The sequence below is a fragment of the Sphaerodactylus townsendi genome, linkage group LG07 (assembly GCF_021028975.2).
Source record: "Sphaerodactylus townsendi isolate TG3544 linkage group LG07, MPM_Stown_v2.3, whole genome shotgun sequence".
Classification (NCBI taxonomy): Eukaryota; Metazoa; Chordata; class Lepidosauria; order Squamata; family Sphaerodactylidae; genus Sphaerodactylus; species Sphaerodactylus townsendi.
The window spans coordinates 15,526,439-15,634,582 of NC_059431.1; the positions used below are offsets into that span (position 1 = coordinate 15,526,439).

Sequence of the window (108,144 nt, forward strand, 5' to 3'; positions counted from 1 at the left end):
CCCCCCCCACCCCCCCCCCCCCCCACCCCCCCCCCCCCCCACCCCCCCCCCCCCCCACCCCCCCCCCCCCCCACCCCCCCCCCCCCCCACCCCCCCCCCCCCCCACCCCCCCCCCCCCCCACCCCCCCCCCCCCCCACCCCCCCCCCCCCCCACCCCCCCCCCCCCCCACCCCCCCCCCCCCCCACCCCCCCCCCCCCCCACCCCCCCCCCCCCCCACCCCCCCCCCCCCCCACCCCCCCCCCCCCCCACCCCCCCCCCCCCCCACCCCCCCCCCCCCCCACCCCCCCCCCCCCCCACCCCCCCCCCCCCCCACCCCCCCCCCCCCCCACCCCCCCCCCCCCCCACCCCCCCCCCCCCCCACCCCCCCCCCCCCCCACCCCCCCCCCCCCCCACCCCCCCCCCCCCCCACCCCCCCCCCCCCCCACCCCCCCCCCCCCCCACCCCCCCCCCCCCCCACCCCCCCCCCCCCCCACCCCCCCCCCCCCCCACCCCCCCCCCCCCCCACCCCCCCCCCCCCCCACCCCCCCCCCCCCCCACCCCCCCCCCCCCCCACCCCCCCCCCCCCCCACCCCCCCCCCCCCCCACCCCCCCCCCCCCCCACCCCCCCCCCCCCCCACCCCCCCCCCCCCCCACCCCCCCCCCCCCCCACCCCCCCCCCCCCCCACCCCCCCCCCCCCCCACCCCCCCCCCCCCCCACCCCCCCCCCCCCCCACCCCCCCCCCCCCCCACCCCCCCCCCCCCCCACCCCCCCCCCCCCCCACCCCCCCCCCCCCCCACCCCCCCCCCCCCCCACCCCCCCCCCCCCCCACCCCCCCCCCCCCCCACCCCCCCCCCCCCCCACCCCCCCCCCCCCCCACCCCCCCCCCCCCCCACCCCCCCCCCCCCCCACCCCCCCCCCCCCCCACCCCCCCCCCCCCCCACCCCCCCCCCCCCCCACCCCCCCCCCCCCCCACCCCCCCCCCCCCCCACCCCCCCCCCCCCCCACCCCCCCCCCCCCCCACCCCCCCCCCCCCCCACCCCCCCCCCCCCCCACCCCCCCCCCCCCCCACCCCCCCCCCCCCCCACCCCCCCCCCCCCCCACCCCCCCCCCCCCCCACCCCCCCCCCCCCCCACCCCCCCCCCCCCCCACCCCCCCCCCCCCCCACCCCCCCCCCCCCCCACCCCCCCCCCCCCCCACCCCCCCCCCCCCCCACCCCCCCCCCCCCCCACCCCCCCCCCCCCCCACCCCCCCCCCCCCCCACCCCCCCCCCCCCCCACCCCCCCCCCCCCCCACCCCCCCCCCCCCCCACCCCCCCCCCCCCCCACCCCCCCCCCCCCCCACCCCCCCCCCCCCCCACCCCCCCCCCCCCCCACCCCCCCCCCCCCCCACCCCCCCCCCCCCCCACCCCCCCCCCCCCCCACCCCCCCCCCCCCCCACCCCCCCCCCCCCCCACCCCCCCCCCCCCCCACCCCCCCCCCCCCCCACCCCCCCCCCCCCCCACCCCCCCCCCCCCCCACCCCCCCCCCCCCCCACCCCCCCCCCCCCCCACCCCCCCCCCCCCCCACCCCCCCCCCCCCCCACCCCCCCCCCCCCCCACCCCCCCCCCCCCCCACCCCCCCCCCCCCCCACCCCCCCCCCCCCCCACCCCCCCCCCCCCCCACCCCCCCCCCCCCCCACCCCCCCCCCCCCCCACCCCCCCCCCCCCCCACCCCCCCCCCCCCCCACCCCCCCCCCCCCCCACCCCCCCCCCCCCCCACCCCCCCCCCCCCCCACCCCCCCCCCCCCCCACCCCCCCCCCCCCCCACCCCCCCCCCCCCCCACCCCCCCCCCCCCCCACCCCCCCCCCCCCCCACCCCCCCCCCCCCCCACCCCCCCCCCCCCCCACCCCCCCCCCCCCCCACCCCCCCCCCCCCCCACCCCCCCCCCCCCCCACCCCCCCCCCCCCCCACCCCCCCCCCCCCCCACCCCCCCCCCCCCCCACCCCCCCCCCCCCCCACCCCCCCCCCCCCCCACCCCCCCCCCCCCCCACCCCCCCCCCCCCCCACCCCCCCCCCCCCCCACCCCCCCCCCCCCCCACCCCCCCCCCCCCCCACCCCCCCCCCCCCCCACCCCCCCCCCCCCCCACCCCCCCCCCCCCCCACCCCCCCCCCCCCCCACCCCCCCCCCCCCCCACCCCCCCCCCCCCCCACCCCCCCCCCCCCCCACCCCCCCCCCCCCCCACCCCCCCCCCCCCCCACCCCCCCCCCCCCCCACCCCCCCCCCCCCCCACCCCCCCCCCCCCCCACCCCCCCCCCCCCCCACCCCCCCCCCCCCCCACCCCCCCCCCCCCCCACCCCCCCCCCCCCCCACCCCCCCCCCCCCCCACCCCCCCCCCCCCCCACCCCCCCCCCCCCCCACCCCCCCCCCCCCCCACCCCCCCCCCCCCCCACCCCCCCCCCCCCCCACCCCCCCCCCCCCCCACCCCCCCCCCCCCCCACCCCCCCCCCCCCCCACCCCCCCCCCCCCCCACCCCCCCCCCCCCCCACCCCCCCCCCCCCCCACCCCCCCCCCCCCCCACCCCCCCCCCCCCCCACCCCCCCCCCCCCCCACCCCCCCCCCCCCCCACCCCCCCCCCCCCCCACCCCCCCCCCCCCCCACCCCCCCCCCCCCCCACCCCCCCCCCCCCCCACCCCCCCCCCCCCCCACCCCCCCCCCCCCCCACCCCCCCCCCCCCCCACCCCCCCCCCCCCCCACCCCCCCCCCCCCCCACCCCCCCCCCCCCCCACCCCCCCCCCCCCCCACCCCCCCCCCCCCCCACCCCCCCCCCCCCCCACCCCCCCCCCCCCCCACCCCCCCCCCCCCCCACCCCCCCCCCCCCCCACCCCCCCCCCCCCCCACCCCCCCCCCCCCCCACCCCCCCCCCCCCCCACCCCCCCCCCCCCCCACCCCCCCCCCCCCCCACCCCCCCCCCCCCCCACCCCCCCCCCCCCCCACCCCCCCCCCCCCCCACCCCCCCCCCCCCCCACCCCCCCCCCCCCCCACCCCCCCCCCCCCCCACCCCCCCCCCCCCCCACCCCCCCCCCCCCCCACCCCCCCCCCCCCCCACCCCCCCCCCCCCCCACCCCCCCCCCCCCCCACCCCCCCCCCCCCCCACCCCCCCCCCCCCCCACCCCCCCCCCCCCCCACCCCCCCCCCCCCCCACCCCCCCCCCCCCCCACCCCCCCCCCCCCCCACCCCCCCCCCCCCCCACCCCCCCCCCCCCCCACCCCCCCCCCCCCCCACCCCCCCCCCCCCCCACCCCCCCCCCCCCCCACCCCCCCCCCCCCCCACCCCCCCCCCCCCCCACCCCCCCCCCCCCCCACCCCCCCCCCCCCCCACCCCCCCCCCCCCCCACCCCCCCCCCCCCCCACCCCCCCCCCCCCCCACCCCCCCCCCCCCCCACCCCCCCCCCCCCCCACCCCCCCCCCCCCCCACCCCCCCCCCCCCCCACCCCCCCCCCCCCCCACCCCCCCCCCCCCCCACCCCCCCCCCCCCCCACCCCCCCCCCCCCCCACCCCCCCCCCCCCCCACCCCCCCCCCCCCCCACCCCCCCCCCCCCCCACCCCCCCCCCCCCCCACCCCCCCCCCCCCCCACCCCCCCCCCCCCCCACCCCCCCCCCCCCCCACCCCCCCCCCCCCCCACCCCCCCCCCCCCCCACCCCCCCCCCCCCCCACCCCCCCCCCCCCCCACCCCCCCCCCCCCCCACCCCCCCCCCCCCCCACCCCCCCCCCCCCCCACCCCCCCCCCCCCCCACCCCCCCCCCCCCCCACCCCCCCCCCCCCCCACCCCCCCCCCCCCCCACCCCCCCCCCCCCCCACCCCCCCCCCCCCCCACCCCCCCCCCCCCCCACCCCCCCCCCCCCCCACCCCCCCCCCCCCCCACCCCCCCCCCCCCCCACCCCCCCCCATGAACATCTGGAGAGCCACAGGTTCCCTACCCCTGCTCTATGGTGTCACCACAAATCAGCTGTGACTTAACAGGAAAAAAATTAACACTAAGGGAAAAGATGGCATGATGATAATATGTCCTCAAAGAGATGGAATGTTGAGAACATCTGAGCACCAGTTTGTCCAGGTATAGATCTGCCTCCCAGCACCAGGACGCCTTCTTGTCACAGACACCCACCCCGGGACCCTTCAGCAACCCACAACCAGCTGCCCTGCCCTTGGACTTACCAGCAGAAGCAGAAAGCTCCAAGAAAACAGAAGCAGGGAGAAACTTCGGGGCAGCAAAAGCAAGCCTCAGCAGCTCCAGGGGAAAGGTTGGGGCTAGCACAGCCCTAGTTAGGTTGGAATCAGCAACCCACTGCAGCCTTAGAAAATGGGGCACAACCCCAACCAGGCCACAATCAAGAAGGAAGGCCAGGAAAGCTGAAGAGCCAGTCCCAGGCTGGCAGAACATGACAGACAACTTGTCAGACACTAGGAGGCTGGAGCAGGGAGCTCTCAGGGGGGAGAGAACCTCCTGTGAAAGATAAAAGTGAGTTAGGGAACGAGGAAGGTTGGTTGATGTGATGCAGAGGCTCAAGTGTACAGGAGTGCTGTTAAATACCTGATGAAAGTAAAAAAGTGTTGGGATTTTGTCTGTCACAACTCAGTTATAAACTAGTGGGCCCAGCCACGCGTTGCTGTGGCTCAGTCTGGTGAAGTGGAAAAGAAAGAAAAGGGGAAGTGAACCGTTTGAACATGTGTCATTGCACAGTGCTTGCAAGGGAGGGGAGGGGCAAGGGGCCCCTCACTCCCCTCCCTCTCTCCCATTCCCTTGCATGCCCCCCCATCCCTCCCTTACATTCCCCTTCCTCTGCTAGGGTGGGTGGGCTATGTCCAGGTGGCTGACCCTGTCTCTTTCACTCTTTTCCCTTGCAGGCGAATTACCTTGCTTAAAACATGCTGAGAGGCATGAGCTACGTTGTGTTCAAATTTCAGAGCATTTGGTCTAGCTAACCCCCAGACCCTCCCTCACCTTCCCCTTCCTCCGCTAGGGTGGGTGGGCCATGTCCAGATGGCGGACCCAATCTTTTTCACTCCAGATGGCAGGGGTTTTCAAGGAAGGCATGATTGTTTCCCTTGTATCAGAGGGTGTTGCTTTGACGGCCAGCAGATGGCGCTGTTGCAGAACAGAACTGTGGTTCCAACTGTCACAGGTGTGGCATGTACACAATAACTGGCACAGTTGTGACATGTACACAACAGGAGGTGTGGAAACAATGTAAAAACCTGGCTGCACGCGAATGCGACGTTGTGTGAAAATTTCAAAGCAATCAGTCCAGTAGTTTGGGAGATTACCTGTCAGCAGAAAAACACACTGATAGATTTTTTTATATATAGAAGGGTTAACTTTTTGTGTGTAAACAAGTTGTTGAAGTCACTGTTTATAACCTGATCTATTGATTAGCTGTTGGTTAGTGAGATAGCCATTGCTGACATGCTAGTGAGCACATCTGATGTTATAAAGTTAACTGTATCTTTGTTTGAGCAAACATGACACCACCATCACCACTAGACCGCAGTTAGGTACCAAGATGTAACCAAATGTACAGTAATGTAGATGTGTAACAGGAAAGAAAGGTTTCTTATTTTATCTCCATGTAACTCTCCCTTTATAGTTAGTAAAGTCATATATAAAAAGCAACTAAGAATCTGTCTCTTCTGCTCTACTATGCTAATATATACCCAACAAAAAGCTTATGAAAAGAAGTCAGAGTTGTGTCTTGCTTGTTCCAAAAGGGTAACTAAGCTCCTACAAGGCCAAGGTGGCCTACTCTGCAGGGGAGGCTCTGACAGTTAAAGGAAAAAAGAAACAAAAAAATTATCAAGCCCCAAATGCTCCTTTGCAAATGCAACGTAAATATGAGGATGGTATTTTCAAAAAATATTTTGACCCATATATCATTTTCTTATACTGTCATAAGCATGTTCATGTTTGTGAAGCTCTTCAAGATGGCAGCCCCGGTCCAGAGTCCATCTTCTCTCCCTCAGAAACAGAGAAGAGAATCCCAAATAGAAAGAATAATCCAAGCAAGGAGAAGGCTGAAGCTCAATTTCCCCGCTGTTCGCTCTGTGCGTGCAAACTAAACATCCTTAAGAAGCCACTAGAAAGAGGAACAACAAACAATTAGCAGAAAGGTCTGACCTATAGGGAAGTCAATTGTTTCTCTTCACGGGCTGCATTTAAAAATCTATTTGCCAGCCACCAAGCTTCCCCTCCATTTGGTAGACAGAAGCTTCTTGGTAAACAAAGCAGAGGGGCTGAATGAATGGAGAGGCTCACGTAAAAAATGGCAGAGATCCTAAAAAAATTTCTTCCGCACCTCCTGTTTCCAAAAACCAAGGAGGAAAATTCAGACTATCTGGGAGGAGGGAAAGCAGCCCTGCAGGATTACAGCAGCGGGTAAAGTGCGGTCTGGGGAATATTCACTAAATCATCACATATACAAATCCACCAAGTACCGTAGCTTAGCAAAGCAGGTGCATTAAAAGGGAGCCTGTGATTCACTGCCTTGAATGTCTCTCCTTGTGGTGCCTGTTGCACTATAAATACCCAAGCCTAGATAAATAGATTTGCTTGGATAGGTAGCATCCTAATTATAAAATATTGAAAACATTACATAAATAACGGGAGAATTAGCATGCAGTTCTTCTCCAGGGGCAGTCAGTTTGAGAGCTCGAAATCCCTCGATGCAGATGCACTGAGCGAGGCAGCTGTGCTATTATGTACTCTTGGGCTAGAACTAAGAATTACATCATTTCGGTTACAATTCTGTATGCCAAAGCAATGGTTTGAGAACGTTGCCTCTTTGCGGGCTTTTCTAGACAAACTTGTCTGCCAAGGAGCCTTTGGCGTGTGTTGGGAAACTCTGGCATGCCACAGAGGATCTGGGAAGGGTTCTAGAGCACAGTGTCATTGTGTACCAAGTGAAGGTAGGTAAAAATTATTGTATATAGCCATTGGCCATCACGAACTAGGCAAAACAGATAGGTAATAATATCTGAGAAGGGTTCTAGAAGGGTTCTAGAGTGCAGTGTCACTGTGTACCAAGTCAAGGTAGGTAAACATTATTGTATATAGCCATTGGCCATCACAAACTAGGCGAAACAGATAGGTAATAATATCTGAGAAGGGTTCTAGAAGGGTTCTAGAGCGCAGTGTCGCTGTGTACCAAGTCAAGGTAGGTAAAAATTATTGTATATAGCCATTGGCCGTCACAAACTAGGCAAAACAGATACCGGTAGGTAAAAATATCTGAGAAGGGTTCTAGAGCACAGTGTCACTGTGTACCAAGTCAAGGTAGGTTAAATTGTTGTATATAGCCATTGGCCATCACAAATTAGGTAAAACAGATAGGTAATATCTGAGAAGGGGTTCTAGAGCGCAGAGTCACTGTGTACCAAGTCAAGGTAGGTAAAAATTATTGTATATAATTTTTATCTAGGTAAAACAGATAGGTAATAATATACATACGTATACTATATGGATATATTCGAACATCTAAGACTGACAGTCCTATTGAATCCTAGAATCATACAGTTGGAAGAGACCACAAGGGCCATTAAGTCCAACCCCCTGCAATGCAGGAACACACAATCAAAGCACTCCCAACATATGTTCATCCAGCCTCTGTTTAAAAACTGGGAGCAATGACAGACCTCTCTAGGACTCACCAGACTTCATGGAGAGGAGTGACCTCATTTCCAGATTTTCCTGGAATGACATTATGACGTTGTTGATAGATGTCTCCCATGGCCCTGCCTTTCTCAGATCTTTCACTGGTCGTCAGCCATGGCATTTCTTCCTCTTGTGTCACTGCTGACTGGGACTCAATTTTGATGCCTTAATAAATTAAATCTGGCACATTTTAATGAAACAATTCTCTCCAGCTTTTGCTGGATAATTGCAAGTGTCGGTCAAAGGATTCAGTGTCTGCTTGTTCAGATGAAGACTTCTGAGCCTTGCATCAATAGCAGTCTCTAAATTAATGATTCCTGTTGTGATAGAACCTTTACTTTCAAAACATGTCCTTATATTAGCCTAGTGTGTTAACTTGGGGATCTTCCCTAAGGTCACATATTCAAAACTGATGACTAGTGGTTTTGAAGGTTAATGGACCTTTAAAATTAAGAACTAATAAAGAAAAGGGTGATATTCATCAATGCACAAGTAGTGTTTATGTAACCCCCATGCTCAGAATGGGTTGACCCAGAAAGGGATGGAGACTCAAAGCAGCAGAAGGCTGTAGAGCTCTTTGGAGGAGACAAGGCTACCAGACTCGGACCTTGATTTCTATAAGCCCTTTACACCTTGTTAAGGTAACTGCAATGTTGTTGGGAACTATTGGGAAGGTAGTTGTTTATTTTTGCTATGTTGTAAATGTTGGAGTTTATTGTTTCAGGGTTTCTTTTGTGGTTGTAATGGGTGAGAGTTCTCCTGGAAACCTTCATCATGTTGAATCCTGTTCATCAAGCCCTTGGAGTCTCTCAGTAGAGCTCAACCCACTTTGGCGGCAAGAAGAATTGACTCTTTGGCAGTATCAGTAGACTGTAAATATAAGGACTTGAAAATGCAACCTGAACAAGACCTTGAAGTGTGATGTTAAATGTTGATGTTTGATGTTATATGTTAAGAAAATAAACCATTTTGGTTTTTTAAAAAAAATTGTTGTTGCAAACTCATTCCCGTGCCTGCCCTTTACTAGAACCCAACAATGTTGAGGTTACATTGCATACAATAAATTTTAATCACCTTGACTTCTGTTACTAATGTCCAAAATACTTATTTACAACTAATGCTTGATGAAGGCAAAGTTGGGCATCCCTACAAGAAAGGTACTTATTCTATTACCTGTAACTTCTTTTTGATGTAAAAGTGCTCCCAATTCTTCTGGTCTTTATTTGGAACCCAGAAACATTATCGTGTCAAAAGTGTGGAATTGAAGCCAGAAACATCACAGTTCCCATCCTATTAACTTCCCTCAATTCAGTTGTCACAATCTCAAGACCCCAGATATAATCCCTGGCATTAAGAAGGATATTGACAAGCTTGAACGTATGCAGAGGGGGGCAACAAAAATGGAAAAAGATCTGGAATCCATGCCCTATGAAGAGAGGCTTAGGGAGCTGGGGATGCTTAGTCTGGAGAAGCGAAGGTTAAGGGGGGACATGATAGCTATGTTTAAATATTTTAAGGGATGCCATGTTGGTGAGGGAGCAAGCTTGTTTTCCACCGTCTCTGTGGCCCTTTCCGCACGGGCCATTTACAGCGCCCTAGGGACAGCAAAAACACGGTCCCTAGGGAGCTGAAATTCGTGTTGGGGGAGCATTGCCGCCAAAATCGCAAAGAGTGCCACCCCTTAGCCCCCAGCGGTGCCGCTGTTTCCAAACCTCGCTCCTCGAGTGAGCTTTTCTGGAAACAGTGGCTTCCAGCCGCTGCTGTGCGAACTGGAAGGCGCCATCCCCCCCCCTTTCCCGATTGACGTACCTTCCCAGCAACCTTCCAGTGCATCAGGCCTGGGGACACGCCCCCCTGCCCTGTGACTCCAGAGCTGTCATGCAGGGCAGAGGGGGTGTGCCCTGGCCTGGGCGATGCGCCAGAAGGTCGCAGGAAAGGTACGTCGATCGAATGAGGGTGCAGCACTGCGCCATCTTCCCTGCCCCTACCGGGACCGTTCATGTGAATGGTCCCGGGGGGTTGTCAGCGTTGTATACGCCGACACCCCCCCACCCAGCGTGGCCATGCAGAAACAGCCAGAGAATAGGACTCAGAGTAATGGATTCAAAGTGCAGGAAAAGAGATTCCACCTAAACATTAGGAAGAACTTTCTGACTGTCAGGGCTGTTCGACAGTGGAATTCACTGCTTCAGAGAGTGGTGGTGGAGTCGCCTTCTTTGGAGGTTTCTAAACAGAGGCTGGATGAATATATGTCAGGAGTGCTTTGATCGTGTGTTCCTACATGGCAGGGGGTTGGACTTGATAGCCCTTGGGGTCTCTTCCAACTCTATGATTCTATGATTTCTAGCTAAAGATCCCAATTAGCAGAGCTGGAAAATACCTTTTCCCAAGATCTTACAGAGCTGTTACCAGTCAGAAAATATAGTATTGGGCTTGTGTATTCCTCTTGTGATTTCCCTGCCCTTCATGGTAATGAAATTACTAAAACTGTGGAATCATGTATGCAGACCAAGGAGGGCAAATACCAGTCTTGAAGGCACCTGCAGAATTATTTCCGAAAGTGAGTCAAATCTGGACGTGTCCACTCCCTGTGTTTTGAAATATATATATTTATTTTTCATAATAACATAATTACAATATAAAAGCAGTTAAGCAATCAAAAGAAAAAATGGAAACAGAAACTTAGGTTAATTACAGTTCTGAATCTAAAGAGAGATTCGATTGAATAGCACAAACAGTATTCTAGGAGGGCATAAATAGATCAGCCAAAGTCATCGGGTGCCCCGCCACTATTATTGTTATTTCTTAATGTTCTCTTACAAGTTTATAAGACCTATCAAGAGATAAACGTCTTCTGTCCCCCAGTGCAATTACCACAATACTACCACCTGTGCATGTTAATAATTCCCTCTGCCTATACAACATTTCCACTATGTGCATTTTATTTCATTGCTTCTTTCCGTTGCCTGTATTGAAGACCACTCGGCAAGAACCTTTCATTGCTTGGAGGATGAAGGCTACCAATAACCCAGCGGATCTGGGAAGTGAAAATCTGGAAAATAAGAGCAGGCCAATTTGCACAGGTCGATTGTACTTAACTTGTGCCAAGTGACATCACCTTCAGCGTCTCCATCTTTCTTCCTTTCTAAATGTTGTGGGGGGGGGGGGTTTACTATCTTGACACACAGATTTCCAGCACATTGTCTCTTAGCAAAGCACTGAAGATCATTCAGCGTAGTCACTGTTAGGTAAATTGGCATATAATTAGCATAACTCTATGGTGATGTGCCTAATATGACTCCGTTAGCAAATCCTACCTAGGTATAGAATTGGGAGGGGGAGGGGGGTTTCCTTTGATGCAGATGTAGATTTATTGAAGCATTAACAGAACAATATTACCTGTCAACAATAGCCAGGGAAACAGGGGGGGGAATGAATCGCCCGTTTGTGCAAGGTAACACAAAATTGTTACATGCTATCCTGGTATCTGCTACCTGGATTGATTCTCTTTGGAGGAGGTGTAGTAGTGGAGAATTGTGGCTTCTTTCTACTATTTGCTTTATTTATAAACACACAAGTAGAGCAGAAGTGGAAGTAAAGAAGCACTTCCCTCCCAGTTGCCAATCCAATAATCCCCATCAGGTTCCCCAGAAAGAGAGAGAGAGAGAGAGAGAGAGAGATTCTTCATCCCAGGTTCCTTCAAAGGCAAAACAAATTCTGTTTGCTTCTCTCTCTGTTCCCAAGCTCAAAACTTGCACTTTCTTCACACAGACATATACAGACATATATACCAGTGTAGTATGGTGGTTAGGTGGACTCAAATCTGGAGAACCAGGTTTGATTCCCAACTCCTCCACGTGAGCGGTGGACTCCAATTTGGTGAACCAGGTTTGTTCCCCACTCCTATACATGAAGCCTGCTGAGTGACCTTAGTCTAGTCATAGTTCTCTTAGAACTCTCTCAGCCCCACCTACCTAGGTACTGGTGTTGACCTTCAAGGCCTTACGCGGCCTGGGACCCTCGTATCTTTGAGACCGCATCACCCCATATGTCCCTGCACGGCCTCTCCGTTCAGTGGAGGCCAACTTCAGTTAGTGGTCCTCCTGGCCCTCAAATGATGCGGCTGACCTTCATCATCGCAGGTTAGGCTCTTTACGGCTCTGGCCCCGGCCTGGTGGAACACCCTTCCTCCTGCTGTTCAGGCCCTGCGGGACCTCAACGAGTTCCGCAGGGCCTGTAAAACGGAGTTGTTCCACCGGGCCTTTGGAGGGACCAGCCGCTGAAATGGTGCCCCCCCCCCAAGCTGGCTCTTTCACCTGGGCCTATTATCTAATGTGACTCTCCGCCCTCCCCCCCTCTCCCGGGGAGAATTTTAAAAGTGGGGTTGGTCGGACGCCTCTATTATTATTGTTATCGCTGTTTTAAAGGTTTTAGTAATTTATTTATATTTATATTTTATGTTGTACACCGCCCAGAGCCCCCTGGGGATGGGGCGGTATAAAAGTCCAAACAATAAATAAATAATAAATAAATAAATACCTCACAAGGTACCTGGTGTGGAGAGGGGAAGAGAAGGACTTTGTAAGACACTTTGAGACTCCTTAAGGTTGAGAAAAATGAGGTAGAAATACACATTCTTTCTCTCCTTCTTCCCCTCCAGTCAGCTGAGAAATGAGCGCATATGTGCCAATTCTCGTATCAAGTCCTCGTAGCTTCAAAGATGCCTCACTGGAAAAAAAATTTAAAAGGGAAAGCAACACACTACCAAAATTGGTAGGCAAAGTTGAGTTGATTCATATACTTAAATCAGTGAAATGTCACCCAGCAGCGATGCCGGCAGAGGAAACCCAAGGAAACCTGTGTAAATGACAGGCACGATGGAGCATGACAAGTGGCACAAAATGGCAGGCACAACAAAATGAAAATGACAGCTGTAAAGTGACGCAGCAGGCCACCGTGTCTGAAAAATGAGAAAGGCTTTCCTTTTTAAAACGTTTTAACCCTGGAACTGACGTGAAAGCAACATGGTCCAGCAAAGTAACTCTAGAATATTGTGGCAAACAATCGTTAGCTTCCTCCAGGTTGGATCATAGTTCCTTAATCATCCCCTGCCAGCATCATGCTGACAGAGGATGATGGGAACTGTAGTCCATAACATCTGGAGGGCCACAAGTTTGACACCTATGCTCTAGACCAAAGAGGACACTTCAAAAAGCAGCAGGCCTCCTTTCCAAATGGATGTTGCATGGAAACAAGGAAGCGGCAGGCAACCAAAATGGTGGGTTGGCTCAGCTAGACAAACTTTGCAGGAGGAGAATCCCAGTGCGAACAAAAAAATCCCAGGAAACCCTACTGCAACACAAATAGCCACGGGGTAAGTAGAGCATGCATTAATGGCCTTTGTCTCACAGTTCTTTGCCCAAACCAGGATAAATTCTTAGGACTGCACTGTTACTTAGCTGCGCACATTTTTTTTCCCTGCCAATGCAGCAGCTTTCCCAAGGAGTCAAAAACTTTCTCCAGTTAATATTCCACCCTTTCGTACATTTTTACAACTTTTCAAAGCAGTTCTAGAGCCTTTAAAACTCATAACCTTATCGCATTATAAGATTCCTTCACCCCTCTGCTATGCAGTAAAATAAGTCCTTTTTGTCGAAGTCGGCTTCATTTGAATAATTCTGTAGTTATTGGCCAATAAGTTTTCTGGTCATGAATTGCAAGGGTGAAACAAGAAGGGCGGAAAAAAACCCTCCAAGGTCTGATTAACAAAATGAGCCAAATGCACTTTTTTTTAAAGCCAAGTCACATGACCTTGGGGCACCTGGCCATCTTGTACTCTTATACCAAAGACAGTGCACCAAATTTGATTCTAAAGGTTTTACTGATCGGCTATAACCTCTCACAGTTCTTCAACATTTCGAAAGTATTAACAACTTCATAGCTGCATTTGATTTGTGCTAGAAGGTTTTTGTTGCCTCTTTGCATAAAATTTAGTGACCCACCAGTGTAAGAAATATCGATCTGCGCTTATAAAACAAAATCATATCTATTGGGGGAATTGTTTGCCTATTTTTATTTCAGAAATAACAGTACGTTTCACAGCCATCATTACATAAGACAATATATAACACTTTGCACCGTCCCTAATCAAATGTCTACAGATTCCCTCCAGAAATATCGATCTGTGTTTATAAAATAAAATCATACCGTATCTATTGGGGGAATTGTTTGCATATTTTTATTTCAAAAATAACAACAGTACATTTCACAGTCATCATTACACAAGACAATATATAATACTTTGCAGCGTACCTAATCAAATTTCTGCAGATCCCCTCAAGTATCCTCATACCAATCCTATCCCCCACTCCAAAGCTAATTGTTATCTCACTTGCTTCTTCTTCAGATCACTGGATCCTTTAAAAACTTTTACAGAGTTGTTTATAGGTTTCTGTATTGTCACAGAAGCCTGGCAACAGAGAAAAATGAGTAGAGCTGAGCTGAAAAATATACGCCTTTAAAAACTGCATGCCCAAATTAGTGTGAAAGAAGTCAGGTTATTATTATACCTTCAGATTGGCACTGAAAATGTTATCAACAATCCTGTTAAACATTTCACACTAAGACAGTTGCTACTAAAGAACAAACTAAATATTAGGTGAGGTGCATGACTAATGCCAATAACGGCAGACTTGAAAGTAGAACATTTGTGCCTTCAGAATGTTAGGGTCTATGTTTCTCCACTCCTTATCAACTACTTCTGTAGGGTTCCACCGATGCAATTCCAGCAGAGAACCTTCCTATAATACTTCCTGCCCTCTGCTCTTGCTCAATGATGTGGTGGGGAGAAATGGGAGGGAAGGAAACAGCACTTATGGATACCTGGACATCACTTCCTGGTTCAGAACAGGAAGTGGCATTATGATGCCCGAGGAATGTTCAAATCTCTGTCATCTAGAGGTCAATCAACACTACTCCAAAAAAAAAGAACTGATAGCCCAGAAATATCCATCACCACTCTCCAGTGTTCCTGGAGATTACTAGAAGAAGGCTGACAATCCTAGTTATTGGCACGGCTGCCAAGAATAAAAAACTAGAGAGACAGGATTCTGGGGGGATAGTTGGCCCGGGAAGCTAGAAGAGTCATGTGATTTGTTATCATAAGAGGATTCACCTGAATGGTTTAACAAGGGCCCAAAGTGATTCTTGGTTTGGGGCCACACAGCGGCCTTTGGCAGGGGCTGGGAAAAGTTGTATCAGCCAGGACATGAACAGATTCTATTAGACTAGGCTGACCAGACCCGCCTTTAAACAATTTGTCAAGTGTTTTGTCAAGTGTCCTGATTTTTGGAAGGCTGCCGCACTGCCTTCTGGGATGCAAGGCAGTGCGGCAGCCTCCCTCCCACTTCACGTCTGCGACGCAGGGGCCGCCAAGCCGCGGCCTTCTAAGAGAGGCATCCCTGCGGCTGTGCGCTTATGCGATGTCTTGCTACCGTCCGGTCACCTTATATTAGACATTACAAATTAGGGCTCGGAGCAATTCAGATAACTGCCATTTTTGCAGCAGTCAGGAGTATCTTTGAGTTTGGCCTTAAACTGCAGTCCTTGAAACCATGGCAGAAGAACATCAGGGCTGGTTCACACATGCACATCAATCATTTAACAACTGCAGATTCAAGATGAGTTGCATGTTTGAACGAGCTACTGTTATTGCCACAGATTAATTGCCACAGGCAGAGTTTTGATATTAACCACTGACAGGTCTAATGCAATATTTTCAAGGCATTCTACACTAAATCATCAGATATTCTATTCCAAATGATGAAATCAGCCCTTAGACCTCAATGCAGTGGAGAGAATTTCTAGCACAATCCTATGCATGTTTATTCATGAGTTAGTCAAGCTGTCTCCTTCTTTGGAGGTTTTTAAGCAGAGGCTGAATGGTCATCTGTCAAGGATGCTTTGACTGTGTGTTCCTGAGTGGCAGGGGGTTGGACTTGATGTCCTTTGTGATGTCTTCCAACTCTATGACTCTATGGTTCCTTCCTGATCCCAAAGTGGTGATCGGCATGTAAGAAAGGACCACAAGAAACAAGCTCTGACTCAAGCCTTCCTGCCCCCCCCCCCCAGTTCTGCCTAAGCCCACAGAATCAACATTGCATTACCCCATATGTCCCGGCCCAAAGTCTGCGCTCGGCAGAGGCCAATTTACTGAAGATCCCTGGCCCCTCAATGATGCGGCTGGCCTCCACTCGGGGCAGGGCCTTTAAGGCTCTGGCCCCTGCCTGGTGGAACACTCTCCCTCCAGTTGTCCGGGCCCTGTGGGACCTTGGTGATTTCCACACGGCCTGTAAGACTGAGTTGTTCCACCGGGCCTTTGGAGAGACCAGCCGCTGAGTGTACTACCCCCCTCCTCCGCTCCATGGGTTCTTAATATCATTGAGACCCACTGTCTCCCCCCCTCCTTTTTAGGAAGACTAAGTTTAAGTTTAAGTGAGGTTTTCGTGAGATGCCTACCTTGGGGAACAATAGCTGTTTTAATTGTATTTATGGAAGTTGTATATGATGATTTTATATATATGGTTTTATGTTGTGCACCGCCCAGAGCCCTTCATGGATGGGGCAGTATATTAAATTAAAGAAATTAATAATAATAATAATAATAATAATAATAATAATAATAATAATAATAATAATAATAATAATAATAGCTATCAGATGGCCATCCAGCATCTGTTTAAAAACCTCAGAAGAGGGAGATTGCACCACTTCCCAACAGAGGCATATAGCCTTTAGGAACATGGGGTCACCCATGTCCCTGGGTGCATGCCATTTGGTCATGTGGGGAGGGCAGAGGTGTAGCTGGGTCATACTGAGCCTGGTGCACACTCTGCGTTTTTCGCCGCCACCACCCCTGCAGCACCCCCCCCCCCAAAACACACTTACCATTGTTCAGCCTGAAAGTGAAAGCTGGAAAAAGCGGCCTGTTCACTTGAGGCTGAAAACGGCCTGGTGGGAACTACACTTCCCAGGAGACCTTGGGGCTTTTCTGCCCCCCACCCTACCCATTATGAGAGACCGCCTTCCCCCACCATGACCAAACAGCACCAGGTCATCTCACCTAGGGGGGAAGAAGGAGAGGGTGGGGGCAATTTTCCACCCCCCACCCCCAATGTGAATAAATGGCCGCAGACTGGGAAATTTGACTCCATATGCCCCCCTGGGCGGTACGCCCCTGCCCTCCACAGTCAGTTCAATTTGATGTAGCTAGGCCAGCCATTATCAACCAGGCTTCCCTGGTACCCTGGGGTGCCGTGAGCATGTCCCAGGGGTACCGCGGCAACACTACCGCACCCCCTCATTTTTGTGGTGTCTCCCACCGGCGCCAGCAAGCACATGGAGGTGGCCCATGGGGCAGGGCCTGCCACAAGGTCAGCAGCCACCACCACCCCCAGTGCTATCCTTCACCCTGGGAGGGGAAGGTGGGGGTGTGTGACAAGCAGGAGCACTGGGAAGGGAAGGTGGGGGGATTGCAGGGGTACCATGAGATATGAAGAGTGAGGTCAAGGGTACCCTGACCTCAGAAAGGCTGGGAAACACTGAGCTAGGCATTTGCAAAACTAATTGTGTCCCAATGAAATGAACAGTTACTTTTTTACTGAATGCGGAAGTCACAAACTGATGTCGCTATTGTAAAATACAGATTTGCTTTGCACCCGCTCTTTAGCAAAAGGAACGCAGGGCCTTTAGTAATGTCTGAACATGCAAAATCATCTGCCAAATGCCACAGCTCACAGCCTTTGAGGAAAGGTCATTCCCGGGAAGAGAAGTTAAATAGTTGTTCTTTATGACAAGAAGTTCTCCAGCGATTCGCGTCTGTCAATACAATACCATTCTGGAGCAAATCTGTCCCAGCTGAAGCAGGAATCAATACTTCCCTTTCAAGCCTCATTCAGAAAGGGCGGCTGCAGCATCACCAAAAAAAAAGGCCCCGTAAAAGATTAGATATTGGTAGTTTATCATTTGTCGGCTGACAGAGGGGCAAAACATTTCATAAATATTTTTTCTCTGACACCTCGTATGAAGATATGTGGGAGACGGTGGCTTCATTATCCTGATTTTAGGAGAAGGCCATTTCTCACTTTCTGTTGGTAAAACACAGAGCAAAGGAATGGGTCCCCTGATGACACCAATGAAAACATAAGGCATTACTCAAAGGCTGTTTCTCTTTCATTGGCTCCGGAGTAGAGATGCCGGGAAGGAAACGCTCTGGATTTGGTGAAAATTGCAGATCCCCCGTATTGCCTGCAGAGGTCTCTCCATTCTTCAGATGGGAACCTCCTTGTGGTCCTTGGTCCTAAGGTCATAAGGGGCCTTTCCCCACTTAAAAAATGGGAGTAGAGTCAAACCGCTGTGGGAAAAACTGGGACTTTTTGAGTGCGGGTTCATGTCCCCCACTGCAGCTTCTACCCCGCAGACGATCATTAGCCAGCAGCCACCAGGATTCTCCACACTACACATGTGTTGAGCTCAGGGGTCATCCTGATTGGCTGCTGCTGCTGATGGGCGGGACTTTTTTCACTTTTCCCCTGTAGGATCCACTTCTGCACGAGCTTGCGCAGACTGTAGCCACGTCTCCACAAATCAACGTCATCCTCGGAGCCCTCTCCTCGTTCCTTCTCCTCCCCGCTCCTCTTGCTTTTTTATCACATGCCTAATCCTCTCCAAGCCCCTCTGCTGCCGCTTGGTGAGTGCAGCCCGCTCGCCAGCTTGCATCCTGCCTACACACGAGTCAGTCTGCCCCCTCCACTCGCCTGTAAATGATTGCTGCTTCTGTCTGCACGTCTCAATGAAATGACGTGGACTTCTCCTTCACGGAAACAGCCCACTGCTTCCTGATTGGGGAAAAGGCTCCACGTCACTTGCAGGGGCGGGAACCTCAACCCCGGAGTTCCCCACCGCTGCGCGCTCCACGCGCAGTTTTTCAAAAAGGTGCTCTTTATCTAGCAACAAAAATGACGCACGCTGAGGGGGTGGGAGAGCACCAGATTCGGGGTGGCTGCGCTGTGGCCGTTGGTGCGGCGGGGAGCGCTGAGGAACCCCGGGTCATTTGGCAAGTTTAGCCCGCAACATACGGTGAGTGGGGAAAGCCCCAAGGTTGGCTTTTTTGACCCTGGATCCAGCCTGGTGAAACTCTCTGTCCACTGACATCAGGGCCCTTAATTTTTCAGGGCCTGTAAGACAGAGATGTCCCACCAGGCTTTTGACTGAGGTCACCTAAATATAACTTACCACCGATGGTTAATTGGACCATTCTTATTAACATCAACATATTGTGTCATCTAGTTATACCCCCTTCTTGACTGTTAGTTTTCCTGGATAAACTCTGGGACTGTGGTAAATGGGGACAAAGGGTGTTTATCACCATCTACGATAGGTAGGGGAATGGGATTGTCTTGATTTATTTTAATGTTGGTTTTATGTACTGTTTTAAATTCAATGTTAGCCACCCCAAGCCAGGCTGTGGCCAGGGAAGAGCAGGGTATAAATCTAATAAAATAAATTAATAAATGGAAACTGAGGCAGGGACAGGGTCCATAGAACCTGATTCCGACATTGCAATTCCATACAAACAAGTTGTCACACCATAACACCCCTCAAGAGAGGAACAGGGGAGCAAAAAACAGTCCTACAGAGGAACAGTGTTTTAAGTCAAGAAGAAGATGCCACCAATGGTCACTAAGGACTTGAAACAAGACCTTCTTGCAAGCACTAACCTAATTGGTCAATGCTGCTAGGGAATAAAAAACCTACTTAGAAGTAGAGTGGAAGGTGCGGGAAAGAAGAGGAGGAGGAGGAGGAGGAGTTTGGATTTATATCCCACCTCTCTCTCCTGTAAGGAGACTCAAGGTGACTTACAAATTCCTTTCCCTTCCTCTCCCCACAACAGACACCTTGTGAGGTAGGTGGGGCTGAGAGAGTTCCGAGAGAACTGTGACTTGCCCAAGGTCACCCAGCAGGAATGTAGGAGTGTGGAAATACATCTGGTTCACCAGAGAAGCCTCTGCCACTTGGGTGGAGGAGTGGGGAATTAAACCCGGTTCTCCAGGTCAGAATCCACCTGCTCTTAACCACTACACCATGCTGGCTCTAGGTGTGGATTGTGAAATTCCTAGAGATTTGGGGGTGGGAGACAGGGAGTGGAGAGGAAGAGGAACACGAGTTGGTTTTTATACCCTGCATTTCTCTACCTTTAAGGCAGTGGTTCTCAACCTGTGGGTTGCGACCTCTTTGGGGGTCGAATGACCCTTTCACAGGGGTTGCCCAAAACTCTCTGCATCAGTGTTTTCCATCTGTAAAATGGATAAATGTTAGTGCTGGGGGTCACCACAATATGAGGAATCCGCATTGCAAGGGTCGCGGCATTACAGGCTGCCGAACCACCGCTTGCTTGCTTGCTTCGCTTGCTTCGCTTTGCCATTTTGCTTCGCCGCTTGCTCGCCATGCCGGCCGCTTGCCGCCGCTTGCTTGCTTCTGCTTGCTTGCTTGCTTGCTTGCTTGCTTGCTTGCTTGCTTGCTTGCTTGCTTGCTTGCTTGCTTGCTTGCTTGCTTGCTTGCTTGCTTGCTTGCTTGCTTGCTTGCTTGCTTGCTTGCTTGCTTGCTTGCCGCTTGCCGCTGCTTGCTGGCTTGCTGCCGCTGCCTGCTTTGTTGCTTGCCGCTTGCTTGCTTTTTTGTTTCTGCTTGTTTGCTTGCTTGCTTGCTGTCGGCTTGCCAAGCCACTGCTGTTGCTTGCTTGCTTGCTTGTTTGTTTAGCTGCCGCTTGTTTGCTTGTTTGCTTGCTTGCTTGCTTGTTTGCTTGCTTGTTTGCTTGCTTGCTTGCTTGCTTGTTTGCTTGCTTGCTTGCTTGCTTGCTTGCTTGCTTGCTTGTTTGCTTGCTTGCTTGCTTTATTGCTTGTTTGCTTGTTTGTTTGCTTGTTTGCTTGCTTGTTTGCTTGCTTGCTTGCTTGCTTGCTTGCTTGTTTGTTTGTTTGCTTGCTTGCTTTATTGCTTGCTTGTTTGTTTGCTTGCTTGCTTGCTTGCTTGCTTGCTTGCTTTATTGCTTGCTTGCTTGCTTGCTTGCTTGCTTGCTTGCTTGCTTGCTTGCTTGCTTGCTTGCTTGCTTGCTTGCTTGCTTGCTTGCTTGCTTGCTTGCTTGCTTGCTTGCTTGCTTGCTTGCTTGCTTGCTTGCTTGCTTGCTTGCTTGCTTGCTTGCTTGCTTGCTTGCTTGCTTGCTTGCTTGCTTGCTTGCTTGCTTGCTTGCTTGCTTGCTTGCTTGCTTGCTTGCTTGCTTGCTTGCTTGCTTGCTTGCTTGCTTGCTTGCTTGCTTGCTTGCTTGCTTGCTTGCTTGCTTGCTTGCTTGCTTGCTTGCTTGCTTGCTTGCTTGCTTTATTCGATTTGATAAACCGCCCTACCCCCCGAAGGGCTCAGGGCGGTGTACAACAGCAAATAACAAGACAGTAAAACAAATCAAATAGCACCAATTAAAACAATGCAAAACCTTAAAACTATTAAAACTATAGCAACAGTAACCTATAAAAAATTAATAATAATAAAAGGTGTCTGGGATCAAACCCCAGTGGACAAACCCTGAGCGGGAGGGGGCAGGCAGATGGTCAGATATATAGCCAGTGCACGGGCAATAAAAGAGGGGCAGGCTCAGCGGCCGGCCCCCCCAAAAGCCCGGTGGAACAACACAGTTTTGCAGGCCCTGCGGAACTCTCCGAGGTCCCGCAAAGCCCTAACTGCTGGAGGAAGAGCGTTCCACCAGGCAGGGGCCAGGGCATTAAATGCCCTGGCCCACGTGGAGGCCAGCTGCATCATGGAGGGGCTGGGGACTAACAAAGGAATCTGAAAAGGGACTAACAAACTTTCCCCCTTCCTCTCTCCACAACAGACACCTTGTGAGGCAGGTGAGGCTGAGGAAGTTTGGAGAGAACCATGACTGGCCCAAAGTAACCCAGCAGGCTTCATGTGGAGCAGTGGGGAATTGAACCCAGTTCTCCAGATTGGAGTCCGCCACTCATGGGCCAAAGCATGGGATCAAAGCTAGTTCACCAGAGAAGCAGAGAACGAAACCTGGCCCTCCAGATTAGAGACCACCACTCTTAACCACTATGCCATGTTGAGGAACCTCAGAAAGTTATAATGTCATATAGTCCAAATGACTCCAAAGCAGTCATTAACTTCAGAACTGATCTATATAATCAGTTATATAGAAGAAGAAGAAGAAGAAGAAGAAGAAGAAGAAGAAGAAGAAGAAGAAGAAGAAGAAGAAGAAGAAGAAGAAGAAGAGGAGGAGGAGGAGGAGGAGGAGGAGGAGGAGGAGGAGGAGTTTGGATTTATATCCCCCTTTCTCTCCTGCAGGAGACTCAAAGGGGCTGACAATCTCCTTGCCCTTCCCCCCTCACAACACACACCCTGTGAGGTGGGTGGGGCTGAGAGAGCTCAGAAGAGCTGTGACTAGCCCAAGGTCACCCAGCAGGCGTGTGTGGGAGGGCACAGGCTAATCTGAATTCCCCAGATTAGCCTCCACAGCTCAGGTGGCAGAGCTGGGAATCAAACCCGGTTCCTCCAGATTAGATACACGAGCTCTTAACCTCCTATATAATCTATATAATCTGGAGAACAACTGTAATTCCAGGAGATGTCTAGGCCCTTCTGTGAGGTTGGTAACGCTAGTACAGGAGCGAGGTAGAAGGTTATTGAAAGGTAGGAGGGGAAGTGAAGAGGAAAGGGTGAGTTTGTTTACCTGTCTCAGAGGGTAACCACATCAATGTGAATTAGAACAGCCTGACTCAAGTCCAGTAGCACCTTCGAGACCAATAGGATTTTCAAGGTACAGGATCTCCAGAGTTAAACCTCCCTTCCTCAGATACAATATGAGATCTGGAAAGAGAACAGCCAGTAAGTTTTGAAGGGCTTACAGCTTTGAAGGGGGGGGGGGGGGGCTTCCAACAGTAAGTGTAAAAGTGTTCCCGTCTAGAATAGATGGTTTCAGCAGGGGGCTAGAGTGGCTGCAAGGGTGACCAGAGTTTATAGTCAAAGGAATCTGGAAGATACCCCTCTCTTAGGAACGAGGGATGCTCCAACAATCAGAAATAAGGAACTGCTTTTGGCGGAGCTGTTTGGCTGTTGGTGACCACTTCAAAACTGTTTGCTGAGTTTCACTTTCATGTGTTCAAACACTACAGTACAACACAATTGGCAGCCTTCCATCCATGGGCATTCATTCTGCTGAGAGTCTTATCTTCCTCCTTCCCCGCAGACCTGTTGTTGCTGCACACTCTGAACAGTGATTTATGTGTCATATTCTTACCATTTTGTGTATTGTCGAAGGCTTTCACGGCTGGATTCAACTTTATTTGAAAACCCTGAAATTCTGGACAATTTGGAAGGTTGCTATGTCAGACTGCACAGGGAGGCCCTTGAAATTCACAAATACCAAGACAACTTCAACAAGAAAGAAGAGACTCTGAGAATTAGCAAAGCTTGGCTACCAGTACTTAAAAACACCAGAAGCAAAGGCCAAGGGCCTGCTAAGTTCATGGACAATGGACTCCACCCAGACACAGGATTTGTATTCACCAATACTGCTGCTGCTGCTGCAGGGAATGCAAATGAGACTACAAATGTAAATGGCCTGATAACCCCACCCGCAATACAATGCACTCAACCACATCTTTGCATAGCAAGTTCCACCCAAACACATACTGATTGGTTCTGGTGGGTTTTCCAGGCTGTGTGGCCATGGTCTGGTGGATCTTGTTCCTAACATTTCGCCTGCATCTGTGGCTGGCATCTTCAGAGGTGTATCACAGAGGGAAGTCTGTTACACACTGTGTAACAAACTTCCCTCTGCGATACACCTCTGAAGAACCAGTTGAAGAACTGGTTGAACGCACCAGAACCAGTTGAATCCAGCCGTGAAAGCCTTCAACTTACTGATTGATTCCCTACCCTGGGACATGGACAATATATACACCACTATTATGAATATTTCTGCTCCCTATTAACTGTATGCTGCTATTTCTTTTAATCTGTATTAATAACTGTGCTTTTTATATAATTTTTAACTTTTTGTACCTTGCTGGTCAATGACCGTAAATAAACTGACTGACTATACACCACTAAACATTCCCTTCTCACTAGACACAGTGTGTAACAGACTTCTCTCTGTGATACACCTCTAAAGATGCCAGCCACAGATGCAGGCAAAACATTAGCAACAAGATCTACCAGACCACGACCACACAGCCCAGAAAACCCACAACATCCACTCACCATTTTGTGTCGATGTCCGTGCTGTTTAGGTTATTTTGCAACCATGCATTTTGGCACAGCCTTTTGCGGGCTGTCGTCCTCCTCCCCTATTTTATTCAATCGTCTGACTCAACCATTCATGACTCTGAGGAGAAACGTCGCTTATTGCATTTGCAGAAATTAACAGGCCTTGGAAACTGAGGGCCTTTATGGAGTCAATCCCTCTTATGTTGGGTGTTCCTCTTTGCCTGCTGCCTTCAACTTTTCCAAGCATGGTTGCCTTTTCCACTGACTCTCATAATACGGACAAAGTATGATAGCCTCAGTTTGGTCATTTTAGCTTCTAAGGATTGTTCAGTCTTGATCTAGCCTAGAACCCACTTCTTTGCTTTTGGTCTGTTTTGTTTTTTGGCAGTCCACAGTATCCGTCACTCTCTCTTCCAACACCACATTTCAAAGGAATCTACTTTTTACCTGTCAGCTTTCTTCACTGTCCACTTTTTGTACCCATTCGCAGTAATAGGGAATACTATGGTACGAATTAACTTGATCTTGGTTGATGGTGACTTAAATTAAGTCATGATCATGATATTCATCACTGAAAGCCAATAATCTTCGGAGAACGCCCTGAATTCTTGGCTGTTAAGGATTCATATGAGATTTCTGAGATTTTCTCTGGGCTGCTGTTCTTTTAATTATCCTTCCTTTCTTCTTCCAGTTTCACTGGTTGCATCTTTTTCTTAGGCCACTGTTACGATTGTGGTGTTTTTGAATCTATTGTTTGTTACTTGTTCTTGTCGCAAGAGGGTTTAGCTGCTGCTTTTCATTTTGTAGCAAAACCCACTCATCAATTATTTCACTCTAATGATAATGTTAGAAGTATTATAACATTACAATAATAAAAATACAATCACGGATAGTGACCAATCAATTCAACAGCCAAGTGAAAAACGGTGCTTAAAATTTTCCTGCCCCCTCCCAGTAAGAACTGATAATTAGTTATTGATTCAGGAATGCTGCAGCCACAAAAAAAATAATTAATCAAGGTGTGAATAAGGGAATAATTACAGGAGGAATCAGAAGTTTCATTTAATAGGACTGACTTCCATGTACACATACGTCCCGTGTGTTCCTGCATTGCAAGGGGTTGGACTTGATGGCCCTTGGGGTCTCTTCCAGCTCTATGATTCTATGATTCCATATAGCTGAAGAATTTTCCCTATAGGGGAATGAACACAACAGGGTCTTTGCATGAAATATAACACCACATTAAGTGCCATGTGGAAGCACAGTTGCAATTCTGTTTGAAGCTCAGCAACTGAGCCGTGCAAAGTGTCCTAGTGTGAAATGAGCTTAAGGCCCATGGCCAAACATTCTTCAAGTAAGTTACTACGAACATTTTTCAAATTGCAATGAACGGAATCATCACGTACCAGAGAGGAGACCAAAGCAGAATGTGCTACCGGCTCCGGCGTGATTTCCATCCACCATGTATCATTTTCATGAGACATTTAGAGTAAAAGTTATCAGAATTTTATACTCTCAGTCCATGGAATTGAATAACAATTACCGCATTTTTATTATTCCGGTTTGATTGTGATAATGAGAAAAAATTAAGATAATTACTGTGAGATGTTTACCAATGCCGTCATTGCCCCCTGGCGGTTTGGGTCTCAGGCAAGATGCCGCACCAAGATGAAATTATTTAAGTGTTGATCCTCTTTTTCAGGGAAAAAAAAATTAGACAAGATGGTGGGGGGGGCAGGGAGAGATAAGCATTAATATGTTGGGTGTATCCAACCTTTTGGGGCAGGCAGAGTTTATAAATCAATTCGAGGTAGGAAACGGACTGAATTGCAAAAGATGGCCGGTCCATTTCAAATATCCCCCCCCCTTACTTTCATCCGCCCCCCTTTGTGACTTTGGTGACTTTGTTTTTGCATCAGTTTCTCTGTCCTTACGTTGAATTTTTCTCATTAAGAAGAACATGTCACTCTGTGTAATTCTTGCATTAATTGCATAGCAATGTCATAAAAGGAACAAAAGGCCCAGCGACTACATCGAGGCGGGCTGCGACGGATGGTAATGATGCCACGCAAACGTTAAAAGAATAAAACCGGTCACGTTGGTTCACTCCTAATTGCACGGTCGTTGTGCGTGATTAGAAAAAAAGGGGGGGACTAAAAGGTACAGCAAACTGGACATGCCTCAATTCTGAAATTAATTTTGGAAATCCCGAGTGACACATCAAAGGATTCCTGCCGCCTCAACATGGAAATTACCTCAGGCTTTTCTGTCTTCAATTTCAGAACGCTTAAGAAGTGGTTAGCCGGGTGCCCAACTTCAAGTAAACAACACAGGCTACAACAGCATACAAGTGAGCAGTCAAAGAAGGCTTCTAGCCCTTTGAAAGATTTCCCCCCCTTAGGGACGGTGCAAATTTCTTCATGAATGTGCTCAGTGCTCAAAAGCCTGTTTGGTTTGTGACAAACTGCCATGAACACCTGACAGACAGGTTTATATCAGGTAGTAAAACTGTTCACGAACAACAGCCATTATCATCACTATGGATTATGAAGATGAACACCAAAGGGTAGGATTTATTAAAACACAGTATTTATGACTGATTCATGTGTTCTATATGATAGGGTCATTGAGCAGCCATCGGTTGGTGTGGCTCATCTGGCATCGACTAGAGCAGGGGTCGGCAACCTGCAGCTCTCCAGATGTTCGTGGACTACAATTCCCATCAGCCCCTGCCAGCATGGCCAATCGGCCAATCTGGCAGGGGCTGATGGGAATTGTAGTCCATGAATATCCGGAGAGCCACAGGTTGCAGACCCCTGGACTAGAGCATGGACCTTTTCCATTGTGGCTCTAGCTTCCGGCTGTCAACCTCCAGGTGATCTTCTGCTGTTACAACTGATCTCCAGGTGACAGAGATCAACTCACCTGCAGAAAACGGCTGCTTTGGACTTGATGACATTGTACCTCCTGGAAGTTGCTCTCCTCCCCAAATCCCACCCTCCTCAGGTATTTCCCAGCCCTGAGCTGGCAACTCTAGCTCCCTGAGGAGGTGAGAGAGGACCTCTCCTTGAAGATCTTCAGGAGGTGTGGCAAAGCCATTACATGTCTGAAGCTCCGCCCCCTCTTTGTGGTTTTTTTTGTATGTTAAGTGTTTTTTATTTTTGGCCTGAAGGAGGCGCAGTTTTTAAGCTAGCAGCACCAAAATTTCAGGTATTTGTTGGGAGACTTTCCTGATGATACCACCCAGGTTTGGTGAGGTTTGATTCAAGGACACCAAAGTTATCGACTCCCAAAGGGGGTGCCCCATCCCCCATTGTTTCCAATGGAAGCTAATAGATGGGGGCTACACATTTGAGGGTCCATAACTTTGGCCCCCATGAACCAAACTTCTCCAAACCTGGGTGGTACCATCAGGAGAGTCTACTACTGGTACCACCCAGGTTTTGTGAAGTTTGGTCTAGGGAAGATTGACTTCCACTTTTATTAATGTTATTAACGTATGTGCGCCATCTTTGGCCTAGTGTGACTTTGCTAGACGATATCAATTTCATGTGACCTTCATGTGAATTTCACAAGCATTAAATTTTAAAAAAAGAAATTCCTTCTGATCATTTTGAAATGGTGTCACAAACAGTGGGAGAAACTTCTGTTGTCTAGGCAGGAGAGGAGGAGCGAGAAAACCAAACAAAAGCCTAGCACATCTCTTTTGCCTCCCCTGCAAAGCACACTTTGAGAACTTTCAGAAGTCATGGGGATTCTCTGGTTTTACAGCATGGTGAGTTCTTAAAAGGGGAAAACGTGTGCATAACTGAGAATCCAACCTGGAGGGAATGTACGCTCTATGCCACAGGTGTCAAACTCGTGGCCCTCCAGATGTTATGGACTACAGTTCCCATGATCCTCTGCCAGCACGATGCTGGCAGGGAATGATGGGAACTGTAGTCCATAACATCTGGAGGGCCGTGAGTATGACACCTATGCTCTATGCAAAGGAGACTACAAGTGCATAAATGGCCTCCAACTGAACTGAAAGTTGGCTGGAAGAAAAGACACCAGCAGGGGCATACTCAGCCATCTCTATCTGGGAGCTTCTTCCAACACAATGGTCTGCCCCAGTCTGTTTCTCCTGGAAGTTTTTGAAGAGTTTTCTGGAAGCAACAGGAATACCCCAGGCACCAGCTGTTAACTCCGGGGTCCCCTTGTTTCCTTCTACACATGAAGGTGTAACGGTCACCTCCAGGTTAGACTATTGTAACTCGCTCTACGCGGGCCTTCCCTTGCGTTTGATCCGGAAACTGAAGCTGGTCCAGCATGCGACGGCTCGCCTGCTCACAGGGGGCGCCTATCGTGATCACATCCAACCTGTGCTGCGCAGTCTGCACTGGCTCCCAGTTGAGTTCCGAATCATCTTCAAGGTGTGGGTGTTAACCTTTAAGGCCTTACGCGGCCTGGGACCCTCGTATCTTCGGGACCGCATTACCCCATATGTCCCTACTCGGCCCCTGCGTTCAGCAGAGGCCAATTTACTGGTGGTTCCTGGCCCCTCAATGATGCGGCTGGCCTCCACTCGGGCCAGGGCCTTTTCTGCCTTGGCCCCTGCCTGGTGGAACACTCTCCCTCCAGCTGTCCGGGCCCTGCGGGATCTTGGTGAATTCCGCAGGGCCTGTAAGACTGAGTTGTTCCACCGGGCTTTTGGAGTGCCCAGCCGCTGATTAGGTGCCCCTTCTACTCTATTCCTCCGGTTTTCAGAGTCCCCCTGTCATCTAGGGGACCCACTTTTGTTACTGTCTTGTTCCCCCCTTTTTGGGAGGGTTTAATCTGGGGTATTGCTGATGCCATTTTACTGAATTACTGCTGCGTTTTAAATATTTAAACTTTTAAACTTACATTTTAATTTAATGGGGTTTTCTTTATATACTGTATATGGAAGCCATGTTGTACACCGCCCAGAGCCCTTTGGGGATTGGGAGGTATAGAAATCCCATAAATAAATAAATAAAATAAATAAGGTGTTGCCAGGAAGCAGCCAGATTCTTCTGCCAGCGTCTGCAGACCACATTCTCCTGGTTAACCTGGGATTCAGGAGAAGTGGGGTGGAGGGCAGAGCAACCCAGAGGACAATCAGAATACGGGAAATTCACTTATTTCTTCATATCAGAGGCATTGCCTTTAGCTTAATTTGCCCTTGATGTTATTAATAAGTACCTGAATCTGGCAGCTAAGAGATGTTGCTGTGCCCAGAATGTGATTCCTGATTAGCTCAGATCTCTTGAGGAGGAAAGAAATGGGGAGGGGGGGATACCTGCCAAAATGGCAAACCTGATGCAAGCCATCAAAGGGGGGGGGGGGGAAGGTTAAGAACTTGTAGCAACAAAGTTGAGTGGTAGTATTCACCACCGAAATTATCGTTTGGAGATTAAATTCAAACCTGGAGAATATTAGGTTGCGATAGACCTGTCAAGAGGCAGGAGAATTCGGTCACCGAACATAGTTAGAGAAACAAAGTTTCATTTCTGGGGTGCTGTGTGGTTTCGGGGCTGTATGGCCATGTTCTAGCAGCATTCTCTCCTGACATTTCGCCAGCCTCTGTAGCTGGCATCTTCATTTCAGTTGCATTAAATACTCACAATAGTTAGTTCTGGGTATCAATTGCTAGGTGAGATATCTAAGAGGACTTGCGATCGCAGGCATCCGATAAAGATCTGTAAATCCATTCAGCAAAAAGAACCATTTTTAAAAAACACGTGTTTAATTGAAATTAGACCAGTCTTTTATTTGTACGACTTCAAATGTCGGCAACAGGTGGCTGGCCATCAAGCGAGGGGGAGGACAAGGTATTATTGCAAGGAATTGTTCAGAAAAGTGCCTATTTTGTGATTAGGACAAAAGAAGAAGAATCATGATTGAAATGTAGACCGGCTGTCACGTTTCAAATAGCACCCATTGTTAAAGTTACAGTGACCTCTAGTGGCTCATTCTCGTCATTTTGTTAAATATTATAGTTTCTGAATCAAGGTTTCTGAGCTCAGATAGACTCTAAGTCTTCTGGGCAGTTTGGTTTACATCAGAGCCCACTCTCCAAACCCTGGTGCCACGGAACTGAAATCTAGCTCTTCTACTGCAGAGGAACATGGCTGCCCACCTGAAATAGGATTAGGATTCCTGTCTCTGCTGATGTCATTTCTGGCCTGTTCCTCGAGGTTTCCCTTTACAAAGTGGGAACACATTTTTTTTCAGAAGAAGAAGAAGAAGAAGAAGAAGAAGAAGAAGAAGAAGAAGAAGAAAGATCCACCTGCTCTTAACCACTACACCACGCTGGCTCTCTAGAAACCAGGAGGGGAAAATCTCCCAGTGAGACTTGTGGCACATATTAAGTGGTGCATGTTTGTAACTAGGAGAACATGACTTGTGCATCTCAAATGAAGAGATGAGATAATTAAGTGATAATTGTCTTTTTTTTCCCCCCTTAGGGAAAGATAAATGGCTCAACAATAAACAACAAGGCCACAGGCTGAGCTGCTGATTCACAAGCAGTTTACCTCCTAGCTTGGAAACCTAATGATCTGTTATACTTCAGCGGCAATGCTAATTATTATTACAGCTGTTTATGTAATTGCTGACACTTCAGCTAGAGGAAGAAGAAACATCTAATAGGTCATCCCATCGCTTCTCATTGACAATGCTGGATCATTTCCCAACGCATTAAAAACCAAATTTTCATTGAAAATTAGAACATCCAAATCCTAAACACTTAGATGGTGGGTTAAAGGGCTGCCGAGTCAAGAGCCAGAGTGGTATAATGGTTAAGAGCATGTGAACTTTGACCTGGAGAACCAGGCTTGATCCCCCACTCCTCCACCCGAGGCGCGGACTCTTATCTGGTGAACTGGATTTGTTTCCCCACTCCTACAATCCTGCTGGGTGACCCTGGGCCAGTCTCAGTTCTCTCAGAACTCTTTCAGCCCCATCTGCCTCTCAAGGTGTTTGTTGTGGGGAGAAGAAGAGAAGAAGTCTGTAAGCTGCTTTGAAATGCAAGCTCCTCTTACGGTGAACCTGTGGCAAGGCCGGCATGAGGCGTGGGTTCTGCAATTCTAATCCAACAGCATGGGACACATCCACTAAAAACGGTCTAGCTTTGCGCAATACATAGGAAGATAATGAACCTGTTTATACAGGCTAAAAAGGCAGAAGAAAATTGCTGAGAAAGTGGAATAAATTCAGTTCTCCTTGAAACATGAACACCACCAGAGCTGACCTTTATTCTCCGAACAGCATCACACATGTTGTGGACTTCCAGGATGTTCTATGTTATCGCAAGATAGAGGGTGAGCCCGTTTGGCTATTCCTATTCAGGATCTTGTTCATTTTCAGTCTGCTGCCTTGTATTTGTGAAAGATTACACTTTTATGGCCCTGTATAAACTCACATGTTTCTGCATATATACAGACAGAAAGCCTGAGGGTAATATTTCGGAGGGTTTCCTTGCTATTGTGATGAGATAATTAATCTCTGGTCGCTCAGTTCTGGTCGCCACATCTCAAAAAGGACCTCGAAGAGATAGAGAAAGTGCAGAGAAGGGCAACGAGGATGATTGAAGGATGGGAGCACCTTCCTTATGAGGAGAGGCTGCAGCGTTTGGGACTCTTTAGTTTGGAGAGGAGACGTCTGAGGGGGGATATGATTGAAGTCTATAACATTATGCATGGGATAGAAAATGTTGACAGAGAGCATTTTTTTCTCTCTTTCTCACAATATTAGAACCAGGGGGCATTCATTGAAAATGCTGGTGGAAAGAATTAGGACTAATAAAAGGAAACACTTCTTCACACAACATGTGATTGGTGTTTGGAATATGCTGCCACAGGAGGTGGTGATGGCTACTAACCTGGATAGCTTTAAAAGGGGCCTGGACAGATTTATGGAGAAGTCGATCTATGGCTACCAATCTTGATCCTCCTTGATCTCAGATTGCAAATGCCTTAGCAGACCAGGTGCTCAGGAGCAGCAGCAGCAGAAGGCCATTGCTTTCACAGATCCCATGCATGTGGAGCTCCCAAGGGCGGGACTCCTGGTGGGCTTAAACTTCGCGGAAGTAGCAGGAATGCTGGACTCCTCAGAGATGGACTCTGGTCTGATCCAGCAGGCTAGTTCTTATGTTCTTATGTTCTTGTGTGTGTGTGAGTTACTCTACACATCCTTTTTTGAGAGGTGGGCCCCAGACAACCAATCAGAGCTGTCGGTGGGCCCACTCACGATGGTGGCTTCTGTGAAGGCAGGAGAGAGTCTAGATGAATCCTCTAAAGGCAGCAAAGGAGTCACTTATGTCCCACCTCCCCTCTATGCCTCCCAGCCTCACTCTCCTGACTTTCACCTTGCAGTCTGCTCTCTGCACACAGCATTTACTCCTGTGTGCTTGAGAGGACACACATGGCGTGAGTTTGCTGCCGTTTTCCCATGCCTCCGCTTCTGTAGCAGGATGTATTAAAATGAAGGACAAGATTGCCCATGGGAACAGTGGGAGAGACTTGAAGACCCGTGCCCAGAGGTGGGATCCAACAGGTTCTCACCAGTTCCCGAGAGTGGGCTACTCATTATTTGTGTGTGCCGAGAGGGGGTTAGTAATTGGGTCTGCTTTTCCGTTAGAAATTCCATTAGGTCCAAAAATCATAAAGTCCTGTTGTTTCCTACGTGGCTGGCTAGCGAAGGTAGAAAACGGGATAATTCTCCCTGTTGGGCTGTTTTAAAAACATGTTTTAGAAATATGGTCAAGTTCCTTGTTTAAGGAACGTATCCTTCTTTTGATTTCTAGAAACAAAATTAAGTATTTGAAAGTATTAAGTATTTGACCGGCAGTCAATTAGAGGAGAAGTAGTTGTTTCTGTTGGCAGTAGACGATAAAACTTGCTATAATGAGTTTCAATTATGGACAGAAAGATACCAGCTGGAAATTAGGAACTTTTTTTTTACAGTAAGAGTTTTTTACAGTAAATGGGAAATTATTAATGCCCCGCCCCTGGAATGCCCGGCCACGCCCCCGGAATGCCCCACCCAGCCCCATTGGTGCTACGCCACTGTTTGAATCCCACCACCATGGGAACCTGTTACTAACATTTTTGGATCCCACCACTGCCCGTGCCACACTTACCTTAGCTGGTGGGAGCCTGCCACAGGCCACCTCTCGGCCTGGCGGGTGGGGCTGAGGGGAGGGGTGTGGGGGCGATTCTCTGCCTCCCACGTGACCAGCTGGTGTGTGCCCAGGGACATGTGACCAGTGGTGGGATTCAAATAATTTAACAACTGGTTGTTTACAAGCACCATTTTAACAACTGGTTCTGACGAAGTGGTGAGAACCTGCTGAATCCCACCACTGCATGTGACCCCCACGTGTCCCCGTGAGCGCTCCACCCCTGCTGTCCGCTACACAATGCTGGTTCTCAATACTGAAACTGGAATTTCTGACCTCATGGAATATGAGGTTTAGCTGCATTTGTGAACCTGGAGCTGCGTTCAAAACTTAACAAAAACAAACGTTTTTAAAAATGTCAGCGCACTCCCTGCAGTTAAGAAAACAGAACAAGCATTCATGGGTAGCATAATCGGAACCACAAAAGCTAAACAAGCATTCATGGGTAGTATACACAGGACCATGCACGGCATTAGAATTACCTGATGGTCACTTCTGACGCCACTGTTACCTACATGCACCTTTACAAGGTAAGCATGGAGAAATAATAGGGCTGTGGTGGGATTTGTTTCTCTTTTCCTCCCCATGAAGTCTGCTGGGTGACCTTGGGCTAGTCACAGTTCTCTCAGAACTCTCTCAGCCCCACTTTGAGGGTTCTTAAAGGTAGACTAAGGCGGGTTATAAAAACCAACTCTTCTTCTTCTTCTACAGGAAATGGCAGCCAACCTGTCCGACACAGTTGCCTGGTAAATTGTGGACCTGTCTGTCAGAAGGGCGTAACATTTCCCCCAGGAGGGTTGGAGTCACCCTGTACGATGTGGAGTGGTACCAGCTCAACTCGGGTCATGAGCAGAGCTTTGATTGCAATATTGCAGCTCAACCCTCTCTGCTAGGGGACTCCTCAGTAGAAGTACTTCGTACCAGTACATAAATAGTCATCCTTTCAAGTCAAGTTTCTCTGTTGGGATGAACAGTGCCTCCGCAGTGCCTTTTCTGGTCAGGTAACTAGCGTGTGTATATTGGGAGGGGAGTGAGTTTCCTCTCTTTCGGCACCACGATGATCCTGATCTGAATTGAGCTCCAAATACATTATTCACAGTACTTGTCTGATCAGCAGCATCTGTCATAGGATGGGACGGGACCCAGGGGAAATGTCCCAGTAGTTAGATCCACAGTCTCTGCCACTTTATATCCCATTGACTTTTGTGAAGAGCTTACCAGAGGTGAAGAAGAGCAGCTTTTAGTCCTCAAGAGACATGAATCTGTTCTGTTCTCCAGGATCTTTCAATGATATTCAGCTAATGCACGAGGATAAGAAGTCATAAGAACATAAGAAAGAGCCTGCTGGATCAGACCAGAGTCCATCTAGTCCAGCACTCTGCTACTCACAGTGGCCCACCAGGTGCCTTTGGGAGCTCACCTGCAGGATGTGAAAGCAATGGCCTTCTGCTGCTGCTCCTGAGCACCTGGTCTGCTAAGGCATTTGCAATCTCAGATCAAGGAGGATCAAGATTGGTAGCCATAGATCGACTTCTCCTCCATCAATCCGTCCAAGCCCCTTTGAAGCTATCCAGGTTAGTGGCCATCACCACCTCCTGTGGCAGCCTATTCCAAACACCAATCACGCATTGCTTGAAGAATGTGACTGGTGGCGTAGTGGCGTAGGAGGTTAAGAGCTCGTGTATCTAATCTGGAGGAACCGGGTTTGATTCCCAGCTCTGCCGCCTGAGCTGTGGAGGCTTATCTGGGGAATTCAGATTAGCCTGTACACTCCCACACACGCCAGCTGGGTGACCTTGGGCTAGTCACAGCTTCTCGGAGCTCTCTCAGCCCCACCTACCTCACAGGGTGTTTGTTGTGAGGGGGGAAGGGCAAGGAGATTGCAAGCCCCTTTGAGTCTCCTGCAGGAGAGAAAGGGGGGATATAAATCCAAACTCTTCTTCTTCTTCTTCTTTTATTAGTCTTAATTCTTCCCCCCAGCATTTTCAATGGATGCTCCCTGGTTCTAGTATTGTGAGAAAGAAGAGAAAAATTTCTCTCTGTCAACATTTTCTACCCCATGCATTTTCTACCCCAAAGTCCAGGCTTTGGCACAGATTATGAAATCCAGTTGCTGAGTTTAAATATGACAGACAGCACACTGTTGGAAAGCGAAACACTACTACGCCAAATGAGCGTGTTCGGATGAATGAGTCGCACCTGCCGTTCAACATCGTCACACCATCACGCATGATACATCCTCATCTCTTTCGAATGGCGTCAACTCCTAGCTCACACCCAACCCATCTTCCCAGATCATTTCTTTGCCGAGCATAGGAGTTGTCATTTAATGCTCTCCCTGTCACTGCTCAATGCGTGTCTAACGGGCTTCCACTTGTGTCTCTTTAACAAGAATGAATTACCCAGCGCAGGGGAGGCAAACCCAGGAAGCCAGGTTGCTTTTCCAGACGGTAGGAGTCCGATGATCAATGGCTTATTTGGAAACAACTTAGCCCAGGAGAGACTGCTAGGAACGGCGGGCCCAAGATAAACGGCTCCGGCAGCGGGAGTTCAATGCACATTATTATAAAGCCACTAGAATCTATTCGCCACTGTGTCTTAATGGGTGGCTGTTATGAAAAATCACTGCGCAATGAGCATATCTTCTTTGCGACCCAGAAATCTTGAAAGGCTCATCAGACGCGGCCTCGACTATATCGATGGGTTTCCTGTGCACCAGCGTACACAATCAGCTTTGCGCCCACTTTAGCCATCTGCAAGCTTGATTAAAATCGGCAAAAGTCTTCTGGGAAGTTGTTTGGAGAGGGAATCGGGTGCAAAGCCTGGACCGGAAGAACAATTGAAGTCGCCAAGCAAATGCCCTACTCTAAAGTAACAGTGGTCCTGATTTTCATGAATACAACAGTCTTAGGGATATTGCAGGAACAGGATTTTATTATTTAGAGCACGGGTGTCAAACTCGCGGCCCTCCAGATGTTATGGACTACAGTTCCCATCATCCCCGCGAGTTTGACACCTGTGATTTAGAGACATTCTCTTATAACAATGGTACCAGCATCGAAGAGGGAGCAAGCTTGTTTTCTGCTGCCTCAGAGACTAGGACACAGAGGGGTGGATTCAAGGGGCAAGAAAAGAGATTCCACCTCAACATTAGGAAGAACTTTCTGACTGTCAGGGCTGTTAAACAGTGGAATTCACTGCCCCGGAGTCTGATGGAGTCTCCTTTGGAGTCTCCATCCAGCCTTTAAACAGAGGCTGGATGAACATATGTCGGGAGTGCTTTGATCGTGTGTTCCTGCATGGCAGGGGGTTGGACTTGATGGCCCTTGGGGCCTCTTCCAACTCTATGATTCTATGAGCATGGTGTACTGGTTAAGGTTCCGGAATAGAACATAGAAGATCCAGGTTCGAATCCCCACACTGCCATGGAAGCTTGCTGGGTGACCTTTGACCAGTCACATACTCTCAGCCTTGACCTTGGCTAGTATTTGGATGGTAGATCGCAAAGGAATACCAAAGTGACAGGCAGTGGCAAACCACCTCTGACCAACTCTTGCTTTCAAAACACTATGGGGTTGCTCTAAGTCAGCAGTGACTTGGCGGCAAAAAAAAAGGAATTGGAAATTTATTTACTGCATTTATAACTTGCCTGTCGCACTGAAACGTAAGCAGATTACACAGCGCAAGGTGGTAGCAGTCCATACACAAAGGGACATCTAATAAGCACAGCTTTAGAAGAGTAACCTCATCAGTCTGCAGCCAAAAAGATTAATTCAAGTTCAGTAGCATTTTAGAGACCAACAACATTTTTGAGTTAAAAGCTTTCGAGCTCCTGCATGATGAAAGAAACATGAAAGAAACATCTCAAATGCTTGCCCTGAAATTTTTGGTCTCTGAAGTGCTACTGGACTTAAATCTAGCTCAGCCAGACGAAGTTTTATTTACAGTCAACGAACAACAATTAAAGTATACATAAGACAAACACATTGCATTTTGGATGCTTGATCACAACACTATATCTAATCCAGCTAATTTAATTTAAAAGCAATATGGTATACGTCAGTGATGGCGAACCTATGGCATGGATGCCAGAGGCGGCACTTGGAGCCCTCTCTGTGGGCATGCGCACACAGAGTTCATCATGTGGGGGGCGGAAAATCACCCCCCCCCCCACACACACACACACACATCTAGGCTGACTGGGCCACTAAGCACGACGTGCGTGCACCGCGGTGAGCAGGGAGGACTCGGCTGGTGGGCCTGGTGCCTGTGCTCTAAGTGGCTGCTGCCCGAGGGGGGGTGCAGAGGAGGCAGAGATGCTAGAGAGGCACAGAGTGGTGCGCACGGGACTTGCTGGAGGCTAGAGCAGGCTGGCCCCTGCTCGAGCGGGTGGGGTGGAGGAAGAGGGAGCCAACCAGTTTTTTCTAAACTAAAACCTCAGCATTCAGGTTAAATTGCCGGGTTGGCACTTTGCGATAAATAAGTGGGGTTTGGGTTGCAATTTGAGCAGGTCTCAAAAAGGTTCACCATCACTGGTATACGTCTAATTTAATTTCAGTTCTGTCCTGTTAAATTACGGTGAAATTTATCAACTATTACACAGAACTTTGCCACCAATTTAGTAATTTGTGGTGATTTGTCAATTAAAAGCTTACAAATTTTGGCTGACTCAAAGAGACCACAGCTCTTATTCAACAGGGAACCAACTTTTAGATCGAGTCTCACTATGAAAGGTACATCTTTTTTTAGGAGGGAAAAAATTATCTTCTGTGAATTTTGTCCAGTTCTTTTATTAAAGCCTTCATAAGTGGCGACAACTGCCTCTTCGGAGCCATGGTTCAGCTGTACAATATCTGCGTGGCATACAGAAGGTCCCTGAATCAACCCCCCAGGATCTCCAGATAAAAGGATCAGGCAACGGGTGGCGTGAAAAATCCGTGAACGAGACCCGACAGACCTGCAGCCAGTCAGACTAGTACCGTGGTGGCGAACCTTTGTCACTCCAGATGTTATGGACTACAATTCCCATCAGCTCCTGCCAGCATGGCGAATTGGCCATGCTGGCGGGGCTGATGGGAATTGTAGTCCATAACATCTGGAGTGCCAAAGGTTCGCCACCACTAGACTAGTAGATGGTAGTGACCTTGGTAGATCTACGGTCTGACTCAGGCCCTTTCCGCACGGGCCATTTAACCCGGGGCAGGGCAGGAATTTACAGTGTTTTGGGTGGGAACTTTGCACAACTTCCGCCCCTAATTTGGCCCTGCCCTGGGTTCAATGGTTGAACCCGGGATATCCGAGAATTGCGCTATCTGCAATTCTTTTACAATATTCCGGGTTGCGGCCACGCCTATGCGAAGGGCCCTGGGTGGGAAGCGCTGCTTTTAAGCGCGCTTCAAAAAAACTCACCTGCTCTTCTGCGCAGCTCCGCAAGAGAGGATGGCCGGCCTTCCAACCTTCGAGGTGTTGCCACGGCCACACGGGGCCTGTCCCCTCAACCCTGCGGAGCTGTGCAGGGGAGAGAAGATGGGTTTTTAAAAATCCACAAGCCGCAGCAGCTCCAGGTCCACCTGCATGGAAGCGTGCAAACAGCCCTGGGGCTGCACCGGGATCATATATCCTGGTTTGCACCCGCGTCCCCAGCCCATGCGGAAAGGGCCTCAGTAAAACGCAGGTACAATTGATCAGAACGAAGGGCAGCCATTAGGGATACTAGCTCCAAGTGGGACCTGGGGATCTCCTGGAATCACAGTTCATCTCCGGACTACAGAGATCAGCTCCCCTGGAGAAAAATTGATACTTTGGAGGGTGAACTATGGCCCTTTCCCCACTCACCTTTGTCCGAGGGTTGCTGCGTGCAATTCCCAGCGCGTGCAATTCGTGGTGCGCGTCCCGACTTCCCCACAACCCCATTTCAAAAGGTGCCAGGAATTACGCGCGCTGAGGGGGCACGAGAGAGGCAGCGTTGGGGCGGCTGCGTTCTCGTCGCCCCTTAAGTGGGGAGTGCAGCTGGACCCCGCGCTACTTGAGGAGAGTAGCGTGGGGCTTAAGGTAAGTGGGGAAAGGGCCTCTGAGGCGTTGTAGCTCACTGAGGTCGCTAACCTTCCCAAGCTCCACCTCCAAATCACCAGGAGTTTCCAGACCTGGAGATGGCAGCTGTTTCCCTCACACTCCCTGTTAGTATCCAGGAGGGACCTGACAACTCTAATCACCACCAAGTCAGGTATTATGAGGCAGAGAAAAAAACTCCTCCCACTTAACTCTCTGTATTCATAACGCTTCATCATTTCCTGACTCCAGCTCCGTCTCCATCTGCTCTGCCTCCCCAGTGCCGCGTTTTAAAGTACCAAATAGCTTAGCTTTTCTCATAGGGGCTGCATTCCAAGTCTTTGATCATTCCAGTTTCCCTTTTGTGGTCCCTGGGCACTTCCGCACATGCAGAATAATGCACTTTCAATCCACTTTTAATGCACTTTGCAGCTGGATTTTACTGTGCGAAATAGCAAAACCCACTTGCGAACAATTGTGGAAGTGGATTGAAAGGATGATGGAGGATGATGATGTATGAGTCTGAAATTGCATGAGTCTGAAATTGTATGAGTCTGAAATTGTGTGCATCGAGGAATGCTGCTGTAAATTTCGTTGTGCGTGCACAATGACAATAAAATGCTTATGCTTATGCTTATGCTTATGAAAGTGCCTCATTCCGTACGTGCGGAAGGGCCCTCCATTTCAGACTGGCAATGTGATGTCCCCAGCCATAAGTTGGATCCCAAAAACCCCCAAATCAAATCAAATACAAGTTGCATGACTGACAAGGATGCCAACAGTGACCACACTACAGTGTTTGATTAATTATACAGAAGATGTCATTTGCAAAGTGCTGGACACTCTTTATTAGGATCATCCTCACAACAACCCTGTGAGGTAGGTCATTGATACCCATTTTATAAATGGAGAACGGAGGTCAAGAGACCGTTGCCCAAATCCAGCGTGGGAGAGCCAAGCTCTCCGCAGATGCCCATCCACTGTGCATCCAGTTTCTCACTGAACTTAGTGGATGCCCGTGGTGCAAGCGCAAAAGGACATCATTCCAACAAAATACAGCTGGATTGGAGGCATCATTTCAAACCCAGGTTTCCTGGGACCATACTGCTCACTAGATTTTAAATTATTTGGGTCCATGATCAACGTTACTATTAAATGAACCTGGGCACGTACAACGCACCAACTTGCATTCAGTCTAGTGCATCACAGATTAAAAACGTTAATTGCTCCGAATATAATTATTTATTTCTCTTTCCAGAATGACAATGGGACAATGTACAGATGCTTTCATTCAAGTGCAGTATAAAATCTTTTTATATATATTTACACACACTCCACACTTATTGTGAGTATTTTTTTTAAATCGGGGAAACCATCCTGATCCGTTACTACAAGCACGCACTCGCGCACACATACACAAAAAGAAACAAACACTCCCCACTCCCTCAAAAAAAATATTTAGTGCTAGCAATAAAGTTCCAGCAGAACTGAAATTTGGCATCAAAAAAACGCCACTTTGTTTCTTTTCTTTCTTTTTTTTAGGAAATTGTTTGACATTATCCAAAAGAGAGAGACGTTTAAAGTCGTAAGACACAAAATAAAGTTGGGGTTTTCCTTTTCTCTTTTTTTTGAAGAAGATATATACATCAAAAAAATAAGAGCCAAAAAAAAGGCCTTGGTTTTTAATGCTATTAGAAAGCTATATAATGTACATGAGTCCTCTTCTTTTCAACGGGGAACCAACAAGGGAACAACGGAAAAAAACGCACCAGATTCCAGAATTTCCGCCGGGGATAATTCGGTTTAAGTACCTGTGGGGTAGAGGAAATGGTGAGAAAGGGTTTTTTGTTGTGTTTTCCAGTCTCAGAAACTATTTTTAAAAATACTATACAGTTTTTATTCTTACAGTTACAATCTCTACCCTGTATTCACAATGAAGTCTGAAAGTGGCGTAGGAGGTTAGGAGCTCGTGTATCTAATCTGGAGGAACCGGGTTTGATTCCCAGCTCTGCCGCCTGAGCTGTGGAGGCTTCTCTGGGGGATTCAGATTAGATACATGTTGTCATCATTTGGATGGCCCTTGTGTCCAATCATGTCGTCGTCGTTTGGAAGCTCTGAGGCCTGGACCATACCTGATTCTTGGTTTCTTATGCTTCTTCATGGTCCATCTCGACCTCCTCCAAATCAGCAGGATCTCCTGTTTGTGACAAGATGTCCGCCATGAGTGCTTCCTCGAGCTTTTTGCGCACCTGGTGCACTCGCTCCTCTTGTTTCCTGGGGAATAATTCAGAAACCCACGTTTGAAAGTGTAAGAGTGTAAAAACTGGCAGCCTGGCCCTGAATAGTCTAGGTTGGTTGAATCTCTAAGCAGGGTTGGCGAAGCAGGATTAGCCCCGGTTCGTTCTTCGATGAGAGACCACCAGGGAAGTCCAGTGTTGCTATGCAGGTTCGAGATCTGACAACATGATTGCTCTCTTTAAGTATTTGAAGAGCTGTCCCTTAGAAGAGGGCAGCGAGCTGTTCCTGTTGACCCCAGATGATAGGACTCACAATAATGGGTCCAAATTAAGAGCTAAAAGGTTCCAATCGAGGGGGAATTGGGGGAAATTGAGGGGGAAATTTTACAGTAAGAGCTGTGCAACTGTGGAATCAGCTGCCTAGGAAGGTAGTGAGTTCCCCCACATTATTATTATTATCATCATCATCATCATCATTATTATTATTATTATTATTTATTAAATTTATAGGCCGCCTCATCCCCGAAGGGCTTGAGGTGGCTCACAGTATGGCTGTTCTCTAAGACAGCAAATCAATACAACATAAAACTTAAACCCATTAAAACTTAAGCAGCAGTTACTAACAATAAATATAGATTAAAACAACAGAGGTTGTTTAAAACAGGCGCCCGATCTGAAGGCCAAAAGAAAGGGAGGGAGTAGGCAGGGCCCGCGATGGAATCAGGGCCCAACCAAGATGGAAAAAACAGGCAGCCTCAGTTTCAGTTTCAGTGGGGGGCGGTGGTACCGCGGCCAGCCCCTCCAAAAGCCCAGTGGAATAGCTCATTCTGTTGGTGGCCCCGCGGAACTCACTAAGGTCCTCCGTGAAACTGACAGCCACAGCTGGTAGTCTTTCTAAAGGAACAGCTGGACAAAACACTGGTCTTAGGATTACCATGCCTTGGATCTGCAACCTGTAGCTCTCCAAATGTTAATGGACTACAAATCCCATCTTCAGCCTCTTTCGCTTGAACGGGCCTACCAGTCCTAGCTTTAAACTGATCTGGAGGGCCACAGGTTGCAGACCCCTGGTCTATGCTGATCCTGCATTGGACAGGAGGTTGGACTAAATGGCCTGTATGGCCCCTTCCAGCTCTATGATTCTATGACTTGCAGTGGCCAAGATCCTGGGGCACTGAGCTACCGCGCCTGGCATGCCACTAACTGGGGTTCAGCTGAGAGTCAAAGCAGGCAAAACTTTCTCCTCTGCCGTCCGGCTCCTGCCTGCGTCAGCACATAAGAATCGGTGATGCTCAGAAATAAGCCCCCCGAATGGTCTTTTAAAATGTCAAGCATCTTAAAGGCTTCGGGGCAGATAATGCCTCTAAAGCTACAGCAGATGCATCCCAGCTTGGAAGCGGCCGAGTGACCGATTTATTCCCGAAGCTTTCAAGCTGAGCTGGTGCCGAGGCTGCGAACGCACCCAAGGAAAAGCCTATCACTAAATAATAAAGGTGGCTCACGGGCCTGTTTACAAAGATTTTACTTCGGCTTTGCATGGAGAGCACAGCACTGGGCTGGACGTTAGCAGTGCTCGAAAAGGTGCGTGGGGGGGGGGGAAATGTCAGCGCTGACGAATGAGACTTACTGTTAAGTGGAAGGTAAGCAATGTCAGGGAACCTCAATGAGAGACAACTTGATGTAAAGAGTGCCCAATAGATTGGGAGGGAGGGAGGGAGGGAGGGAGGGAGGAAGTGAAAGAGAGAGGGAGGGAGGGAGGGAGAGAGGGAGAGAGAGAGGGAGGGAGGGAGGAAGTGAAAGAGAGAGGGAGGGAGGGAGGGAGGGAGAGAGAGAGGGAGGGAGAGAGAGAGGGAGGGAGGGAGGGAGGGAGGGAGGGAGAGGGAGGGAGGGAGGGAGGGAGAGAGAGAGAGGGGGGAGGGAGGGAGGGAGAGAGAGGGGGAGTGGCTACACCTGACTTATGGTGACCCTGTAGAACCGTGGTGGCGAACCTTTGGCACTCCAGATGTTATGGACTACAATTCCCATCAGCCCCTGCCAACATGGCCAATTGTAGGGGCTGGATCAGAGCAATGATTCACCTAGTCTTGCACTGTGATTCCCAGGGGCCAACTGAATTCCTCTGGACCACTTACAAGCAGGCAACTAAAGGACTTTTTCTGCTCTTGCCCCCCAACAAGGGTAAAGTGCCTTGGAACAGGAGGGCTCTGTTGAGCAGACAGACTCCGCCCTCTGTGGATTTGTCTCTTTCTTGTCATCGGGTTTTGGCCAACTTACGCTGCCCCCCACTTACGCCAAAGGCAAGACATGTTCAGAGGGGGTCACCATCTTCTGCCTCTGTGCAGTGACCCTGGACTTTCTTGATGGTCTCCCGTCCAAATACTGACCAGGAACAACCCTGCTGATCTTCCAGGATCTGATGACCTGGATCTAGTCTGGCCTATCCAGACCAGAGTGAATTTCATAGAATCATAGAATTGGAAAAGACCCAAAGGGCCATCAAGCCTAACCCACTGTCATGCAGGAATACACAAAGCACGCCCAACAAATGGCTATCCAGCCTCCATTGAAAAACCTCCAAAGAAGGACTCTCCACCACCCTCCGAGGCAGCATATCCAACAGCCCTTACCATCCAACAGCCCTTACCATCCAACAGCCCTTACCATCCAACAGCCCTTACCATCCAACAGCCCTTACCATCCAACAGCCCTTACCATCAGGAAGTTCTTCCTAATGTTTAGGTAAAATCTCTTTTGCTATCTAGTTCCCTCTGAAAACCATCTAAGACAGTGGCCGTGGCTATGTCCTGAGGAGGTTAGTTCCACCAGTTACTTAGGCACTGGATGGATAAGTGTTTTCCTTTTTCCATCCTGGACTGTCGATCTACTTCATTGGATGTCTCTCAGTTCTCTTATTTTAGGAGGTTAAACTGAGTACACCTACCCAGAGTGTGCTTCGAAATGAACAACAGCCAAAATACAGGTCCCCTGCAAAATAGCAGTTTCACCTCTCGTAAATGTGGCTTCAACTATGTCTTCCCCCACGTAACCGTACCAGAGAGAGGCTCCAGGTCATAAAATCACGATGCCGACCGGTGCTCAAAGGAACTACGTTCAAGTGGGGATGGAGGACGGCAAGTTAAATAAGAACTCCAGGACTGGAGTGAATGAGTTTCCCATTAAAGTGTTCAGTTTGATTTCTTATGCTAATTTGAAAAAGCCGCAGCGAGGGAACAGAACCATGATGATAGGCAATTGAATCAACAGCGGCTCCTGCCTGTGCAATGCCGTACCATATGAAAGAGAGAGAGAGAGAGAGAGAGATGTGATATAAAAACAACCAGGAAGGGCAGAGGTGGTTTGCCAAAGCGATGAAACCTTGGAAACTCTATTTTTCTGACTATTTGGCTTCTGGGGAGAGTGACAGAGGACTGTGATTCAATAGTGCCCTCTGCTGGTAGGAGTGGGGCATTTCAACCATTCAAGCACATAACACCGGATTTTATGAGTTCTCTCACTCCTGCTGGAGGCAGTAATAATAAGGGGGGAAAGCCATGCTGTGTTAACTTTTTATGCTTCCATTACACCGTACAGGACATAGCAAAGCTGAAAAAATGCTTAGCGCCGAACTTTAAAAAAGATGCTGCAGCCTATTATTGTCAAAATAACTTTCAACAGGGAAGAGAAGGATTTGGGGATTTACGACATCAAAAGCCGCCTCCCCTCCCTCCCTCCCTCTCGAGTTCAAACAGTTCTAAGGCTGTTCCATATTCAACGAAACTTTTACCTACATCGTTAAAATATGTTTAGGCAAGCTCTCTCCCTTTATTCGGATTAAGCAAATGGCTTGTAAGAGCTTCGGCAGAGAGAGATAAAAATTTGTGAGGCCTGGTCGAAGGGGAAGAGCGCATCATGCGATGAAGTTGTTCTGGGACTGCATCGGTTCAGGCTGCACATGGGGGGGGGGGGAGGAGTTGTGGCATTTCTCAGGGGTTTGTTTCCCCTCCTCATGAAGCCTTCTGGATGACTTTGGACTAGTCACAGTTAAGAACATAAGAACTAGACTGCTGGATCATACCAGAGTCCATCTAGTCCAGCACTCTGCTACTCGCAGTGGCCCACCAGCTGCCTTTGGGAGCTCACAGGCAGGAGGTGAAAGCAATGGCCTTCTGCGGCTGCTGCACCTGAGCACCTGGTCTGCTAAGGCATTTGCAATCTGAGATCAAGGAGGATCAAGATTGGTAGCCAGAGATCGACTTCTCCTCCATAAATCTGTCCAAGCCCCTTTTAAAGCTATCCAGGTGAGTGGCCATCACCACCTCCTGTGGCAGCAGATTCCAAACACCAATCACACGTTGTGTGAAGAAGTGCTTCCTTTTATTAGTCCTAATTCTTCTCTCAGAACTCTCAACCCCCCCTTACCTCACAAGGTGTCTATTGTGGGGAGAGGAAGGGAAAGAAGTTTGGAAGCCACCTTGAGTTTTTTCAACAGGAGAGACAGACAGGGTAGAAATACAAACTCCTCTTCTAATAAGGCATTGAATTTACTCTCACGGGCATGTTAAAAAAAAAACGTGACTTTAGAAATGTTGAGAAACCTAGGCAGGAATTAGAGTGCAATCCCTGGTTAGGGTTATCTGCGGCTGTGCCCAGTCTGGACTGGAGATTATTGTGCAAATTGGGGTCAAGGAACATCTGGCAAGCCAGCCGGTGAGATGCGAGAGCACAGCTGGAAGTCGGGATGCCTGCATTCCCTCTGTGCCTCTGAAACATTTCGCTACACAAAAGGAAGCAACTTTGCCAACCCGGTAGAGCAAGAGACGGAAAATACTTCCAAAGAGAGTTGAAGAATGGTCCATAGAGACAAGATTGCTGTATTTCTTTCACCTACACACTTCAGGTTGAGATGGGTGTGAAGCGGCCCCATCCTGCCGATCAAACCTCCAAACTATTGGACCAGAACTATAAGGGAACAAGCCAGGGTACCCTGGTACCTGAGCAGCAGTGGCGTAGGAGGTTAAAAGCTCGTGTATCTAATCTGGAGGAACCGGGTTTGATTCCCAGCTCTGCCGCCTGAGCTGTGGAGGCTTATCTGGGGAATTCAGATTAGCCTGTACACTCCCACACGCCAGCTCAGTGACCTTGGGCTAGTCACAGCTTCTCGGAGCTCTCTCAGCCCCACCTACCTCGCAGGGTGTTTGTTGTGAGGGGGGAAGGGCAAGGAGATTGTAAGTCCCTTTGAGTCTCCTGCAGGAGAGAAAGAGGGGATATAAAGCCAAACTCTTCTTCTTCTACTACTACCTTCTTCACCCTTCTGTCTCCAACGTGAGCCAAGGAACTTGTTCATGAAGCAAACCTATGCTGCATAAAGATCAATATCGTTTACTCAGACAGGTAGTGGCTCTTCAGGATCTTGGGATAGAAGCCTTTCACATCACCAACTGCCCGGTCCTTTTAATTGCAGGTGCTGGGGATTGAACCCAGGACCTTCGACTTGCAAAGAAGAGCCTCTTCCATTGAGCGACAGCCCTCCCCTCCTCATGCAAAAGCATATTATGTGTATGACAGTCACAAGGTCAGTCCATGATTCATTCACCCAGCCACACTCACTTTGGCAAGTCTGGGAAAGCCCTCGGCCTGGGGAGTATAGCAGGCCCGTTCCACACTATCAAAATAAAACTTTTTGAGGCAGGAAATAAAATGTTTCCTCCAAAGAGTCCTGCACAGTTTTTAGCCCAAAACGTTTTATTTTCGGACTCGAGGGCACTTTCCTCCACCACCACCCAACAGAGTGATGTCGGACCAGTCTCTGAGTAGCATCGTGGAGCTTCTCCAAGCAAAGAGGAGCAGCAGTGGCGTAGGAGGTTAAGAGCTCGTGTATCTAATCTGGAGGAACCGGGTGATTCCCAGCCCTGCCGCCTGAGCTGTGGAGGCTTATCTGGGGAATTCAGATTGGCCTGTACACTCCCACAAACGGCAGCTGGGTGACCTTGGGCTAGTCACAGCTCTTCTGAGCTCTCTCAGCCCCACCCACCTCACAGGGTGTTTGTTGTGAGGGGGGAAGGGCAAGGAGATTGTAAGCCCCTTTGAGTCTCCTGCAGGAGAGAAAGGGGGGGATATAAATCCAAACTCCTCCTCCTCCTCCTCCTCCTCCTCCTCCTCCTCCTCTTCTTCCTCTTCTTCTTCTTCTTCTTCTTCTTCTTCTTCTTCTTCTTCTTCAATGGAGGTCATCTCTGGCATACATTGTCCCTCCTCTGGGGAGAATTGCCAGCAAAGCAAAGAGCTGCTTTGATCTCCCCTCAGCTGTGTGGGGCTTCTTTTCAGTCCTGCTATAACATAATCTGCAGATTCTCCGAAAGCCACTAAAAGGACAAGGCACCATTTTCCCAGCTGATGCTCAGATATAGATGGTCCATTCACTGAAAACTGCCTTCTCTTGTATGTCCCGGCCCTCATAACAAACGGGCTCGACGACCCTGAACTGTTTATTTATTTACTGTATTTTTATTTCCTGCCCATCGCTAAAGTCCCTGGGTGGGGTGTCATCATAAAACACCATAAAAATACCATCATAAAAACTACAATAAAAAAATTAGAGCAGTGAAATCATGAAGAGGGTCCAATCATCATTCCTATATAAAAAATATTTTCGGAGTACCCCATTGCGTGCCATATGTGGTTTTGTGCTTAGAGGCTGGTTTGCACCTTTCAATAACTAGGGCATAGCTAATTACCTTTAAGTTCTGGGGAAATCTATGTGTGTATTTTTTTGACTGAGCCCAGTAGCCTACTCTATAGAGCCTGACCAGATCTTCAAGTTTCTGACTGGTAGAGGATAATTAGTGGCAAACTTACCACGCTTGGTCTATCACTGGAGGCCCTTGCTATGCTCTAGAGTCGAGAAATATTAAGGGAAATTAAAACAAGACCCTTTGGTCAAGAACAATAACTTTTCCTGAGCCAAGAAAGAACTACATGCTCCCCTTTACACTTTGGTATTATTCCCGTTGTTGGCAAGATGGCTATGTATTCATTGCAGCTATCCATTCCTAAGCATCAATGGGCCCTTACCAGAGCCAGACATAATGTGTTTTCTCCAGCTTCAATACAGAGTTGGTTTGGCAATATCCCTTCTTCAGACAGAGTGTGTCCATACTGTCCAACACTTATTGAATCACTGGAGCATATACTGTGCATCTGTCCAAAATACAAGCTTTTCAGGGATCCCTTACTAAAAAGGGACTGTACGCAACTGCTCTCCTCAAGCTAGTGTTATAAAACTACTGAATAGTAATGATCCTATGGTGTTAGGGAAAACAGCCCAGTTTTTATTGCAGGTTCTACTTGTAGAGGAAGAAGAAGAGTTGGATTTATATCCCCCCTTTCTCTCCTGTAAGAAGACTCAAAGGGGCTGACAATCTCCTTTCCCTTCCCCCCTCACAACAAACAACCTGCGAGGTGGGTGGGGCTGAGAGAGCTCCGAAGAACTGTGACTAGCCCAAGATCACCCAGCTGGCATGTATTGGAGAGCACAGGTTAATCTAGTTCCCCAGATAAGCCTCCACAGCTCAAGTGGCAGAGCGGGAAATCAAACCCAGTTCTCCAGATGAGAGTGCACTTGCTCTTAACCACTAAGCCACTGCTATAAGAGATGTATAGTCTTTCTGACTTGATTTGTCCGGGATTTTTTTCTCCCTGCTATGGTTTTTTCTGGAATTTATGCCTAATAAAAGTTTTGTTGATTGAAATCATGAAGAATGAAATGGAAAACCAGTTTTGGCAGCCCTCTGAGAGCACCTGAGCATAAAAGGCAGGAAGGATCCAATGAGAACAAGTGCCCTTTGCCCACTTACCTTAAGCCCCGCGCTACTCTCCTCAAGTAGCACGGGGTCCCGGGGCACTCCCCACTACAGGGGCGGCGACAACGCAGTCGCCCCGACGCTGCCGCTCTCGCGCCCCCTCAGCGCGCGGCATCCCTGGAGCTCCTCGAAACGGCGCCTTCTGATGACCCCGCACACAGCGCGGGGTCGTGGGGACGCCCGGGCGCGCGCCAGAGATGCCGCGCGCTGAGAGTAGCGTGCAGCAAAGGGCAGCAAAGGTAAGTGGGGAAACGCCCAAGGTATGACTAAATTTTTTAAAAATCCTGCTCCATCCTAAAGAAGGGGCAATTACAAGCCCCCCGATCACTGAGAAAGAGACTTACCGAATGTCCTCATCCGTAACTATGAAAGCTTTGCAGAGCGGTTGGGACGTATTAAGCCAGACGGCCGGATTCTTTTCGACAGCAGCAGAAAGCTGTCCTGTGATGGGGGCGGAGCTGGTGTGTAAGGCGCTGGCAACGGCCGACAAGAGCGTGTCGTCGTTATTTCCTGGGCCGACTCCTAAAATGGGAACACGACACTTGCCTGTTAACAATCACATTGCCAGGACAGCTTGTTTGATTTCAGAGTCCAAAGACAGGAAGTTCCACCCCTAGCTTTCCTGACAGCCCTGACAATAAAGCGAGAGGAGACTTAGAGGAACTATTCGATTCGCCTTTCAGATGGCTCAGGCAAGTGAGCCAAGCCGCACAGTAAAATAGAAGGCAAAAGTCACGAGGCAAAGTTCTGTGGGGCTCTCTCGTCAGCCAGCAGTAGTCGAGAACAATGATTTCCAACTAAGGAAGGTCTTGTTAACTATTTGGCTGGGAGGATAAACAGGCAGGAAGCTCAGGATGGCTTACGTGGTGTCCTGCAAATATCCCTAAGAAATAGATTGCATCAAGGGATGTTACAAAAGCCACAGAGCAAATGTGGACTTTAGAAAAAAGGTATGTCTGGAATTCCATGCTGGAAACTCAGTTCCCAGATCTGTGCCGGTTCCATTTGGACTGCAAGATGAAGGGGCTTCGGTCATCCCAGCCGTTCTACTTTCTTAACTTGGAACCGCCACAGAGGGCCGCTGTTTGCCAAACTACAGAAACCTACATAAAGCTGTCATATACTAAATCAGTCCATTGGTCCATCAAAGCCAGTATTGTCCATTAAGACCAGCAGCAATTCTCCACCGTCTCGGGTGGAGATCTATCACATTGCCAGCTATCTGGCCCTATGGACTGGAGATGCCGGGCATTGAACCTAGGACAGTGGTGGCGAACCTATGGCACGGGTGCCAGAGGTGGCACTCAAAGCCCTCTCTGTGGACACTTACAGAGTGCCCCCCCCCCCCACATCTAGGCTGGCCTGGGTCACTGGGCTCGAATAATAGCATTAAACCTAAGACCTAGTTTTGGGGAAGTAGTGTAGGTAACCCTGTTAAGTGCTGTTAAACCCCACTGATTTTCATGCAAAGAACTAAACTGCAATCCTTTACCTGGAAGTAAGCTTGGTTGCTGGCAATGGGGCTTGCTTCTGAGTAAACCCTCCTAGGGTCGTGATTCACCCATTGGAAGAATTGCACAGTTGCTTCCAAGCAAAGCCACTAACTACCACCAAGCTTACTCCCGAGTAACGTATGCCTCGAAGCCAACCGTTTTTTCTAAACTAAAACCTCAGTATTCGGGTTACATTGCTGTGTTGGCACTTTGAGATAAATAAGTGGGTTTTGAGTTGCAATTTGGGCACTCGGTCTCAAAAAGGTTCGCCATCACTGACCTAGGATCTTGGCCATGCTCTACCAGTGAACCACAGTTTCTCTAATAGCAGATCTCTGGAGCAGTTTCAGGTTGGGAAAATGGTGTGGGAGGAACTGGCCAAAGCCCCCCTTCTGTGGGCACCTCCGTGCTTGAGGTTTATGTTCCCAGCTGCGAACTCCCAGGACCTATCTGTCCAATGTCCATGTGAAGAGGTGAATCTACGCTGAAAGCACGGCCAGCCCAAATGGAGCACTGAGCACAGAAGTGAACTTGGGTCTCCTGTCCCTAGTGCCCGTGGGTGCGCTTGTGCCCGCTGCAATCTTTTCATGTGCCTGGCAAGTATTGTTAGGAAGTGGGCGGGGTCAGTGTGCCCAGCAAGGCTTCTGAGTGGCTGTGCCGATTTTTAAAATGTTGCTTTGGCAGCCGCCGCCCCCACAGCACGAGGCTCTACACTGTGGCACTGAAGTTAAACTGTAGCAACCGTTTTGTTGCTGGCTCCGCCTCCTGTGGCAGCCATTTTGTGGCAGCCATTTTGTTGTTCTGCCCACCCTGGTGTGTCAGAATTCCAAATGTGCCTGCAGCCTCAAAAAGGTTGCTCTAGTCCAATACTGTAACCACGGCATGACATTGGATTAGATACCCCATCCCACCTAGAATAGATACCCCAACCCAGCCTCTTAAAGGCTGATTAAATGCCAGGCGATTAAATGCTGGATGAGGTGGACTATTTTATGAGGCTTTCCCCACTACAGAAGGGAGCTAAGGTCGACTCGGTTCCCTTCAGTGGAGGGCGATTCCAGGCTGTCCCCACAGCAACTGAGTTGACCCCCTGGAACCGAGCTAAGTGGGCGGGATCATCTTGGTGCCTGTTTCGCTCCTCGATCGTGATTGGCGCTTGCGTTACGGCGGAAAACGGGAGTGTTCTTTTTTTTTACAGTTTACAGTTACATGCGCTTTCTGCCTGCCACGACAAAAGCAGCTCGTGATTGGTTGAACGGATGAGGTGTCGTTTCGATGTTTCCCCACTTCGAAGCTTCGAAGCGGTATCGACCTTGTTCCGGCAGAAAAGTGTAGTTCATAACTGCGACAAGGATGTCGCAGTTCTGAGGAGGGGGGGAACTGAGACAAAACAATGTTGAGCTCAGTGGCAGTGGGGATTCACTGAGGTGAACTTAGGTAGAAACCAGTTCAACTCTGTCAGTGGGGAAAGCCCCTATATGTCCTAGCAATTTTACAGATTGGTTATCAAATGATCATTAAGCACATGAGAAATGCAGAGATGACTTGCAGACCCAAACTGGGCTGGTTCAAGATATTTCATCACCCCATACACAATGTCAGTCAAGTCTTAGTTGGTCTGGGTCCATTCCATACCTCACGGATTCAGCCTGGACCTAGCAAGCACCACTGCTGGTCCTCTTAGGAATGCCCACCTTCTCCTGATCCCCAAAGGGTGGGAGTGAAACGAGGCGTGGGTATCATTCACACATTTAGCTGCAAGTGGTCAAACGATCAGGATTCAAGCAACACACAGACAGGTCTGAAGAGGGCCCTGGTTCCAAAGCGACCTGTTTGTCAGAGTACATAAAACATCACTGAGGCAAAGAGTACCTTGAAGGCCTTTCGGCAGCTCCATGGATTTTATGATCTGTTCGCTCACATCTGATGCGCTTAGGCCTTGCAGCCGCTTTTCCCAGAATAGCTGAAAGATCGAAAGGCCTCGATTAATATCAAAACGGCACATTGTTGCAGGAAAGATAGAATATTTGTTTTTTCTATGAAGTTTTAAGTTTGTTTGTTTGTTTATTAAATTTATAGGCCGCCTCATCCCCAAAGGGCTCGAGGCAGCTCACAACATGGCTGTTTCCAACAGCAGATTAATACGACATAAAAGTTAACCCATTAAAACTCAGCAGCAATTAATAACAATAAATAAATTAAAACAACAAAATTGAATAAAACACAGACACACAGGCGCCCAATCTAAAGGCCAAAGAAAAAAAAGAAGGAAGGGGAGGAGATAGGCAGGGCCCAAGGTGGAATTAGGGTTGGCCGAAGCTCCCCTTCTGTGGGCTCATGCATGCTTGAGGTTTAAGTTTCCAGCTTCCAGAACTTATCTGTCCACAAAGTCCATGTGAAGAGCATGAATTTAATAATGTGAATCTACCCTGTAAGCACAGCTAGCCCAAGGGCAATGAAGGCCTGAGCACAGAACTGAACTTGGGTCTCCTGTCTCTAAGTCCATAGGTTCCCAGCATAGTGCCTGAGGGTCGTCACTGTAATATCTGCAATATTATTGGATCACAAGCAGGTGTACAGAAGATTCTGAGTAACATATGATCAGTGTGTTGTCAAAGGCTTTCACGGCCGGAATCACTAGGGTGTTATGGGTTTTCCGGGTTGTACGGTCATGTTCCAGGAGCATTTTGTCCTGACGTTTCACCTGCATCTGTGGCTGGCATCTTCGGAGGATCGTTGGCATCTTTGCCCTCTGAAGATGCCAGCCACAGATGCAGGCAAAACAACAGGGGAAAATGCTATTGGAACACGGCCATACAACCCAGAAAACCTACAACACCCTAATATATGCTTGGCACAGGATTAGAATTTATGCTTTGAAGTACCCAAGGGGAAAGGGACAGAAAGAGCTGCTCTTTCTCAATGGTAATTCTTACTGGAGTTCTTGGACAAGGGACGTTTTCAGTGAACAGCTCTGGTTTCTTTGGGTTTGATCAGTGAGCTGAGCCCATTTATTTTAAAAAAACTCACTGAGAACTGAATGTGTGTGTGGTATACTTCCTGTGTGATTAAGTTCAGTTCTCGTAGGTGGAGCTCGTAGTTTCAGTTCCCCGTGCTTGCATGCTAGCTGATGGTTGTGAGAGTTGCTCCTCTTGTCAATAAAAGGCTGTTGCAAGTTTAATCTCTTACAACCATGTCGGATGTGCAATTGGAAACGACTGCGCGCTGTCTCCTGCTTCAATGACAGAGGGGACTGATCAGTGAGTCAGAGAGCTCAAGACACTTTTATCTATGGTAGATTCTTATCTGGAGAATCGGGTTTGATTCTCCACTTCTTCACCTGAGTGGCGGAGGTTTATCTGGTGAACCATGTTTCTGCACTCCTACATTCCTGCTGGGTGACCTTTGGCTAGTCACAGTTCTTCAGAACTCTCTCAGCCCCACCTACCTCACAAGGTGTCTGTTGTGGGGAGAGGAAGGGAAAGGAGCTTTTAAGCCACCTTGAGTCTCCTTACAAGAGAGAAAAGGTGGGGCATACATCCAAACTCTTCTTCTTCAACCTCTTCTACTGCTCTGACATTATCCCTTTGATCCTTTGGACCATTCTTCCTGCTTCTCTTCCCCACACCGGCATTCTCGCACACGCTCCTCCATCTTGCAACATGCGTGCAGAGAGATGAACACAGCATCTCTCACCATTCAGCTAGCTAGATTAGAATACAGAACCCCTCTCTCCACTTTTATACCCAGAATAGAGTTCGCTAATGAAGACTTCTCTAATTAGTTTGAAACTGTGAATGGGTTCCAGGCTTCTTTTGTTTTCAGTTCACACCCATGCCTGGAGGAGAAAATTCCTCCACATCACAGCATAGAAGAACTTCACGGAACCCTAAAGGTTTAAAAAAAAAAAAGAACCACCAATGTTATCGTTTTTTGAAAGATGCGGGATAAGGGAAATCTCGCTGAGGGGGTCCAAGTTAGACCCGGAAGCCACAAGGAAGTCGTGGCCAAACTGGGATGTTTCACCTCTTTATCCCAGGATATATTGGCCATGGGGAAACGCCATGTACAGGGCCCAAGAAGCATAGAGAGCTAACCCTGCTTCATGAAAAAAATGGAACTCTTTGATCATTGCCCTGATTTTCCTCTCATTGTCTTTCAGAAAAGGTAGCTCAGCCTCACTCTATGGACATGCCAAAGATAGAATGACTTTGGACTCTGACCAGCTGATCTGCCTAGTGCCGTGGTGGCGAACCTTTGGCACTCCAGATGTTATGGACTACAATTCCCATCAGCCCCTGCCAGCATGGCCAATTGGTCCATTGTGGTCCATAACATCTGGAGTGCCAAAGGTTCGCCACCAATGGCCTAGTGTATTAAAATATAATGCTACTGACATTTATGGACTCACTATTTTGATTTTTTTTAAAGAACCCTGATCTCTCTGACATGGGTCTCCCCACCAGCATCCAGACATACCAATGAAATCTGACAGAAATACTGCCATTGAAATGAACACCTGTTTTTACAACAAGAAGAAGAAGATGAGGAAGAGGAAGAGGAAGAGGAGGAGTTTAGATTTATACCTCACTTTTCTCTCCTGTAAGGAGACTCAAGGTGGCTTACAAGCTCCTTTCCCTTCCTCACCCTACTACAGATACCTTGTGAGGTAGGTGAGGCTGAGAGAGTTCTGAGAGAACTGTGACTAGCCCAAGGTCACCCAGCAGGGATGTAGGGATGCGGAAACACATTTGGTTCACCAGATAAGCCTCTGCCGCTTGGGCAGGGGGAGTGGGGAATCAAACCCAGTTCTCCAGATTAGAGTCCACCTGCTCTTAACCACTACACTTAATTGCATGTAGTGTCAACAAAGAAGCCAAACACAGAACCAGCAGGACCAACAATGGACAAAAAGAAAAGGTCCCCAGAACCACAAAATCCAAAAAGAGAAAAGGGGATATCCTTACACCCCTAGCATTATGAGTCCTGGAAGACACCCCCAGCTGACCTCATAAAGATTCACAAGCCAAGAGAACTACAACATCTAATCAAATCATCCTGCACTATGTTCCTTCTTTCAGAGTTAAACCACCCCCAACGTAGCGGCTCCTTGTGAAAAACAAATGTGCTATCCCCCAGCAGTTTGTTACGAGATGACAGTAAATTTTTCACATTATTTAAGCTGAATTTAATGGAATCTAAATGGCCCGGGTGCTTTCGTTCGCATCGTTACGGAGAGGGCCTGGTCAATGGCCCTCCTGTCTGAGCTGGTTTTAAATCAATTTAGGTTACAATTATGTCAGCCAAGTTGGGCGATCCTTGAAGAACATGCTTGGGTTGATGATGTGATGGATGAGCTTTGCCCATCACGTAATTGCTTAATTTCAGTGCTTCCCACACAGGCCATTAATATTTTGATGTCCAATTAAGATTAATTTTCAGACAGGATATCATGACAGTGACCACTTGGGTCATGCAGCTCCATGCGCTGATTACACATATTGGAGAACAACTCAATTATTTAACGCCTGCTTTCCTTTCATCAGTTCCAACTCTCGATGGTAGATTCCATTAGCATGTCGTTGGGGTTGGTATCCTAGAATGCCAGCCAGCAACAGCGCTGCATTTGTATGGTTCATGAAGAAGAAGAAGAAGAAGAAGAAGAAGAAGAAGAAGAAGAAGAAGAAGAAGAAGAAGAAGAAGAAGAAGAAGAAGAAGAAGAAGAAGAAGAAGAAGAAGAAGAAGAAGAAGAAGAAGAAGAAGAAGAAGAAGAAGAAGAAGAAGAAGAAGAAGGAGGAGGAGGAGGAGGAGGAGGAGGAGCAGGAGCAGGAGCAGGAGCAGGAGCAGGAGCAGGAGCAGGAGCAGGAGCAGGAGCAGGAGGAGCAGGAGGAGGAGGAGCAGGAGGAATTTGGATTTATATCCCCCTTTCTCTCTTGAAAGGATACTCAAAGGGGCTTACAGGCTCCTTCCCTTCCCCACCCCCACAACAAACAGCCTGTGAGATAGGTAGGGCTAACAGCTCCGAAGAACTGTGACTAGCCCGAGGTCACCCAGCTGGCATGTGTTGGAGTGCACAAGCTAATCTGGTTCACCAGATTAGCTTCCACAGCTCAAGTGTCAGAGCGGGGAATCAAACCCAGTTCTCCAGATCAGAGTGCACCTATCTTAACCACTACACGACACATGGAGACTTCTCCAAAGGTTCCTTGTGAACCATTGTAAGGTACACAGTATGGTGGAGTCACCTGGGTTTAAAAAAATAGCAAAGGGTTTTTTAAAAAGCGTTTGGGCTAGTTCAGATATTTCGATCTATGGCAACATCAATCAATCAATCTTTGTTACGGTCATAGACCAGCACACACCAGCGTAAGTTAAATAAAATATAACTCAAAGGACAAAATGTTTTTATTATAAATATATATCTAAAAGAATTTACTAATAATAAGAAATTGGAAACCCAAAAACTTATGGAAACATAAAACAATAGCATAAAAGCATGTATTACAAGGGAACAAAAACATAAAACCAATTTTTATAAACTATAAAAAGCTATAAAAGGGGCGATAGGCATAGGGGAGTAATGAACTTGGTAAAGGAAAGGCTATAGCTATCAGAACGCTAAACCTGCTTTATAATAGGGACCATCCTTCGTTGACATCTTTCTCAAAGCTGAGAGTACTAGACTAGGGGTCTGCAACCTGCGGCTCTCCAGATGTTCATGGACTGCAATTCCCATCAGCCAATTGGCCATGCCGGCAGGGGCAGATGGGGATTGTAGTCCATGAACATCTGGAGAGCCACAGGTTGGACATCAGTCTGATAATAGTGTATACAAGCGAAGGAGAGACATGCACAGCATATGTGCAAATGGTTGGCCCAGGTCGATTCCGCACTTGGGTTATCAACCTAAGTTCAAGCTGTGTTCGACCTAAGTGCTCCGCGCAACCACTGGGATCGACATGGTTTTGTACCAGCTTCACGCCATGTAACGGTCAAATTTCCGACTCCAGTTGGGAACTACTACTTTTTCAGGGAACCACGCTCGAGATCTCAGCTTCCGGACTTCCAGTAGAAGTCGCGTGGAATCTCTGGTGCCAGGAGTCCCCCGATTCCAGCCGGTGGCTTCTGAGTGTTTCTGAGACATGCGTACAGCTGGCCAATCAAAAAATGCCACTTTCGTCCCTCCATTCCGGTGGCAGTTTTTTTTATAACGTGTGTGGGGATAGATGGAACATCGCCGTAGAACTGTAGCCAATCTGAACGGAGCGGCAAAGAGGCACAGGATGATTCCGCCCTCCGAGCTGGGATCAAGCTGGTTGCAGTGGGGAACAACAATGGCTTCGACCTAGGTCAGTACCCTTCTCAGGGAACTGGGTCGAACCTATTTTACTCCTGTGCAGAATCGCCCACAGTCACCAAATACACATGAACACATGAAGTTGGCTTACAGGGAATCAGATCGCTGTTCCATCAAGCTCAGTACTGTTCGTTCAGTCCAGCAGTGGCTCTCCAGGGTTTTTAGCAGAGCTTTTTCACTTCACCTCTCACCTATTCCATTTAACTGGAGATACCCGGGATTGAACCTGGGACCTTGTACATGCCAAGCAGATGGTCTACCACTGAGCCACGGTCCCTCAACACGTCATGTATGTGGCGTATGCCTTCCGAGCCTGCCAGGGTGGTGTAGTGTTCAAGAGTGGTGGACTCTAATCTGAAGAACCAGGTTGGATTCCCCACTCCTTCACATGACCGGCACAGATTAATCTGGTGAACCAGGTTCAATTCCCCGCTCCTCCACATGAAGCCCGCTGGGTGGCCCTGGGCTGGTCACAGGTCTCTTTAAAGGCTCCCAGACCCACCTACTTTGCAAGGAGTCTGTTGTGGGAAGGGGAAGCGACAGCAAACGTATGCTACTTTGAGACTCCTCAAAGGCACTGAAAAGTGGGGTATAAAAACTAACTCTTCTTGTTGTTGTGAAAGATATAATTATGGGTTTGAATGTCTGAACCAAGCTCCACCTCTCGACCCAAAGCCTTCTATGCAAGGAGGGAAAGAGGACACTTACGGAACCCTGCAGGTCTTCACATTTCAATGTGTTAATAGTTTTTCTCTCGGCATCCTCTTTGTTAGTTTTCATGAAGAGCCAAGACTGGCCTCCCCAAGTAAACAGCCGCACTGCAGCTGCAGTAATAATGCCATGACGGTTCTAGAACCCTTAAGAAATCCACCTTGCGCCTCTCATGCCCAGGAGAAAACTGGAACGACCAGAGGAGGAGGAGGAGGAGCAGGAGGAGGAGGAGCAGGAGCAGGAGCAGGAGGAGCAGGAGGAGTCTGGATTTATACCCCCCCCCCTTTCTCTCCTGTAAGGAGACTTACAATCTCCTTTCCCTTCTCCCCGCTCCCAGAACAAACACCCTGTGAAGTGGGTGGGGCTGAGAGAGCTCCGAAGAACTGTGACTAGCCCAAGGTCACCCAGCTGGTGTGTGTTGGAGTACAAAAACTAATCTAGTTCCCCAGATAAGCCTCCACAGCTCAAGCGGCAGAGCGGGGAATAAAAACTGGTTTCCCAGATTAGAGTGCACCTGCTCTTAACCATTACGCCACGGCTGCTCCTAAAAGGAGAAAAGGTGAACGTTTCCAATCATACAATCACACCTGTTGTGGCCTTCTTGCTCTGCTGAGCAGATTCCGAGGAAGCTCCACGAACAGAGGTATCCTACGAACGAGTGGGACTAGGCCTGGATGGTCCAGGCTAGCTCAGTCTGGTTAGAGCTCAGAAACAACGCAGGGTTGGCCCAGGTTAGTACTTGGATGGGAGACCACCAAGAAAGGTTGCTATGCAGCAGACGGCAATAGAAAACTGCCTGTCAATGTCTCTTGCCTTGAAAACCCAATGGGGTTGCCATGTCGGTGGGAACTTGATAGAACATTACACACACACGGTGAAGGGGCAAAGATAGAGGACTTGAGTCTCTTCTGTCCCATTCTGGTCCTCCCATTTGCTTCTGAGGTGGCCATTCTTTCATTGTGGGCGAAATAAAGGCCGAGGAACACAAATAGGGCCGTGGCCAAGCCTGCCTCTACTGAGGCCAATGCCTGGTGAAAGAAACAGATTTTGTCTCCACAATCCTAGGTTGGAGCTCATTTCAGGGAGAAAAGCAATGAGTTGAAGTACCGTATATACTCGTGTATAAGCCGACCCATGTATTAGCCGAGGCACCTATATTTATCACCAAAACCTGGGGGAACTTATTGACTTGCATATAAGCCGAGGGTGGAAAATGCAGCAGCTTAGTTAGTTTAGTTAATAGAAGAAGAAGAAGAAGAAGAAGAAGAAGAAGAAGAAGAAGAAGAAGAAGAAGAAGAAGAAGAAGAAGAAGAAGAAGAAGAAGAAGAAGAAGGAAGCAAAGGAAGAGGGAGGGAGAGGAGGAGGAGGGGGAGGAGGAGGAGGAGGAGGAGAGGAGGAGGAGGAGGAGGAGGAGGAGGAGGAGGAGGAGGAGGAGGAGGAGGAGGAAGGAGAGGAGGAGGAGGAGGAGGAGGAGGGAGAGGAGGAGGAGGAGGAGGAGGAGGAGAGGAGGAGGAGGAGGGAGTTTGATTTATATCCCCTTCTCTCCTGTAGGAGAGACTCCAAAGAGGCTGACAATCTTCCTTGCCCTTGCTCCCTGGCACAACAAACACCCTGTGAGGAGGGTGGGGCTGAGAGAGTCTCCGAGAAGCTGCGTGAGACTAGCCCAAGGTCACCCAGCCATGGCGTGTGTGGGGTGCAACAGGCTAATCTGAATTCCCCCAGTATAAGCTTCCCACAGCTCAGGCTGGGCAGGAGCTTTGGAATCAAACCCGGGTTCCCTCCAGCAGGATTAGATACATCGTAGCTCTTTAACCCTCCTAATACTTCTGCCAATGCTATTTTAAGTCAACCTGCTTTTTCAGAGGTTGTTTTTTTCTTCTTCAATGAATTGCAGGTAAAATTCCGAAAGTGCATTACAGTTCACCCAAATTTACAGGAAAAAGAATTGCCACTGTGGAGTAGAGAATGTGGAGCTCCACCTGGTGTTCATTTGTTGCAATCATGCCATATTCATGCAAAAAGATAGGGGAGAAGGTATACAGGACAAAAGCATCCAGTTCCCAAGGGCCACTGATATTTCAGGTAACTCTGGGGTGTCTTCCCAACAGATCGTCTTTTTGGGGGGAACCAACTGGAGCATCTACCTTGACAGTTTACAGTCAGCTCCTTGGTACTTGCAAGTGTCTGCCGCAAGCAGTCATGCAAGGGTTAATGTCTGCTTGGATACTGTAATAATATTGTAATAAACTGACCTATTGATTATCTATTGGTCAGTCAGATAACCACTGCTTACATGTTAGAGAGCACGCAGATCAGAAGTTATAGAGTTAACTTGTTTTCTTTGTTTCAAGAGTAGAGAGAGAAGAGCACATGGACAGAGAGAAGCAGAATGAAAATAGAGCAAGACGTAGTCTTAGGTGTATGGTTAGTAGAGAGGTAGCAAGGGGGGAAGGTGCTCAGTGCACTGGTGCGTTCTCGCCCCCGTCCCGCCCCAGAATGGCCCCAGAACGCCCCCGCCACACCCCTACAGGGGTGTGCACTCGGTGCGTCACACACACCCCTGGCCCCCTTGGTGCGACGCCTCTGATGGCTAGTACTGTAAAAATGTAACAGAGCAGAACAGCATTTATTTGTTTTTATTCCACGTAACCCTCCCTTGAAGTTAGTAAACTGTTATCTAAAGGAGCAGCAGTGGCGTAGGAGGTTAAGAGCTCGTGTATCTAATCTGGAGGAACCGGGTTTGATTCCCAGCTCTGCCGCCTGAGCTGTGGAGGCTTCTCTGGGGAATTCAGATTAGCCTGTGCACTCCAACACACGCCAGCTGGGTGACCTTGGGCTAGTCACAGCTTCTCGGAGCTCTCTCAGCCCCACCTACCTCACAGGGTGTTTGTTGTGAGGGGGGAAGGGCAAGGAGATTGTAAGCCCCTTTGAGTCTCCTGCAGGAGAGAAAGGGGGGATATAAATCCAAACTCTTCTTCTTCTTAAGCAACTCAAAATATCTCTGGCTCTCTTGTCATACTGGAGGTCGCTTCTGCATCTCTGCTAATTAAGTATCTCTTCTAATCGAACACCCACACAGCCACTTTTTAAAGGAAAGTCTAATTGCTTTTTTTTAGGAAAGTCTAATTGTTTAAAGGTTAAAGGCTGATAAAAAGGCAACTTCCAACTTCGCCTCCAGAAGACAAAAGAGGAAACAGACATTCAGTAAGAGTCTTTGGTTTCAAAACAACAAAACAACCTAAACCTCACACAATTCAAGAGTATAAGGTTTCGAGATCTTTGGAATTGCACGGAAAAGCAGACAGTACCTTCGCCAGAGTTTGACTACCGTTTTTTTAAAAAAAGGTGCCTTATACTGAATTAGACCATCTGGGCACCGCAGTTCAAGAAGGATACTCTGGACACCGCAGTTCAAGAAGGATATTGACAAGCTGGAACGGGTCCAGAGGAGGGCAACCAAAATGGTGAAAGGTCTAGAATCCATGCCCTACGAGGAGAGACTTAGGGAGCTGGGGATGTTTAGCTTGGTGAAGAGAAGGTTAAGAGGTGACATGATAGCCATGTTTAGATATCTGAAGGGATGTCATGTTGGTGTGGGAGCAAGCTTGTTTTCTGCTGCTCCAGAGACTGGGACCAGGAGGAATGGGTTCAAGGTGAAGGAAAAGAGATTCCGCCTAAGCATCAGGAAAAAGCTCCTAAGTCACGGCTGTTTGACAGTGGAATGCACTACCTCAGAGTGTGGTGGAGTCTCCCTCTTTGGAGGTTTTCAAAGGGAGGCTGGGTGGCCATCTGTCAGGAGTGCTTTGATTGTGTGTTCCTGCTTTGCAGGGGTTGAATTTAATGGCCTTTGGGGTCTCTTCCAACTCTATGGTTCTGTGATTATGCTCAGACTGGCAGCTGCTCTCCAGGATTCCGGACAGAGGTCTTTCACATCACTTACAGCCTGACCCTTTTACCTGGAGATGCTGGGACAGAACCTGGGACCTTATGCATGCATAGCAGATGCCCCATCACTGAACCACATCCACTCTCACATCTCTGTGAAAGACCTCAGAGTGGTTTTCACAGTGTCCCCAGGTGGTCTTCCACCCAAAGGATGCGCTCAAAATGAACTTTTTGTGCCTTCAAGACCATTCTGGAGACGACGCTGACAGCAAATGAGAGACGACCATGTGCAGCACAGTTTATCCTGGAGTTCAAAGCCCAGCTTAGCCTCCACACCCCACCCACAGCTGCCATCTGGAGAAGGAGAAGGAGAAGGAGAAGGAAAGGAGAAGGAGAAGGAGAAGGAGGAGGAGGAGGAGGAGGAGGAGGAGGAGGAGGAGGAGGAGGAGGAGGAGGAGGAGGAGGGAGGAGAGGAGGGAGGGAGGAGGAGAAGGGAGAAGGGAGAAGGAGGAGAAGCGAGAGAGGGAGAGAGGAAGGAGAAGGAGAAGGAAGGAGAAGCGAGAAGGGGAGAAGGGAGAAGAAGGAGAAGGGAGAAGGAGGAGAAGAGGTGAAGGAGGGAGGGAGGGAGCGAGAAGGAGGGAGGAGGGGAGGGAGGGGAGGGAGGAGGAAAGAGACGAGGAGGCAGGGAGGAGGGAGTGAGGGAGGAGGAGGAGAGTTTGGATTTATACCCCGCTTTTCTCAACCATCAGGGGTCTCAAAGCGGCTGACAAACTCCTTCCCTTCCTCTCCCCACAACAGATGCCTTTTGAGGTAGGTGAGGCTGAGAGAGTTCTTTCTTGGGAGTGGGCAAGAAGGCAGCTGGCAGAGGCTCAGGGTGGGAAAGTGGTGGGTGGGCAGCTAGCTGGCTGGCTGGCAGTGGCCAGCAGAAGCATGAGGGCAAGAGGCGGGGTGGTGGCTGCAGCGGTTCAGAGTGAGGAACAGGTAGGTGGGTGGGTGACTCGCTGGCTGGCAAGTGGCAGGCAGTGACAGCACCACAGGTAGCTGGGCACAGGGCAGGGGGCACCAGGAAGGAGCTAGGGTAGGGGAAGGCAGTGGACAGGTGGCCAAAAGGTGCCCCCCCCCCCAAGAGATCCAGACAAATGGTGCCTGGGTTAATGTTCCCCCCCCCCCCATATACGACAATGGGTTCTTCAGATTAGAGTCCACCTGCTTTTAACCACAACACCATGCGGAGTAAGATGGACACTCTCTGTCTCAGATTCCGTTATGTGAAACAAGCTCAGCTATGGTTCTTGTGACAACTTGGCCATGCTGGCAGGGGCTGATGAGAACTGTAGTCCATGAACATCTGGAGTGACATAGGTTCGCCACCACTGACCTATGGCAACCCCAGCAAGGGCAAGTAAGAAGCAGGCAAGTAAGAAGGTAAGTAAGAAGCAAGTAAGAAGCAAGTAAGAAGCAGAGGTGGTTTGCCATGATTTTCCTCTGCTGAGTCTTCTTTGGTGGTCTCTCATCCAATCACTGACACGCTTAGCTTCTGAGAGCTGGTGAGATTGGGCTATACTGTGCCACCAGCCCGCCCCGGTGGCTTATTGGCTACTTTTTTTTCTCTATAGCACCAGTTAAAGCATCCTTTTGCCCTCCTGCCCCATCCCTGCTCACCTGTCTTGGCTGCTCAATCACTCGCTGTGGATCCGACTTCACTTTGTTACTGGGATGGTTGGTAACTTTGGTTACAGGCTGTTTGAAAATAGATGCCGTTTGCCTAATGGGAAGTGTTGTGTTTAAATCCGGTTTACCCTGTCCAAAGGAAAGGGAGAGAAGGAAAAGCCGTGTTATTTGCATCTGACACGCTGAAGAGGTAAAGATGAGAGCTTCTGGCCGTTATTATTTAGCGCATTTTAATCCTTTCCTTTATTATTTTGGAAATGTCTCTGTCAAGGCTCCAGAAAACCTTCTTCTAAGTTCCCGTGTAGGGTTCCCTCATTCTCAGCTTATCCTCAGTACAACCCTGTGAGGTAGGTTAGGGCAAGAAAAAATGGCCCAGAGCCATCTGGTGAGTTTTGTGACAAGGGAAGATTCGAACCTGAATCCCCCAGCTCCTGGCTCCTAACGACTAGGCCGCACTGGAAGTTACGGGACAGAGAAACTTTGACCCAGACATGTTTTCAATCTGAGTTCCAGAGAGAAAACATTTGCAGTGGAAGAAAGTACACACAGCTCCACACAAGAAGAAGAATTTATACCCCACCTTCCCCTCCTGTAAGGAGACTCAAGGTGGCTTACAAGCTCCTTTCCCTTCCTCTCCCCACAACAGACACCTTGTGAGGTAGGTGGGGCTGAGAGAGTTCCAAAGAACTGTGACTAGCCCAAGGTCACCCACCAGGAATGTAGGAGTGCGGAAACACATCTGGTTCACCAGATAAGCCTCTGCCACTCAGGTGGAGGAGCGGGGAATCAAACCCAGTTCTCCAGTTTAGAATCCACCTGCTCTTGACCAGTACACTCACCACAAATGTTCAGACAGCATTAAAAAGGGATGCCAATGTTAAACGACACTGTTAATTCCCCATAAGGGGAATCAGGGATACAACCGGCAGGGACCACCCAGAAATCACAGCCTTTACTCCCAAATCTGATTGATTACATAGTAATCATGTCATCATGTTCAACACCTGATCCCTGACTGGCTAGGATTGTTTGAGGTGGGAGAAACTGAAGCAGCAGCTGCAACTTTCTCTTTAAGGAGCAGCAGTGGCGTAGGAGGTTAAGAGCTCATGTATCTAATCTGGAGGAACCGGGTTTGATTCCCCGCTCTGCCGCCTGAGCTGTGGAGGCTTATCTGGGGAATTCAGATTAGCCTGTGCACTCCCACACACGCCAGCTGGGTGACCTTGAGCTAGTCACAGCTTCTCGGAGCTCTCTCAGCCCCACCTACCTCACAGGGTGTTTGTTGTGAGGGGGGAAGGGCAAGGAGATTGTAAGCCCCTTTGAGTCTCCTACAGGAGAGAAAGGGGGGATATAAATCCAAACTCTTCTCTTCTTCTTTAAAACATCAAGTGGATCCTACCGCCCCTCCCCTTTGGGTTTTTGAGGGAATTGATAGTAGGTGCCATCTTTTGTGTTAATTTTAATAATGCGGCATTTTAATGGGGTAGGGTTTATATTTATTAGAGCCTGTATTAATTGATATTTAACAGATTTTAATCTGATATATGTGCTCTATTTATATGCTGTTCACCGCCCTGGCCCTTCGGGGGAGGGCGGTCTATAAACCTAATAAATAAACAACAACAACAACAACAACAACAACAACAACAACAACAACAACAACAAAATGGCCAGAAAAATAGCCTGAAAAGGGATTTTTAGGACATTCCAAAGGAATATTTCAGGCCGCTGCTTTGACTTACAAAATTTAGATGAGTGCACATTATGGAACAGGCCTACTTTGAGCAAGCATTCCTAAAAGCACAGGAGTCTGGACTTGGGTATCCCGGTTCAAATCCCTGTTCACTGTGACTTGGGCCAGTCACTCTCTCACACAGGTTTATCACCAAACAACAAAATGGTGATGGGAGGGGAGGGGAAGAGAATCGACATCACCCTGAGTTCCTTGAAGGAAACGCCAGATGACAATAATGTGGCATGTGGGAACAACACGAACTTTGGAGATTTTTCAACCAGCTATAAAAAGTGCTGCCAAACACAACAAAAATGGGATTCTGTGACCACTCAAACTGTACACACTCACACCATTGATTCTTTTTCTGCTAGCTGTGAGGATGGCCAAGGAGCTACCCAGGGCAAGGAAGCCCCGCCCCTCCCTGCCCCAATCCACACCCCATCTTGTGAACTCGAATTCTGCTCTCCTTTTCTGAGAAAAGCAAAATTCTCAGGATGTGACTTCTGTTGGGGGCAAAATCTGTTGCGGACTGACTGAAGCAACTGAGAGGGACCAGAAGGCAGTAGAGAGTGGCAACATGAAGGCATACAGCTAGAATAGCTTGCCGCAAAATAAAAATTAGTTGGACAGTCGGCACAGAGATACAGCATGAAATGCTGCTACTTTCAATTATGTACAAAGGCTCATTGTTTAAAAAAAACAATCATTCATGTTATACACTGTAAACTTCTTTCTGTTTCTTTTGACAGTTAAAGACACAAACACATTTCCACCACTGTCAAAGATAAATGCAAAGATGTCAGGTTCATACTCTCTCTCTCTCTCTCTCTCTCTCTCTCTCTCTCTCTCTTCTATTTATTAAAAATGATTTGTAGACTTTGGGTTTTTCCATATTGTCATTTTCCTAGCTTCTAAGTTACTATTTCTTCAAGCGAAAGGGGTTCAGTTCCTCATGTGTTCTGCTCCCTCTAGTGGTTGATTCGATATAGCACAAGATTAAATCTGGCAGGAAAAACCTGCAATTAATATCTGCAGGAAAACACACTAGATTTAAACTCCTCATTTATTGAATTGACCATGAGAGCACAACATGTGCAGAATTGGGGGCGGGGGGGAACCCTGAAGAAACAGGAACTTAGAAGCGAGGAAGAGCCCTTTCCAAAAACTTGCACTTTCATAAAACACATTTGCCAACAAACCTTATTTTGGTTGAGCGAATCGTTTCTTAGTCTCTGTTTATTCTTCTGTAGTTTACTGGGCATCATCTTCCCCGTCCTGAAGTCAAAGCTGCTGAGGTCGACTGTGTTCCCCAAGTATCTGGCCAGCTGAGGTTTGCTGCGGAACTTCTTCCCACTCGGACTACAGATTTTAAAAAAAATACAGAAGAGAACAAAAATGTCTGATGCACAGTTTCAAGTTCTTGGCTCCATCAGAGACATTATGATCTTTAATGTGTGCAGTCCCCTACCTGACTGACTGTCAGGTGTGAAAAAACAGGCTTCCCAAATGTTTGTGGCTCCAATTAGATTTGGGACCATGGCACAGGGGGAGAAGGAGTTTCTCCCCTGTCTTCTTTCAAGCACCCCAAATGTGAAGCATGGCTCTTAAATTGATGGTGCAAAGTACCATCAATTTGCAGTGAATTCATGGCAATCCCTGGTGGAGTTCTCAACACAAGTGATGTACAAAGATAGTTTGCCACTGCTTGCCTCTTTATTGCAGCCCTGGACTTCTCTGGTAGTCTCCCATCCGAACACCAACCAGAGTCGACCTTTCTTTGCTTCCAAGATCTGGCAAAATCAGGCTCGCCTGGACCACCCAGGTCAGGGCTACAACTTATGGCAACCTCACTGGGGTTGTAAGGCAAGAGACAATCAGAGGTGGTTTGCCATTGCCTGCCTCTGCATAGCAACCCTGGACTTCCTTAGCGGTCTCCTTTCCAAATACTAACCAGGGCTAATCCTGCTCAGATCCAAGATCTGATCAGATCAGGCTAGCCTTGACCATCCAAGTCAGGGTGGCCTTTAAATTACTCCTACGTTTTGAAGCAGAGGCAGCCAATTGGCTCGTCCCGAGCCTACCACAAAACAACTTTACCTGACCACTGGTGGCCATGTCAGGTTTCAACCAGCATTTGCTACAATTATCTGTTTTGCTTCCAAGAAAAGGCAGCAAGGAGCCCTTGTTTAAGATGTGAGAATGTCTCCAAAGAACTCCAGCGTCGATATTTTCACAGGCATTCGGGGAAGCCAGATCCACTGCCAGCCTCTCTTGACGAGATCTTTCTGGAAGTCCACGCATCCTTCACCCTTCCCTCAACAGAATCGATGACCTCATATAATTGGAGCACACGTGCCCCCCGTGATAGCAAAATGCTTCAGTACTAAGCGGCGCCAGCTGTATTATAAATCCTCCTTTCAGATTGTGCCGCCTCCTGGCTTAGTCTTGGAAAATAAAGAGCATCTGCTGAGAAGATGTGGAAACGGGCCAACTGTACTTATGACAAATGTGTTTACCAAGGTGTATTTGGGCAAGCGCTCAAACCATGTCAGAGACAGATTCTCTCTTGTGTTTATTCTGGTGTTTTGTTTCCGGCGCGGAGCACGTGAAGTGGGGAGGATAAACAAGCGTGTCCAAACAGTAGGAGACAGGCGGAGGACACATTCTTGGCTCTGGCGACTAGTCCTGGTTCCCCCGCTGAGGAAAAAAAACGGGAGTCACGGAGCAGCAGGATTTTATTGTTTGACTGCTCGAGGAAAAAGTTCTCACTGAGATTTGTAACTACAAGATGACATAGAAGTTAGTTATTGTAATAGAACTCCCTGCTAGAAAGGAAAGGCAGCATAAGAGCTTCTAGCTGTGTGTGTGTGTGAGAGAGAGAGAGGGGGGGGGAGTGGTTATAACCCAAGAGAATAGCATTCTGGGTAACAAAGGGACAAGCACAGAAAAGTCAGGAAGCACCCCTTCTAGCCCTTTACTAATTCTCTACTGTCCTCCCCTGAGACTCCAATGTCTGTGCTAGTGTTAAGCCATGTTGCATGGTCTGCTCCTTCCAAGACCATTCCTTATCCTCACAAGAATCTGCAGTATGGTTGGCCATCAGAACAGACAAAACATGTTGTTCTAGTCCAGGGGTCTGCAACCTGTGACTCTCCAGAGGTGCATGGACTACAATTCCCATCAGCCCCTGTCAGCATGGCCAATTGGCTGATGGGAATTGTAGTCCATGAATATCTGGAGAACCACAGGTTGCAGACCCCTGTTCTAGTCAATACAGCGTTTTAAAAAGACCTGACGAGAGGTACAATCCGTCAACAAATCTGAAACCGAATGCTCCCTTCAAAATATGTTGCACAACTAATTAGCCTGTGAAAAACTGTAATTAATTGCTTTTGGTATTAGGGCGTTGTGGGTTTTCGGGGTTGTACGGCCGTGTTCCAGTAGCATTTTCTCCTGACATTTCGCCTGCATCTGTGGCTGGCATCTCCTCTGAAGATGCCAGCCACAAATGCAGGCAAAACATCAGGAGAAAATGCCACCCAGAAAATACAACCCAGAAAACCCACAACGCCCTAGCGATTCCGGCCATGAAAGCCTTCGACAATGCTTCTGGTATCCACACCAGGAGTCCCCCATCCTTTTTGAGCCAGCAGGCACATTTGAAATTCTGACACAACACAGTAGGCACAGGGACAAAACGGCTGCTTTAAAATGGCTTCTGGAAGAGGCGGAGCCAGATGCAAAACAATGGTCGCAGCTTAACGTCAGCAACACCCTGAGGATTCTTGAACTGCGGTGGCAGCTGCCGCCAAAGCAACATTTAAGGCAGCAGCAAAAGCCTGAGAAACTTCTACAGTAGAGTGAGGATTTGATGCTAGTCTAACTTCTGAATTATTATACCAGCTTGACTAACTTGGGAATTATTATACCACATCGGCTCATCCCATTTTGAGGGTGAAAAAAACTGATGAAAGCAGGGTTAAATTTACAGAAATTTAGAGGTGGGAACCGAGAAGAGGAAGGAACAGGTGCAGAAGCATCTAAAATTTATTCTAAGCAAAACAGTTCCATCTACTGACTGCAGGAAATGCCAGATTGCTAACAAATAACAGTGTGTGTGGTATAACAGTTATGGACAGGGTTTAGATGTCTACTTGCCCATTAAGTTTGTTGGCTGACAGTCACTCTCAGGCCAAGCTACCTCGCAGGGCTATTGTTAAGGATAAAGCAGAAGAGAAGAAAACAAGGCATGCTACCATGACCTCCTTTGAAGGCATGGCAGGATTAAGAACAATTCATCACATGAGGGGCTGCACGCCACCCTTTCTCCGATGAGCTCAGCCCAGCGAGCAATAGCTTGCAACACGTAATCTTTACAACAACCCTGCAAGGTAGTCTGTACCAACAAATCATAATTTGACCAGAATTAAGTACCAACGCCACGCTTTTCGGCTGAGAGGATTCTCACACTGATAAAGCCTCAGTGTGAGCAGCAGTGGCGTAGGAGGTGAAGAGCTCGTGTATCTAAACTGGAGGAACCGGGTTTGATTCCCAGCTCTGCCACTTGAGCTGTGGAGGCTTATCTGGGGAATTCAGAGTAGCCTGTGCCCTCCCACACACGCCAGCTGGGTGACCTTGGGCTAGTCACAGCTTCTCGGAGCTCTCTCAGCCCCACCTACCTTACAGGGAGTTTGTTGTGAGGGGGGAAGGGCAAGGAGATTGTCAGCCCCTTTGAGTCTCCTGCAGGAGAGAAAGGGGGGGGGGATATAAATCCAAACTCTTCTTCTTCTTCTACGACGTTATGTTCACATACATTTCTTTGCACAATAAGCAGCAGGTGAATGTGTTGAAAAGTATTACTCTGTTGAAAAGTATTACTTGTGAAATTAATCAAGGCCATCTCGATGGTCTATCCAGGGGCTTATATTTGTGATTATGTGGGCTGCCACCTCTGGGTTGGGGAATACCTGGAGAGGTTGGGGGTGGAGCCTCAGGAGGGAGGGGCTTGGGGAGGACAGCTTCTCAGTTGGGTGTAATGCCACATGGATCACCCTCCAAATCAGCCATTGTCTCCAGGGGAACTGGAGATCTCCAGTCCACACCCAGACGTTGGCAACTCTAGTGAAGGTCCACCAGCTGGCCATGCTGGCAGGGGCTGATGGGAATTGTAGTTCCTGAACATCTGGAGAGCCGCAGGTTCCCTACCCCTGGTCAAGATCATCCCAACTGCACGCATGCATGAACCCGCCAGCAGAAATGTAAACTCGCAGCCCTCCAGATGTTATGGACTACAGCTCCCATCATCCTCTGCCAGCATGATGCTGGCAGGGGATGTTGGGAAATGTAGTCCATAGCATCTGGAGGGCTGCGAGTTTGACACCTATGTGTTAGATCCGTGGTGGCCAACCTTTGGCACTCCAGATGGTATGACATTATCAGCCCTACCAATTGGCCATTAACTGGCGGGGCCTGACTCAAGGTAGCCAGTCCCTTAACATCTGGAAACGCCAGAATTGCAGACCCTGACCCTCGCCAAAGCGCCCAGTGCTCTTACCATCAATCAACAAATATGAAGCTGTGAGCCAACCAATTGTCAAGATCAGGGGTAGGGAACCTGCGGCTCTCCAGATGCTCAGGAACTTCTGAGAATTCCATCAGCCCTGCCAGCACTGGCCAATTAGCCATGCTAATAAGAGGCTGGTAGGAATTGGTTCCTGAACATCCTGGAGGTACGCGAGGTTCCCTATACCCTGGTCAAGATAGAAATTACAACTACGCGTATACAGGATTGCCAGCAGAAGTGTAAAACTTCGCGGCCCTCCAGATGTTTATGGACTGCATAGCTCCCATCATCCTCTGCCAGCATGATGCTGGCGGGATGATGGGAGCTCTTGATCCATAGCATCTGGAGTGGCCGCTAAATTGATTCCTATGTGTTAGATCCGTGGTGGCCAACCTTTGGCACTCCAGATGGTATGGGCTACAATTCCCATCAGCCCCTGCCAATTGGCCATGCTGGCAGGGGCTGATGGGAATTGTAGTCCATAACATCTGGAGAGCCGCAGGTTGCAGACCCCTGACCTACGCCAAACGCAGTGCTCTTACCATCAATCAACAAATATGAAGCTGTGAGCCAACCATCATTAAGAATAGAATCCTGTACTTCCAGATGCTCAGGAATCCGTTACCTCATCAGCCCCGCCAGCATGCAATAATTGGCCATGCTGGCAGAGGCTGATGGGAAATTTTCGTAGTTCCTGAAATCTGGAGAGCCGCAGGTTCCTACCCCGGTCAAGATCATCCAACCGCACGCATGCATGAACCTCGCCAGCAACACCACATTCTCCAGGATGTTGCGGACTACAGCTCCTGACATCCTCTGCCAGCATGATGCTGGCAGGGATGTTGAAATATCCATAGCATCGCTATTTGACACCTATGTTGATCCTCATATGGTTAATTTGACTCCAGATGAAGTGGTTGCTACTTCATCAGCCCCTGCCAATTGGCCATGCTGGCAGGGGCTGATGGGAATTGTAGTCCATAACATCTGGAGTGCCAAAGGTTCGCCACCACTGTGTTAGATGTTCATTCACAAAGTTGTTAGTGTCGGCTGCAGCTATGCCAAAAGCGTGCTTGAAAGCCTTCGCGCCTTTTAACCAAAATGCAAAAAATGTTTAGTTTTTTTTTAAAAACACAATGCTAGCTTAGAAATGAACGTCCGGACGCCAAACGGTGAGGTTCTTTATTTTCTTTGCAGCGTAGCTTCCAATCTCGCAACAAAGCCAAGCACCCAGGAGTCAGGATGAAGACGTGCGACTTTGCAAAGGCATCATACGTTTGAGGTTCACAGAAAAGAGTCAGAATGAAAGTGGCCAAGTTTTAAAATAGCTCGAAAATTAAACTGAACTAAGTTCCTGACACATGTCTATTTCAGTACATAAGCAACCGCAATACATCAGAGGGCCGCACATCCCCTCTTTGGTTTTCATTACAAAACCACTTTTTTTTCAGAGTACGTTCATACTTTGCATGTAGATTCAACAATTCTATAGGCAACACCCAAGGGTTTGACCACGCGCACAAATACAGGGTGGGATTTGAACTGTAAACATCCATGATGCGGTGCTCCGGTAAAGGCACTGCAGCTGAACACAGATGTGCATCAAAAAGGATCACCGTGCAACGCACGTCCTTTGAGCTCTCTTTCTAATTTGCCTCACTGTGAATCTGTTATGGTTGCATTTATGGCTGGGAAGCGGCACTTTCAATCCATTTTCAGTGCATTCTGCAGCTGGAGTTTACTGTGCGGAATAGCAAAATCCACTTACAAACAATTGAGAAAGTGGACTGAAAGTGCATTACTCTGCATGCGCGGAAGGGGCCCGAGGGTGAGAAGCCAGGCAAGGGAGCAGGGAAAGGAAGCAACCAACGGCAGGGAGCAATTATTGCCTACCAGAATGCCCTTGGCATGATCTCCACTGCCACAGGGTGATTTGGTCCCTGCTACATCTTCTATTGCTAGGTATGGGTGTGAAAGGAGCACCTTGAAGGATTGGAGCACCTTCCTTATGAGGAGAGGCTGCAGCGTTTGGGACTCTTTAGTTTGGAGAGGAGACGTCTGAGGGGGGATATGATTGAAGTCTATAAAATTATGCATGGGGTAGAAAATGTTGACAGAGAGAAATTTCTCTCTCTTTCTCACAATACTAGAACCAGGGGGCATTCATTGAAAATGCTGGGGGGAAGAATTAGGACTAATAAAAGGAAACACTTCTTCACGCAACATGTGATTGGTGTTTGGAATATGCTGCCACAGGAGGTGGTGATGGCCACTAACCTGGATGGCTTTAAAAGGGGCTTGGACAGATTTATGGAGGAGAAGTCGATCTATGGCTACCAATCTTGATCCTCCTTGGTCTGCTAAATGCCTTAGCAGACCAGGTGCTCGGGAGCAGCAGCAGCAGAAGGCCCTTGCTTTCACATCCTGCAGGTGAGCTCCCAAAGACACCTGGTGGGCCACTGCGAGTAGCAGAGTGCTGGTCCAGCGAGTAGCAGAGTGCTGATCCAGCAGGCTAGTTCCTATGTTCTTATGTTCTTATGAAAGCCAGACTAGGAAGAAAGCAGATTCATTTGCAATGCGGTGACGGAAGAGCCACCATGGGCCGCCAAAGTACAAAAATAGATCATAGAATCATAGAGTTTGAAGAGGCCCCAAGGGCCATCAAGTCCAACCCCCAGCAATACAGGAACAAATGGAATGTATGTGCCTAAGGGCTACCCACATTGCCTACTGCTGCCCCACTGCCTTTATGAAAGGGCATGTGGTTATAGTACAGGCTACTCCTGATGCCCGTGGGCACCACGCTCTCTACAGCGTGCCCCAACCAAAGCTGGAAGGGAAAGGGTACGCCAGTGGTGCTGCCAACAGGGCTTGGGCAGTACGAGAGGATACACAGGCAAGGTCGGAAGCATGCAAGTAAGGACGGAAAGTGAGGCACTGCTGTAGTGAGGGCTTGCTGTAGAGTTACTAACTCCAGGTGGTAGCTGGAAATCTCCAGGCAACAAAGGTAAGTTCGCCAGGAGAAAATGGTGGTTCTGGAAAGTGGTCTGAATGGCACTATAACCTGCTGAAGTCCCTCCCGCAACCCCCCTTCCTCAGGCTCCGCCCCCCACCCCCCCAACCTCCAGGTATTCTGCAACCCAGAGCTGGTAACCCTAGCCAGGTGGTAAACAGTCAGAGACCCCGGGTGTTGTCTCTCCAGGCCTCCCAAAATCTGGGATCGGCCCCGAGGCAACGTAAGATGTTGCATCAGAACACCCTGTCCCAATGCTTCTTGGGCACACAGATCTGAGAGTGCGCTAAAGGGTTTTTCTAGCTGACTCATGACAGGATAAATCTATGTGGGACAGGGAAGTCTATGCAGCAAAAACCCAAACAAAAGGGATTCAATGAGGGCAGAGAACACGTCACAGTCTTTTCCTGTGACTCAGCGAGGCTTTTTCAAAAGAGGGTTTAAGAGGAAGCCAGAAGTGTATTTCAGGGCGACACTGAACACGGTAGCCGGGATAACGTCACCCGCTAGAACCACTTGAGGAGGCCGTATGAGTCTTTGGAGGACTCGAAATGATTCAACTGCTGTGGTCAGGGCAAGAGCTGTGAGTCAACCTTGAGGGTCTGACTCATCCAGATATCTGGGTTATATCTCTGCAGGCCCCTCTGCCCACCTCCCAAACCTAGACTGAGGCAACAGTTCTGAGGATTTGTGGGCCTAATTCAGATTGCCAACTGAGGGCCTCACTACGCCATTTGAAGTCTTCACAGGGTCGATCCCACAGAGCCGCCGGTGTCTTCTAGAGGTCCTGTCTGCCAAATTTGTGCCTGGATTTCCATGCTTGGAACTTCTAGATACATGGAAGCCTGATCTGGATGGGAAGCCCAGCATGCAGGGATTGAACACCGCAATTTGAACACTTCACACCTCTCGTTTCGGCCCCTTTTACTGACCAGAAACGGTCTCGGGATGCTCTTGCTTTCCCTGTTTAGGCGTTTCTGTACAGTCCTTGAGTACAGTCCCAAATAGGCAAATTTCAGTTCAGGAAAATGGCGCTGGGGGACAGGATTATCCCCGCCCTCCAGAGGTGGGATCCAGCAGGTTCTCACAGGTTCCAGAGAGTAGGTTACTAATTATTTGTGTGTGCCGAGAGGGGGTTACTAATTGGTGATTTTGCCACGTGATTTTTGTCTTAGTTACGCCCCTCCTCTCAGCAGTAGCACACAGAACTTGAAGCAGTCTAGCAGGAGGTGCACCGGCGTGCGTGGCAGCCTGCGCCTGCATGCATTCATTTCCCGCCCAACAACCGGCGCAGCGGCTGCGTCCTTGCCACAGCCCCGCCCCCGTCATGCCCCGCCCAGCCCCATTGGCGCTACGCCACAGTTTGAATCCCACCACCATGGGAACCTGTTACTAAAATTTTTGGATCCCACCACTGCCGCCCTCCCCAGTCCAACCAAATTGTGCCAACATGGCTGGGTATTTAATTCTGAGCACAGAACAGCCTTTACGTGTCTGGTAGAGAGGCCCTGTGGGCAGACACAGGAGAAGGGAAACTCCTAAAGACAATGTGATCAGACCCTGATATAGAAGTAATGAAAAGAGAGATTGGGATTGTTTTTGGGCCCTGTAAAGGAGGCATGGTTTCATCTGGTGCACTGTAAAGCAGAGAGTGGCAACAGACTCACAGCAAGGCAGAACATGTGCAGAGACCCTATTTGTGTAAATCTCACATACAGGATGTCGACAGGAACAGAACTGCTGTAGGCAAACTGTTTTCAAGATGGCACTGTGCTGCTGCGCCAAACAAGCAGGCCCAGTGCAGAGGCATATCAGGTTTCATAAATGGCACCAATGTGTGAGCACCTCCAGCTCCACAAGTTCAGGGAGCACTCCTGTGTTCAGGAAGCACTCTCACCACAGACTGCAAATTCAGGAAGCACTTCCACTCAGATTACAAGTTCAGGAAGCACTCCCATGCTCAGGAAGCACTCTCACCTCAGACTACAAGTTCAGGAAGTACTTCCACTCAGATTACAAATTCAGGAAGCACTCTCACCACAGACTACAAGTTCAGGAAGCACTCCCATGCTCAGGAAGCACTCTCACCACAGACTACAAGTTCAGGAAGCACTTCCACTCAGATTACAAGTTCAGGAAGCACTCTCACCACAGACTACAAGTGCAAGAAGCACTTCTACTCAGACTACAAGTTCAGGAAGCAACTCCATGCACAGGAAGCACTCTCCCCACAGACTGCAAATTCAGGAAGCACTCCCATGCTCAGGAAGCAGTCTCACCTCAGACTACAAGTTCAGGAAGCACTCCCATTCAGACCACCTTTAGCCGAGTCAGGACTATATTTATACCTAATAAATGTGGAAGGCCTCACTTGGGAAGAAGCAAAGAGAACCACCCCCTCAATGTTTTGCTAGCAAAGTTGACTTTCCTAGATATTATTTTCTCCACACCTCCTTTCGCCTCTGGTTTTGAATCTGAAGGGCCATGGTCATGGCCTGGATGTGTCCAGTTGCAGACCACTACCCTAAATTTGACTCTTAGCCCTATTTCCTTGGAGGCTCTTGAAATTGCTATCCCCCCCCCCCCCAACTCTACTGAATGGGCTGAGGAATGGGACATGAATGAGCACTTGAAGTGTTTCTGGAATCCAGAATAAGAAGCACTGGACCTTTTCTGAGGAAGAGTTATTTCCATATTCACGCCAGTAAGCTAAGGTGACCAGATGGTCACCTTTGTGATCCGGGACAGGGAGGAGGTGGCCGCATGCACGCACAGCTGCAGGAGCACACTGCTTTCTAGGGCTTGCTGTTTCCCGCCCTGTCACAGGGCGGCAAACGGCAAGCCCCAGAAGGCCGTGCTCTTGCAGCCACGCACGCGGGAGGCTGCCGCACTGCCTTGCGCCCCAGAAGGCAGTGCAGCAGCCTCCCCAAAATCGGGACAATTTGAAGAACCCGCGGGACGCGGGACAAATTGTTTAAAGGCGGGGATGTCTCGCCAAAAGCGGGACGTCTGGTCAGCCTACAGAAAGCCCAACACCGCTTAGCCTATGATCTTAAAGGATGCCTGTGCAATTTCCTTTACTTCCAACAAGATTTCAGTGCAACATAAAGGAGGGAAGGAAGTCCTCTGAGAGGCAGCAAGGAAAAGAAAAAAGACTGCTAGCCTCCCAGCCTCCGTTTCCACGCCTCCTGTTCTCTTAACAGGGCTGCCGTTTGCCAGGAGTGCTTCCAGAGGCCGCCTTCGCAGAAGCGCAACCCAATACCCAAAAGCGCCGGATTTGTTCAGTCAGAAGGAACCAAGCTTGAAAGAGAAAGCTTTTTGAAGTAGAGCGGCACTTTAAAGCTTTTCTTCGCTACTGCCAAATCTCATTACCCAACAGTCAAAACATACTGTCGCAGAACCGGCTCAGATTACTGATATCAGGGAAGAGCATGAGAAATGTGCTTCAGACTCCGCAGTTAGCGACTGAGAACCAGCGGCCATCGTTCCAAGAGGGGCAGCGGCGACATCCTCGGCCACCGCTCTGCAATGAGTGGACGGATCAGGACCCAGAAAAAGGTCATGCTCCAAACCAAGGAAGGTCTCTCCTCTGAAAGCTAATGTTATTTTTTAAGATGCTCAAAAGAAAGCTTGGGGGGGGGCGCGTGGGGAAGAGTCACCACGGTAGATGGGGCATGAAATTCCACGCAGTCATTAAAAATATGGGCCAGGAAGCCACCAGAGAAGCTGCCACTGTGGATGGATGATTGGGAGGTAAAGAAAAGAGGGTTTAACCCAGTGCATTCAGATTCAAACAGTGGTGTAGCACCAATGGGGCTGGGCAGGGCACAACGTGGGCGTGGCCAGGCATTCTGGGGGCGGGGCATTAATAATTTCTCTATTACTGTAAAAAAACTCTTACTGTAAAAAAAAAGTTCCTAATTTCCAGCTGGTATCTTTCCGTCCATAATTTAAACTCATTATAGCAAGTCCTATCGTCTACTGCCAACAGAAACAACTACTTCTCCTCCAATTGACTGCCCGTCAAATACTTAATACTTTCAAATACTTAATTTTGTTTCTAAAAATCAAAAGAAGGATACTTTCCTTAAACAAGGAACTTTACCATATTTCTAAAACATGTTTTTAAAACAGCCCAACAGGGAGAATCATTTATTTATTTATTTATTTATTTGTTTGTTTGTTTGTTTGTTTGTTTGTTAATTATTTTATTATTTTATTTATATTTATATACCGCCTTCCCCGAAGGCTCAGTTTTCTACCTTCGCTAACCAGCCACATAGGAAACAACAGGACTTTATGATTTTTGGACCTAATGGAATTTCTAACGGAAAAGCAGACCCAATTAGTAACCCCCTCTCGGCACACACAAATAATTAGTAACCCACTCTCGGGAACTGGTGAGAACCTGCTGGATCCCACCTCTGGTTTAACCTTTTCCCTGCCAGCTACTTTTCCTCTCAAACTTGCACTCCCGTGTCCAGAAGAAAGATACAGGCCTGAATTCTCCTTCCCTGCAGGGAGAAAAGCAGCACAGGGTGATTTTCAGAGGAAATACAGCCCACGGCTAAAGGATCCAGCTAAACCTCGTTGCCCACTTTTCAGTCTTCATTAAAGCCTCTATCAGCAGCCTCTTATTAAAACACAATACTGGAGAAGAATATATAGAAGTCTGTAGAATGTGCACTGGTCCACAGAGACTGATGTTAGGGTTGTCATGTGAGGCAGAATATCCTGTGCTCACAGAGGGCCTTACCCACCTGAGCACCAGCAGGAGAAATAGCTTCTTTTAAAATCCCTATCGGGGAAATCAAGAAGTGATGTGCCTCTCTAGGAATCACCAGAAAAGGCTTAGTAAAATCACAGAGTTTCCAGCAATTCCTAGGGAGGACTGCAGAGAACCCGGAAGTGACATCACACCATGGTTGATGGCCACCCCAACCCCAAGCTCTGCTCAGTCCTGGCCTCCTTTCTTTACGATCACCAGGTGCAAGGGGTGAGACAGACCTACACAACAAAATGTTAGAGCTAGACCCGAGTACAGAAACACCTTAACCACTAAAACCGTGATGGCAAACCTCTTAGAGACCGAGTGCCCAAACTGCAACCCACTTATTTATCGCAAAGTGCCAACACGGCAATTTAACCAGAATACTGAGGTTTTAGTTTAGAAAAAATAACTCATATATTACCATCTTTTGTCTTAAAAGAAAAACACAACAGCAGAGCTTTCAATGTTACAGATGACTTTTTATTGAAAGGTTCTCTTTTCATCTTTTTCGAACCATTCCATCGCTCACACACACTGGGAAGGAGTTCTCCTTTAGCACATTGTGTGAACAGTACTGGGCCAAAGGCGTGCGTGCCCACAGAGAGGGATCTGAGTGCCACCTCTGGCACCCGTGCCATAGGTTCGCCACCATGGCACTAAAAGGTATCTGATAAAAGAAGCTTTGACTCTTAAAAGTGTATGCCCTGGAATATTGTGTTGGTCTCCAACATCCTACTGGATTTGAATCTGTACTCTCTTTCAGATAAAGATGTCAGTAGATTGTATGTTCCTCCGCCACAGAACAAAGCATGCCAGATCTTCTTTGTTGTAGAATGCTCCGTCTGGGTCGTAGTGCCTACCTAGCCCCGCTCCCCCTATCCATTTGAAAGCAAAAATACTTTTTTTTGGCATAAATGCTCTTGGATCAAAGTACCAAGTTCAATAATGCACAAAATAATGGTTTTGACAAAGGCAATGTGTAAAGAGGAACGATAATTTCTCATGTGTGTTCAGGACTATATTCTAACACGGAAGCATACAATTTTCTCAACTGCTCTACCTCAATTGACTGAACTAACATCTTCATATGGGACAGAGTATAGCGAACCTTTTCGAGACCGAGTGCCCAAATTGCAACCCAAAACCCACTTATTTATCGCAAAGTGCCAACACGGCAATTTAGCCTGAATACTGAGGTTTTAGTTTAGAAAAAACGAGGCACGCGTTACTCGGAAGTAAGCTTGGTGGTAGTCGGTGGCTTTGCTTTGAAGCAACCGTGCAACTCTTCCAACGGGTGAATCACAACCCTAGGAGGGTTTACTCAGAAGTAAGCCCCATTGCCAGCAACCGAGCTTACTCCCAGGTAAAGGATCACGCTTTAGTTCTTCACATGAAAATCAGTGAGGTTTAACAGCACTTAACAGGGTTACCTACACTGCTTCCCCAAAACTAGGTCTTAGGTTTAATGCTAATAATTGAGCCCAGTGGCACAGGCCAGCCTAGATGTGTATGGGGGGGGGGGGGCAACTCTGTGCGTGCCCACAGAGAGGGCTCTGAGTGCCACCTCTGGCACCCGTGCCATAGGTTTGCCACCACTGGTATAGCTCTTCTACTATAGATCAATAGGGCTGCCCTCTTGAAACTAACAACATGTAAAAACCTTAGAGCAGCCTCTTTTACTAAGATGTGTCTGGGAAAGCGGAAATTAAGGAACACCTAAAAGAAGAATTAAACCTATAGACCATTAGAAAAAGCTTCACTTGTATCAGATTCATGGAATTAGACAGGAAAAAAACATAATTTTTAAAATGTACCTCGCTTTTTAAGGCATGAGGCGTTTGTATTCCATGGGGGCGGGGGGGGGAGTCTATTTTGCTGAAGGCTTTTTTAAATTTCCGGTTTAAAAAAAAATCAAACAAATACAGTTCAAAAAGTTAATTACATGGGCCCCATGTTGCAGTTTCCAGCAGTTGAAGGCTTCGGCTATGAACTCTACAGGCACACAGGTTCCCCCGCCTGTTTACCCCAGCACTAAGTGCTATTTTCTCACATTGCCATGCACTGCCGCCGGGTTAACCGACAATTAACATTAAATACATACAGAGCTATTTTGCAAGATCAGGCCTTACATTTGAGACACCCAAGTCTATAAAAAACACACATCAAATAACAAGCCCCAAGCTGCCTAGTTTTGCATTTCATTTCATTTCATTTCATTCTCTCTCTCTCTCTCTCTCTCTCTCTCTCCTTTTGGCAAAAAAACCCTACAATATTGCCCAGGGCTCTGGATCAAATGTATCTGTAGATGTTTTCCCACATGCAGTCTCAGAGCAAGATTTCATTTCCCCTCGTTTTTTTTTTTAAATCATATATAGTAAAACATGTTAAAATTAGTTCAGAGATGCACTTTTTTCAGCTTGGCTGGGAAATATTTGGCATTGCTGCAGTTTCTCAAAGTATGGTAAGTGATCGCAGTCGCGATCCCAAGAACGCTTCCCGAGAAGTGAGCTGTGTTGAAGAAAATGGGACCTGCTTCCAAATGAAAATCCTCAGGGTTGCTCTCCGAGTCCCCATTGTGAAATGCCATATATACTCGTGTTTAACTCGGCCCGAATATAAGTCGAGGCACCTAATTTTACCACAAAAAAACTGGGAAAACTTATTGACTCGAGTATAAGTCTAGAGTGGAAAATGCAGAAGCTATTGGTAAATTTCAAAAATAAAAATAGATACAGTCGGGCGCTGTTTGGGGGTCTCTGCCACTGACCCCCCCCCCATCTCACCAATCCCAAGGTCTCTGCCACCGACCTCTCCATCCCGCAGCTTGTCCAGCTCACCCAGGTCAACTGGCTGTCACCCGCCACGAGCCAGCCACCACCAAGAAGAAGACAGAGCCAGAGAAAGCGGCTGAAAGGGGGAAGGCAGTGAAGAAGAAAGAGGAGAGCGAAGCAGAGACGCAGGCTGAGAAAGCGGCTGAAAGGGGGGAGGCAGAGAAGAAGGCAAGAAAGAGTGAAGACGGGAGAGGGGGAACACCACACAAGAATTAAGTGGGACCCTCACTCGTGTATAAATCGAGGGGAGCTTTTTCAGTACAAAAAATGTGCTGAAAAGGTAGAGTTATACACGAGTATATAAGATAGCTCTCAAGCTACAACCAGCAAAAGACTCTAGCCCATTATGCAAGGAGCGCTTTCTGCGACGCTCCTAACACGCGGTCCCCTTGCAGTGGGGTCTCCACGCATTTTCCTGTTTAAATGCAAGGAAGAGCCCTACTGAATGAGGTGCACTCATGATTGTGCTTATGGCTGCCTACCCCCATTCAAAGGACAAGATGTTACCCTTTAAAGGTAATACCGATATTGTTGAGGCTGCTTTTCATTGGTGAGGCTGCTTTTCATTGCTTTTACATTTTTAGGGGAAAGCCGGCTGTGGATCCCTAACAGGAAAACGGTCTCTCACCTTTAAAGGGCTTTAAAGAAACACAATAGGTAACCTTCGTCTTGCCTTTTGACTGCAGCGACCCAGAAACAGGGAAATCCTGCAGCGAGAGGGAAACTTTGCAGTTTCCCTGCTCCCACAAACTGCAAGGCACCCAGGATCTCTGGCAGTGCAATTCTAATGGCATCAGTACAAGAATCTCTGTCCTGCAGGAACCGTACACTCACTGCAGGGCAGAACACTAGTGTATAATCAGCCTCAGTTGATGAGGAGGCTTGCCAGCATGACACCACCAGCAATGCAGTGATGTCACTTCTGATGCGACCCAGGAAAAATATTGTATGGTGGCAGCTCTAGCATTCACCCAAAATTCTATGGTTTGACCACAGAGTCTTGGAAAAACACTAGACTGTCACCTTAACATAAGAACATAAGAAAGAGCCTTGCTGGATCAGACCAGAGTCCATCTAGTCCAGCACTCTGCTATTCGCAGTGGCCCACCAGATGCCTTTGGGAGCTCACATGCAGGATGTGAAAGCAATGGGCTTCTGCTGCGGCTGCTCCCAAGCACTTGGTCTATTGAGGCATTTACAATCTCAGATCAAGGAGAATCAAGATTGGTAGCCATAGATCGACTTCTCCTCCATAAATTTGTCCAAGCCCTTTTTAAAGCTACCCAGGTTAGTGGCCATCACCACCTCCTGTGGCAGCATATTCCAAACACCAATCATGCATTGCATGAAGAAATGTTTGCTTTTATTAGCCTTTATTCTTCCCCCCAGCCTTTTCAATGAATGCCCCCTGGTTCTAGTATTGGGAGAAAGAGAGAAAAATGTCTCTCTGTCGACATTTTCTGCCCCATGCATACTTTTATAGGCTTCAATCATATACCCCGTCAGACGTCTCCTATCCAAACTAAAGAGTCCCAAACGCTACAGCCTCTCCTCATAAGGAAGGTGCTCCAGTCCCTCAATCATCCTCGTTGCCCTTCTCTGCATTTTTTCTATCTCTTCGATATCCTTTTTGAGATGTGGTGACCAGAACTGAACACAGTACTCCAAGTGCGGTCGCACCACGGCTTTATATAAGGGTATGACAATCTTTGCAGTTTTATTATCAACTCCTTTCCTAATTATCCCCAGCATAGACTACCATAATGTTTCTGGTGACTCCTAGGTCGATTCCCCACTTAAAAAATGAATGTAGATACAAACCAGTTTGGGAAAAACCAGGACCTTTTCAGCACGGCTTCAGTGTCCCCACTGCAGCTTCTGCCCCACAAACGATCCTTGTTCCCAGAAACCCAGCAGCAACTAAGGATTCCTCACTGAGGCAGATTGAACACGCGATCCGCTCAGGGCTATCCTGATTGGCTGTTGCGTTGTGTTGGGGCGAGAATTTTTATTTTCAAACTTCCGGATCCACGTCTCTGCGAGCAAGTGCAGAACAATCCTATGCGGAAACTAAGAAATGGCGCGCGGCTCCATGTAGTCGGATCCACGTGGATATGACGTGTAGCACTGCTTTGTATTGACTTCTACTCAGTCAATCAGTCCAACCCGGTCCCATGTTGCTTCGTATCCAAAGTGGATCTCTGGTCTGCAAAAATTTTTAAAAGGCTGCGCGCACATCGCACACAGCCCACTGCGTTCTCATTGGATGGGAGGCTCCACATCACTACCAGGGGCGGGACAAATGAATCCAGATTCACACACACATCCCAACTTCCCCACCGCTCCAGATTGCCCATGCGTTTTTTGAAAAGGTCTACTTTCTTGCAGGTTCTAAAATAACACGTGCTGGGGGGGAGTGCCAGAAACAGGAAGAAAGCGTGTTCGGCGCTGGTGCAGTAGGGAGTTCTGCTGGAAACCTGGATATTTTGTGTGACGAGCACGCATCTAATCCTCAGTGGGGAATCGATGCTAAAGAGCTACTATGTCACTTCCGGGTTTTTCCCGGAAGTGATGTCATACCATTGTTGCCAACACCCCATGGCTCTGCCTCTCAGTTCTCCTACTAGCTGCCATATTATTCAGACCTGGTATAGAGAAGAGGAAAAGTAATATAAGACAATGTGCAATGTAATATGCCAGAGCTACTGTTCCTTACAAGAGAGAAAAATCCATCTTCCGTTTTTTTTCATTCTGTATTATTACAACACACCAGTACAAAATCACTGAAAGATTAAAAGACTTGCAGCTTAACCAATTAAAATCGGCCCCTGCTAGTCAATCAAATAGAGTGCTAGTTGATTAACCCAACTGATTAAAGATCTGAAGCCAATAAAGGGGGGAAATACACACATATGATGCCTATCTGGAAACTCTTTGCTTAGACAGTTCTCCAAACGCATATTTTAATAACCGCCTTTCGTGAGCCAAGTCTAGAGAACTAATCATTGTTTCATATCTGAAAGCTGGGAAAATTCTGTTTATCCCATGTTAATTTGCCTTCGGGCACTACTTCTGCATAATACACCCATCCATGTGATGAAATCCAATGAAAGAATTATGTCAGGAAAGCCTGAAAGAAAATTCTTCCAAAACGCAGGCCATGCCGGATTGCAACATGCTAACCTTTCTGGAGTCTTGCTAGATGTGTTGCGCTGACATAAAATCTCCTTTGTAACTGAAACGGTTTTGTAGCCATCCTTTCTCTTGTTTCCCCCCCCTAACTGCAAACGCCAGGATAGGTCGAACAAGAAGAGTTAAGATATTGACAGTGCGACCCCAACTGGAGCTGCAAACTTCTACATCCACTGAAATTGATGGGCCTAGAAGGGGCATGTCTATGTTTAGGACTGCGCTATGAGAAGTTTATCTTTGCATAGCACCCAAATCTTGCAAATTTATGAGGCCTGAGTGGCAGGGGCGTACCTAGGCAAACTGGGGCCCAGGGACAAAACCTGAGTTTGGCGCCCCCCCCCCCCCCCGGCCCGGCGAATGGGCGGCCACCCTCCCCCACCATGACCAAACAATGATTTTTTGTACCAGCTCACAAAACACCTCCCACTCCCATTAAAACATACATGGCTCTCTCCCCACCAACTCTTTTCCTAATTTCCTAATCACAACAACCCTATGAGGTAGGTTGTTAGCCTGAGAAACAACTCCAAGTCAGTGCAAGTCAGTATTAAGCATGTAAATCTCTCACAAATCACCCCCAGCAAAACATTTACCAAACAAATGTCATCATCATCTCTCACAAAACACCTCCAGTGGAATCCACCCACAAACAGCATCACTTTCAATGGTGTTTAAACCAGGGAGTTCAGATACTTCTTTTAAATCTACCTTAAAGGGAGAATCTGGGGTCCCCGGTTAAAACAAAATTGAAAGTGATGCTGTTTGGGAGTGGATTCTCCCCCACCCTGAAACAGTCTCACTTTTGAGGGTTGGAGATTCAGATGAAACAAATACCAGATTCGGCTGGTGGTGCCAAGTGAACCTGCTTCAGCCAAGAGCGGATTTTGCAGCATTGTTATCAGTCGCCTTTGTGTTGGTGCACCTTAATGCTTTACGCTCTGCAGTTCTCTCTATACCATATGCTAAAATTTCACACTTGGAGAGAATAAGTAACTGTGCTTTTAACCATACTGAATTCATAATCCATGCACTTCTAAGTTGTCCTGAATTATTAAAATGCAGACAAGCTGATCCCCCCCCCCCGCCCCCAAATTAGTAACAATTCAACCTCTCTAGACAATGAGACTACCAGACTACCAAGAAGCAAAGATGGATGGGTTACATAAAGGATTTCTAGGTTTTTTGGCTGCCGTTGTAGAAATATGGGAACACTCAAAGGCAAATGCAACAACTTTTCACAAAATAGACAGCTTTCCATCAATTGCTCGAACATGATCTCTTGGTGGATGTTCACGACCACTTAGTTGAATGAACGGCAAAAGAAAGGAAGACAGTTACCAGAGCGTTGAACTGATTAAAGTGTTGAACTAGTATCTGGGAGACCAAGGTGCAGAGGTGGGATCCAGCAGGTTCTCACAGGTTCCCAAGAGTAGGTTACTAATTATTTGTGTGTGCCGAGAGGGGGTTACTAATTGGCAATTTTGCCACATGATTTTTGCCTTAGTTACGCCCCTCCTCTCAGCAGAAGCGCGCAGAACTTGAAGCAGTCTAGCAGGAGGTGCACCGGTGCGTGCCAGCCTGTGCTTGCGTGCATTCGTTTCCCGCCCAAGGACCGGCGCAGCGGCTGCGTCCTTGCCACAGCCCCGCCCAGGAATGCCCTGCCTCCGGAATGCCCAACCACGCCCCCGTCGTGCCCTGCCCAGCTCCATTGGCACCACACCACAGTTTGAATCCCACCACCATGGGAACCTGTTACTAAAAATTTTGGATCCCACCACTGCCAAGGTGGGAAACCCTACTCTGCCATGGGGAAGCTTGCTGGCCCACTCACACACACGCAGTCTAATCCACTTTGCAGGGTTGTTGTCGATAATAAAATCGAACCCCAAGGAACACTGTAAGCTTGGAGGAAGGGGGAGGGTAAAAATAGAATAACTACAGCTGTGAAAGAAGCACGCTTTTGTTCCACAGACTTCCGTTAGAAATAAATACAATCGAGATTTGCAGGTGTGGCGTTAGCACAAGGAAGGACTTTCAAATAATTCAGTAGCAGAGACACAATTGCAAAGAAAGGAGAGGGGGTCAAGGAGGTTTTTTTGGGGTCCCTTCCTTCCACAACAAATCCCCAATTCCCGCACTGTTCATAACCTTTACCGCAGAGTGGACTTCCCCCAGTCACTGCTGAAAGGATGTGGAGGAGGGAACTTCCCCTCCAAGTGTGATGTCCAAAAAGAGAATCTAAAGCATCACTTTACAGGAAAATGAAAGCCACTCTGCCCCACAAAATTCTCCAGTATTACTTTCTACTCAGCAAAAAGTTTCACAAAATATGCAAACAAATATAAAGGGTTCCATTCGAGGGCAAATTCTATTTATTGTCGAAGGCGTTCACGGCCGGATTCAACTGGTTGTGGTGGGTTTTCCGGGCTGTGTGACCGTGGTCTGGTAGGACTTGTTCCTAACGTTTCGCCCGCATCTGTGGCCGGCATCTTCAGAGGTGTATCGCAGTGTGTAACAGACTTCTCTCTGTGATACACCTCTGAAAGATGCTCAACCACAGATGGCTTAAACGTCGTAGGAATCGGGGTCCTACCAGACCATCGGCTTCACACAGCCCGAAACCACAACTAATGGGGTCCGTCACTTTCAGCCTTCCACGCCTCTCCGCCTTCGCCTCCTGAGAGGCCTACCTGCCTTTGAACGAAGGTTCCATATAGCAACTAAGTGCGAGCTAATAATGTCACTCCCTGAACTGCAGAGTTAATCCCTTTCAGGTACTGCAATTCATGGATTCTCGGCCTTTCGTACCTTTTATCTCACCAGTCTCTATCCAAGAACCTGTGTGTTTCACCATTGCTGTGTTCAGATTTGTGAGTTGGGGCATTTTCTATAATGTGATGATGATTTAGAAATGACCTGGTGCCAAAAAAAATTTTGGGGTCGTGGGGGGGGCATCCAACTCAGGTTTTGCCCAGGGCTCAGGTTTGCCTAGGTACGCCTCTGCCCCCTTTGCTCAGGGGGGGCTGGTGAGGGAACCTGTTACTAAAATTTTTGGATCCCACCACTGGTTCAAGGTACAGTGGAACCTCAGTTTTCGTTGGTAATCCGTCCGAAAAGAATCGATGAAAACCAAAACCGAGGCAAACTTTTCCATAGGAATCAATGTAAACCCAGTTAATCCGTTCTAGGCACTCCAAAAAACATACCAAAACCACATTTTTGGGTGAATAAACATAGTGCTTAATGCTGAAAACAGTAACAAAAAAATAACACTAGGACCAGCTTCAGAGCCAGTGTGGACCCTTCAATGTAGCACCCTCGCCAAGGAAGCTGTCCAAAGAAGGAGTCTGTTTCTGGCCAGCCTCTTTAAAGATTTTGTTGTCTGAAATGGGGCAAGACATTGTCATTAAACAAGTTGCAGACACAGCCTGCAACAGCTTTGTCCGGGTGATTTTTCTCTCTACAAACCCCTGCACCTTACTGCAAATCGATGAAAACTGAGACAAATTTTTCACTGAAAAAATCGATGAAAACCGAAACCGATGAAAACCGAAGGCAATGAAAACCGAGATACCACTGTAAAGGAAAAAGAGATCCCACTGAAACATCAGGAAAAACATCCTGACAGTAAGGGCTGTTCGACATTCTTTGGAGATTTTTAAAGAGAGGCTGGATGGCCATCTGCCAGGAGTGTCCCTGCATGTTCCTGTGTTCCTGCACTGCAAAGGGTTGGACTTGATGGCCCTTGGGGTCTCTTCCAACTCTATGATTCTGTGATTCAAACCTCCGGGAGTTTCCAAACCCAGAACTGGCAGCCATAGGACCACAAAGTCTTTTTTTAAAAAACAGGTTTAGAATTACAACAGACTCTTCCTCTGACATTTGTGGGGGGAGAGAAATGAAAACAATTTATTACACATTGGCCTGCCAAAATGACACACACTTTGGAATGAGACTCAGCAGGACTCCTCTTCCCAAAGGCAGGAACAAAGGGCTGTGCACAGAAGCAAAAACTCCGAGTCTTGTCAACTCTTCTGACAAAGCGGCGGCGGGCTTCCCAACGTTTCCTCTTTCCAGGCAAGATTCCCAGCAGGCCTGCGTCAGGAAGGCAGGGCCAAGAAGTGGTGCCAGACCCTGACCAATCACAGGCCACCTTATTTACATCCGGCGGGTGCCCCCACCCACCCCGGTCCCATGCAGACACAGACAATGACCCAATCTCAGGGTTTCAGCTCAGCAAAACAGAGATCTGACAGCCAGAGGGCTCCTGGAAAGCAGTGGCACGTTGGCATCTTTGGAAAGCATGCCACGGTTGCAGCAGGGTAGACGGGATGCAGGCGTGCCCCCTCCCGTGAGAGCAAGGAGTGGGGCAGGCGGAGTCCCAAATCCCTCTGCTTGTTAAATACAGCCAGCGTTGCATAGTAAACAAAGCAGCTGGAGGGTCTTTTGGGGGCGGCTCATTGCAGCCCAGAGCAAGGGAATTGGGGCAGAGAAGGAAGGCACGGAAGGGCAACCATAGGACTAGAAAGCCAAGGGGTTTCTCGTGCTGTTTTCGGCGCAAGAGAAACAGAGAAGGATGGTTTCTGCTTTGGTCTGCATCATTGAACTGTATTTACAGTTTGGCTAGTGAAGGTTTCGATAGAGAGCTCTCTCTCTCTCTCTCTCTCTCTCTCTCTCTCTCTCTCTTAGCGCGTAAGCTCTTCAATGAATTTAGGAACACATCTCACAGGCAATTCTTGCGAGAGCGGCGACTGAATCCCAAGTTTGCTTCTCTGGGGTTTATATCTAATTAGAAGAAGAGAAGAGTTTGGATGTATACCCCACCTTCCTCTGGTGTAAGGAGTCTCAAAGCAGCTGACAAAATCTTCCCCCTCCCCCCACAACAAGCACCTTGTGAAGTAGGTGGGGCTGAGAGAGTGCTGAGAGCACTGTAAGTAGCCCAAGGTCGCCCAGCAGGCTCTGGGTGGAGGAGCGGGGAAACAAACCCAGTTCTCCATATAAAAGTCCGCTGCTCATGGGGAGGAGTGGGGAATCAAACCTGGTTCTCCAGATTAGAGTGTACCTGCTCTTAACCCACGCCTTGGCCTGCAGAAGCTTTTCACCAGTCTCCTGAGTAGTTTAACTATTGTATGTTTTGTTATTACATTTATATCCAGGTGCATATTACTTATAATATAATCACGATAAATCTTTATGAATGGTGTATGACTTATCTATTGACTTTATACTCGAAGTAATTGCATATACCAATTAGTTCATTGCCTTGTGCCTCTATATATACAGTCCATGCAGTGGTGGGATCCAAAAATTTTAGTAACAGGTCCCCATGGTGGTGGGATTCAAACAGTGGCGTAGTGCCAATGGGGCGGGGTGGGGCATGACGGGGGCGTGGCCGGGCATTCCGGGGCAGGGCATTAATGATTTCTCTGTTACTGTAAAAAACTCTTATTGTAAAAAAAAGTTCCTAATTTCCAGCTGGTATCTTTCTGTCCATAATTTAAACTCATTATAGCAAGTCCTATCGTCTACTGCCAACAGAAACAACTACTTCTCCTCTAATTGACTGCCTGTGTCAAATACTTCATACTTTCCAATACTTCATTCTGTTTCTAGAAATCAAAAGAAGGATACTTTCCTTAAACAAGGAACTTTACCATATTTCTAAAACATGTTTTTAAAACAGCCCAACAAGGAGAATTATCCAGTTTTCTACCTTCGCTAACCAGCCACATAGGAAACAACAGGACTTTATGATTTTCGGACCTAATGGAATTTCTAACGGAAAAGCAGACCCAATTAGTAACCCCCTCTCAGCACACACAAATAATTAGTAACCCACTCTCAGGAACTGGTGAGAACCTGCTGGATCCCACCTTTGAGTCCATGCTTCTTAGGCTTGGCTGGCCTCAGATTTTCTAGTATTAGTTTAACTATTTGCCAGATGCAAGGGAGCCTCAGACTGCAGCCCTGGCCAACAGGTCAAAGCTCCTGAAACACTCACTTACTTACTTACTTACTTACTTACTTTCTTTCTTTCCTTCCTCCTCTTCTCCTTTCCTTCCTTCTTTCATTCCTTCCTTCCTTCTTTCCTTCCTTCTTTCCTTCCTTCTTTCCTCCTTTCCTTCCTCCTTTCCTTCCTTCCTTCCTTCCTTCCTTCCTTCCTTCCTTCCTTCCTTCTTTCTTTCTTTCTTTCTTTCCTTCCTTCCTTCCTTCCTTCCTTCCTTCCTTCCTTCCTTCCTTCCTTCCTTCCTTCCTTACTTTTCCTCCAATGGGCTCCATTTTATCCTCTCAAAAACCTTGCAAGGTAGGTTAGGGTGAGAGCTTGTCACAGGTTCAAGTTCACCCAGCAACTTTCCACAGCATAGTCAGGATTCGAACCTGGGTCTCCCAGATCCCAGCCCTAGTTAAACAGCTACCAGAGGCATTGGGAGAAGCAGATTAAAGAACACGGGCTGCACCTAAGTCTTGGCCCACTTGTGAGGTATCCAGCGTCCGGCTCGGAACCCTCAAAAAGTGGATGGAGCTCCCCAAATCCTGACCTCAGGCCAAAAACAGGCTAAAAACAGAAAAATTAGGCCAACTGCTGAAGTTTTATAGGGGTTGCCCTGTGAGATCAAGAGACTAAAGACCGTGTCGCAAGTTGTGTGGAGCCAAACCCAGGTCTCCTACTCTGTAGGGAACTAAAGCCAGATGGGTAATCCCAGCTGGCATTCACAACGGCTGTTCACCTAAAATACTTTAAAACCATTAAAAGGAAAAATGTTCAGTGATTCCCTGAGATCCAGATTGGAAAAGGCGATTGCCAGTCTCTGGCACATTTTTATCCCAAAGAACTTGACATACGTGGTTGTCCCATTCAGTTTTACTCTCACAACAGTCCTGCCAGGTAGGATTCCATGGGTTATTTGCCCTCTGTCCACCCATCCTAGTTCATTTCAGTCTGCGTTGCTTCCGGCCTCGTATTTATTTATGGATTGGCTTTATAAACCGTCCTTCCCCTCAAGCGCTCAGGGCTTCCGACGTGATGATAAATGCAATACCAATTTAAAACATAATCTAAAAAAAACAGATGGCAATTAAATTACAGAAAAACCAGTATACAAAGAGGGAAGTAAAAAGGTGAGAGAGAAAGAGGGAGGCCAAGGTGAAGAAAATCAAAACTGCCTCTACCGTATGCCTGGTGGAATAGCCCTGGTGGTTCCTTTACAAAACACATTAACATTCATATCAATGCAGAGTTCAAAACAACTTTGAGAGGATCTTGGATTAAACAGCAACCTTGTACAGGTGGTTAGTATTTTTATGAGGAGTGGGGTGCCTGCTAATCAGGCAGAGAGAGGGGAAGAATACGTGAATTCATTTAATTAAATCTCAATTTTCTCCCTAGCTGGGACTCAGAGGCTTAGACCGTCATTTTTCCCTCCTCCGCTTTCTCTTAATGACAACCCTGTGAGGTAGGCCAGGCAAAGAGTCTGTGATGGGACCAAAGTCACCCAGCAAACTACTATCCCAGCAGTGGGGAATAGAACTTGAGTCTCCCAAGATCTTAGCACTACACTCTATTCAGGAGTCCCTAGCAGGAGGTATTATGGCACCACCAATACGCTTTCTAACTTCTACCAAGTGTTTTTAGGAAATGGGTGGGGGCAGGTAGGGGCAGGGTTTGCCCAGCAATTGACCAGCCTAGGCAGCCATCATCACCCCACCCAGGTCCCAGCCCGGCAAAGTCACATGTCATATTTGGCTCTTGTAACAAATCAGTTCGACACCCCTAACCTACACCACATCACTCAAGTTGAGCTGCGTCAATCATTTGGTGGCTGGCTCTGCCTCCTGCAGCAGCCATTTTATGACAGCCATTTCATCACTGAGCCCACCAAATGTGCCCGCAGGTTCAAAAAGGTCGGGGACCCCTGCTCTACCCACTACGCCACGGTGGCTCTGGGAAATTTCAGAATCCTCACAGTCTTTTAGCTCTGCCACCCCAAGAGACATAAGGTAATTTCTAATAACTACCCTACCAGCCTACATTAGTTCTCTGTCAGCTATTATGGCTTTCCTCAAAGGATTCTGGGAACGGTTAGCCTGGTGAGCCAATAACTCAGCATCTTCCCCTTCTGCCCCCACCCCTGCGCACCCAAGCAGCTGCCAGAGTACTCTGGAGAGAGGAAATTACTATTATCAGTGGTGTTGACCTGTGCAGAAAACATGCACAGTTATTATAGCAAAATGTCACCGTTTTCCTGATTGGAAAAAGCAGCTTGAGGTTAAATCCAGCAGCTAACCTCTGTTTTAAAGGATGTGGATGGATACTTCAGTTATGGCTGTCAATTTTTGTTATTTATTATATTGATACAAGAGGAGAAGAAGAAGAGTTTGGATTTATATCCCCCCTTTCTCTCCTGTAGGAAGTCTCAAAGGGGCTTACAATCTCCATGCCCTTCCCCCCTCACAACAAACACCCTGTGAGGTAGGTGGGGCTGAGAGAGCTCCCAGAAGCTGTGACTAGCCCAAGGTCATCCAGCTGGCGTGTGTGGGAGTGTACAGGCTAATCTGAATTCCCCAGATAAGCCTCCACAGCTCAGGCGGCAGAGCTGGGAATCAAACCCGGTTCCTCCAGACTACATATACAAGCTCTTAACCTTCTACGCCACTGATGCTGCTCTGATAAACAGAGAATCACTGCAAAATTGCAGTCTTTTATTGCATCTGGAAACCAGGGGGAGAGAGAGAGAGAGAGAGAGAGAGCGCTACAGTATCAATATAACTGCAATCACATTTATATCGATATAACTGCAATTTAAAGGACTTCAACAAAAGCCCTTTGTTTTGCAACTACCAGGTGTAATGAGATCTGTGCCTTTAAGAGGGAGTTGATGGGTGGAGTTAAGAGAACCAGGAAAAGCACAGGCCTATTGAGACTTCAGCAAACAGCTGTGAGGCAATGCCTCCTTGCGTGTAAACAGAGAAACATGAGGAGGCCATACTACAGTCCCACTACGCAACTGAAAGCCCCAAAGTAAGCATTTCATGCATAACGGGCCACTAAGAGACGGCTGCTGGACATTGACTTCTGTACATGAAAAGCCATTCAGTAGAAATGGAGGCCTACGATTATCATGGGCCTCCATTGCTTCCTCCAAATAACTAGGCACATATCTGTTCAGCCACCCTGGGGACGTTTTCAGGTTACTTTGCCCCTAAACATCGCACATCCTCTGCCCACTCAGAGGGGAAAACAATTTACACGACTCTCATGCAGTGAGTTCAGTGCGCCAGGATGAATTCCAGAGTTCCCAGACCTGACTGATTCACGTATTATGCAAACCGCCTGCTCTATAAAACCCAGCAGACCAGATGAACAAGGCACAACAGCCATAAAGCTTACGCTTTACAGAATTCTGACATCTGGTGCAAATTCATGTATGTGGCCCCTTCCGCACATGCAGAATAATGCACTTTCAACCCATGTTCACAATAGTTTGCAAATGGTTTTTGCTATTTCGCACAGTAAAATCCAGCTGCAAAGTGGATTGAAAGTGCATTATTCTGCATATGCCTGGGCGTCCTTTTCAGAACTGCAGGAAGCAGGACAGCAAACGAAGAACTAGGCAGTTTCAGAAGGGTGGGTTTGGACCCCCAATTCATTGTAGGATCCCAGGTAATTGCCCCACTTGCTGACTCTTGCACGTAAATCTGAAAAATACCACACCAGGCGAAACCCTCACAGGTGCCAAACTCGCGCCCCTCCGGATGTTATAGACTACAGTTCCCATCATCCCCTGCCAGCATGATGCTGGTGAGAACTGTAGTCCATAACATCTGGAGGGCTGTGAGTTTGGCACCTTCTAAGCACATTTTTAATTCCACATTAAAAACACAGCATACATAACACAGCATTTTGACTAACTTTCCCCAGAACGGTGGCTTTTTAAAAAGTTATGGAAGATTCAATATGGGTAAGGGCAGTGGTGGGATCCAAAAATTTTAGTAACAGGTTCCCATGGTGGTGGGATTCAAACTGTGGTGTAGTGCCAATGGGGCTAGGTGGGGCATGACGGGGGCATAGCCAGGCATTCCGGGTCGGGGCATTCCTGGGAGGGGCTGTTGCAAGGACGCAGCCGCTGCGCCAGTCCTTGGGTGGGAAATGAATGTATGCAGGCGCAGGCTGCCACGCATGCCAATGCACCTCCTGCTAGACTGCTTCAAGTTCTGCGCGCTACTGCTGAGAGGAGGGGCGTAACTAAGGCAAAAATCACGTGGCAAAATCACCAATTAGTAACCTCCTCTCGGCACATAATTAGTAACCTACTCTCGGGAACCTGTGAGAACCTGCTGGATCCCACCTCTGGGTAAGGGAATCTTAACCCTTTCCCTACCAGCCATTTTTGTCAACTCACAACTGACTTATGGCAACCCAGTAAGGATTTCAGGGTTAAGAGACAAACAGAGGTGGTTTCCCATTGCTTGGCTCTGGTCACAATCCTTGTATGCCGCGGAGGTCTGCCGTCCAAGTACTGACCTGGACCAACCGTGCTTAGCTTCTGACAGCAGACAAGATCAGGGTACTCTCAGCCATCCAATCAGGGCCCTGTTTTTTTCTCTACAGTGAAAATTATTGAGGCTTTTGTATTTTTCCCATTGAAAATAAGGGGAAGAAAGTAGTACAGGGGTATTTTGAAAGAATACCAGCCAACAAACGGTTAAGCATCCTTTCCACACTTCGTCCTTTTTTAGTTCCTAACTGCAATCTCCAAATGTTCCTTTTCATTTAAAAAAAAAAGCCAGAAGAAAGTTACACGGAACTGTGCCGAACACCCAGCTTTGGTCTGTAAACTCAAAGGGCGCTGACAGGACAACCCGCAATAAGGGGGAAAAAATCCCCAGCTGGCAAGCAAGGAGCATTATAACGCTCACAATGTGCAGCAACAACAGTCACAGCCGCAATGGCAGAAGAATGCAATGCGGTGGCAGAAAACAAGAAGGGGTGTGGGCAGTGGTGGGATCCAAACATTTTAGTAACCGGTTCCCTTGGTGGTGGGATTCAAACTGTTGCAAAGCGCCAATGGGGCTGGGCAGGGCATGATGGGGGTGTGGCCCGGCATTCCTGGGCGGGGCATTCCTGGGCAGGGCTGTGGCAAGGATGCAGCCGCTGTGCCGGTCCTTGGGCGGGAAACGAATGCATGCAGGCGCAGGCTGCCACGCACGCCAGTGCACCTCCTGCTAGACTGCTTCAAGTTCTGCGCGCTACTGCTGAGAGGAGGGGCGTAACTAAGGCAAAAATCATGTGGCAACATCACCAATCAGTAACCCCCTCTCTGGACACACAAATAATTAGTAACCTACTCTCGGGAACCTGTGAGAACCTGCTGGATCCCACTTCTGAAAAAATCCCCAGCTGGCAAGCAAGGGGCATTATAACGTTCACAATGTGCAGCAACGACAGTCACAGCCGCAATGGCAGAAGAATGCAATGGGGTGGCAAAAAACAAGAAGGGGTGTGGGGCGGTGTCTCCAGGACCCTTCCGCACATGCAGAATAATGCTCTTTCAGTCCACCTTCACAATGGTTTGCAAGTGGATTTTGCTATTCCGCACAGCTGTGAAGTGCACTGAAAGTGGATTGGAAGTGCATTATTCTGAATTTGCGAAAGGGACCCTGGAGACAGTTGATCTACGGGAGGGAGCTGCTGGAAGGACATCAGACCATTTCCCTCCAGGAAATGAAGACAGAGGAACAGTCTGTCCAGGACAGGGGCCGAACAAGAACAGAAGAGAATGGTCTGAAGAACTAGTGCCGAGCCTGTATGGTGTGTCCTAGGCTGATGGAGGGCAGGATTCGAGCACAACCTGCTCTCTCAGAAGTGTGGCGGCACACAGCTTGGAACACTGCATTATATCATGTTGTAAAATACAGGTTGCCTTTTGAACTGAAAGGGTTACAAAAAACCAGGGTACGTGTTTTAAAAATGGAACCCAGCAGGGGTGACATTGTTATTGTCAGTAGCAGGGTGCTACACGCATATTTTAACATCTTAAAATTAGCATGTTGCATTCGTCATCTGTGTTTATGTTGTTCTCAACTCATTTATTACTGTTTTAATCTTGTAAGTCGCCATGAGAGTCTCTGGGCGAGTGGCGACTGAAAAAAAAAAATGTAGCGAATCAATGAATAAAATGACCCGGGACGAGTGAAGGAGGGAAACAACACGAGGACGCTGCTGGCTTGTGGTGAGGGTCAAAATGGCTGAGAGCGGCCTGGGGCCACTTCCATTTTTGAGGCTTCGTCCAGCGACTGGCGGAGGGGCAGGGAGCTAGGCCCTCCACGGCTCCCGGCCTCGCCGCCACTGAAGATCCTAATTCCTAGCCTGCGCTACTGGTGATGTGACAACTTTTGTCACCCGTAAAGTGACAACTTTAAAGTTGTAAACACCACCTTCTTCCAATCCTGTCGGCGTATTTCTGCGACTATATGGATCACCTCATTTGAAAATAATGTCAAAGTCCACATTTGCGGCCCTCCATGGGGGCGAGGCCCAGGCCAAACTGCTCAGAGGGACACACCGGGGTGGGCTGGACAACAGGTGACCCATAGAGTCCTGCTGTGTCCTGCTTTCTGGCAGCGATTCCCATGTCATAGTAACTCTTTGTGACACACAAGCAGAGTCTCCTTCGCAGGTGATAGTCCTGTACTACGAGGCCAGGTTCCTTTCACTTTTTCCTCACAGTACACACGGAAATAGCTATTCTGCATTTTCAGGGGCCTTTTGTCACACACCCTGACCCCTTCCCGAGCTGTCAGGACGTACAATCACATTCACCCCCGAGCAGACAAGGAACAGCACAGCCAAACGCTATGCACAAAAACCTGCCGAACAACAACGTTTGCTTTTAAGTGTGGCGCGTTTCTCTGTGGAGCTTTTGAAAGAACACGTTTTCTTCTTCTCCACAGCGAAACCGAGAGGAAAAGTTTGAGCGCTGCCACAAGGCAAAAACACAGCCGGCCAGGAGAGGAGCAAAGCAAACACGGAAGAGTGGCCAAACTATCTGGGGCCGGCCAGGGCAGTGGCCGGATCCTGCCCTGAGGCTTTGTCGGCCATTCATGCTGACAAGACAAGCAAGGCTGTCGGGCATCCCGAGCTGGAAAAGGCAGTTCTTTTGAAGCGAGGAGGCTGGAGGTGCCGGAAAGAAGGGGGCAGGGGGTGGGAGAGAAAGGTACCAGAGTAAAATGGCTCAGGGAGAGGTTTCCAGAAAGAAAAGGGTGTCAGAAGTGGCGTGGACTATTATGACAGGTCTGGACTGGGTCTTGCCCTGACCTGGGCAGCTCAGGCTAGCCAGATCTCAGCAGATCTCAGTAGCTCAATGCGGTTAGGACTTGGCTCAGAGACCACCAAGGAGGTCCTGTGAAGAGGTGGGTAATGCCAAACTACCTGTGAACATCTCTTACCTTGACAACCTTAAGGGGTCCCCAAATCTGTTGTGACATAATAGGATGGGAGTGTCTTATGGCACCCCGACCCCTGCAACTCCAAGCAACTCAGACCCCACTGGAGCTGTCAAAGGACAATGGGAACATTATCCCGGGAAGTTGGGGTTCTCCACCCTGCCAGACTCCTGAAGTTTTACAGCCCAAGGGGGGGCACACGGTCAGCGGCACTGCCAGAAAGCTCCGTCCGCAGAACCCAGGAAAGAGGGAGAGGGAAAGCAGGACCCTCTGCTCGTGCTCAGAGGCACCGCCGCCTCCCCGGTTTGGCAGCCTTGCGAAACCAGCCGCCGGGGTGACGCCCAGTCCAGCCTTGCCAGCTCGTACTTCCGGGGGTTGAGAAAGTGGGGCGATTCCTGCTTCGGCCCCGAATGATCTTCCCCGATCCCCAAGTTGGGGGGCGACCGGGTGTGGGGGGTGTGTGCGGAGGGGGGGTGGTCCTCTCACCTGAAATAGTAGACATCGCTCTTGCCGGCGCTGAGCCCGGACTTGCGGATCACCTCCTCCTTCTTCCAGCCGGGGGGCAACGCCGGGCAGTCGACCTTCTTGCCTCGCTTCTCCATGCTGCGCGCTGGCCGCTCCCGACGGAGCGAGGGCGCGCCGGCCGAGGCCTGCTGGCCGGCGGGTCGGCGATCCCTCCCGGGGCGCACGGGGGAGCCGCAGGGCGCCCCCAGCTAGCCGGAGCCCGTCGGGGCGCACGCCCGGCGGCTGCCGTGGCTCCTTCCTCCGGCTCCCTCGGCCGGCCGCTGCGCGCAACGAGGCTGCCCTCCTGCCCGGCTCCTCCGGCGGCTGCTTCCGTAACTGAGCCTCGGAATCCGGCTCAGCGGCGCTCGGAACCGCGGGGTCATAGAGCCCGCGCGGGGAGGCGAGGATGACGGCACGCAAGCGGGCGGGAGAGCCGCCAGCGCCAGCGCCCGCCCCGGCTTGGCCAGCCGCCAGCCCCGGCTGCGCCCTGGAGGAGACCGCCGCCTCCCCCGCCCTCCCCACCTCCAGCCCCGGCTGCGCCCTGGAGGAGGCCGCCGCCCCCTCTCGCCCTCCCCGCCTCCCTCGGCCCGGCCAGCCCCTCCGCGGAAGCTCCCCCAGGCTTGCACCGAAGGCTCCGCGGCGGGGCGGCAGGCGCGGCTTGGCCGGCGCGCCACGTGGAGAGGTGCCGTCCCGGCGCGCGGGGTTGGGAGCGGATCCCGGTTCGGGCGCGCAGGGGCAGGAAAGGGGTCCCGGTTTGCACGGCCGGGTGACCCCGATCCGGAGAGCAGGAGGCGCCGGCGGCAGCGATGGCAAGGGGAAGGCTTTCCACAGCCGCGCAGCCCGGGAAACCTACGACAGCCGGCCAACGGAAAGTTGTTAAAGTTGGGCTTTTGGGACCGTCTGCTCCCCACGGGTCCTGTTTCCAGATCCTCTGCACGCTCCGCCAGGCAGGTGGCCACCACGCGGTTCGGAAAGCTGCCAGCCTGTACACAGACTTCTTTGCAATCCAGGCTCCGGCAGGAGTTTGCTCGGCCTGGGATCGCGTTGTCAGTTGCCTTTCTCCAAAAGGCAGCCCTGAAAGGTTTGGGACGTGTTCTCTCTTGCCGAAGTTCTGCGGGAGAAATGACAGGCGGGGGGGAGAAAGAGCTTCAGGCCGGGCCTTTCTGGGATCTGTTCTGCTGCTACTACGCTGCCTTTTTAGCCCCTCACCCTTTGCAGTGAGCTCGGGACAGCCATAAGGGGTTGTCTTCTCCACTCCATTTTGCCCTTTCAGTGACCCTGTTTAAAATGGTCGAGTTTATCCAGTGAAGATCACGTCTGAGAGTGGATTTGAACCCCGCTCTTCCCAGGCTGTAGGAGCCCTGTGGTGTAGAGTGGTAATCCCAAATTCTTCACAAGACCTGAGTTCGAGCGCAACAGAAATAAGTTTCAGGTAGCCAGCTCAAGGTCAGCTCAGCCTTCCATTCTTTTGAGGTCACTAAAATGAGCACTCAGCCCAGTGGTGGCGAACCTATGGCACGGGTGCCAGAGGTGGCACTCAGAGCCCTCTCTGTGGGCACGCGCAAACAGAGTCGCCCCCCCCCCCACATCTAGGCTGGCCTGGGCTGTTGGGCTCGATTATTAGCATTAAACCTAAGACCTAGTTTTGGGGAAGCAGTGTAGGTAACCCTGTTAAGCGCTGTTAAACCCCACTGATTTTCATGTGAAGAACTAAAGCATGATCCTTTATCTGGGAGTAAGCTCGGGTGCTGGCAATGGGGCTTGCTTCTGAGTAAACCCTCCTAGGGTCGTGATTCACCCGTTGGAAGAGTTGCACGGTTACCGACTACCACCAAGCTTACTCCCGAGTAATGCACGCCTCGGAGCCAACCGTTTTTTTAAACTAAAACCTCAGTATTCAGGTTCAATTGCCATGTTGGCACTTTGCGATAAATAAGTGGGTTTTGAGTTGCAATTTGGGCACTCGGTCTCGAAAAGGTTCACTATCACTGACTTAGCCTGTATGGAATATGGGAATGGGCAAACCCCAATAGAAATGTATCCTATTGAGGCTCAGCTGCGTCTGGTGTTTTGGGGCTCTTGGGGATAAGTAGCTTTTGGGATCCACTTTAAACTGATGCAGCTGCCCCCTGCTGAGGAAGAGTTTGTTTTTATCCCCTGCTTTTCTCTGCCTAAGAAACAGCCCTTTGGCACAGAGGAAAGCTACAGAGCTGCAGTCAAAGCTCTGCTCACAACCCGGGTTCAATCCCGACAGAAGTCAGGTTTAGGTAGTTAGCTCAAGATTAAGCTGACCATCCGTCCCGCTTTTGGCGGGACATTCACGCCTTGAAAGAACTTGTCCCGCGTCCCGCAGGTTTTCCCCAATGTCCCGGGTTTTGGAAGGCTGCCGCACTGCCTTCTGGGGCGCAAGGCAGTGCGGCAGCCTCCCGCACGGCCGCAGGAGCACACTGCCTTCTGGGGCGCTGCCGTTTCCCGCCCTGTCACAGGGTGGGAAATGGCAGCGCCCCAGAAGGCAGTGCGCTCCTGCGGCTGCGCGAGTGTGTGTGTGCAGGGGGGCCGCCCACCCGTCCCAGTTCTCGAAGGTGACCATCTGGTCACCTTACTCAAGATTGACTCAGCCTTCTATCCTTCCAAGGTTAGTAAAATAGTACCCAGATTGCTGGGGGTAAAGGGTAGACAACTGGGGAAGGCAATGGCAAACCACCCCATAAGTAAAGTCTGCCTTGTAAACATTGGCATGTGATGTCACCATTAGGGGAAAGGCCGTGTGACTAGAAGACGTGATCAGATCAGCTCTCTGTGTAAGTATCTGAAGACATGGACGTTAGTCCACAACAGTTTGTGCTGGAATAAAATGTTGCTTACAATGCCATGGGGCTCCAGTCTATTGTTATTTATTGATTTATTTGCTGTAGTAGATTTAACAGATTTAGATTTAACACAAATTACCGTGGAATTATTATCAAGGATGTCAATGCATTTAGCTATAAGGAGTGAAAATCCATCCGCCTTAAGAAAAATTGTGCACAGATGTGAACAGGCATAATCTTTCCGCATGCAGGCAACAGTGCATTGTCTGAAGCATGCGTACAGGGTTTGGTAGCAATTACCAATGCAACTTTCTGACCATTTGATTACATTGTGGTTCTATTGACCTGTGTGAAAAACCCAGGGGCGTACCGGCCACAGGGGCACATGTGTCACATGTTCCCGAGTACAGGCTAGTCCAGGGGTAGGGAACCTGCGGCTCTCCAGATGTTCAGGAACTACAATTCCCATCAGCCTCTGTCAGCATGGCCAATTGGCCATGCTGGTAGGGGCTGATGGGAATTGTAGTTCCTGAACATCTGGAGAGCCGCAGGTTCCCTACCCCTGGGCTAGTCAGTCACGTGGGGGTGCAAAATCACCCCCACACAACCCTCCTCCCCACCCCCTGCGCCAACTGAGCAGCTGGGCTGGGAGCAGCCGGGTCGGGAGCCTGCCACGGGCCAACCCTCGGCCTGACTCCCCAACTGAAGGAGCAGCCCGTTGGGCGCCCCTCAGCCCAGCTCCACTGGCTGAAGGAGCAGCCAAGCCTGGCCCTGCTAGGCTGCCCACGGCCGCCACCACTGGCTAAGATAAAGGGGGCGGGGGACGCCTGGAGCAGGTGTTGCCCCGGGTGCCATTTTCCCCCAATACGCCTCTGGAAAAACCATCTTTTCATTCAAATTTGCATACATTGCAGAAAGTTAGAAGAGTGAGAGCTTTCCTGACTTTCCCAGAGCAGCCATTCTATGGGTAGATTGGCTCCTCTGGGTTGGGAAACACCTGGAGATTTCCAGGGTTAGTACTTCCTGGAGTGAAACCTGGAGAGAGCAGGTTTTGGGGAGGGGACCTCAGTAGGACACGGTCATACAGTCCACCGTCCAAAGCAGCCATTTTCTCCAGGGGAGCCGGTCTTGGTCATCTGGAGATCAACAGGAATAGCAGGAGATCTCCAGGTGCTGGCTGGAGGTTGGCAAACCCACCTCGGGCGCACTAGAGAAAGCATGTGTATGGGCAGTGGTTGATTTTGCCCATTTGCAGACGCCCTGTTCGGATGGATGAAGCTGTTGTGGCAGAGCACAGGGGACAGCCGGTCCCACAGATAAAAGAGGCCACAACCACGAAGAGCTTTGTGTGTGTTAGCAAACACCTTGAATTGAGCGGAGGGAGGGCAGCCAATGAACTGACTGCAGAATAGTGGTGATGTGCAAGGGCGTACCGCCAAGAGGGACATATGGGGGCAAATGCCCCTGGACATCGCCCATTTAATCACATGAGGGGCAGAAAAAATAGCCCCCCACACCCCTCCAGCAGAAAGGCACCTCGCCTGGTGCTCCCACCTCCACTGCCGACTACAGCGGCCCCCTCCAGGCTCTCCCAGTCCACCGCGACCTTCCCAGCTTCGGAGGAGGAGGCTTCGGCGCACCCGCAGCTGGCCTCCCCTCGCCTGGCCCGGCTTGGCCATCCCTCTCCAGAGGCTGCTTGGGCCAGTTCGGGAAGATTGGTCCTTCTTGTTGAGTTTCAGGGCAAAGGGGAGAATGTGAGAAGGTGGAAGAGGGTGGCCGCCCATGGTGGGCGCAGAAAACTCAGTTCGGGGTGGGGATGGGGTTCAGTTCTTGCCCCGGGCTCCATTTTCTGTCGATGTGCTCCTGATGATGTGCAGGCCGGGAGCCTGCTGCAGGCCGCTCCTCAGCCCGGCCCCGCCAGGCCTGGCCCGGCTTGGCTTCCCAAGATCACCACCACTGGCTCCATGCTCTAGGAAGGCAGGCATAGCTGCAGCGTTTTGAACAAACTGGAATATCCAGATTGACTTTATGAGGAGACCTCAGCGGAGCGCATTACAGTAATCTGGCCTCGATGCTACCACGGCAGGAATCCAGCTCACTCTATTGGCCGGGTCGAGGTAGTGTTGCTTTCTCCCCCTGCCCCCCAGCATAGAGAAGCATTGTCGAAGGCTTTCACGGCTGGAATCACTGGGGTGCTGTGTGGTTTCCGGAATGTATGGCCGTGTCCTAGCAGCATTCTCTCGTGACGTTTCGCCTGCATCTGTGGCTGGCATCTTCAGAGGATCTGAGATGCTCTGATACCAACCTTCAGAGGATCAGATCCTCTGAAGATGCCAGTGTAACCCCCATGCCCAGAATGGGTTGACCCAGTAAGGGGGTGGAGACTCAGAGCAGCAGAAAGGCTGCAAGAGCTCTTTGCAGAAGACAAGGCTACCAGACTCAGACCTTGATTTCTATAAGCCCTTAACACCTTGTTAAGGGTTTTCTTTTGTGGTTGTAATGGGTGAGAGTTCTCCTGGAGACCTTCATCATGTTGCAACCTGTTCATCAAGCCCTTGGAGTCTTCAGGAGCCAGCCAACTTGCAAAGAAGAATTTGGACTTGGCAATATCAGTAGACTGTAAATAGAAGGACTTGAAATGCAACCTGAACAGGACCTTGAATTGTAACGTTAAATGTTGATGTTTTAAAAGTTAATTGTAAAGAAAAGTAAACCATTTTGTTGTTTAAAAAAATTGTTGTGGCAACTCATTCCAAGTACTGCCCCACAGAACCCACAGTTAGAGGTTATACCAGCCACAGATGCAGGCGAAACGTCAGGAGAGAATGCTGCTAGAACATGGCCATACAGCCCGGAAACCACACAGCGCCCCATTGAGAAGCATGCTGTTTTGAAACATGAAGGGCCAGCTCAGCTATCAAAGCTAACAACCACTGATTGACATTTTCATCTGTGCATCTGTGGAATCTTCTAAAAAAACATTTCCAAGTCTGAAAAGAGGCAGACTGCCCTGGAAAAGCACTCTGGAAATTATATATAAACGAGCAGTAGAGCGCATTGTATGAAGAAATACAGCAGGCTCTAGAAAACTTGGTGGGATGACAGCATCCACCGAAGGGGCCAGCCCCTCCTTACGCCATTACCCTGCATCAGCAGCTTCCTCCTTTTCCTCCTTCTCTTCCCGGATGCCTGAATGGGCACACAAAGTGCCCACCCAGAGAGTGGCGCCTCCTGTCTTTCTTTCCCCCTTGGGCCTGGCCCTATGTCACCAGCTCTCTCCTCTTTCTCCTCCTGCTTCTAAATACTTGTTTCTCTTTCTGGATGCCTGTATTACCAATACTAAAAAATCTGAGGCAAGCCAAGCCTAAGAAACATGGACTGTATATATAGTGACACAAGGCAATGAACTAATTGGTATATGCAATTAGTTTGAGTATAAAATCAATAGATAATCCATACACCGTTCATAAAGATTATTCATGAAGATATATTGTGATTATATTATAAGTAATATTCAGCTGGATATAAAGGTAATAACAAAACCTAAGAAGTGTAATGGGACTGTACTTACCCTGTTTCCCCTAATATAAGACATCCCCAAAAAATAAGACATAGTAGAGGTTTTGCTGAAGTGCGAAATATAAGGCATCCCCCAAAAGTAAGACATAGCAAAGTTTTTGTTTGGAAGCATGCCCGACGAACAGAACACAGAAAAATAAGACATCCCCTGAAAATAAGACATAGCGCATCTTTGGGAGCAAAAATTAATATAAGACACTGTCTTATATTCGGGGAAACATGGTAGTAACAAATTCTCAAAAGCATTGTATAAGATGTCATAAACATTGTACATAAGGCAAGAAACCTGCAACATTCATATTGCGTTCCAATAAATTGAAAGAGTCAGTATCACCAATATTCAGTGAGTAACAAATATTAAAACAAATTGTGGTAGTAGACAGCAGCAGCTCCAGCCAGTGGATAAAGACACCACGGCGACAGCAGCCACATTTTCAACAGAAATTTCTTCAGCGCATTCAGGTAAATATAGTAGAAATAGAGATTGAATTCTCTTCTTGCGTGTTTAGCTAAGTAAAGCAGCATACAGCTTCAACATTCAGTGAATCAGCAAGTTACAAAGTAATGCCTGTATTACCACACAGCAATCAGTACGCTCCCACAGGGAGGGGCTGACACCTGTAGCTCCTCCTCCTCAGGTAGCTGCAGGTGGTACAGTGACTATAATTATTCACCAGTGGGGGGGAAAGGGCGAGAGAGCAAGTAACCCACATTCCTCTGTTTGTGTTATTTTTTTACCAGTTCTGAGTAAGCCCCACCCCCAAGCCATGCGTGTGTGCCTATTGGCTGGAAGTGAGTCGTCGCCACTATGGTTAGCCTTTTATATAGTCCATGCTCTTAGAAGACTGGCATGCCTGTGTTGCCTGGAGATCCGTTGTCATTTGGAATGATCACTAGGCACTACCTGGACTTTGGCAACCAAACCGGATATAAGCATCGACTCTTGTGATCCTGTGTTTGCAGAACCCAGGGGGAGATGAAGGGCTACAATTGTGCAAGATCTGGATTAACTAACCCAGATTAAATGACTGCGGGATAAAAACTGGAGCTTGTGCAACCCATGCCGTTTCACTACTTGTGTTTGGGTTGCATCTTAGGGCCCAGGGGACAAGAGCTCACTGAGCATGTGCAGTTGGTAAGCTTGCTTACATATTACCAGCTGCAATGACACCACCCTCCTTAGTTGATCTGGCCTGCAACAGAAGAAGAAGAAAAAGGAAGAAGAAGAGAAGGAGGATGAGGAGTAGAGAAGTTTGGATTTATACCCCCCTTTTCTCTCCTGTAGAAGACTCAAAGGGGCTTACAATGGCCTTTCCCTTCCCCCCTCACAACCAACACCATGTGAAGTAGGTGGGGCTGAAAGAGCTCCGAAGAACTGTGACTAACCAAGGTCACCCAGCTGGCATGTGTGGGAGTGTACAGGCTAATCTGAATTCCCCAGATAAGCCTCCACAGCTCAGGCGGCAAAGATGGGAATCAAACCCGGTTCCTCCAGATTAGAATGCACCTGCTCATAACCACTACGCCCACAGATCAATTGAAGGAATTGGTTTGGTTTTTTTACAGGTCCAAGTTGAAGAAAGACCTGCAGCAGCTACGTTCTATGCAGAAGTACAGATGGGATAAAGAAGCCCTACATTATTTATTTATTTATTTCATTTATATCCGGCCAATCTCTCATAGGACTTAGGGCAGCTTACAAATAAAAGCATATAAAATACAATAAATAATATAAAAATATACACATTTAAACACTATAAACATTATTGTTTGGACTTTCTTGCTTTCCTTTATTTACTGGGCACTGTTGGTCACTGTAACTGTTTCGAGTGCTTTTCTGAAAAGGCACTGAAGATTTTGTCTAATTGAGTCGTGCTGTATATATATCTACATAGGTAGGTTCACTGTTACTCATCCCTAAACAATAGAAAGTTGTTGTGTTTAAAGTGTATTGTCGAAGGCTTTCATGGTGCGATTCACCTGGTTGTTGTGGGTTTTCTGGTCTGGTCAATCTTGTTCCTAACATTTTTGCCTGCATCTGTGGCTGGCATCTTCAGAGGTGTATCACAGAGGGAAGTCTGTTATATAAGAGAAGTCTGGACTCAGGGTGTAACAGACTTCCCTCCGTGATACACCTTTGAAGATGCCAGCCACAGATGCAGGCGAAACGTTAGGAACAAGAGCTACCAGACCACGGCCACGCAGCCCAGAAAACCCACAATAACCAACATTGAAAGTGATGTTTTGTGGAGGTCGGGGTGGGGAAATTA

General features: G+C 49.2%; 1 protein-coding gene across 1 annotated transcript; it reads right to left on the reverse strand.

Annotated features, from left to right (window-relative positions):
* Positions 1–40,021: 40,021 nt before the first annotated feature.
* On the reverse strand, positions 40,022–99,998 carry MBD2 (methyl-CpG binding domain protein 2). Its single transcript, XM_048504589.1, has 7 exons — positions 99,468–99,998; positions 67,368–67,527; positions 64,425–64,562; positions 52,682–52,772; positions 49,661–49,838; positions 41,356–41,497; positions 40,022–41,034 (listed from the first exon to the last, which is right to left on the reverse strand). The coding sequence occupies exons 1-6, from the start codon at positions 99,581–99,583 to the stop codon at positions 41,371–41,373; spliced, it is 810 nt and encodes a 269-aa protein (XP_048360546.1). The 5' UTR covers positions 99,584–99,998; the 3' UTR covers positions 40,022–41,034; positions 41,356–41,370.
* Between the last annotated feature and the right edge of the window lie 8,146 nt (positions 99,999–108,144).

Excerpts from the sequence above, each read along its gene's own strand:
- MBD2 (XM_048504589.1), bottom strand. The coding sequence starts at position 99,583 with ATGGAGAAGCGAGGCAAGAAGGTCGACTGCCCGGCGTTGCCCCCCGGC. Across the intron at positions 64,563-67,367 it reads ATTCGCTCAACCAAAATAAG|GGTAAACCGGATTTAAACAC; the intron begins GTTTGTTGGCAA and ends TCCTTTGGACAG. Across the intron at positions 41,498-49,660 it reads GTTACGGATGAGGACATTCG|GAAACAAGAGGAGCGAGTGC; the intron begins GTAAGTCTCTTT and ends ATTATTCCCCAG.